This window comes from Copadichromis virginalis, linkage group LG22 (genome assembly GCF_057382275.1).
Source record: "Copadichromis virginalis isolate Kocher_CV1m ecotype Utaka linkage group LG22, C_Virginalis_male_GT1.1, whole genome shotgun sequence".
Taxonomy (NCBI): domain Eukaryota; kingdom Metazoa; phylum Chordata; class Actinopteri; order Cichliformes; family Cichlidae; genus Copadichromis; species Copadichromis virginalis.
The window spans coordinates 10,105,577-10,232,644 of NC_140638.1; the positions used below are offsets into that span (position 1 = coordinate 10,105,577).

General features: G+C 40.6%; 9 protein-coding genes and 1 long non-coding RNA gene across 16 annotated transcripts; 5 read left to right on the forward strand and 5 right to left on the reverse strand.

Moving 5' to 3' along the window:
* Positions 1-2,258: 2,258 nt before the first annotated feature.
* rragcb (Ras-related GTP binding Cb) lies at positions 2,259-7,850 on the reverse strand. Its single transcript, XM_085446317.1, has 7 exons — positions 7,313-7,850; positions 4,866-5,069; positions 4,577-4,776; positions 3,452-3,566; positions 3,221-3,363; positions 2,998-3,143; positions 2,259-2,849 (listed from the first exon to the last, which is right to left on the reverse strand). Exons 1-7 carry the CDS (start codon positions 7,490-7,492, stop codon positions 2,692-2,694), a joined length of 1,146 nt encoding a protein of 381 aa, XP_085302443.1. The 5' UTR covers positions 7,493-7,850; the 3' UTR covers positions 2,259-2,691.
* ppt1 (palmitoyl-protein thioesterase 1 (ceroid-lipofuscinosis, neuronal 1, infantile)) lies at positions 7,849-16,617 on the forward strand. Its single transcript, XM_085446318.1, has 10 exons — positions 7,849-7,924; positions 8,593-8,715; positions 9,887-9,996; positions 12,104-12,231; positions 12,415-12,485; positions 13,295-13,397; positions 13,488-13,578; positions 14,582-14,680; positions 15,114-15,185; positions 16,136-16,617. Exons 2-10 carry the CDS (start codon positions 8,601-8,603, stop codon positions 16,256-16,258), a joined length of 912 nt encoding a protein of 303 aa, XP_085302444.1. The 5' UTR covers positions 7,849-7,924; positions 8,593-8,600; the 3' UTR covers positions 16,259-16,617.
* cap1 (CAP, adenylate cyclase-associated protein 1 (yeast)) lies at positions 16,613-32,500 on the reverse strand. The gene is made up of 13 exons (XM_085446315.1): positions 32,366-32,500; positions 26,622-26,726; positions 25,556-25,656; positions 24,937-25,014; positions 24,369-24,512; positions 21,755-21,840; positions 21,124-21,229; positions 20,342-20,525; positions 19,687-19,868; positions 19,427-19,550; positions 19,163-19,245; positions 18,680-18,823; positions 16,613-17,819 (listed from the first exon to the last, which is right to left on the reverse strand). Exons 2-13 carry the CDS (start codon positions 26,722-26,724, stop codon positions 17,736-17,738), a joined length of 1,419 nt encoding a protein of 472 aa, XP_085302441.1. The 5' UTR covers positions 26,725-26,726; positions 32,366-32,500; the 3' UTR covers positions 16,613-17,735.
* LOC146682740 (uncharacterized) lies at positions 22,605-24,341 on the reverse strand. The gene is made up of 2 exons (XR_014917560.1): positions 23,497-24,341; positions 22,605-23,387 (listed from the first exon to the last, which is right to left on the reverse strand). It is a non-coding gene; the product is annotated as an uncharacterized LOC146682740 (long non-coding RNA).
* A 1,878-nt stretch (positions 32,501-34,378) lies between the features above and the next one.
* kiaa0319l (KIAA0319-like ortholog) lies at positions 34,379-73,145 on the reverse strand. 3 transcript variants are annotated; one of them, XM_085446854.1, is made up of 25 exons: positions 72,727-73,145; positions 70,506-70,642; positions 65,842-66,017; positions 64,844-64,950; positions 59,416-59,684; positions 59,139-59,225; positions 58,390-58,636; positions 51,383-51,472; positions 50,865-50,962; positions 50,644-50,731; positions 48,648-48,740; positions 48,433-48,565; positions 47,150-47,255; positions 46,908-47,030; positions 46,688-46,811; positions 44,472-44,604; positions 44,100-44,248; positions 42,205-42,356; positions 41,938-42,076; positions 40,395-40,554; positions 40,119-40,261; positions 38,629-38,751; positions 38,287-38,377; positions 38,088-38,179; positions 34,379-37,372 (listed from the first exon to the last, which is right to left on the reverse strand). In XM_085446854.1, the coding sequence occupies exons 4-25, from the start codon at positions 64,935-64,937 to the stop codon at positions 37,176-37,178; spliced, it is 2,931 nt and encodes a 976-aa protein (XP_085302980.1). In that variant the 5' UTR covers positions 64,938-64,950; positions 65,842-66,017; positions 70,506-70,642; positions 72,727-73,145; the 3' UTR covers positions 34,379-37,175. The 3 variants fall into 3 exon arrangements, with proteins under 3 accessions (XP_085302980.1, XP_085302979.1, XP_085302978.1); XM_085446853.1 differs by having other exon boundaries at positions 70,482-70,642; XM_085446852.1 differs by having other exon boundaries at positions 70,048-70,642.
* On the forward strand, positions 54,670-57,006 carry LOC146682742 (uncharacterized). The gene is made up of 2 exons (XM_085446859.1): positions 54,670-55,994; positions 56,128-57,006. The coding sequence occupies exons 1-2, from the start codon at positions 55,914-55,916 to the stop codon at positions 56,794-56,796; spliced, it is 750 nt and encodes a 249-aa protein (XP_085302985.1). The 5' UTR covers positions 54,670-55,913; the 3' UTR covers positions 56,797-57,006.
* Positions 73,146-73,201: 56 nt separating the features above from the next.
* On the forward strand, positions 73,202-79,087 carry ncdn (neurochondrin). 4 transcript variants are annotated; one of them, XM_085446858.1, is made up of 8 exons: positions 73,202-73,268; positions 73,767-73,984; positions 75,164-76,229; positions 76,624-76,793; positions 76,962-77,200; positions 77,295-77,510; positions 77,648-77,784; positions 78,561-79,087. In XM_085446858.1, the coding sequence occupies exons 2-8, from the start codon at positions 73,781-73,783 to the stop codon at positions 78,980-78,982; spliced, it is 2,454 nt and encodes an 817-aa protein (XP_085302984.1). In that variant the 5' UTR covers positions 73,202-73,268; positions 73,767-73,780; the 3' UTR covers positions 78,983-79,087. The 4 variants fall into 4 exon arrangements, with proteins under 4 accessions (XP_085302984.1, XP_085302983.1, XP_085302981.1 ...); XM_085446857.1 differs by lacking the exon at positions 73,202-73,268 and adding an exon at positions 73,494-73,556; XM_085446855.1 differs by lacking the exon at positions 73,202-73,268 and adding an exon at positions 73,563-73,655.
* A 1,276-nt stretch (positions 79,088-80,363) lies between these two features.
* Positions 80,364-93,661, forward strand: tfap2e (transcription factor AP-2 epsilon). Of its 2 annotated transcripts, none has more exons than XM_085446130.1 (7): positions 80,364-80,478; positions 83,362-83,805; positions 85,551-85,605; positions 88,857-89,088; positions 91,455-91,573; positions 92,097-92,235; positions 92,546-93,661. In XM_085446130.1, the coding sequence occupies exons 1-7, from the start codon at positions 80,440-80,442 to the stop codon at positions 92,805-92,807; spliced, it is 1,290 nt and encodes a 429-aa protein (XP_085302256.1). In that variant the 5' UTR covers positions 80,364-80,439; the 3' UTR covers positions 92,808-93,661. The 2 variants fall into 2 exon arrangements, with proteins under 2 accessions (XP_085302256.1, XP_085302258.1); XM_085446132.1 differs by lacking the exon at positions 80,364-80,478 and adding an exon at positions 81,011-81,270.
* Positions 93,662-99,307: 5,646 nt separating this feature from the next.
* psmb2 (proteasome 20S subunit beta 2) lies at positions 99,308-116,579 on the reverse strand. The gene is made up of 6 exons (XM_085446143.1): positions 116,377-116,579; positions 114,801-114,923; positions 114,594-114,664; positions 101,960-102,122; positions 101,609-101,658; positions 99,308-99,538 (listed from the first exon to the last, which is right to left on the reverse strand). Exons 1-6 carry the CDS (start codon positions 116,465-116,467, stop codon positions 99,437-99,439), a joined length of 600 nt encoding a protein of 199 aa, XP_085302269.1. The 5' UTR covers positions 116,468-116,579; the 3' UTR covers positions 99,308-99,436.
* Positions 116,580-116,601: 22 nt separating this feature from the next.
* On the forward strand, positions 116,602-118,327 carry cdca5 (cell division cycle associated 5). The gene has a single exon (XM_085446142.1). The coding sequence runs from the start codon at positions 116,740-116,742 to the stop codon at positions 117,520-117,522; it is 783 nt and encodes a 260-aa protein (XP_085302268.1). The 5' UTR covers positions 116,602-116,739; the 3' UTR covers positions 117,523-118,327.
* The last annotated feature ends 8,741 nt before the right edge of the window (positions 118,328-127,068 follow it).

Below are 127,068 nucleotides of genomic sequence, written 5' to 3' on the forward strand. Positions count from 1 at the left end.
GAGCTGAGATCAGCTTTAAAGCCTGCACGCACACACACACACACACACACACACACACACACACACACACACACACACACACACACACACACACACTTTCTCTCTGCGCTATCTTTCACCTTACAGTATTCGGTTTCTTCTGAGTTTTCTCGGTTTGATGCATTTTTTTTAATTTGTGGTTAGAAGCAAACTGCAGGGTCCTGGAATAAAAGACAGAGGAAAATCCTGGACAGCATGATATCATTTTCCCTCTCATTGACCTTCACTTTCCACAGTGGTGAGCAGGAGGTCTGGGGACGATTAGAGGGTTCAGCTGTGGCTCCATCCTGCCGTTACCCATTACATCAGGATGTACACAGCATGGTATGATGAAAGCTTTTACTTATTTACTGGACCTGTTGATAGATTTCTGTGCCTCAGACATTTTGGCTTTTTATCATTCATTTAATTTGAACTGACCGAGCTAAATTAGGATGAAACTCTTAGATGCAAATATGATGCCATCTGCTGTTCAGGCTTCATAGTTACAGCATTTCAGGAGAAGTGACATTAAATTTAAAATAAATTAAGTTAAAAGCCTGGAAAATATACCTGTAAACCTGTCTTCACCTAATATTTCTTAACTTCAAGTCTCTGGAAGCGTAATACTGCCATTTAAATTAAAAACACATGAGAAATAAATTAAATTCGTGTGTTTTTTTTCCCCACCACCTGCTTTGGTATACCAGAGAGGCAACAAGACAAGCCCCCAAGTAGATTTTGCAGGTGGTGTCCACAGACCATTGCTCTCTCCTTGCCGCTCCTGCTTGATTTTTTTTCCTATTTCTGCTGCTACTGGTATCACAACATGGTACCTGTAGTCCAGCTCCTTCATCCACATGTGCCATCATAAGAATAGGACGTCATGTTATAGTGTGACGATGAATTGTTTGTGGTAAAAAAGAGCAATACAGATGTGATGTTTGCTTTGAGAGAGTTGATGGAAAAGTATAACGAAAGTCAGAAAGAGCTGCCCGAGTCTTTGTCGATCTAGGGAAGGCACGTGACAGCGTGCCAAGAGAGGAAATTAGGAGTGGCAGAGAAGTATGTGAGGGTTGTGCAGGATATGCAAAAGGACCGACAGACAGACAGGTTCATGCAGATCGGGTCAGAGTCCCTTCTTGTCTGCAGTGGAGGCCGACAGGCTGACAGATGAGGTCAGGCAGGAGACTCTGCGCATTATGATGTTTAGAGATAACATTTCGATCGGTCGTGAGAGTAGAAAGTAGGTGAAAGAGAGCCTGGAGAGGTGGAGGTATGCTCTGTAGAGAAGTCAGTAGACAGGTGGAAAAGTGAAGCTATGAAGAGCAGAGATAGTGAAGGTAGGGGAGTTTAAACACCTGGAGTCAACCATCCAAAGCAAGAGAGGTGAAGAAGAAAGTGCAGGCTGGGTGGAGACAGCAAGAGTTAAGTGGAAGGCTCACTCAGTGAGGCATGTTAGCACACAGGAGGTGGAAAACTGCAGCTTAGGCTGAGGAGTGTGGAGAGTGCTCAGAGTAGCATGTCAGAAAGGCATGGCTGAGATGATTTGGACATGCATGATGAGGAGGTATAGGAGATACACAGTGAAGGAGGTCATGCAATAGGATGTAGGGATAGAGTGAGATGATCTGTGGTGGCGACATTAAAGGAAGCAGCTGCTAGTAGAGGATTAAACACAAGTGCAGCCCAGTAGCTTATGAGTCTGTTTACATTATAATAATAAACCTTAAGTTTCCCCATTATAATTAAATGTCTTGTGTGAAGTGGCATCTCTTACACAAAGATAACAGTGACTGAGCAAAGTATGAAAACATATTTTATTAAAGATTTATGTACAGTAATGAAAACACATCTGCATGGCTTCTGAAACATCATTCAGGTCCCACTCAGCGCTCACACAGAAAACCTCAACATCTGCTACAAACAGTTTGGCCTACACACTCATCAAGCTACAAAAGTCCAAAGGTTTGGCAGGCTGTCCGAGTGAAACCATCGTAAGTTAGTCCCAGACTCCATTAAGACCAAAACACCATCACCCTCTCTGTTAATCACCCAAGGCTGCGATGGTGTAACTGGCACAGTTTTGATTGGAGGAGATCCATTACATGTCATTATCAAGGAAACACACAGAAGAATGAACATGGTGCTCCACAGGCACAGGAGTATCCCCCCCCCCTAAACTTAAGGATTACTTAAAGAATTCAAGATTTCACAGCAAAGCGAGGAGGAACAATGCTTTAGAGCATTTCTACTTAAACTGGGCCACAAGTGTTTCTACGTTCCAGAGTACTGGCCGAGAAGGTAAACACAGTTGACTGAAAATTTGAACATTTCTGCAGGATGGCAGAGAAAAAAAATACGATTCGTACGAGACAGTATTTCCCGCACTGGGCAGAGCGCATTCTCAATCATGGCCAATGCGTTCTCTCACAGTTTTCCAGAAAATTATTCAGATTCAAAGTAAATCCTCTACATCCTTTGCCCTCGTTCGGCCTCTCCACCAAATTTCGTGACATTCAGCCGAGTAGTTTTTTCACAATCTTGCTGGTACAACAGAAAAACTCTCGCGTTTGATGGAGGAACCACGTATAGATAAGACTCTGTGAAACGTAAGAGTCATCGTTCATCAGCCTCACTGGACTTCATGTAAACCGCAGAGTTACGGCCCCTCTAAACATCACTTCCATTCAGAGAAGCATATTTAAGGCTTGGTTGGCTGTTGCTGGACGAGCTCGCTGGTCTCCAGGCGGCACCGTCGTTCGAACTGCCGACTTCAAACACTTCGTGAATGGCTTTTCGGAAACAGTGAAAATTGTACTCTATCAAACCTGCAAAGAAAATTAGTGAGCATGTTTACAATTGTGTATAGTGTTTGTGTGTTTATTATGTGAATTTCTTCAGGTTTTTACACATTTACGTAGGAAGATTTTCCTGATAAAGCCAACACTAGCAATTACAAAAAATAAAAGTACACACCTTTCCTCTCAAAGCTCTCCTCTCTGAGGATGCAGACGAGCGCGAGGAACTTCGTGACCTCTTTCAAATAAAGCACTGTGGTGTTATTGAGCTTGATGATCGCCAAAGACTCTTCATCATAGGCAGAGCCGCTGCCGTCCTCCAGCCTGGCAGGCAAAGACAAAAGCACCTCTAAACGCTGCTCTTCGCCAAAGCTCAAAACAAATCTGATAGCTTTTCTCACCCGTAAATGCTGGAGATGTCGAGGACCACGTCGATCATGTCGCAGCAGAGTTCGTAGGACTGCATGTCCACGGGGGCGCTGTCTGTGGCTATGTAAATCTTGCTACTGACATCGAATAGGAAGGCCTTTTCAATCCCGGAGTGCTGCAAAGCAGGAGGGATGTTTATTATACGAAAAAGAAAATACAATGAGGCTTCTTATTGTGGTTCAAATAACATAAATGAAACATACAGATATGAAAATGTTCAAAAGGTTCTCCAGTGTTGGCAACTGAGGAATAAGCTTCTGGACGACTTTACTGAAGGCCTCGAATATGGAGTGGTCGTAGATGCTGGTCAGGTAGAAGCTGAGGACACAAAATAAAGACGACGAGACAGTTACCAAAACTGAGATAGAAGCTTTAATTTTAGCTTCTGAGCACGTCTGCTTTCCAAGGGTGTCTTAAAACCTTTGAGGCCTAATTATCACCACAGATGACTGTAACTCTAACTCTAAGCATCAGAATATATAACATCTGTTCTTTTTAAAATGTTCTCCCAGGACTGGGCAATCAGGTTACAAAAGAACTATTTAGAAAGAAAGGACTAGGGTCAGGTTTGAGATGAGGGTCAGGTTTGGTAGACCTCACAGTTAAAAGATTGGCTGTGCTGTACTTTCAACAACAGAGAATCCCAAAATTGAAAACTGAATACCTACCCCTAAAATAGTTGAATATTTGCACGATGGCTCTGACTAATAACTTGAGAAATCTCAAATACTGTATCTGTACTTGTCCAATCTTAAATGTTCACTCTATTGAAAATACAACAGAAAGTGATTCATTTAGTTGAAAATTTTATTTAAACAACAACAACAACAACAACAACAACAACAAACAGAAACATGATCACCAGCTTTTGGCCATAAACAGCTAATGCTACCCAGTCATATGTAAAGTGTTACAGCCAATGTGTGACCGACCTGTCACTGGGACACAAACTTTAATAAAATACAAAAGCAGTAAATTTAGGTCAGAGTAGTGAATAATATTACAAACTAACCACCTCCTGTTACCACTTTTAATTCATTTTTTTTATATAAATAAACACATTTATATAAACATGTAACTGTTCATACATGTGAGCACTTTAAAACTGAATTTCTGTTATTACTTCAGCCCACCTGCAGTACCTTTTACAATCCACCAGGGGGACCCACACTTTAGGAATGACTGTGTTAGGGGACTAACTGGACAGTCTATCACTGAATGGGATCAGTCTTAGCTGTCTGACTTACTAGTATGAATGCTAAACTACACCTTAACCATGACAAGAAGCTCTGTAGTATTTCACCTGTGTAGACACGTCAGACTCTCACCTGAGGTGAACCTTCTCCAGGCTGGCATCTGTCAGGTCATCATTGGCCCTCTGGTGAATATCTCTCTGCGTTTCGATTTTGTGGTCGTCTGACAGACCGTCTACTTTGTGGATGAACACCTCAAAGTTGATGTCTGGATTCACTTTGTAGGCTCTGGATACAGTTAGATGTAACCGGCTGAGAGCCTCCATGTAGTCATCCTGGTAACAGAAGACAGGATGTGCTGATTTAGTTAACACATGATTTAATTCACCACCCAAAGCACCAAGTCACACTTAAGTCACCGTACCTGAGCGTCGATGACAAAGATCAAAGCACCAGCTCCCTTGAAGATCATCTCACTGTCAAATGTGGGGTCGAAGAAATCCACCTGGCCGGGGAAGTCCCAGATCTGGAAGTTGACAAAGGAACTGCCGGAGATGTCATCTTTGTAGATTTTGTTGGTGCTTTCGAGGAATAAAGTCTCGTTGGGTGACATCTTGTGGAAAACAACCTGAGTAGTGATGCACAAAGATTACAGTTACTCTCAGAAATTTAAACATCACCAATTTGCTACATTCAGATGAACAGATTCAACTTTTTGGGAAACGACAAGTAATGCACTCAACCACCATGAACTGTACGCACACTCACCACACAGCTGAAGAAAAAGCATGCTGAAGCGCGTTTGAAGTTTGCTGAACAACGTTTAGACAAGCCTATGAAATACTGGGAGAATATAGTCCGCTCAGATGAGAGGCAAACTGAACTCTCTGGATGCCATAATACACACCATGTTTGTCAAACGCCACTGCATATCACCCCAAATACACCATATCAACAGTAAAGTTTGGTGGTGGAAACACCATGGTGTTCTGGCATGCTTCATATAATCAAAGTTGGAAAAATGTACTGAGACATTCTTGATAAAAAAGAAACAAGGGTGGACGTTTCAGCAAGGCGATGATCCCAAACACACAGCAAGGAAACTCTCAGGTGGTTTCAGAGAAAGAAAATAAAGCTGCTAGAATGGCCCAGCCTAACACCTGACCTGAATCCAAGTGAAAATCTATGGAAAGAACTAAAGGTCAGAGGTCATAGAAGGGGCCCACGGGATTTGAAGACTGTTTGCTCAGGCGTGATTCTGGCTCATTCATGTGACTGGTTTCTCCACACAGGAGGCGCCTAAACTGTCACAGATAAAGGCTTTTGTACGAAACACTAAATCATTTTCAGTAAGCGTGTTCAATAATCTTTTCTGGGGTCATTTCTCATTATTACACATAATTGATGAACATCTATGGTTTCATGTCTTTACATGTCTGAATTGGATGGGTTGTTACTGACATAATGGCATTTAGAAATATCTATATATTTAGAAAATTGATGATGTGTTCAATACTTGTTTTATTCGCTGTAAATATATATATATGTCATATTGAAACAAACTCCCACATTTCGACTGGCTTTAGTTCTCAGAAGTCACAAACTTTTCTAACATGTCGTCCGCTAAATCCTGGGTGAAAAACTCCAAGTCACCACAAAGTCACATGCTATGCTGATTTTTGAGGCCTGTGATGAAATCTTTCACAAATAAACGGAAATGCAGCAACAAAAAAGACTGAAACTTTTAATGACTGTGAAACTGGAGGAAGATGGAGTTCAGAGAAAGGTTAAAGTGGGAAGAATGACGTGGAACAGCATTCCAACATCCTGAATTATCAGTTATCAACATCCTTATTATGAGTGGTCAGCACTGACCCCTCACAGCAATAAAGTTGTTGGTTGGAACCCCAGCTCGGGCCTTTCTGTGTCGAGTTTGCCTGTTTGGACTTATAACAGATATATGTATCTATGGTTAAAATGTGACTTGTAGTCTAAAGCACTTTGAGTGGTCACTAATACTGGAAAAGCGCTATAATAATACAAATCCATTACATAATGGATTCTGTTAGACTGATCCAGAGCAGGCTGTGTTGTTCTTGATCAAAGGCAACAAGGCTCAGCTGATTATGCTCTTTAGTTTCATGAGTTAAAGGCTCCCTTTTTTGTTGCAGCTTTACACTGCCTAGAGATCAGAAAGAAGCTGAAATACTTAAAACATTAAACTTCTGCATATGTCTTGTTGAATTGAGTTGACTAAATCCATAACAAATGAAGCTGACAATCAAAATTTTCATGTGACTTATTAAGAGTCATTTCTCACCACTACCCTGGATCTAAAGGTTTATCCACCTCTCAAAGCTAACTTTGGGGTCGCCACCGTGGATCATCGGCCTCCATCTCAGCCTATCCCTAACCTTCTCGTCTGTCACACCAACGCGTCCTCCTCCACTACATCCATGAAGCTTTCCTCCTGCCTGGCAGCTCCACCTTCAACACCCTTTTCCAGCCCTCCTCTGCACATGCCTGCCACTCTAAATCATACAGCATTGCAGGTCTCATTCTCCATCTTTTAAATCACAGGTGTCGAACTCCGGGCCTCGAGGGCCGGTATCCTGCAGGTTTTAGATGTGTCCTTGATCCAGCACAGCTGATTTAAATGGCTAAATTACCTCCTCAACATGTCTTGAAGCTCTCCAGAAGCCTGGTAATGAACTAATCATTTCATTCAGGTGTGTTGACCCACGGTGATATCTCCTTTAGGTGTACATGTAACCAAACTGTTTCCTTTGTTCGCTTTTTGTTTACTATGAACTCACCATCCAGATCCTGTGGTGATCTGGATGGTGTTCGGGGACAGATAAATGACCATACCTTCTGTATAGAGGACTTGCCGCTGCGCCGCAGCCCCATCAGCAGGATCCTGGGTTTATCAGCTGATGTCGGGCTCTCCTCAAGGTCTGACACTTCCACTCCATAACCAAAACTTTTGGGGAACGACCCCACGACGCCGTAGCTCCCCGGTAATGTCGTATCCTCGTACTGAATATTCATCCTGTCCTTTATTATCTCACTTGCTCGTTCTTCTTCAATTCCGCCTCAAGCCTCCAGAAAACTCGCTGAATAATCCGAGCAGGAATGCTGTTGTCCAGGAATTTCACAACGAGCTAGCATGGCAAGCTAAGCGTTAGCAGGTAGCTGGAGTGCGGTATTTAGGTCTCAAAATAAGAGGCCAGATGTTAAAGTATCCATGTGAAGCTTGCTACACAAGTGGACATAATCTTCAGCAATCCTAATACAGGCGTAAAGTTGGTTAAATCAAACTAAATGGATAAGAAATGACAAAAAAAGGCTAACTTTAACGTAACTTGGAGATTCCGCCCCCTTTAGCTTTTAACCCCTCCCCTTTCACGTGATTGGTTACACGCTCCAAACATTATCATGTGACAAGCAGTCCAACAGACAAACAGTAAGGATACGGAAGCGGTGAGTAGTGTTTTGGGGGAATTTTGGACATCTTTTATTTAATTTAATCTAACTATATTTACATACATATTTTAAAGAATACGTTGCGTAGATTTAAACCTTTGGTACAGCACCAATGCGCTACTGCATATTCCAAAATGTACGTAATAAGTATGCGTTTGATGTAAATCATGTGCTCTTTCGTTTGTAGTTAGCTTGTTCGAAGTGACATGAGGATAATTCATAGACGCACTTATAGTGAGCTGAGTTTCTAATACAGATATAAATATACCCGGGATGACCAGCTCTAATAAACTGGAAGCTCTGGGGATACTAGGAAGCACAGGGATGATTTCCTGTCGAACATTTTATTGTACTTTCCCATTTATTTGATATTCATTCACATGCAAGGACCACTGACTGTATACAAACATACAGCAGATATCTTTTGACAAACATGGACCAGTGCAATTAGCAACCATGACATACAGGGGTTTAGAAAAAAGGTTAAATGACAAAGGGGATTTGTAATAAATAAAAGCATACAGCATTTAACTGAATAACAGCAAATATTGCTTATATAGAGATAGCATTAATAAATTCATATTGCCGAGAGATTCCAGGGGTCTGTTATTTCTTGGATGTTGATAAAATAGGAAAAACTAGTTCATTTTGTTTCCATGTGTCAGGACTCAGAATGGCAGCTGTCCTTTTGTGTTTTCTCCTGGCTGCGCCAGTGCTGCTTGTTACCTCCAGCCCAATTCATGACTCCGACAATGGGACTGTACCACTAGTGCTCTGGCATGGGATGGGTAAGTGACTCTGTTCTCTGTTACTGTAGGGATATATTGGAAAAAATCTTAAAAATGGCACCTTTATAGTCTTCACAGAAAAAAAAATTAAGCATAAGCCACCTTTCTGAAACCACACTACAAACCAGTATTCATAATAACCATAAAAACACAGTACACCAGCTTATGAGCTGATGCAGAGTGTTTTAAGTTCCAGAGACATATATAAGGGGTTGCTGACTGTTAAAGGTCTGATATGTAGAGGCCCATGCAATTGTGTCATTTGTTTTCTAATTCAGTTTTTCAATTCAAGTACTGCAAGTTGTTTAATCAAAACTATGAATGAAAATTAATTTTATTGTGGACAAAATCACAACCAGATTGATTTATGAAACCATGAAACATCCGGTGTTCCTCTTTTATTTTGGCTTAAGAAGCTTTAAGATTGAAAAAACTCACCCAACTGTACATAGTTTCTCTATTATGTTTAAACTGAGATGCACATTTAATCTTCAGCTCATTTTTCCACAATATGTAAATAGAACTGAATAATTTGCATGTTTTTATGTAAACCTGCCATGAAAAGGATCTTTAAAATCTCATGTGTGGTAATTAATCCTGTTTTTTGGTTTGTTTGTTTGTTTGTTTTAAAAGATGCATCCACAGATGTGTAGTTATTGGGATTGTGTTGTTTTACACAAAATAATCTAGAATAGTACAAAAAAAGTTAACTGTGATGCCTTTGCCCCCACTGTTCAGTACACATTTGAATAACTTACCTTGGTAACATGTGATTCATCGATTCACGTCACTTCCTGCTGACGAAAGTGAAAGCCACATGTTTACAGCAACACTGCAGTGAGATAAAAACCTGAGCTGTAATGTGAGAGATGAGGATTGTGCTTAAAACTGATAGGCTGCTCATTAAATCCTATACTAGATGGAGAAATCCCACCTGAGGAAGTGAAAAGAAAAACACTTTCTCTTCTTCCTCAGGCAAAAAAAGACACTACCTCTAACTCAGAGTGCAGAAGATTTTAGAGCTTAAACCAAAGAAGACTGTGCTCTGCACTGAGCCTCTACCTGATTTATATGTATTTAAAATAAGCCATAAAAATACTGTGGATATGCCTGATTCCCTTCAATAAAGTTGGACGATGAGGCTTGTGTTTATTTGTATTTTCTTCATCAGGTGACTCGTGTTGCAACCCTTTGAGCATGGGCTATATAAAGAAAATGATTGAGCAGGAGATCCCAGGAGTTTACGTGTTCTCAGTGATGATTGGGAAAAACATAGTGGAGGTAACCTCACGCTGTAAAGACATTTATGAAAGTGAAAATATTTTCTGTGAATAAAATGGTCTTTGCATTAGTCACATGGTAATGTTAGAACAGTTCAAGGAATTTTCAGGTATGAATTTGTATTTTTGGGCTCTACGTTTGCGCTGTTCAAAATAATCCTTATTTTTACCTCGATGCATCTCTTTGAAATAAGATAGTTTAGCTCCTCCCTATATAAGGACAACTTTCTTCTGATTGGCTGCCCCTCATAAACAGAAGGTTTCTGGACAGAGATGACGTATTACAGAGTCACGAAGAGAAACAATGAAATATCTGATTTCATTGTTGGAAGCTTTAATTTAATATGAGCATGCAACCCAAAAACACCCCATGAAGTTTTCTCCTGTGAATCATCAGGAAACAGACGAAATACCGATCGTTGCTTTTTTAATTCCACATCATAAACATTAAATTTTGCAGCTTTGTGCCTGAAAAAATGATATTTCTCATTATATTAATGCTCAGAGCTCATTAAAGAATATTTCTTTTTGATTTAAAAAAAACAACAAACAATAACTTAGCTTTAGATTGTGGCAGTGGTAGAGAGATTTTAACAGAGCTTGAATGTGTTTTCTGTTTTTCTGCTCTGTACTTAAGAAGTTATGAAGACTCACACTTTTTTGAAAAGTGCAATTTTTAAAAAGCAAAATTTTCCCCTCATCTCTGTAATTAGTGGAATATTAATAGTATGAAAGTAAAAATTTAAATGGCATTAAAGGTAGAGTGTGTGAAATCTCACCACTAGATTTAATAGATTGCAGACTGTAGAATTCAGCTTTCTTAACCTTCCCTATTAAAGTGCATGATTCACAGTGACTGCAGGCTGTTAGTCTTTACTTTACCTTAGAAATATACTGGATGTCCATATGTATTTACGATTTACTATTGGATGATTCTGTAAAAATTAGTAAAAGGAGTCCGAAACGAGTCAGTGAAGCCCACTTCTGTCCACTGACAGCGATACCGAGATGAGTTGTTGAGGATATGCTGAACTTTTCTGTCAGTAAGTGCTGCTGTTTTTGCTGCTATTAGCTGCTGTTAGCCTTTGTTAAGTGCTGTTACCTGGCATTTGCTGCCATTAGCTGGCATTAGTTAAACTCTTTGAAATGTATCTGTTTTTATTGTGTCAGACACTCGTATGATGTGACAATGTCAAGTTTTTTTTTATCAGAGGGAAAATGCGATAACTTTAAAAAAACAATTAAATTTTTTAAGGACACTCTAGCTTAACGTTAGCTGGCGTAACGTTAGCTTAAAACCAGCTCTTGTTGTTTAGCTGGCTCATTTGTCCAGCAATGGGAGGGTTACATGTTTAATCTGGTGACGATAAGTAACTGTGAAATATTGGCGGATGTTCATCTCGCCCTCTGTATTATATGTCAGTCTCTACAAGGTGAGGCAACACGGCAGCTTCCACAAACAAGCGCCCACTCCTGTGTATTTTTGATATTCATTCTAAATGAATGATAATGGATTATTATTATTATTATTATTATTATTATTATTATTATTATTATTATTATTATTATTATTATATATATATATTTTTTTTTAAATTAAAAAACTTCAAAAGATTACATACTTCCTGTACCTTTTTAAGACGCTGAAGCTGTTGTACAGACTGGACGCATAGATAAAACTTCCTGTAATGCTATTTCGCAGCTAAAAAAAATCGCTGTCATCCTATTAAGACGTAGCATTGCTTCACTACCTTCAGAAGATGACTCACGGCCACTCGTCTTCTCACAGAAACACACAGTAAAAGTGAATATGACATGTTTAATAAAGAACGCCTTTTTTTTTTTCTTTCTTTAACAGTCCCACAGCAGCTTTCCACATGTGTGATGGATCCTATTCTGTGGTATTTGCAGTAGTAGTGACATAAGTTACATCAGAAAAATGGCTCCTTTGCAGCTTCACTGTGTGACTCCTCTGTGTTAATATTTATACCAAACCTGCACGGGTACGGCTTTGATCCGTGGTGACGCCGTAACGTTATCTCTCTGCTCATTTTCTTCTTTTAATCTGTCACTTGTGATTTGAACTTTTCATGTTTTTCCTCCTGCAGGACACAGAAAATGGGTTTTTCTCAGATGTGAATGAGCAGGTGTCCATGGTGTGCAATCAGCTGGCTCTGGACCCCAAGTTGAAGGGAGGATACAATGCGATGGGCTTCTCCCAGGGGGCGCAATTTCTGTATGTAACTCCTGTTCTGGACTCTGGTTTTCTTACTTGTTATGCAAGAGAAATTGGAAGCTTTGTGTGTTTGAAAAAAAACCAACTCTCGGGCCTCGGCATGTTTCCCGCTCGTAGTTTTTGTCTCCTGACTGAAATGAGGAAGCTCGCTCTGACTCTTTGACCCGGTTCCTCTGTTCGCAGGAGGGCTGTGGCTCAGCGCTGTGCCTCTCCACCAATGAAAAACCTGATCTCTGTTGGCGGTCAGCACCAAGGTGATACTATAATGATAACTTTAGCTCACTTCCCTGTGAGCAGAGCTGACCAGATATATTCTGATGTAAAAGTAGTGTTTAGGGTTGTTTTTGTTTTTTTTTGTTTGTTTTTTTTTACCCTTCAGCCAAAAAAGGCTGAGGTTTTGCCATCACCCTGCCAAGCGGGCTGGCGCCGTGAACATGATAACTAGAGAACAGGTTGACGTAGGATTTTCAAATTGATACCACAGGTGTATCAGCTTTAAATCTCAGTGACCCTAATATAAATGTCAAGGTCGGACATCAACTAACGAAGGAACTTACCTACTATGTTCAAACTTATTCGATAAGTGCATCTACCAGGAGGCTGAAGGGCCTCGCTTTCAGAGCTGAACTCAGTAGTTGCAAAGAAAGTTAAACTGAAAACAAAACTAAAAGCTCTTTTATGATGTAGTTAACTTGTAAAATAAAACTCAGTCTATTGTCATTAAATCAGCTGCACATAAAAGTTTAACCTGACTCTGTAGGTCCTTCTCTTTGACGTCAGACTTGTTATTCTGTTCTGCTCTATTTACACATCACAGGTGATCTTTGAAAACAGAACTCCTCTCCTCAAATTAAACACATTCAAGCCTCTATGTAAAGATGTAAACAGCTCAGTCTCCCACTGGAGACTTATTAAGAGCCTCAAGTGCTCTGTGAGCCAGACCAGGGAGCTATGGGAGTGAATGGTCCAGGTTATTTCCTGACAGTTTTCTATGCTGCCTACTAATTCCTGACAGCTTCCAAACAAGCTGGCACCTAACCCCGTGTGTTTTTCGAATCCTCAGGTGTGTACGGGCTGCCCAGGTGTCCTGGGGAGAGCTCTAAAATCTGTGACATGATTCGTGAAGCTCTGAATAAGGAAGCTTACTTGGGCTGGTTTCAAAAGCAGTAAGTTTTCCGTCTTGCATCAGCCTGTTGTTCCTGTTAAGTCATGTCAAGCATCTTGTGACGAATCGTTTCTGTGTTTGTGGTTATCAGCCTGGTGCAGGCCCAGTACTGGCATGACCCTTTGAACGATGATCTCTACAAGAAGTACAGCCGCTTCCTGGCCGACATCAATCAAGAGCGGGTCGGTAGAGCCAGAACAGCCCTGTAGTCAGTACAACGAGGTCGCAGAAGTGTAAACAGTGACTGCGTTAGGAAAACAAAAGGGAGATTGTGGGGTTTTTTTCAGCATTTCGGTGTTTATCGGCAGCTGGAGGACTGAATCTACTCTGTCTCTGCCATCTGCTGACGGAGACAAAGAGATGCAGCTATGAATAACTATAGAAGTGGACTTTGGTGCCTAAGGAGTTTAGTTAATCGTTAATAAATGATTTATTGTCGTCTCAAAGATGAGTTATAACCATGCAATGTTCTCGGTGTACAACACACCTTTATACACGTTTAGATTTCTTTATTCTCCATTAAAACTATAAACAAGTGGAAAAAACAGAAGGCAACACAGAAGGAAGACGGCTGCTGCTACTGTATAAGATACTTAAGTCCAGTGAAAGGTATTAATTAAAAGACAATGAGATTACACCCTATTAGTGCTTAACAGTCTGCTCCAGGGTCAACATTTCCAGAAAGAAGAAAGTCTGTGTCGTGCCATCAAACTGAAGTTTGCCCACTGACGTAAACTGCTGTTTAGATCGAGAGCTTAACCTTTCATTAATAGACAGGATCGGATTAGACTGTGTGGCTACAAACTGACCTGCAGGGTTATCTCTGCCGATCCATAAATCAATCAACTTCTGAATAATCGCTTAATAAAAACCAGTCAAAGAGCTATTTCACAATTTGGTTCTCTTCATACTGAGCTACGACGCAGAAGAGAATGATTTGTTCACATTAATTATGTCCTTTAAACTCTTTAAGGGTTCTTTATTAGAGCAGGGTGCTAATTCATTTTAAAGAAGAAGCCTGGGATTGTTTGAGGTAGAGAAAGCCACACAAGACACATGGAGACATTTAATTGTATTTATGTAATTCCTGAATCTGATTTATTTATTTTTATTTTTAAACTCTTCGTGCACATCTGCAAAGTTCTTTTTCTGTTTGTTGAAAAATGTTTTTGTTTTCTACTAAAGGCGGTGAACGAGACTTACAAGAAGAATCTTCAGCAGCTAGAGAAGTTCGTCATGGTCAAGTTCCTGCAGGACTCTGTGGTGGATCCTGTCGATACTGAGGTACCAAACATAATGCACGTAGTTATTTTAAAAATGAACAGAACTAAAAACACAATGTGAAGAAAAAACTTCAGCGACTTCTTATTGAAAGTGTCTGTGTAATGTGTTGAAGAGATGTAAGTTTAAGTTGAATGAACTGGAGCCAGCCTGTACATTCATGTAATACCAGTTTACACCACAAGATGGTGCAGTGAGTCAGTGCAACCTTTATTTTACCATTAAGTACAATACCAGTGGTCTGGTGAAACACCTTGTAAGGAAAGAGCAGTAGCACTTAACTGAAATCATCCCAGCATACACACTGGTAAAATTCTGTCCCCTGATGGCCAAAGTTTTAGCAAAATTCTGCACAAGTCAGTTTCAAAAAATACTTTTATTAAAAAAAGGTGCTGATTAAAGACCAGTCACAGTCTTGTCCCGATTCTTCTCGCAGTGGTTCGGCTTCCTGAAAACTGGCCAAGCCAAAGAGACCGAGACTCTACAGGAGAGCGTTCTCTACAAGGAGGTAATCACTGCAGGTTCTCTGATGAGGGAAGAGAGCTGACGGTGTGAGCAGTACACACTTTATTATCCAGTGTTTCCTGTGAATGTGAAGGCTAAGCAGTCACAAGAAGGTGGTAATCAGATTTATTTGTCAAAACGTGGTCTCAGTCTGTATTTGAGTATATTTGTTTGCTGGTGTGCAGCATCTGCCAATTAGACACACGGAAGATATGTGTGCATTTACAACAATATAGACTTTTTTTCTTTTTCTTTTTTTTAAAGGAGCAACTTTATTTTTTTTTTTTTTTTTTTTCCCCTCGTTGGTTGCAATTTTACACTTTTATTGTCCTGTAGGCATTAATGTGAGAATCCAGAACAGGACATATTTATACTGCAAGTCTGCGCACAGACTAACCCTGTTTTTATTCATTGTTTGGTATCAGACTGTTTGTCAAGTCAATTTATTTATGACTCGTAGAAACTCAACAGATAGTGACTAAAATGCTGCAAAATTACAATTAACTCAAGAACAACAACTAAAGCTAAATGTTTTTTATGAACGTACTTATAGCTAGATTATGGACCTTGGGTTGACTTATCGAGTTGAGGCGAGCACTGAGCCTAACTGGGTTTGGTGAACTTGGTTTGTAGTACACGGAAGGCCTGGAGCAGGTTAGCTGCAGCACAAGTTACCATGGCAATGGAAAAGAACCACCTTTGTAACACTTAGGATTACCTTGATAAGTATAGATCTCTGCTTTTATTTCGCCTTTCCAAAAATTCAGAAGCTATTCTTTTTTCTTTTTTCTTTTTTTTTTTTTGCCTTAACCACCTTACGATGGTTCTGCATGTAGTAGGACATATCTTAGTTCGGTTTTCCATCAGCAAATGTTTATTAATCAAACTTTGTTGCACATGCCGGTTGTAAAACAGACCCCGTGTGTGTGTGTGTGTGTGTGTGTGTGTGTGTAGGATCGTTTGGGTCTGGCGGCGATGGACAAAGCAGGGAAGCTGGTTTTTCTGGCCACCGAAGGCGACCACCTCCAGTTCAAAGAAGAGTGGTTCAAAGCCAACCTGCTGCCTTATTTACACTAAAGCAGCTCCATACTGATAGTCTCAGATTGCTGTAGCTGCAGTTGAAATCAAGAGCAATATAACGCCAGTTTAACAGGACGCTCAAGCTTAGCAGAAAGCATCATTTACTCTTTTTGCACTGATCATTTCCAGCGTGTTGGCTTTTAATCTGTGTCTTGTGATGCCATCATAATTTTAGCAGTCACAGGTGCAGTTTACTGATGAGGTCAAACACTATTCATCATTGTTGGCAGGTTTTACGGGGGGGGGGGGGGGGGGGGGTTAAGCCACTTTCGTTTTGCCTCATTTGGATCTTTTAACTGTGAAATAATGCTTCTGTACAAATAAAACATCAAAATAAAGACACCCATATACTTGGATTTATTGCAACATTTTTAATGATGTCTCCAGTACTAATGAGCAGATTTGAGTTTGGACCCCCCCAAAAAAGAGAAATTAAAGTGGTAAACAAAAACAAGAGACAAAAGAAAATTCAGCGAAGAGCTCCACAGCTACGCGAGCTGCAGACATGAGAAGGAGCAGGATGCTGATGGTCAGGCTGATATTCAACGACTATTCATAGCTGTACAGGTGATTACAGCAGGTGTTTCCAATCACTTACTCCAGTCTGTTTTCCTTTACTTTTTAAAATTCACTTCCACCGACTTCCAACATCTTTGCTCTTTATCACACTTTTCTTAAATGCCTCCTAACATGGAATGTTTTTTTTCCTTTCATTCAGGAATGTCCTGTGTAGATTTAAGTGAAAATGTACTTTAAACCGTTCAAACATCATCTAGATGGATTTATGCTTTAAAAATGATTTAAGAGAGAATGTTTTTGCACAGCTTGCTTTTACTCTGGTTTTGTGCTCAGAGAACTTGTTTTACACCATTATCCACTATGAGTCTCATGGTTGCAGTCATCAGTGGAGATGATATGGATGCCTTTATCCTCTTTAAAGAGGGCTCTTTTTGACGAGTGCTTCACCAGTGAATTGCATATAATGGAAGAGAAACCTTGAGGCCACAACTTAAACACGCCAGCCCCCCAGCTGACCAGGAAGAAGGGAAAGAAATGAGCCTGATTGGCTGCAGAGGAATCAACATTGCCTATTCTAAAATTTGCTCAGCATCATCCAGATAAATTAAAAAAAAAAAAAAAAAGCATACAGAGCTTCCCAGCTGTTGGCAAAACTCTTTTCAAGTGCTTGCAGGGAAACCCTAATTTGAATGACAAGCTGCTCCCTGCTGATTGGCTGGAGGATCTGCTCCAGATAAGGCAAGCAGCCCTCTAATTGGCTTACAGAAGGAACAGTTTAAACTGTGATTGGCTGATAAGGAAGAAGGGGAAAGGTCTGAATCTCAGTGTACAGTGTGAGAGTTAGCTGGTGGGGTTGTCGATCAGTCAGACAGGACTCTGCAAAAAAAAAAAAATTAAAATAGACGAGTGGGGATGGCGTTGAGGAGGGGCGGCCGTTTTAATATGCTGCCCCAGTTTATCCGGCGATCTCTGTTGCTGTGGTGACGAGCTTACTGCCGTCCCAGACTGTCTTGAACTGCTCGGGTACAGGGATCTCCGTCTGAAAGGGAGAGACACACAGGGGTTTTTTGTCAGATCAACAAGCTTTTTCAGACCAGCTTTGAATTCTTGTCGTTTATAGTCAGCAGCTGATCAGCTCGGCTCAGGATGAAGACTCGATAAACGGGCTGTTCTGGTCAAAGGTTCCTAGCAGCACTAAAACGAGGATGGGAGAGCTTTGCCCCCTTGCTCTTAACCTCATGTTCTCATTATTTAACAAAAATCCTAAAAGCAACTACACCACAAACCTGCTCAAAGATGCACAGTTCAAGGAACACTTCATGGTCTAATTAAACATGCCGCGCATGCGAAGCTGAAAGCAGCTCAAAAGATCAAATGCACACTACTCGCTGGACCAATGTGACCGTTTGCATGTTAACGACTTTGACTTCAAACTTCTGCAAGGCTGGACTTTTATCCAAGACCTTTTATAGAGAAATTCATAATTGATGTGACGCTTGCCTCACAGACACTAACAAGTACCTAACGAGGCTGAACGTGTTTGTCTACCCAGGAGAGCTCAAAGCTCTCATAAAGACTTACTGCTCCTTCTATTTGTATTATTCGATTGACTTCTTTCACTTTATTTTCATAGTATATTTGATTTTTAACTTGAGGTATGTGCCTACTTGTCCAGGTCTTCCCTGAGAAACAGATGTTAATCTCAATTGACTTTCTGGTTGAAATAAGGATTAAATAAAAGCAGCAGCACTGAAAACTTAGTGATGACAGCATTTACAAAGCCAAAAATACCCCATAAGGTTTACAGAAGCAGTAAGGTTTCTTATCACAGTCAGGTGAGGTCCTGTTTGTGTCACGTTAAACTTCCTCTGCTAAACAAATGAAATCAGAGATACTCACAAACTCTCCATCTTTGTTGGGTACCAGCACGTTCATCTCTGAGCTCTTGGCGCTGATGATCTCACACTTCAGAGAGTCCTTGCTCAGATAAATGTGGCAGCCATCTGTCTTGTTGATGGAGATAGTTGGGACCTTCCCCATAACCTGGAAACAAAAGGAAAAAATAAACAGTAGACCCTTTGGCTAAAAGCCAGTAACTTTATCAGGTAGATGATACACAATGCCGATCTACAATCAGCTTCTACAAATCTCCTCAAGCCCAACACTGCACCCAGCTGACAGTGAAGCTGCCAAAAACTGAGCAGCTTGTAGTTTCCAATATTTAACTACATGAATAATAAACAGAGCTCATGAAAAATGTATAAATCCTCAGCAGAGAAACTACAAAGAGCCGAAGAATGACGGGGCAGCAAAAATCATTCAGTGATCTCATGAAATGCAACAAACAGTGAAAAGAAACAAAATAAAATAAAATAATCACACCTGGATCTTGACATCCTTGCAGTTAATCATCTCCACGATGCCCACAACATCATCAAACACCAGGCCCATTTTCTTACAGTTGTCTGTCAGAGAAAAATAAATAAGTATATTTAAGAGACTCTAAGCACCGAGCTCATTCTTCTGCCTTTTATTCACTTATGGCGGCTGTGTCGGCAAATATAAATAAATGTTTGGGCATTATATCAGGGGCAATACGAGAGCCCTCGACGTGTGTGTTTCTGAGGAGTGAGTTTCCTTTCTTACCTAAAGTGATGGAGTTGATTTTGCCCTTGACCTGCAGGGTGCTCTTGTTACACTTGAAAGCATAAACCACTTGCTTCAGCTCAGTGTCGCTGATCACCAGGTTCTGAGCATCCTCCTGGTTCTCCTGCAGAAAGCAAGTTAAGAAAACAGAGAAAAAGAATTAAGAAAGAAAAAAAAAAAAAAAAAAAAGAAGGTCTGTTTGTCTGAGCCAGAAGCAAGTTTAAAAATCTATTCTGGTCATTTTGGCCCCTTCAGCGTACCACTTTCCACTTCTTTCCTTCCAGCTCCAGCACAGGGGGGAGCGTACGGGTTGGTGTGGCGGATGCAGCAGGTCTGGCGGCGCTTGAAGCGAAGGGTTTTGGTCCAGAGCGCACTGGAGCGCCCTGACTCCTCAGGTTGGGGTTCTTGTGGGTCTTCTGGTTATCGGACACATGTTTTAGTCCTGCAGGGGTCAGGGAGAGATGAAACATGCACTGTTAGTCTGAGAGAGAGGGAGCGTTACTTAATCCAAAGCACATCTAATTTATGTGATAACAAAAATAAATAAATAAAAGGAATGGAACCCATATATTAGTAAGTGTAAATGAGCATAAAAGATTATAACTGAAATAAAAAGGTCCGTCTTAATACACTGTCTGCCCTTCATACCACGTTCTCCCATCAACTTATTTGTCCAGAGAGGTTCATCAATACTGATTACTACTCCTCACATAGAGTAATGATTAACAAAAGGAAAGAAGGACCAGAGACTCCTTTATATGATTTACATCAACAAAGCCTTTTTGTATTGATTCATGTAGCTCTGCTACATGACTACTGCTGCACTCAAATCCTCAAAATTGAGGCCAGAAAAAAAAAAAAAAAAAAAAGTATCAGCTCCTCTCATCACTGTTGGTTGGAGCTGTAGCTACCCACCCCGGGTGATGTCAGACCCCTTGTTGATGGAGGCGAACAGGGCGTTCCGATTATCAGCACCGGCGTCCCCAGCGCCGCCAGTGGGTCCGCTCAGGTCAGCGGGAGGAGGGGGTCCAGGGGGAGGTGGGGGAGGACCGCCAGCAGGAGCGCTGCGTGGAGCAGCACCGGCTGAAGCTACTGCACCCTGAGGAAGAAGAGAAGAAAACGGTTAACAGGGTGAATGAGGTCATGAAGGACACACTTTTAGCCTTTAAAGCAGACAAAGGAGAGCACACTCACGAGACAAACTCTGGAGTAATTCTCCCCTCTATAATTTAAAACAGGACTGTTTGCATATCAGGGGCAGTTACACCACTTCTCCCTGTGTTTGCCTCAACTTTGTGTGTAAACAAAAATAAAGTTTATTCTGAAGGGCTAAATTTAGTTTAGCAAAAACAGAGCTCAAGTTCAGTTTCAGGATTGTTTTGTACCCTAAAAGCTCCTGCTTTTCCTTCATTGTGCACCACAAGAAAGGAAGTCCCAGAAATACATATGCAACAGGGCAAGCTGCAGAAATCATGCAACCTTATAACTCTAAGTACAGACAGTACAATTTTCTCTAATGCCAAAGACCAGTTTGCTCTGGCACAAAGTATTAGTAAAACTGGCCCTAAGGTAAATGTGTTAATTCATGAGTCAGGTTGCATTTGATCATTTGAGAGCTGCTTTTTATGTTTCAAGTTGCAGTAATTTCCTTTTTTTATTTTTTTTCTCTCCTCCTCCTCCTTCCTTTGGAAACTCACAGTCTTGCTCCAGGTCAGTCCGGTGGTGTGTTGCTCTTTGATGTAATGCTGCAACGCAGTCCAGATGGAGATGTAGGCTTTCACCCAGTCCACATGCACCTTGTCCCTGTGAAGACGACATATGATTTTATGGCATCGTTTTTTAGCTCTAGCAGTTTTTCTTCCTTTACTTAGAACTCAACACAACTTTATTTTTTATTTCAGATTTTCTCATTGTGCAATTTGCCTGCCTGCTGTATGACATGTGAACACGAGCTGAGAGCACAAACAGTCTGCCTCACTTTCAGGCTTTTATTACAAGTTTAAACCCAGGAAGTCTGCCACTGACATGCTTCAGTGTATCATGTGGCAGTGCTGACTCAGTAAAACCATGGGGCACCATAACTTGAAAAAGGAAAAGAAAGGATGGAAGACAGATGGGTCGAGCAAACTGTTTGGCTGCATTTAAAAGTTCTTTTGACCCTTTTGTTTATTAGATTCAACATAAAAAATAAAAACATATGATACAGTTTAAAATGATAAGAACAAACTGGAAGAAATCCCAGCAGCTTTGTATACAAATTAAATTTGGACGGCCCATCTGCTGCGGACAATGAGGGAAACAGGCTTTAATAGTGGAGGTTTTACTGACTTGTCCTTGTAGTCCTTCAGCACACGGTTGGTGTAGAACGTGGCGGCGTCCTGCATCTCCTTAACGTACGGGCCTGGTTTGGGAGCCTGACACGAAGTAAAAAGGTTTAGATTCATTTCGTAAAACATACCCTGTGTGTAGTTTTTGCCTAACTGAGCCAGTTTGTTTTGTCATATTGCTTTTATTATATTGAGCAGTCCAGTCCACTTTGTTTAAGCATTTTGATCTAGGTTGTACTTAGTGTTCTTGGCTGCGGTAACACAGGAACTTCCCCAAATTTTGGGATAAATAGAGCCAGTCTTATCTCGTATATCATGGGTGGGAAACCACTTAGTCCAAATGTCCACAGAGAACGTTAAAACAAAAAACAAACAAACAAAAACCCCAAACACTGGATAACTAAGTTTGAACTTAGTAAGATTTTAATTGTAACCTGTAGCTAACAATTTAAAAGCACAAGCACCATGTCAGCATTTAGATTGCTGGTAGATCCCTACCTGACATGTACCACTAAAGAGGTCACTTGATGAAATAAACAGTATTAAAATCAACTTAAACAGCAGTGGAGAATCACTGCAGTCATTTGCTTTGACATGCCTCCTGCCCCTTAATGTTTTGTTTTCCTTTAGGACTCTGTGGGCCAGGTTTTTCCTGTCTGTCTTTTAGAGTCGGATTAAATGGATGCAGAGGAGTCAGGTATGTTTAAAGAAAGGGGAAGTATAAAACTAAAGCTCAACATTTTGAGAACTTAAAATCTTTGCTTCCCCACAAGTGAAGCCTTTAATAGTTGGGTTGCGGTCACGTGGTTCTGATGACGTGCGGAGGCAGCGCGATTTTTGAGTGGAGGGCGGAAGTAAACATGGAGGACACTGTGGAGAGTCAGGAGAGCAGCTATTGTGCAACTTTAGACCCCGTTTCTCGGGAGAGATATAAACAGATAGTTAAAAAATATATCGGACGTGATCCGTATTCTTTGAAAATGTCCGAATACACCACAGAAGTAAAGGATTTGCCTACTATCGAGGCTGTGGATATCACCAACTACTTGGTCCTCCAGACTTCTTACTACACTAGGCAGCAAATGAAAGCTTTCAAGAGTCTGGAGGCGTACAATTTTTTTGTCAGCGGGTGGGTCCACAACCTTGGAACAAAACGTCTCCGTGATGGATACAGTTTGGTGTTTGCAAGGGTGAGTGTTTGTTCTTATATTGCTTTATCTTAAACACGCTAACAGTTAGCGGTAGCGGCTTTAACGTCAACAAACATGCCACATCCTTAGGACTTCGTTAGAGTGACAGTTGTTTGTTTCAAGGTAAACCATTCTCAGCGGTCTAACGAGACACCTCTGAAGACTTGGGTAATTGCAAAGGAGGATGGAGAAGTGATTGCAGCTCATTGCAATTGTATGGCAGGGTTAGTAGCCTGTTCTCCACTGTCACTAGGCTCAAATCCGGGCTCTCAGCTGTCTGTTGCATATCCAAAATCGCCTCTGCACATCGATGCTGTTCTGCCTTAAGCTTCATTCTTTTCTCTCGTTTGAGAACTGATTCCGATCTGGGTTTTCGTTCGTAGCCGAGATTGACCGTCGGAGCCCAGTCCTCCGACTCTTCGTCATCCAAAGCACTTGGGCAGCCTATAGTCCCAATCAAGTCAATATTAGACTACTAACTTAAAAGCACTAAGTAAACGAGAATTTAACGACTACCTAATGCTAATAAGTTCGTTTGCAAACATAACATTACCTCTGACGAAGTGGTCGCTGCAGACACGGGCATTGGCAGACTCTGCTCCTCCCGACTGTAAACGTAAATTTAAAATCCATTTTTTCCTACGTTTTTCGGTTAGAATTTTCCATTTTTCTCCTCTTCGTTGGGCTATTTTTGGTACCCTAAAATACCGTTTATCAGTTTCTCTGGTCGACCTACTGGAGCATCCGTAAACACAACAGGACATAGGCATTTTGCGTACTGTCTGTCTGTGATTTTGCGCTTATCTTTTTCACTTCCGACCGCCAGTCAAATTTCGCGCTTTACGTCGACGTCACGTCTACGTCAAATGAAACCTAGCTATTAAAGACTAATCCATCCTACTGCTATAAAGCTACACCCACAATCTTTGCAAAAAGAGGCTTTGTCCAAAGGTAAAAAAAAATCAGTCTCAACATGACTAAAAAAATAAATAACTAAGATAAAGACGTATTAATCAGTTAATCAGCTTCCTTGTCTAGCTCTCATTAGCAATAAAGAAAAAAGAATGACTGTTCTTCTGAAATATGTACTGCTGTCACAAATGTTTTGCAAAGCAAATGAGAAGTTTAAGGATACAGAGGTAGGCGGACAGAGAATGAAGACATTCATCATGTGTATCTGAAAATCTGATCCATTATTCATAAGTCTCAAAAAACACAACAGCAAACAATGAATGAATCATTTACTGTAACAGCAAAGCTCTGTTGTTGGTGCTTTAACGTCAGCCAAGAAACCGTCACTCATCAGAGACTGTTGACAGAATCAAAGAGAGGCCTGTTTCCGCCCATTATACACTCATTTATCCACATACACAGAGTGGTGCCAAAACGGCTCTTTTCCTACCCTCTCTCAGCCCCTGGACTCACCATGGCAACCCATCCAAGGGCAGGCACACTCTCGCTGACAGCGGAGAGGTGGTTGAACAACGGCGAGCTGCGGTTCTGCTCCCGAAACGCCTGCACCTGCTGGATCACGCTGGACACGGGCTGCAGGAGAGTCGTCAAAACTGCCTGAAGAGTCGAAAAAGGACAAATGTTTAGCACTCGATATCAGCAGATACCTGAAACTTAAGAATTTGTATAGAATTGAGTCACAACTCGAGGAAAAAAGAAAAAGGAAGAAGAAGAAAGAAAAAAAAACCCTCTTCAAATTCTCCAACTTCTGAAGCAAATTAACAAGGCCAATAATCCCACTAAGCTTTCTCCATCACAACTAAGCCGAGCTTGAATATTTAATCTTTACAGCAGATTTTTAAATCGAAATAAAATGAGGCAGAAATATCACAACACAGAACCTGTACAGAGAGGGAAAAAGAAAGAAGGGTTCGTCCATTTAAACTGCAGACGAACACAATAAATAATGCACAAAGTTGAAATTGATCAATCAATGCGGTGCTTGCTCAACTTAAAGTTTTACGGAGTGTGTTTAACTCACATCAGAGGGCTTCTGGGAAGTGGAGGCTGTGATGAGAAGCTGTCTCTCAGTGGTGAACCCCTGCTTCATCATTTCTGCCTAAAAGAGGGAAAGAAATGTTACATTAATTTATCATTGTGCCATTTTTTAATCATCTTTCACGAACACTTAACAGAAACTGCTTTCAAGGGGCTTCATATTTAGAAATATTCAAGTCTTGCCAGCAGGGGGAAAAAAAAAAAAAAAAAAAAATCATGGACTTGGAAAATGAGGAATATCACTGTAAATGTAAAACAATGCTGTATAAAAGAAGCGATTAAATCAGCAGCGTCAACTGTAATTACGAGATTCCCTGCAGAGTTTTGCATGAAGCACAAACAAAAGGCTGCGTTAGTCCTTCCACAGGCTGCACCTGCTCTTCTGATCTGCAGGTGGAGGCAAAAAACCAAGATACACTGCAATGTGCTCATCAGGAAAGAAGAAACGTTTACTTGTAGACAGTAAATATTTCTACAATGGCTGCTGCAGTTAAAGTAACCTTTCAGGAATCATCTTTCCTAGGAAAGAATTAAACTCAGCTCCAGTAGGACTGGTGACCAATGCCTCATGTAAATGTGTAATGTCTGAACTTGTGACCTACATGTTTCTGGACGTCGCCCCCTATCTTCTGGCTGAGGGAGAGGTACTCCGCCAGAGGACCCTTGATGATCTCATCGAAGCCCTCGACGTGCGCAGATACAGCTGCAAAGATAAAGAAGACCACGGGGATTAAAAAGAAATACATGTAAAGATTAAAGCCCCGGCTTGGACAGTTTCGGTTGTTGTGTCCTTGGGCAAGACACTTCACCCGTTGCCTACTGGTGGTGGTCAGAGGGCCCGGTGCCGCCAGTGTCCGGCAGCCTCGCCTCTGTCAGTGCGCCCCAGGGCAGCTGTGGCTACAATGTAGCTTGCCATCCCCAGTGTGAATGGGTGGATGAATGTAGTATAAAGCTTTGGGGTCCTTAGGGACTAAGTAAAGCGCTATAGTGCATTTACCATTTACATTACATTAATGTGGAACTGATATCTTTACTAACAACTACTTGGGTCTAATCTGCATGAAATTCCCCAAGTAACGCTCAGCACAGCAACACATTGCAGTGAACCATGGCTAACACACCAAGAGCAGCTAAATCTACCGCTGCAGAAGCCTAGCTGCAAACGCCAACAGTAACTGACTGAAAGCCATAATTATCAACATCAGAACATTTTAGTGATAAATGACCCCACTCAGTCAAATAATCTAGTGGCTTTTGTGAGCTCAGAAGCTGACTTCAGCACAGTTTTTTAAATGGACTAACAATGAGGTGGAGTTGTTGCTGTGAGTAACACAAAAGTACAAAGTTGCAAAAGTGAGTGAGAATTAAAGAATTTGAAGAAAAGCTATCTGGAGCATTTACAAACTGATATTAATCTTTAATAGGGCTGTCAAAATTGAGCGCAAACAAAACAACAGCTATATAATGCCCTCCGCTATCTTAGTTTAATTGGTCACATGACTGCATCACATGACTAAAATCTGTCATCGTTTTCAAAAAAGGCTCCGGTTTCGCTGTCCACACTGCCAGAAGCTGACTTCAGCGCAGTGATACATTTTCATGTATTAATGCAAACTTCACTCACTGATCTCTACACATATTATTCAGTGTATTCTTTAACAGTAATACCTCCTCCATCTGAACCTCCAGCGCTGCCTCCAGGGCCTGACATGGCCTCCAGGCGGCCCACCGCCACCTCCAACCGCTGCACCAGACTCGCCAACTCTGCCATACCTGTCAGAAAGAGAGGACATTTTTGTGTTTGATAAAAAGGTTAGCTGTGTCACGCTGGCTACCACTATTGGGAGAGAAGTCCCAGGGACTAAAACACAGGAAGAAAGAAATCATGATAGAAAATGATCATTGATCCGTCCTATTTATATACAGTCAACAGTAACATAGACAGGAGGATGCATTTCTTTAGAAGTGCTTGCTTGCATCAATCTGAACCTACATTAGTGAAGTAGATTAGATGGAACTTTATTAATCCCTCGGGTGGGTTCCTCTGGGAAATTCTGTAGTGCAGAACTACATTAAACTGAATCACTAACTGCCATTCAGTTTATCCTTCATCAGTTTCGATTCGAAAAAACAACTTTATTCAGTATTGCGATCCCAGAACCTGTTTTTGTTGTGTTAAAACTACAATGCAATTTTTTTTAAAAATTAAAAACAGCAACAGTGCTCTGAATGCTGCCCATATTTGTCTTTTGTACCAGAAACAAGTTTACATGTGTGCATTTACTTCAACAAGTCCCATATTTCAGGTTTAGATCATGTTGCAATAGAATATCAGCAATAGAATAGAAGGGCTCTTCTATTGCTGCTCTTAAACTCCTTCATAGCAAGATTGTCCAGAAACTGTGTGGGGAAAACAGTCCAAAAAAACTGATGTTTCTGATTATCAATATTAATAATTATAATATAGGATAAAATCAGTGGCGGATCATTTGAAGCTTTTCTTTTTCTCCTAAAACTAAACAAAGCATTTATTGCTTAATCCAACAGGTCTCCAACAGGTGCTTTTGCAGAAACTTTAAAAGCTTTAACAACATTTTGCGTGCATAACAACCTCCTACAGGTCACAACTAACATTTCAACCACATACGGCAAACAGTTGGATCCTTCCCCCATCTGACATAGTGCTGACATTTATTTATTCATTTAATAAATAAATCCCTCAAGTTAATTAGACCTCATCCTCAATATAATGTACCCTCCACACCACTATTAATCAATGACCACAACAACAGATTTAAATTGTAATCATGAATTTTCTGTCTTGCTACAAACCAGACAGTACTAGCTTCACAGGAGTACTAGATAAAGAGATTAGCCTCTACTCTTAACCCCTAGGTTACTTTAACCACAGGTTAAAGTTTCCATGAGTACACGACTGTCTGCTTGCGTTCATGTGGTGTAAATTCCATCAGTCCTGAGCCCAAGGCTCTGTGGGGACATCCACGGAGTCACTGCTCCAAAATGCACCAGCTGCTAAAGCAACACCTATACACTGTTAAACTTTTAACATTTTATTCCTCTCCTTTTTTTATGGTTGTGACTTTAAAATCACAACCATTTGTGATTTTAAAATCTGGATGTCAAACCCAGGACCATTTGTGCGTAAGGTGAATGTGTTAACTACACTATGAAGCCAATGATGTCACCAAGAGCCAATATTAGGAAAAACTGAGTATTTAGAGTACTCTAAAGCCTGAATTTTTTTGGCTCACATAGATCACCTGCACATATACTGAAGCTTCAGTCAGGTCTGAAGACCAGTTAGTCACTACCTGGCAACCACCAGATAGCTTCCGATTGTCCAGCATTTTTATGACAAGGGTTACATTGTCGCCTCTTTCTTTGGCAACGAGAAAGGACTCTGAAAGGTTAGGCGCTTTCATTAGTGATGACATGTAGCTCAACAACTTCAGGTAAACTCTTAAGTTTTGTCTGTTTTAATTTGTCTTACTTCCTCCGAAACGGAGCGCTATTTAAATATTTAATTAAAAAAAACAAAACACTGCCTGATGCTTAGGCATCACACAATCAAATGTGATTTTGGCACATTTTTTCTGGACAACCCTACACCCACATTTCCACCTTTGGAGTATAACAGTAATGACTACTTTACTAACAATGATGTCATGAGATGATAAAATCCTCCCATTAAGAAACAGCACAGAGTGAATTTCAGCTGGGAATCAAACCGTCTGCACAGACATAATGAAGGTTTTGTGCCGAATCGGCCACAAGGACAGAACCCTCGACTGTTTGAATAAATTGAGCCAAAAGATGTAAATATGCTCATTTGCAAGCTTTAAGGAAGTCACAGAAAAATCCACCTATTAGTGTTGAGGTTGAGTAACAAAAGAGGAAGAGCAGGCCAGAACTTGCTGCGTAAAGCTATGTAGATCGTTGCGAGTTACTACAGAGAGATCCCAGCTATGAGTTTTAAACATCCAGGTACATCGCACAAGAAAACAACTTAAGGTCAGCAGCACCTTTGAAGCAAAAAAACATGCACACTCCTGATTTAACTATTCAAAAGACATGATTACCGTAACTGACTCCAATCCAAGTCTAACACATAAAGGAGTACTCACAGATCCAGACGCACACCTGAAGAGAAAGGCTAACATTACATGAGGCAGCTGAAAGCTGACACTGCCCTTACCTGGGCCACTGAGAGCCCCTCCAGTCTCGGGTCCTTATACCTGGCTGTCGCTGAATGGATCCACACAGACCACTCTCACTAATGAGCAAGATAATGCTGCAGCCAACATCTCACTTTCACTCCTCAGTGAAATCTTTACATATCAAATGACCGAGATGTTAAATTTTTGGCTGTGACCAGCTTATAAAATCCTTCATGTTGAGAAGCGGCACTCTGAAGATGCTCTGAAGTCATATCAATGGGTGTTCAATACTGTTTCAATTAGCCACAGTCACTCATCGGTTTATCAGCAGCAAAATAATCAGTAACTATTTTGAGATTTGAGTTATGGTCACTCAAGCAGCCATTTAGTTTAACTTTGTATACTTCTTTTTTCCCTTCCAAACAGCTGATTGTTCATCTGCTGAGGTTTTAGACAGATCTGATGACAACAGCATTTTCTTACCCCACATCTTAAACTTAAAAAAAAAAAAAAAATGCAAAAGCTTGTTTAAGTTTAAAACCATCATAAGGAACATGGTGAACAAGATGCATGGATCTTTTTCCTTAAGAACCAACTTATTGTGTATGTGGGTGTGTATCATGTGTGGATCTGATATTTTATGTTGCATTTGTTGCAGTTTTAATAATGCTTTGAGTCTGCATGACTCCTACCTCAGTCAGACTTCCTGGTTAAATAAAGGTAAAATACTGCATCACTAAAAATCAGCCTTTCGACTTGATTTCTGATCATTAAATAGGAGAGGCAGTTATGCATTATATCAACCCTGAGGCTGTTAGGTGAATCCATTCAATAGAGTTATCAGCAGGTGAGGTGGCAAGACATTACATGAAGTTATTTTTAAAAGACTGCACTATTTCTTCCTTTTACAGCAGACTGAATAAGAAGCACACAATACCTAAACTTCCCCTTTTCCTCTGTCTTTCACAGAGAGTTACGCATTAATTTGTGCAGCAGACTCTGAGATGAATTAGATCACAGTAGGAAACAAAAGCCCTCTCTACCCTTGACCCACATTCTGTTTAGCACCACGGCAGTGAGCATTTATACCTGCATATACCAGAGTCCAGCACTTCCTGGTCTCATGAGACATGACTCACCTGCAGCACAGGGAGGGAGCGGCCCCTAAATGGTGTAACAGCTGGAAAAAAACAACAACAACACAAACCCAGCCCTGTAGATGGCTAACTGTTGTTTACACCAACACTAACAAACTTTATCCATATCTAGCAAATTGCAAATCCCAGAGCAAAGCACATTTGAGTTTACTTTATGCCCAGTTACTTCACTTCAAATGCTTATTTTTATGTGCACCAAAGCAAAGTGGCGGCGTAGGCTCGGGCCAAGTGCTGACCACCAAGGAAACGCTACAGACGAAGACAAAACCAGAGATGTGACGGCAGCCAGGGAGTCATTCCTTCAGTTCTGTTTTCCTTAGATTAAAGCTAAATCTGTAGCATGTACAATTATAGAAGCTTGTAGTTCATACCAGGAGTATGAAGGCACACTTTCAAACAGTGCAAACAAATGACTGATGCTGCAATAAAACTGGGAGTTTTGTAAAGTTTTTGCATGCTCTTATCTCAATCATTTGGTGTAAAGTGATCATAAAGCTCAATCAGCATGGTCTTCCTCACGTAGTTTACATATTGCATTTCTTTTTTTTTTGTCTCAACTTATGCAAATATTAAAACTCAAACACATTAGTACTATCAACAACCAACAGGTGCATTTACTCCCCTTTTTACTCCCTTTTGGGATGGTTTTTCAGAACAAACCACTGCACAAACAAGAGCAGGTGTGGCCAAAAGCCTGCCTTAAGCAACTTTAGCTTTTTGTACATTTCCACGCAGTGCACTATGGGAAATTAGCTTAAAATGAATCTACCTGTCTCCTTGCAAATAGTGACCCCAGTCTATGCAAAATCTTAACGTCTGACTACAAATTCCAAGTAGTCTTTAGATGAGGAGTGGCAGTCTCTCATTAGTCCTCTAGTGTATTGTACTAATGAATAATACCTTTGTAACTAAAAATCTGAAATCTGCCTATAACCCTATCAAACTGATCTCATCGACCTCATTTGTTGTCTATATGGAAGAAATGTTGTGCACAGAGCTCCCATCAGCACGCAGGGGCAGTGAAGTAGGTTAGTTAGGCCTGTGTGAGGGTTTGTGTGTCTGCCTGGGGGCAAGACGTCCAGACATAAAGGAGCGAGCGTCCACTCCTGCATTTGCAACCTTAGCTTTTCTTCCAAATCTATTTGCATAGGGAAACACTGTTTGTAACCGTGGCAGACATGGAAAGCAGGGCGCCCTTCCAGACCTACTTCGGTGGGCTCAAAGCTCAAACAAATCGCGCTCAAGCCGCTGCTGATAATGCGATCACCGGCTAAAGCTAGCCGTTACAACTTTAGCCCCACCACTCAAACCTCAGTTAAACAGTTTTATTGTGTACTCGTGGCTCTTGAGGTTAAGAAACACCTTTCTCAAGTAACGTTATAGTGTCCTGAAGAGTTACAGATTAGGAAATAGCGTTAAGCCGTCCTGAAGAGCCGTTACACCGCTTAGAAATTATTTAAAGGGGGTACAAAATGTGCCACAACACCAACGCCGACAACCAGAGCTAGCTAACGTAACCCCAGATAAACCTTTTTTTTTTTTTTAATTACACCACCTTATTCAAAGTCGACACATATTTAAAAAAGCTGGGGTGGTGTTTTTATACGTCCCCTCCCTGCCGTTGAGCGTCTGCTGTCAGTTTGACTATTTCCTGGATTTTTTTCCTCTCTCTCTCTCTCCTCTGAGACACACACACACACCCCTCCCTGTGTCAGCTAATGCTGCACTACTCTGCAGAGGAGGAAAGGGAAGAAAAAAAGACTAAAAAGAGAAGTTTCCACTTTTAATAAGAGAGCACAGCAAGACGAAGTAAAGGCTGACTACAGGGCTGCAGACATGTTAACGATTTAAGTCAGACCAGCGTCAGCTTTTGCGGCTAACCTCGGCTAGCCGGCTGCGTTAGCATCACACCGAACTCAAGATGTAATTTCTGAATGATTCTCGGTTAAGGAGGAAGCGGCTGTGCGCTCTCTCTCTCTCGTCTCAGATTTGATTTTCCGCTTCTGCAGAAAGCCGTAAATCGAGTCACAAACCCCGCAGTGCAAATACCAAAAAGGACAGCACACCGGCTGCTTACCTGCTAAACTGGTCGAGCAGTGATTCGGTCCTTTATGTTGTCGCTGCTGTGGGAGTGTGCAGTAAGCAGACTGGGCTTCGTCTCTTTCTTCCTGTATGTCGCTGAATTTACCCAGCGCTCACCGCGCCACGTTTCCGCCCTTGTTCGCGCAACTAATTCCTTTCCCATATAAGGAGTGCGAGAGGCAGAGGGCAGCAATATACGAAGAGAGGCAGAGGGGAAAACATAGAAGAACTAAGTACTTTTCTTCCCCTCGTAACAACATATCTGCAGGCAGTGAGATATGACATCATAAAAATAACAGAAGAGGCAGCGCCTCTAAAGGAGATGTTCCTCCGAACATTTGCAGGAAAAACACGCAGAGTTGTGTATTTCATGTGGTGCGTTTTTTCTTGTCTGGGCATGTTTGCCCCACTTTACAGACTGGAAAAAAGCTGTCACACATACAGAAAACATGGACACAACTGTGTAAATGTGCACAAAAGCAATGAAGTGACTTCACTGATTCAAATAAGGGCGACAACTAAGGGTTCTTATTGTTATAACCAAACAATCTAGCGTTTGTTTTATACAGAACGGGATATAATAACCCCCCTTAGTTATTCCCACAAATATTCAAACAAACAAATATATTTATATATGGTCTGTGTGGAGTCACTAAAGATGCTTTTAGCACTTCACCTGCTTCCAGTGTGAATGGAGAATCTGAAAAGGCCCAGCTCCAGCAACACTTGTCGTGCCAAGTATTAATTATTACTTGGTCAAGTGATAAAGCTGTTCTTTACACTACAAGTGTTGCTGGAGCTGGAGCCTCTGAGTCTTTCCCAGGTTTCCTGAGAGGCCCCCATCCTGGAGTGTGGCTGTGGATCATCAGCACCACACACTCATTCACTCACTGAAGAAAGCTGGTGGTCAGAGTCACTATCATACTTCTGCGAATTAACTCAAATTTAAGTGAAAAAACAAACAAACAAACATTATGATAACATAAATCTATCTCTATAGTCCCATGTTTAAGACACTGTATTCATGTGAAATTGGAGGTGCTGGAAACATTCCTGAGAGATCTTGGTCCATATCGACATGATAGCATCACACAGATTTGTCAGCTGCACATTCATGATTTGTCCCATTTCATGTTTAAGACACTGTATTTGCGAATAGTTGAGAAAAGAAGCAAAACTTTGACTGCAGAGACGTTGAAAACATGCAAATATTTATCCTGTCTTCTTATTTACCTTATTTTTTTTGGCCGAAATAAAGATTTCAAAAAAGAAGTCCCATTTTCACAGAGATCACCTAAAAGCACATTTGTATTTATCTTACATGTCACTTGTCTAGTCTTAAAAATAAATATCCATCCAGTGATAGGAAGTGTTATAAACAGGCATCGATCCACAGCGAGGAGGAATAACAGGACAGAGAAGGGAGATCTCGATTATAATCTTTTAAGGACTCCATTATCTCCCAAAATGTGCAAAGGACAAACCATCGAGGGCAGCAGGCTTATAAAAGTAAATGAAAAGACCAACCAGAGGATCAGTCCGATACACGGGTGTTTGGATCCCCTGTAATCAGAAAAGTAAATGTTATACCAACCCTATAATATGTAATGAACGCGCAACAAAGAAATTAGATTTTTTTTCCCAACCAGGTGATGAAGCAGAATTTTTGTGTAATATAAAAAAATGACTCATCTCCATTTCAGAGTAAAACAAACTCCTCAAAAGTTTTATCCAGGCAAAACTTTTTCCCACAAAGTTTTCTCAGATCACACAAAGGAGTTTCCTTTGAATTGTGCAGGCTGTGGAGAAAAACAACTAATACAAAGACACAGAGAAAGCACAGAGAAAAAAAAAAAGAATAAAAGTTTTTTTTTTTTTTACCTTAATCAGAGGTAATTTTGTTCAGATTACACAAAGCAAGAACAAGCCAACACTGTTTTTTTGTTTTTTAACTTTAATTTACACATTATCCAGTTGCATCAGCAGGATCACAGAACAAAAGAAGGGGTCATCCTTCACTAAAACTTTATTAATAATAAAATATTAAAAACAAAAACAATTACACCCCTTTCATTTAACAGTTTCTCCTCATTTATCTCTGCCTTCACAGTGGACTCAAGGTCAGTTCACTTGCATCTAAACAAATCCCAAACGTAACAGCAGACAACGCAACATTTTTGTGTCCTCCTTTTAACTGTAAAAGGAGCTTTGGAGACAAAAAAAAAAAAAAAAAAAAAAAGATGAGTCCATCAGAACAATTTGGCTGTTATTCCAAAAAAAAAAAAAAAAAACCCCAAAAAACCAAAACCAAAACAAGACAAGACAACAGATTTTTTTCAGTGGTTTGACGTTGCTGGCACCTGGGTGTGCTTGATTTTAATTTGCCTCCCACAGGAGGTCAAAAAAAGATGGCCCGATAAATTCAGCAGGTGCGAATAAAACACATTTAGTGCAGCAGATCCAACATCGGCATGAGATGACTTTTTGCAGTAATTTGAGAAAAAAAACAACCCAAAAACAAACCCCAGCTTATTTCGCACAGAGTACAAGCTGAACTGAATCAATGATGTACCCTTTTAACATTCAACAACGAACATAGAAAAGTGTGCCTCCAGATGAGGACTTACATGTGTCTGTTTCACATTCTGCATGCAAAGCAATCACACTGTGAGATGATACGTCGGGGAGAGTCGTTCTGCTAAAGTTTGTCTGTCGGTACGGTCCAGCCAAGAAACACCTCAGATTACTGCTGATGAACAAACAAAGCCTTCCTGCTGGGCCCCGTTCGTGGTTTATTTCTGGTAATCTGCTCAAAGCGTACGCAAACATCCTTCAGATTAACCTCCTGCTTATGTCCTGTCCGTGGGAAGAAATAATTTGTTTTCGGGATTTAGTACAGTTTTATCTCCGATCGGATGCGCAGCTCACTCGTATACTTAAAGTAAGTTTGCATTAGAAAATAGAAAACATATTTTACCTTTTCAAAGGTTTTCCTCACATCCGAGTCAGCTTGAAATCTGCATCTCCCGGCCAACTTTAACACTCCATCAACTTTAAGATATCTTAATTTTACAACCATTAGAGTACAAACTCTTAATGTTTCTGTATACCTAATAATGACACTGTTCAAAAAACACAGAGTTGACTATAATTAAAAAATTAAAACTCTGGAAGAAATAAACTGATTTAACTGTTTTAACCTTGCTAAAAAAAACCCCACTGTGTTTCTATGTTTTTGCACAGCACAGGGCCTGTGGATTTTTACTCCAACTCCATAACATCAAAATCACTTTAAAAGAAGATCTTTTAATGGTCAGACTGAAGAGGATGAATACCATTAAATCCAGAAAAATGATATTGTGACTTGGCTTTTTGATGGATTTAAACATTCAGTTTGTTAAAAAATGAGCATGCTTGTCCAAGTGTGCTGCGAGTCTGCAAAATTTAGAGCTGCTTGCATCATGGAGATGAGTGTAAAGCATGAGAATTACATTACTGATGGACATTCTTCCTACATATTCAGTACCGCAAAGTCCTGCGTTTATGGCTGAACCTCCCAACTTCCAACCGTCACATACGAACCTCTACCCTTTTTTTAAACCAACAAGAGACAAAGTGAGACAGCAGACATTAAAATCAAAGTGCATCCACGTCTAATCACAGCCAAAAGGTTGTTTGTAAAAACAGTAACAAAAACTCTGTGGTCTTCAGGGTTGAAGCAGTCATCACATTACCAAAGGTGATGAGGAAGCAGCGGTCTGTCCTTCAATCTCCTGTTCTTCATCTTTCTCCCAACTGCCTTCCTCACTGAGACCACTTTTGTTACAGTTGTGTACTCCAGTTATTTAATCCACAGAGAAGCCTTGAGAATAAAACCTTACAACACTGTGACTCTTCTGTGGGTTCATAAAAACATAAAAAAAAGCAAAAAACAAAAAAGAAGCATACAAACTGCTCTGAGGAAACATCTTTTGGCACAGCAGCCACAGAAATCCACACATACAGCTGACATACAAACATGCAGCCGATCGTATCAGGTTGTACCAGAGCTGCAATCTGTCGCTCTTCATGCACATAAATTATTTAAAATATTTTCTGAGGTGGTTTCTCCGAGCCGTTGGCAGCTCAGATCAGTTTTGGTTGTTGGTTGGTTGTCTTTTTTTTTCTTTTCCTCTCCGTCATGCTTCAGATGAACAGAAACAATCAGAGCAAAGTTAACCATTAATTTAAAAATGGCAGTGTTTGGTAGCATCAGGTCGACCTGAAACGGCGTGAATACAACGTGTTTGTACATGCGTGTCTACAAGAGGCAAGGTGTTAGCGTGCCAGGTGGCTGGTTTTCGTGTCATTGAAGCAGTTTTGTTTTTCCTCATCTTAAAAAGTCACTCGAGCTACTTCCTCTCACACAGTCTCCCAACCTTTGTAAGCCAGCAGCAGGAGAGGGGCAGCACTACATTCTTTATGTCTCTGTGTTAAATAATAGGGGTCTAATTAATATTTTATATCATTCAAAACACAGTGCTCACCCCTGGTTCTCAGTGTAATGGCAGTTTCTTTTTCACGTCGTTCTGGCTCAGTGTGGGTGCAGGGAAGCTTCAGTATCGTGGTGTTTTTTCTGTGACAGTGGGACAACACGGTCCCAACATCTCCTTCTCTCTCCCTCTTCCTAACTCAGGTATCTCCCAGTCTGTCTTCACAGAGGAGAAGTGTGAGGTTTTTGTGTTGAAGACCAACGAAGGGGAAAGAGGAGGCGTGAAGGGGAAGAGCTGTGTGAGGGCAGCTGTGAGCTCCCCCCTCCTCTCTTGCTATAGCTGCTCTTCTCTCTGCTTCTTGGCCCTCACCGGCCCCTGGCCATTCCTCAGGGAGCCATTCTGAGGCCTCAGGAGCTGCCCGCGCTCCTGATCCGTCCACGGGATCCCGCCCTGCCCTTCGTCACTGTCCAGGTCAGAGTCCGAGTGCATGAGGGCAGAGGAAGTGGGAGCAGGAACAGGCTTCAGGCGTGCTGAACGAGAAAGAGGAGAACAGAAGCGAAAGAAACAGTGTGATGGAGCTGTCCTAAACATAGACTAGGCAGAAAATTTAACTCAGTCTTTGAAACATCAAGTTTTTTGTATTGTGGCTAAAATAGAAACATTGGCTAAACATTTACATCAGTGTTAATTATCAAAAGAAATCTTCACAAGAAAAAAAGTCGAGTCTTACCATTTGTTAACACCTTCAGTGTTTATTTGGGCAGTTATTTTTGAAGACCATTGGGTAAATTAACTGTAAATATGACTAACCTAACAACATTCACACTCATCATTTAAAAAAAAAAGAAGTTTTGCTAAAGTTGGAAAACAGTGTTTAGCTCATGCTGCAATGTGCCACAAAGGCCAAAAGCATCGACTCGGGTCAACTTGCAGGCCTTTGCTCTGCATATTCCCTCGCTTTCATGTCTATATACTTTCCTAATCTAATCTAATAAAGGAAAAAAAATGGCCCAAACAAATAATCTTAGAAAAATACACAAAAGAAAAACCATAGCTGTGCATGCAATCATATTACAAAGTAAGGAAGTACTGGTATCGTTGTTATCTCTATAAAATTTGATTCAAGATGTTCAAGTTCCAGTCAAAATACAGACGCAGCAGAATTTACTGTCTGCCTGTTTCTGTGAGTGTTAACAGGCTAAATGCAGGCGGTGGTGCGAGTTTACGTGAACTCGTCCATCTTACCAGCTCTTGGCAGTTGCAGCTCCAAACAGTCCTGATCGTCAGCTTCTAGCATTTTGTATCGACTTTTACTCCTGCGCACTTTGCTCTTACGCCTTACAGGAAAATAAACACACAGGGAATCAATGACCATTACCCCCATAAAGTTATTTAACAATAACCCTGACAGAATATTAAAAAAGAATTTAGGTAAAAAACTCACCTGTTGCAGCAACAAACTATCCCCCATACAAATGTTGCCGCAGCAACCACAATCATAAAGGATGCTATCGTCACATAGAGCACGCTCCACTCTGAAAACAGAAAAAATGATGTGGTAAAAAGTGTGTAATATTAAAACAGCTCTAAAGTAATGCAGCTTCGACAACAAATTCACAAAAGACTCGCCGTGCGTCCCTGAATACAGCGACAGAGATTATTCTGATTCTTATAAACAGAATTAAAATAATAATCTGCTGGGTCAGATTTTCACAACAATAAAATTGATTATTTATTGACTTTTGTTTATCGACTCTATATTTTACTGTAATGCCTCCCTTCTTACCGCAGTTGCTCTCTGCGTCTCCGAACTGAGCTCTGATAAAATTCTCCATCCAGAAAGGGTGACAGACGCAGCGCCGCGTGAATGAGTCACACTCGCCGTGGCCGGAGCAGTTGAGCTGGCAGACTGAGGAGGGAGAGCGACAGCAATGTTCAATAAACCGTCAGAGCTTTAAAACTTGGTAAACAGCAGATTTAAAGTGCTAAAGAAATACTTATATGACTTAGAAATAGCTAAGAAATCTAAAACTTTGACCTTGCATCATTAACCGAGCCAAAGACTGCAGACTGCACGAGCATGACTGAATAATAGCAGTCTGATTTTTATGGTTTATGCATTAAACAGTGTGTCTGTGATAAGTTCAGTTTGTCTGTAGGTGGGATTACTCAAAAACATAACCCTGTGAGGACTGAGTCATTTTCTGTGATCAATACACCATGTTTTACACTCTGTGTACACTTTAATGTCAAGGAAAATTTTTACTGTTGTTATTTTTGCTACATTTAGTAAGTTTATTTTCATTCTAATTTATTTTATTTTATTTGTTTTACCTTATAGAGCCATTTTGTTATTTTGTATTCAATTATTTACTTTTTGATCAATCTTATTTGAATTTTTGGTTTCAATTCTGTTTAATGGAGCTCTTTAATCTTTCCGTTTGATCAAACTGAGCTTTTTTGTTATATTCTGTTTTATTGAGCTACATTAATTTTTTTACAGACTGTGTTTATTATTTTAGCTGCTGTAAAAGTAATTTCCATACTTTTGAGATAAATCAAATTGATCTGATATGAAGCCTTATTTTAACCTTTTGCTGACAAAATTTGTGATTTTAGGCTTTTGAAAAAAAAGACAAAAGATTGGAAATCAAAGACAAGAATAGATATTTTAAGAATAGACATTGTAACTGACTCCCATCAAAATACTTTTTCTAATAACGACCCCCCAAAACATAAGATTATGGGTCAGGGTTACATCTAGTCTTCAAAGATGAATCCGGTGAGATTTATTCTTCTGCATTAAACCTATGCTTTATCTACATCATAAAAACAGCATGCAACGACTGATTGGTTTAGTCAGTTGACAGCTAATGAAAGAAAATTCATCAACTTAAAGAGAGAAACCTCCCCACAGCTACAATTTGGCGACAAAGCTGTAGAGCTATTCAGGCATAGGAGGAGTTTTTAGCCGAAGTGAGGTCTGGCCCATCTTAGCAGTGATTCATTTTAGGAGTCAATGCAGATCAAAATATGGATCCAGGAATTTTTAGGAGGAATCTAATAATAGGACAAATTTTTACATTTTTGCAAAAACAAAACAAAACTGGGAGACACTGTCTTGATGATTTCAAGAGCTTATCAGAAATTAATCAATGCAACTGTGACCTTGAATGTCCAAAAACCAAGGCTTTTAGAGTCTGCTGTAACATAGAAGCATCAAACCTCTTTTCCCCCTTTCCTTGTTCCATTTCGTAACGTTTATGTGGTACTCACTGACTGTATCCACTCGTCGGGCCTTGAAGATGAGGAAGTCATTCTTCTGTTTACGCAGTTTGTTGCGCAGGCCGAGTGCAACGTTACGGCCCGACAGCGGAGGGCGCCCTGGGCCTCCGGACACCAGGAAGACCAAACGAGTACTGAGAATGGAGGAAGAGGGTGGAAAACAAACAAACAAACTGTCAAAGGATAATTCCAGCTCTGTTCACAGTTGGTTTCATGACTTTCATCATCAGGTTTGCACACTTGTCTAAAATCTGGAGACAAAGTCACCTGTGCTCATTAAACGCACTGATCTCTCGCACAATGATGTCGCTGTCGAGCACACCCAGTAAAACCCCAACCTGTCGCAGCAGCATGTCGCGCTGACGTTGGGACACCTGCGATACGGAGACCTCTAACACCAGTTCCACCAGGTCCCGCTCCCGCACGTCTGATGGATAGATGGGAAAAATAGGGAAGAGGGAAGACACATGAGGTGACAGTGAGACGGAAAAAGTGACATGAGGAAAACGGGCAGATTGCAGGATCCATCTGACTCCCTGAAATCTGGGAGAGAGTCCAGAGCGCCAAGTGACGGATTAGTTTCTGGCCGAGTGTGTGTCTGTGCACCGTATGCTGTGCTGACCTGCTCAACCTTCTGCTGCTGGTTGTTGAGGCTCCTGCTGTGTGGAAAGCATTTGCATGCACAGAGTCGTTTGAAGAAAAAATAAACCATGCAGCAGTTGTGTTTCAGTATATTTTTCTACAATGTCTTTTAACGATCACAAGAATTTATTTTCCCCTCGTTTGAATCTTTATCTGGCTACAAAATAAAAGCCTGAATAGAAACCACAGGTCTTTTATTGGGACACTGCACCACAAAAAAACTGATCACTGGAAAATAATCAGCAGTTTTATTAGGTTTTAAGTGCATCAGTATCAAGTTACGTTGCTACACTATACAAATAAATATATAGTTTTTCCCCAAACCGGGAAGTTTTAAAATATTTTAAATGTTTAAGCTTTTACACTTCAACATCCTTCACTCTAACACTATAAATGGTTAATACCTAGATATCCACTCCTGGTAAAACAGTTAAATCAGTATGAAATAAACCAGACAAATTGTATGTCGAGAGACAAATGCATAGGTTGCTTAGTTAGTGGAAAAAGATTAAAACGTTTTAGGAAGGGGTCAGAATGGCATATAAGAAGATTATTTCAAAAGAAATTTCACTTCATTCAAAGCATTTTCTACTTGGTTTGGATCCGGAAGGTCAAAGTTGTGATAAAACACTGATGAACCTCTTTTTTTTTTTTTTTTCTTTTTTTTTTTTCTACACAAGTAGCTTACAGGATTGTTTTTGGATTAAAAAAAAAGTAAACCAAATGATACAGACTGGATAAGAAAGAAGTGGTGTTTTTGGTTGATATGAATCCATTTTCATATCAATTTTGATATAATTTTTTCCTTTCATCATAGGAAAAAAAAATCACCATCACTGTGTGAATATTTTAACAGTTGGCTGTTTAACTTATTAAAGTCTAAAATGGACTGACTGCCCGTCCATCTATCCAGCAGCCTTCTGTTTATTCAGTTAGCACAGGCTTCTTGACTCAACTATATGTGGACCAATGACATGTAGTCACACCTGAGCCCATTTTGAGACGTTTTTGAATGTCGATGTGTTTTCTGAACTGTTTTTGAGAATGTGTGTTCTCTTTAGTTGAACATAAGGAGTAATTTTTATATGAAATAAAGAAACGTATTGTTAAAAATAATGAGTATATCTTGGGGATGTGTTCATATGCATGTTTTTGTAGGTCTGCTTACCTGGTTTGACCTCCACTGTGCCCCTCCCCTTGCTGCTTTGTCCTTTGCTGTCAGTTACAGTCAGGATGAAGCTGTATTTGCCCTCCACCAGGTTTCCAAGAAACAGCACTGCCTGGTGGTCGGAGCTGTTCAGCACATCCTATTAAACAGAACAAAACAAAACAAAAAACAATACATTTTTATTTATTTATAAATCTCATGGTCCCTGCAATAAACTAAACCAGAACTAACATCAGTTAAAGGCCTGATTATAAAGGTCCGTCTCACCCCAGCAGCAGGACTGGTGTCTTCTCTGGTCCACAGGTAGCTGAGTCCACCTTTGTCATCAGTGGACTGAGATCCATCCAAAGTGGCGGTCCTGACAGGCAAAGAGATGGGTGGACTCGACACAACACGAGCTACTGGCGGTTGGTCCTTTTCTGGAGAAAAAACATTAAAATTTCATAAACTTCTTTACAATGTGTCTCTGTTAGAGCCCCCTGCTGGTCACTGGTACATGCGCTACAGTATTTTAGAGAGAATCCCACACTTTCAAAGACACAGGATACATCTTTTTTGTAACCCCTACAGTTTGTCTGAAAGCACCACACAAACAAAAACAGCATCTCAGTAACACAATCATGCTTTTTCTCATTCAAACTGAGGCACATTCAGATCACTCAGATCTACAGGAGACCTTATATCTTCTCCCTCTAAATACTCAGAGAATCAAAAGCTTATATGCAACTACACCACTTCACTGCACGTTTCCAGCCAGACCATTTTCACATGTTTATGATTGTTGTGCAGCTGTCACTCCCTCTGGACTGTTTCCCATTAATATCACAGTCTTTTGTTTATACAATATAACAGGATGAGCTCACAGAGGGCTTGTTCTCATTGTTCTAGCGCATAGATCGGCACATTATTTGGTTTAAACTGCTGATGATTTGGTTTGATGTGGAATATTTCAGTTCTTCAGCTATAGGATTGGATTTTACTGCAACACATCCATGAGGTCAAACCTGCTTGTCTCAGGTCTGTTCATTGTAAACAAGATCAAGAATTACCAGAATTGTTTAACGGAAATCAGCCCAACCTTGGTTGTGCAAATATTGCACAACCAAGGTTGGAGGAAGGGTGGGGACCAGTTCCATTTTGTGCACAGGTGACAGGAAAAACTGCTGAATATTGTGAGTCATTATTAGAGTTAGCGCATAAGTCAAGAGGGAGTAACTGACAAAAGTAACTCATCATTTAGTTTCCTACTATTGTTCTCCAAGCAATGAATGAATGAGTGTGTCACATTTGTGCTGCTTTTAACCTTTCATCTGAATATACTCCCCCCTCTTTGTTGCTTCCTCCACTCATTACTCCACCCGATTATGGTTTCCAGTACTGATATTTATACTCTGGTCACCGATAATGGGAGTGCACAATAATCTCCAGCTTTCCTAATCAAATTCTCTTATGGGTTCAAAGATCTGAACAAAATCCAGATTACTGGGATTATTTTTAAAAAAATGTACAGAGAACAGGCCTCTGAATGGCACCTAAGGTAATAGTTGGACAACACTCCTACGTTTGAAGGACCAATAAGCATTCTAAGATAATGCTTATAAACAGATTGCTCCTAATTTTAGTAATATTGGACAATCATTCTTGTAATTCCATTTTAATCAGGCTGTTCTAAACAGAAAGCCTTCAGCAGATCCAAAAGGCTACACTGAGAGCTGGATAGGGACTAGAAAGAGAGAGATCATATTTATCCCATATTGGGTAACCGACTGGCCCTACAGAAGGTCTCTTCCTGTTAAAAGGGAGTTCTTCCTTTCTGCTGTTACCAAGTGCTTAAAATTTAAAATTCAATATAATGATAAAGCTAAGGCATTTGATGCAATAAGGCATGTATTAGCACAAATACTTTAAATACCGCACTAGAGTGAATTAGTTTATATTTATATCGATCTCTGTGTGTATGTGCATGCATTAAACCATACGTTTGTCTACATATCCGAGTGTGTTTATGTTATTCCAGATAATAACTGAGCTCTTGCTTCTGTAATTAACATGTAAATTTCAAAACATCCGTAATACTCAGCTGTCTGACTTTGACATAAAGCAGCTATTTTGCTTAAAGGGAAAGTCTTATTCCACACCCACACAAACACACAACTCCGTACCTTCCTTAACGATGACTGTGACAGTGTCGCTGCTCTCCAGCTTCCTCTCATCAGTTACTGTCAGGGTAAACTCATATGTGCCGACCTTGAGACCTGTCACCGTGGCAACGGCGCTGTCTGCATTTTCAATCTTCACACCATCGGGACCACTGGTAGAGGAACAGACGGACCAAAAAAAGATCGAAACATGAAGGGAGGGACAAGGGGAATTAAAGAGGATGTGGAAATGTTAGTGACAGCGACTGAAACCTGTGAATTCAAGTGTTTTATATTATAAACCTCTCAGTAACTATGATTGAGGTATCATGTAAACTATTATTCTAGACTTTAACAACAAAAAATACAAACTGCATTAATCCATATTCATCTGACCTGTTCTTTGTCCATTGATAGGTGGCTATCTTCTGGTCATCGTGGCTCTTATTGCCATACAGTGTGGTGTGATCCATGGGCAGCGTCAGCTCTTTCTCAGGTCCTGCATCTGCTACTGGTGGTTTATTATTTTCTGAATGAAATGTGAAAATGACACACACAACTCCATTATTTGGACCACACTAAATTACAGTATAGAAGGACAGATTCAATATTAGTGTTTGGATCAGCTTGACTGGGCAAGGCCTCAACGGGTCAAACCATTCTATTTAAATCTATGTTGTTCCACGTTTACAATGCATCTGTAGCAGTGCTTTGGTTATTTTGCAAATGTGTGAATTGTTTAGTTTGTTGACTTAACATTGGATCTGCTCTTGGTATCCGCAGATCCCCAAAGCGAATTTATTTAAACCAGTAGTGTTATATGAAAATTTTTAGTTTGTTTTGAATTTGAAAAGTAAGAGTTGGGGGAACATTTTGCAGCTCATTAGGTTAACTGGCAAAAAGGTACATGTACAAACTGTGAAACTTCAATAATCTTTCTCAACATAAATTTGCAAAGACTGCAAAATATCTAATGTATTACAAAATATGATCAAAAGTGTAGGCTCTATCTATATATCTATAATTCTGTGATCTTTGAGCCTTCAGTGCTGCATCAAAAACAGACATGATTATGTCATGAAATCACTGCATGGACTTAGGAAGACTTGGAGAAATCATCGTGTGCCAGGTCAAAGGTTGCAGATTAAAGGTCTGTAATGCCACGTGTGAGCATGAGCCAGAAATGCTGCTGTCATCTCTAGACCAAAACTCATTTAAAATGGACTGAGGCAAAGTGGAAAACTATTCTGTGGTCAAATAAATCCAAATTTGAAATTCTTTTTGGGAAACACAAACACTGCATCCTCTGGACGAAAGAGGAAAATTATCAACCCTCTTTTCAAAAGTCTGGTGGTACGGAGGTGTATCGGTACCAATCGAATTAGTACCTTGCACATCTGGGAAGGCACCATCAAGATATGCTGAAAGTCCCCAAATGTTCACCGACTCTTAATAGAAGAGAGGCAATACATTTAAACAAAGACACAATTTCGTTTTTAGATGTTTTACCTAAATCAAATTTCATTTTCTCAGTTAAAACATTTTATGTGTTTTCTATGTTCTATTGTGACAACAGTCTGGTTTTATGAGATTTGCAAATGATTCAATTCTGTTTTTATTTACATTTTGCACAGACTTCCGACTCTTTCCGAATTGAGGTTGTAGAAGATGGAAATCCAAATCAGAAAACTGAAGGCATTACAAAGTGCTTTGTATCTGCAATCTCTCTAATGACCAGAAGAGTCCGGTTCCATTGGTTACAAAAAGAAGTCCAGTTGTATATAATGAGACTATGAGAAAACTACTAAAGCACAGAGCTACAATTACTGTCCGAAAAACCTGGATTGGGGAGCAGGCCTCCTCAAACTAGGAAGCTCTGGGCGTTCAGGGGGGTCAATATTAAAATATTCAGTGATTTGGAGAGACTGACCAGTATTTCAAGCCGAGCTAGCTTGAGACGAAAGCAAACCCAATATTTGTATAACACAGCTAATAACATCACTGTAATGAAAACCCTTCTATGATATAAAGGACCAGTGTCTTTCTGACAGTAACTAAAGCACAGCAGTTATGTTCTGAAGTACCTGGAATTAGATTCTGACTAATAACATCGTCATATCTTTCAGGTGCGATGACTCACAAGATAGCCTCGGTCTAAACCTAGCAGACCTTGACCTTGTTGTGTGTTCGCATTCGAGGTCCAACATAAAACAGTACATTTCCAGTCTACAAAGTGCTTATCACCTTGAGTGCACTCTGCTCCCTCATATGATTACCCGTCACTGTTTGCTAAACAGGAGCAGTTTAAGTGCCGACATTCTCCTCACACGTCATGAAAGGTCACAAATTAATGGCGACTTACACACTGGCTCAATTTGCTCTTTGATGTGTAAATTTGGAAGAGACAAGGGGCGAGCAAGAAGCCACACAGGGTACACTGTGTTCAGATACGGCATCTCTTAAATGTCAAGTTAAAGAGATTTATTCGCTCCATATGGTGAACAATAGCTCAGAGTTGAACAAACACTGAAAAATCCTGAGCTAATGTGTGACATCTGTGATGGCTGGGAAGTGATATCTGCTGAGGTGGCATGAACTCTCCAGCTGTTTACCTGGCTGCACGATGACGGTGACCTGAGAAGTGTCCTGCTGTCCAGCTGAGTCCGTCACAGTCAGCTGGAAGGTGTAGTCTCCCTCTTGCATTGCTGACAACTGTAGGATGGGAGTCCGTACACCCTGAAAAGCACAGTATACGCCACTGTTAGCTACGATGATCTTATCCACAGAAAAATAACCCAAAACACGTGAATTCAGCTGTGTGGAGTATTGTACCTGCATCTCCACCACTTTGTCTTTGCTCTCTGGGCTGAGGGACCACTCATAGGACAGAGAACCGTGGTCGTCGGTGCTTTGGTTGCCATACAGAGTGATGGAGTTGCGTGGTAACTGGATGACCTGGAAGAGGCAAGAGAAAAGTTATTAGGATTGCCGCAGTTTGGCGTAAATAACTTACTTTATTTTCATGTGATAGCAGCACCTGCAGGTTGGGGCATCATACAACAGAGAGGACAAACCTGGTTTGGGCCGGCGTTGGCCACAGGTCGATAGTCCTTGGCTTTGTTAACGGAGAGAGTGGCCTGTGTCGAGTTTGTAGCTCCGTCCGAGTCAGTTACTGTCAAACTGATACAAAAGGAAGATGGAGATGCATTTATGGGACAACCATAGACATGTGTGCTGCAGAAATTAAAATCTTTTTGCCAAAATTTCATAGAAGATGCTTAGTTTTGCATTTCTTTTCTGATTCATCTCGACTTTTCTGCCAGGAAAACATTATTTACCATAAATAAATAACAACGTTGTTTGAAGACTTTCAGCCCTTATTCAAGCCTTATTTGAAATAGCACAAATGTAAACCTACAAATTTATGATGTCAACCCAGATAAGCCAAGCAGTGAAATGATGGACGTTAACTCAGAACCAGCGCATCACTATTTTGGGGTTGTTGTTTTTTTTGTTTTAGCTTTTAGGTCAATTACACAACAAGTATTTAGTATTTATTCTTTGCTTTTTGAACTATATTTTAAAAAAATATCACAATTTGTAATATGCTACTCAAATATAAACCCAAATAAATAGCAATTTAACAAAACTGATCTCTGAGGTTATACTTACTGGTCGCATCACATTTAACCTTCCCACTGTATAAATTTAGAAGACACAGAGGTTTCTAGCGGACTTCCATAACTTAAAAGCTGTGCTCCGGGTCTATATTTCTTAATGTGTTTTAAAGAAAGCTCACTGTTATTATTTGCTGCTGCCAGCATATCAAAAGAAGAACACTTTGTCAAGTAAATCATAAATCTCTCTCTGAAAATGATCCAGATGGAGGCACTTCAAAAATACGAGTAGGTCATGAAGACACGCACTTGCCCACATAATGAGGCCATATTAGAGAAACTAAAATGCACTTGTTAAGCTGAGTACCAAAGAATCAATCAGATATTTTCAAAAGGGACTGCTTTTTCTGTTATTTATTTAACAAGGAGAGAATTTTCTTTTTCTTTTTTATGTCCATGCTAAATAAAAGAACATCACAAAAAGGATTTCCTTTAGTTGCCCAGTGTATTTAGAGATGTGCTACAGTATCCAAATGTTTTCACATCAAACTACGGATTTTCCTGTTCACTTACACGGGTTGTGCATAATTACTTCCTCCAGCTTCCCAACACCTCTGTAACATCTGTAAAGTCAGTTTTACTCAGCTGCATTTGTCTGCAGGCCAACACTTCAACAAAACAGGTGTGCGTTTTCAGACTTCACAACTAATCTCATTGAGATAAGTGTGATTTCTGTTTACCTAAATGTGTAGTTCCCAGGCACAAGGCTGGTGAGGGTGAGTACAGGGGTGTCAGCAGAGACCTTCTCCTCCCTCAGAGGACCTTTGACCTCTTCCCAGTGCCACGCCACCACCTTGTCATCATCAGTGCTCTCTGTAAAGGGAAGACAAGGATTTGGTTTTCCTTTCTTTAACTGGTGCTAAATGACTGTGTGTGTACCATGTGGGAGACTCACGGCTGCCGTCTATCACCGTAGAGCTGGTTGGCAAGGAGATCTCCTGGAACTTTGGGGAAACTACGGCAACAGGAGGCTTGTTTACCCGTGGCTCTGTCAGGTGGAAAATAAGGAATTAACTCGCTTACTGAGCTGCACATTAGGCATTAGTGACTGAGGCAGTAAGAACAGGTTAGAGGATACCCTGGCAAATACAGAAATACAACCATGTGTGGGAGAAAAGCCGGGCTGTCTTCCAGCAATAAGGGTTTTTTTTCCTTATAAGTGGTTAATGAGTGCTTTTTAGCGGGCAATTGTATTAATTCAAGGGAGGGGGGGGGGGGGGGGGGGGACCAGTACATTCAAAACACTGCAGAAGATTAACCACCTTACATGACTGCTTAGCTTCATTAGATGCAACATGCAGATCATTACAACTGCAAATCTTTATAAAAGAAACAAACACAATGAAGATTTATGGATATGAATTAAAATAAACTAAACAGGTTACATTAAAATAGTCCTGGCATAATTCAAAAGCACATGTAATTTGCAAATCAAATATGGCTATGTAAAGCAGCATCAACATTATAATCTTACTACACACACGAACAGTCATTTACATCTCTCACGCCAGTGTTTTTCCACCAAGTCCTGATGTCCACTTTTGCAAAATTAAGCGAATGCAGATGTGCAAAAGCTCCATTGGACCCACTAGACCCAAACATGTGCTGTGGCACAAGTAATCAGTGCACACACCCTGGCCATCCACATCAAGACATGGTCCATCAGACTAAACCACCTCCTTCCATTGTTTAAAGTCCAGTTCTAATGCTCAAATGTCTCATATTTTTTGGGCTTTCTGCGATTGACAGGGGTCTGCATAGGAACCCTGACTGGTCTGAAGCTATGCAGGCCCATAAATCTGCTTTGCACAGGTTTTTCTGACACCTTTCTATCAGAACCATATAGATATTGACCACTGCAGACCGGGAAGACCCAGGAAGTGCTGCCATTTTGGAGATGCTCTGATCCTTGTCAAACTCTCTCAAATTATTACGCTTTCCATTTTTTCCTGCTTCTAACTGCTCAACTTTGTATACGGTCTATGGGTTTCACACCACGAACTTTCTACACGTCACCACATGGAGGTGCCCGTGAGCATGCGTCTGACACATTAAACAATTACATTAACAGTAACATTAACCTGCTGATGATGTGTGGGGGTAGTAGCACAGGTAAAAGTGAATTGTCCTGATTGGTGTAGTCACACTCGCCCACCCAAACCCCACACTGACTGCTCTGCAGCTACGCAGCACCACACACAAAGGATTAATTTACAGGAGTGAGAACGCGCCTGCTGTGAATTATCACTTGCTTAGAGCTGTTTTGAGATGTTTTGGTGCTACAGAAGAGAGTTAATTTTCCACACCCTTTAACAGTACTACATAATTTTGCAACTAATATATAAAAGCTTCAGCATTAAAACATCGCTCTCCTGTGTAGCTTTATTTGACACCGTTTCTCATTTGTGATTTACAGCAGCTGCACAGTGATGAGCCGGCGTGGCGGTGCCACGTTCTTCCAGTGTCTGCGACATGCTCGTTAGCTTAACTGGTAAATCTGACCTGCCCGTGGGTGTGAACACTACATTCACCCTGCCTTTTACTCTGTGACAGTTGGCTACAGTCCTCACGTGACCTTGATTTTATAAGGTGGTTTCAAAAGTAGAATAAACAGTCACTTCGTAGTCAAAGGAGCTTGCAAAGAAAAGCGTCTGGACTAAAGAAGTCCAGACGCTTTTCTTTGCAAGCTCCTTTGACTACGATGACCTGGATGACTGAGAACCTTCACAGACAAACAGTCACTTCATAAACTGGAGGAAGAGACCCCAAAAGTCTTACAAAATCATATTATTGAGGGAAAAAAAAAAAGTAAATCATAAATATTCCACTGAGAACAAGTGTAAAAAGAAGCTAAATCAGGAGCCATGACAGGAACTAAAGAGTTTTCATACCTGGTTTGACTGTAACATTAACGTAACCTTCTCCGTGGGCGCCCTCCCCGTCCACTGTCACCTCAAACTCGTACAGGCCCACGGTCAGCTGAGGAGACCCAAAGAGAAGGAATCGAGTCAACCAGAAAGAAGAAGTGATCCTTTTTGGTTACATGGTCAACAGAGTGCCACCTGCATGATTTTATTTATAGCAAACATGAATATGAAACTGTGATCTGCACCTTGCTGAGTTTCAGAGTCTTGCTGTGCTTCCCCTCCATCTCCCCGCTGTAATCTTTGGGATGAGTTTTTAGACGCCAGTCAAATGCATAGTTTGTCCCTGTAGAGAAAAATACATAAAAATAAATACCCAAGTGTAATAAAAATGTACGCATTCAAATAAAATCTACTAGATACAATGTTTTTACACTGCAGCATGTTAAGGAGGGCTCAAGGGATTAACAGACTCATGATGTGTGTTACTCTTCTGAACTCTATCTTTTTCAGCATAGATTTGAAATTCTCTGACAAGCGTTCAGCATGACGTACAAAATGATTAAGACTCATGTCAAGCGCAGTTTAGTCCATGCATTACTGAACAGCACAAATAACGCACAGTTTAATAATAATTAGTAACTGGTACACATAGAAAAATCCACTCCATGCATAATTAGCTCCTCCTACACACTCATTTTTCCTCAGGTGTCAGGAAACTGATGAAAAGACTGCATTATTTCATACAGCGTTCCATTGGTCTCACCATTTGGGACCACATAGGCGTAAAGTTTGACCTCGTTGAGGGGCAGCGTTACCTCCACACTCTTTCCTGCTGATACCACCAGCTCCCTCACTGTGATAAAAAACAGAACATTTAACATTAAAAAAAAACCCCAAAAAACAGTCACTTAATCGAAAACCTTATATTTAATTAGAAAATGAATACTGAAATGGATAGAATTAACCCTCAAGCAACCAACCAGTACTGGTGACAGAAATGCCCAAGTAGGGTCAGTTTTATCTTACACAGGAACGTTTTTTTCCATTGGCTCTTTCTGTGTTGTAACAAATATTCTAATAATGTTATAACGTCATTAATTATGGTTTCCAAACATTTTTTCATGCAAAAAGGAGTTAAAAAAATGAATTGTGTAAACAACACTGCCTTTGTTTACACAATCCTTATCTGTTCTTTCTTGCAAAACAAACTTTGTGTATGTGTTGGTTTGTTTCTTTGACTGTGAACCCCTCTAACCAGTGGTTAAGCAACCTGAACTGGCACTCGGGCACACCGTAGAACCCTGGAGGTTCTTATATGTAACAGATATTATGACATGATGTGCCTGTAACACTTGATAAAAAGGACAGGATCATTTTTATTTCCCGACAACAGAATCATATTTATATTCACAAAATCCACACAAAAAACTGCGCATGACAAGTTTTCATCACATTGCCTAGAAACCACCTGGCAATGGGGTAAAATTACCTTCTTTTTTTTTTTTTTTTCTTTTTTTTTTTTTTTAAATAATACATTTTTACATTAACCCCCCCTAAAAAAACAAATACATTAAAATATTCTCAATGTGATTAACTAAATAAATTTGCTAACAGCTCAAACAGGGCACAGAGTACTGTAACGTGGCCATATATTAGACATTTTAACACCAAAATATAGATCAAATATAGATGAACTTCCCTCCTTTGTTCCTTTCTGAGTGATTTGGACAGCACTCAGTCACTTCAAGGAAGAGATGAATATATATGAGTTTACACATGTACCATAGACGACATAAACGAGTGTTATCTACTGTTTGCAATGGTTAAAACTGCTATTATCAGTAATCAGATATCTACAATGAAGGCAATAAACAGATGTGACAGGCACAACTCACAGCGATACACAGACTGCGCAGCTTCTGACAGCTTTATTAATCATTTCAGTGTCTTTGTCTTCATTTCGATTTGCTCTTAATGCTGACAGCAGTAACTGCTGCAGAAGCAGCAGGCAGAGACAAAAACTGTGTACACAAACTGTACACAAAACACCAAGTGCACAAAGATTAACGAGCCGATTAACTCGCTGCTGAACAGACTGGAGCATTTAGCAGTTTAAGATACAAAGATTTCCCCGAGAGCAGATGGAGACCACATAAAGAACTAAAAGGAGGGTGAATATTGGAGTTAAGCATGACAAATAGAAACATTAGATTCAAAATCAGTTGTAATATTTGAACTTAATGTGCATGTCGGCAACTGTTTGCCATTTTAACTCAACAACTGTCAGTTTGTTACATCTGTTGACTCTAAAGACTAAAAACTGACTCTGAAACTTTCTTTCCCGAAGAAAATTAATTATTGTATGCTGCATTTAGTCTGATACAGTGGCATAAAACAGTGGTTAGTTTTAAGGCACAAATGAATGAACATCTATTGACCCTGAGTCACACACATCTGTGTGAAGACCCATTAGGTTTTAGGCCTGCAATTTTTGTGAACTGTGGACAGATTTTGTGAACTGTGGAAGATGCATCACCATTCCACAAGCTCATCGATCCTTTAACCAGATGAGCTAAAAGCTGTTAATCTAACGAGTAAAGGAAAAAAGGTCCAACTTTGTGAAATGCTGACAGTTCCTGCACACCCTGAGGATGACTCATTTCAATGAAATCAAGCCTGTAGTTTGTTCCTGTCGTAGTGATGTACGTAAAAATGGGTGATTTTGGTTTTCTGATAGAAGATGTTCAAATATATTGCTCCTGGACTCTTTTTTTAGAGTTCTGTTCTTGCAAATTTGCCCTTTCCCCCCCAAAAAACCTGCTTACAGTTTTTCTCAAATGTTAAAACACAAAAGCCAATCCTGTAACCCAAATGACCAGTAGTCTAAACACATTTACTAAATGTAGCCACCATATTCCAGTACCATAAACACATGTCACATGAAGACACAATTCACAAAACACAACCCTCTGTACTCATAAATCTAAACACATTTTTCCTTGCTAAAACACATGTTGCAAAACAACTCTGCTCATATTCTCAAATGAAAGCCCATGTGATGCAAAATGCTTGCCACAGTCACCAATCTTTGAACACAGGGAACACACCTGGCGTCAGTCACTACACACAAAATTGAAGACACCTGTTGCTAATGATGTGACCCCACCTATAAAAGCATAGTTTGGTGAAGATGCCAAACAATCACAATGGATGAAGGCATTCGAGCGTGCGGAAGGAGAAGAGCTGCAGGCCAAAGAGGAAGAGGGGTTGAGATCAGAGGAGGAAGAGGTGAAGGCCTAAGAAGAAGAGGAGTTCGGAGTAGAGGAGGAAGAGAAGGAGGCCAACAAGAGAGAGGAGAAGGTCCAGGTGGGAGAAGAAGACAACCTCGCACCATCATAACAGATGATATGCGAGCAACAGTAATTGATCATGTCATTGTCCATGGCATGACAATGGCTGAAGCGGGACGAAGAGTACATCCAAACCTGAGTAGGTTCACCGTGGCCACCATTATCAAGGCATTTAGACAACACAACAGGTATAGTACGCTATTGCTTTCTTTGTCACACTACAGTTTTACAGGCCTGTGAAAGTGGTCTGTTACTTTACATGTAGTTTTACATATAAATCAGTCAATTGACAACACATGTTTCTTTCTTTAGAGCTGAAAGAATGCCACATAGAGGTGGGAGGGTTGCCATATTCACAGCGGCACAAGAAATCCTCATTGCGGATATGGTCCGTGAGAACAACTGCATTAGACTCCGAGAGATCAGAGACAAAGTCATTGCAGATAGGGCTGGGCCATATTATACCGTTCACGGTAATACCGGTATAATGTTAGGCAACGATAGGAAAATGAAATATCGCGATAGAATATGAGTAAAACGCGCATGCGCAGTGCCTTTGTTTTCATACACACATGGCCGATTGTTGAGTGAAACAGATGAACCAGAATTGGTTTGTAAAAATGGTGCAACTTCCGTGATGTGGAACTGGTTTGGTGTTTGTCAGTCAGATACACAACAAAGCACATTTTTTTGCAGAACATGCAAGCAGCCGTTCTAAGATGCTCTTAAATCTGGGAGTAATCTGGGTCCTAAACTCCATATACTTCAGGTCAAACAACACTGCAGCATCACTTAGAGTTAAAAACGGTCTAAATTCTTTCATCTTTAATAAAACGATCAGCATTGCTGCTTTACCAGGTGTAACTATAAAGTTTAACTTCCAGGCATCCATGAAAACAAAATGTATTACATTTAACGGAGTTAGAAGTTAGCAGGAAGCTAGCGGAAGTTAGCTCGCTAGTTTCGCTAGTTACCTAAGCATGATATAGCATGTTCTGACTAAGAGATTTCTGAAAAAATTCAAACGTACAGCTCTGCTATCACTTCCAACATAAATGAAGACAGGAAACTAAACAGCAGTGACGTTTGTAGGGTTACTGAAGTTTGGCTAGCTGGTATATAATGATGTGCTACGTGATCGCTAGCGACACAGCTATGTTAGCATAACATAAACAGTGAAGCTGGAGGACGAACACTAACACTTTTCCACTTATAAAAGTTAACGTGAAGGTTCTTCATGGTTAGAGACAAATGCAATCGCATGGCAGGATGCTGTAAACGGACCAAACTTCAGTCAGGAGAACAACTGAGATAATCCATCCACAATACGAGGTTAGTCATTAATATACTGCAACAACATGGGAATAGAGCAGCTACCAGAGAATTCAACATTAATGAATCAATGGTACAGAAGTGGAGGAAGCAAGAAGAATGAGTTTAATAAAGTTTGATTTATCTGACTGCTTTGTTTCGCTTAATGTGCCTTATAATCCCGTGCACCTTATGGTCCGAAAAATGCGTACTGCACACTGCAGTTTAATGTTGCAAAGCACCTCTTTTTAACTTCAGTGGATATTATACATGGTTATGCTCAGGATATGTCAGCCCATTTCTACTGGAAATGCCTTTTGGTTAAACTTTCAGCAAGGAATTTGCATTTGCACTGTTACATTTTTATAAAGCTTTAATGTACATAAAAACCAGCTTCTTGTTTAAGTGAAAATAAATGGAAGGTTGTCTTTTTGCGCTAGTAATGTTGTGGAGTTGTATTTTGTCTCACATCAATTATATCGTCGGTTATATCGTTATCGCAAATTTTCAAATATATATCGTGATAAATATTTTTGGCCATATCGCCCTGCTCTAATTGCAGATAATGTAAACTTTGAGAACATTGATGCTGTCAGCGTGTCCACAATAGACAGAGTTCTCCGGTGCCAACAGATGAGGATGAAACAGGTCTACAGGGTTCCCTTTGAGCGCAACTCTGCGCGACACATAGAACAACGTTACGAGTATGTGCAAGTACGTATACATCCATGTCCACAGTACAGTTAGTGGACATACTGTGTTGCTTAGTGGCCTACATTACTTCTGGACAATACTGTGCTACCTGATTGACCGTTCTGAACACCTGTACGCTTTTCCATGTTCACAGAGGATAATGCAGTTGGACGCGATGGCCAGACCCCATGAGTACCTCTTCCTGGATGAGGCTGGCTTCAACCTCCAGAAACGAAGGCGAAGAGGCCGTAACATCATTGGCCAAAGAGCCATCACTGAGGTTCCTGGCCAACGGGGGGGTAATATTACTCTTTGTGCAGCTATGGGTACGGAGGGGCTTGTCCACCGGCATGCTGTCCTTGGGTCTTACAACACCCAACGTCTCCTCACCTTCCTAGAGGAGCTAAAAGACATCCTCCTGGACCGTCAACAACACCATCCTAGGCTAGCACATCACATGTATGTGATCATTTGGGACAACGTCCGCTTCCACAAAACACACCAAATCAGAGAGTGGTTCACCACCAACAGTGACCACTTTTTAAACGTCTGTCTGCCACCCTACTCCCCTTTCCTGAACCCTATAGAGGAGTTCTTCTCATCATGGAGATGGAAGGTGTATGACAGACAGCCATACACAAGAGAGAACCTCGTACGGGCAATGGAGCTGGCCTGTGCTGACATCCCAGTGGAGGCCTTCCAGGGATGGATTCGCCATTCCAGGGCGTTTTTCCCGCGGTGCCTAGCAAGGGACAATATAGCCTGTGATGTGGATGAGGTGATGTGGCCCAATGCAGCTCGGCGACATGATGCCGCACAGTGACTGTGTGTAATACTGTAAAAAGACCGTGTAGACAATAAAAAAGACTTCACACCCTGATCATGTTTCCGAGAGTACTGTTGTGTGCGATAGATTCTGTTTTTGCATTGAGTTGTGTTACAGTAGTGTACGTACATGCAGGATGTTTTTATAGATTTATAGTCTTCATGTGAAACTCACAAATCTAAATGCCTAATCCTCTGCAGGGTTCTATGACGATCTGTTACTGTACAGTTTATAAAAATATGCATTGGCAGTTATGAACCAAAGAACCTTCTCACAAATTGAGCATTGTGTTTTCAATTGTTTTGCTGTAGTGTGTAATGCTGTGTATAGTGTTTACAGTTTTGACAGCTTCGAGCTGCTCTCTTGGTGTGGGAGTTTGAGTTTTGCAGTGGGAAGGTGTGGTTGTGTTTATGTAGCTTTAGAGAAGGGTGTTGTGTTTGGACATTGGGGGACCTGGTGGTAACGTTTGTGACATGTGTTTTAGCATTTGAGAAAAACTGTAATTTCTTTGTGGCACACTCACTATATGGATACACAACATTTGCACAGAGAATCTTTTCTGAAGAATCAGGGTCAATTTTGAGTAAATGAATTAGTCATATTTTTTATGCCCTATTTAAAATACAAGGAAATAAGACACCAGGAGAAACCCTAATTAATGATCAGCAGTGAAATGTTTCCTTGTTATGCCCGCGGGGCACACAAAAATTTACCAAAAGCTGCCATTTGCCCCCAGGCCAAGCATTACGAACCCTAGTGCTAGATGTTCCCTGCCTGGTAAACACCTCTGCCCTTCAATCCACCGGCCCAGTTTACACAACAGGCTTTGTATTTAAAACACTATTTTTTTAAAACTCTGGTGGCATCATCAAGATGATTTCTTCAGATGTTTTAAAGCTCCTCCAGGGAAACTGGAGAGTTTATAATATCAATTTTCAAAAATGTTTTGCTAGTTTTCTCCAGGAATAATACACTGACTGTGTAAAAGTGTAACTACTATGAATTTCAAATAAACTGACTGTGGCTATAAAACCACAAGCCGCATTTAAAGTGTAGCAATTCTATTGTTAAAGTCAAAAGGCTTTTTCAGTGTGGACATGCAGAGATTGGTTTGTTGCTCTTTTTCCAGTTTCTCTACAGAGACGGTTCTGTAAGTGAGGACAGACTGATCATACAGGTTAGTCCTGTCTGTAGAAGCCCAGCCGCTTTCTCTCAAAACACATTCCTCCAGCTTACACTCATTCAGCTACACACCCACAGAGCACACTGATTTCATCTGGGAAAAATAACATGTGAGCAGTCTACCATAAAATGTGTGGGCAAAGTAAACAGTTGCATTCTGTTAAACTATTTCAAACAGGACGGTGAAGCGTCTTCTGTACATTATGAGTATGTGAGCCTGAAATATACAAGCTGAAAGCTTAAACCAAATTTAGAAGAGGAATTTTCGTCTGACTTCACACCAGTTCAGTACTGTTACATTATTAATTCATAGTTAATACATGAAGACATATTACTGAACAAGCCAAAAATAGGCGATGGCTGTCAGGGGACGTGACACCCACTGCTACCCACAGATTCCTCACTTACCGGCCTGTGTCGGGGTTGTGTTGATGGTCGAAGAAGCTGCTGTGGGCGTGCTGACATCGCTGTCATTGGAAGACGACGCAGCAGCATCAAGGGCGACGTTGATCGTTGAGTTCTGCGGCGATGGAGCAGGAGGCGTGCCTGAACTCCCATTCGTTATTTGGCTTATGTTCTTTTGGGAGAGTTGGATGAGAGCGATGGTGCTGGGTGCTGCTGATGTTGGCTGAGCTGCCTCTGTGTTGGAGCTTCCCTGTAGGCAGAAAGTAAAAACCTCAGGCTGTAAAGTCAGAAATCAGAGCAGATCTGTGTCTGGAATTGGGGAGATTTGAGGAATCACATCAGAAATGTATGGGTTCATATCTGCAGATATGTATGTATCATTCAAATTAACCAATAAGTGTGACTGCAGGGAAGAGGGTAGAAATGTGACAAGTCAAAAAGAGTAGGAGGAATGGCCTGCTTTATAAAACTGAGAGTGCATTAGCTAGTAATTTTAATGGAGGAAAAAAAAAAAACGACGTACTTTATTTTAACATTTTGTCTCATTGAAATTGTACCTGTGTACAAATAACTTATACAGTTTACGAGTAGGACATACTAAATGCTATCACAGAATAGGAAAAGCATCTCCAAATGTATTATGAAATTTGAAAATGTTCTACTGAAATCAGAAAATGCAGCTGTACAGAACTGCATTGAGTCATATGAAAACTTTTTAACATGAGTTTCACAACAGTTTTCTGTCACGTTACCGAGCGGATATGGGGTCTTTTGTGTATTCTGTGGCTTCCTGTAGGTGGTGCACGGCGAATCGCTCTCCGCCTCACACTGACAGGGACCTTAAAGTGAAGTTACAAAAACAGTGGCATTTAGACAAAAGTTCCCTAATCTGTCTTTAAAATAAATAAATAAATAAATAAAAAAAATTCTCATCTGATAGCAGTATCACAATCAATGACTGTATCATCCAAAAAAGGCAGACAGATGCTGTTTTCTTAGAACAGACAATCTCTTCTTTTACAACCATACCTTGGAGAGCAGCTGTAGGAGACCGAGGGACTCCTCGTGGGGCTGAGGCAGGATGGAGATGGGGCAGCCTCCTTCACGCGAGCAGCTAAGAAACACACAGCGACCGCCGAGACTCCAAACAGCATTGCACTTTGGCTCCAGGCAGCAGAACTCCCAACACCTCGCTCCGGCTCTCCCATCTGCTAGAGGGTACCAACCCAGGCTTATGATGCTGCTCCAATGGATGCCCAGAACTCCACCGGTGACCCGGCAGTGATTTGCTGACACACCTGGACCAGGACAGAAGGAAGTCAAGATCTATGATGGACTGTATCCATGTTCAAAATCAGACTGAGGAAAGAAGATAAATTCTTCTGAAATACCAACTGAAGGTTTCACTGCAGATACATTCTGGAAAGGACTTAGCAGAAAAGAAGATGACATTTGGTTTAAAAAGGAAAGGTAATAAGACAACCTCTCGTAACATAGAAAAACAACACCTCTCTCTTACATCTATATTGGACAGCAAATTGAAAGGACGTCCCTAATTTTCTTCACCACTTATCCTGTCCCGATTGAACCTGGATTGATATATCACAGTTTTAACCTGGAGAGACAGAAATCATTCAACATGTCCATACCTTTCTGCAAGCTTCAGGGAAAAAGACCTCTCTGAAGCAACTGTGCTAATCATTACACCACTATGCCAATCGAAAATACCACAGAGAAACCGAATATGTAAATCTGAACCCGATTTCTTGAAAGACAGAAATGAAGGCTGAAGAAAGCTTTGTTTAAGCCCAAACATTATTATACAACCAACAGGGACAGCAGAAATGATGAAATCACTTCACCTTTCAGTACAATATAGGTGAACAACAGCATCTCTTAAAGAACAAGAAAAGCCGACTTCTCACCTTTAAAAGTTGCTAAGAGATCAGGAAAAGTAGTTTGGGGCTAATAAAGGCCATGCCTAGCTGACTGAATTTAGCCTGGAAAAAACAACCTTCATGGACATCTAGTCCTTGATGGATTGTTTCATTAAAAAAATTTATTAAATAAATCAACGGCATCGAAGGTGACATCATAGGGCTACCTCTACTCTTTTCACCATTTCACATGTTTATGACTACAACAACATTGTTAAAAAAGGGAAAAGGGTAGTGGCTTCCAGCCACAGCTACTGAGACTTTCAGATTCAGCTTTGACTGAACATTTCTTAGAAAAGTCGACAGGCAGCAGTTTGAGGAGCCAACCAAGGCTACAGCGGAGAGAGGAAGTGCAGCTTTTCCCTGAGAAAACAGGACGCTGATTAAAAACCAAAGCACAGTGTTCAGTACAAACTAAAGTCTGCCCTCTGAGCCAGACATTATCAGACTAATATCAGCAACGCAGTGAGCTGATTAGCTGCCCTGTGTGTGTGTGTGTGTGTGTGTGTGTGTGTGTGTGTGTGTGTGTGTGTGTGTTACATTACATTACTGTCCTACACCTTTTATAGTCTCAAATGGGTTCAGGTCAATCCATCCATTATTGTTGACAAGCGATTTACTCTGCAGCCAGGTACAGTAAAAGGGCACAACCCTTAAAATACCACAGACTGTTAAAGTAAGAGAGGGAGCGAAGGGAATTTATATGTCACCAGCACAAAGAGGCCAAACGAGCAACGAAAATGGTACAGCCAAGTCACTGTGAACTAAGCGGCATTACAACATAATAAAAATGCTTTTTAAATCTTGTCTTGTAAGTTCTTCACTGCTGCAGCAGATCAAACACACACATACACGCCAGTGTAATTTATCTGAAACCCACAGCATTCCTCTGCAAAGGTTTGTTAATGAATACAGCACAAGAACTGGTTACTGTACTATGCTTAGTGGCCTCTGTTTATAAGCCTCCACCTGCAGAGTACAACACACGATGAAGAGACAACTAAATATTTTTCTGTTACTGATCTTATTCAGTAAACGCTCATGAGCAGGTCCGTGCCATGCCAAAATATATTTGTGATATACAAGAAATATTCCGAGGCACACCACTCACAGACATAACTCAAACATGCTCCTATTTACTGAGGCCAACTGCGCACACTTAATGTGAATGTCCATATCATTAAATTCACTTTTGTTAAACGCTGTGTTTAATGCTATCTTCTCTGATGCTTTTAAGGCTCATGTTCACACCAGCTAGCATTTTGAAAGTTACGGTCTATAAGATTTGGTTTCTGAGCAGTGCACTAAGCTGCAAGTTCAACACAGTCAGGCTTTCTTTGCAGTGGATGGCTTAAGCTAATCAACTTTCTTTGTTAAGCCAGTATTTCCGCTTCAGGCTGTGTGTGCTTACGTAAAAGATGCTGCCATGTACTTCTAACGTGACAGCCAGGTGCACATTAGAGGTCTGAAAATTTAAACTAGATCATTTTTTAAGTATTACAGATTATGCTGTGTGCTCAGGACTTGCACAGTCCCACAGCCCAATGACGAAGACATGGAAATCACTTTAGTTTGCAGCCAGATTAAAGTGAAATCATTTTTAGTGATTGAATATTCCTGGTAATCAGCTTTCAAATAGACTGACCAATTTTCAAATGGTTGATTAGGGCCAAGAATAAAAGCATGTGGATATGCAATCTCCATTACTAACTGCAATTTCCAGTGGAAAAATGCAACACATACAGTTTGTGATGACCAGGCTTCCATCGGTGGTGTTAGTAATTGTAAAATTATGATATTATTTTATGCCATGTTATACCCCTAATTAAAGATTGTGAATTATTATGTAGTTTTAGTTTGCATTATTCTCCTGAATTAGAAGAAGCTGATAACTATTGCATTAGTTAAACTGATTTGCATTACATTAAATTGCTGACTTGTTGTGAATGAATGATATTGTTTTATGATGCATTATATTGCTGAGTTATAAGAAATACTGTTCGCAGAAGGTTATTGTCTAATTTGTCTGAGTAGAAGAGAACAGAGTGTGCTGGAGTTTTCTGCCCCATTTCAGCAGGAGCAGATAAACAGGGAGCCAAGGTCGTAGCTTAGGCGCTGTGTGAGAGAGAGCATGTGAATGTTTAGGCTTTTTATGATAAGGTGGAGGCACCAGAGGCTATAAAAGTTTGAGCAATGCTCCACCATTTTGAGATTTTGAGGCTGTCTGCATCAGTGTCCATCTCCCACGTGTGTGATCATTAAATCATCGTTTGACTCAACCCGGCCGGACCAGTGTTGTTATTGTGGTTTTTTCTCTTGTCTCCATCCCCAATATTTTGAACCTTAACATATGCTACACCTTAATGGATTCTTTCAGCAGAGAATCTACAGTACTGTGCAAAAGTATGAAAATGAAGTATATGAGGCAAAAACAGTTTGTACAATTCTTTTGAGCTTGAAAGTCAATATTTAGAATGCCCACATTTATTCTTCAACACAGCATGAACTCTGTTAGGCAGGTTTTCTCGTAATGTCTTTAACTTGTCTTATTTTGGCTGCCTGTTGTTCAATTGCATTGGGTAGGCCGGTCTATGCATTTGACAACATTAGCAGTGTGTTTACGATCCTTGTCATGCTGAAAAATGAAGCAGTTGTCAATCAGATGCATTCCAGATGGTACTGTATGTCAGAACAAAATCTAGATCCCCAGCACCACTGGCAGAAATGCAGCCACAAATCATGACACACCCTTGTGTTCCACAGATGGCTGTTGTACCTCTCTCTTGACCCATGTTGTAAATCCTGATGGCAATTTGAACCAAAGAAGTCAAATTTGGATTTATCACTCCATGAGACTTGTTGCCACTGATTTACAGTTTAGTTTTTGTGTCATTTGGCATGCCTTGGCCCTTTTTTCCACAGTTTCCATTACTGAAGAATGTTTTTTTGACAGCCACTCTTACAGTACTTAAGAAACAGTAGTATTTCTTAAGTACATGACTTTCAAATACTGGTAATCTGTTGTAGATAGATCTTTAGGTCTGCCGATTCTTCTTTTGTTCTCTGCTTCTCCAGTTTCCTCAAACTTTGTAGAACACACTGCACATCATGTCGACATGTGCCAAGTTATCACCTAATAGTTTTTGGGAATCACCTTGTTGAGGTAAAAACACAATTTTAATGCCTGTCAGTTTGTAGAATTATTATAGGTTTGTAGAATTTCATAGGTTCAACTGAAGAAATGGGCAAAAAATTAAGTGTTGTTGCATCAGGCTGCATATTATTTATTAATGCAATTTCCACTTCTCTCTTACACAATGTCAGTCTTACTTTTTCTATTTTAACTAACTTCATTTATACTATATATTTTTTGTTTTTAATCACTGTTGTATTTGTATTATCTCATATTATAAGGTCCTTACCAGGTGCTAGTGGCACTATTTTATCTTTATTATTCACAGTTTACAGTAGACTGTACTATTTTTACTCTTTATCATGCTGCTGTAACAAAACATTTCCCTTTGTGGGATCAAAGTATCCATTTAATTATCTAGTAACAAAGTGATATATTGTTGAGACAATTTAAATTTGGTTCTTTGCCAAGAATGCCCACTATGTGCAAATAACACTGTTTGATCATTTGAGTTAGATGCCATTTTTTTTACTCCACCACTTACAATAAAAAGTGTAATATATAGAGGTAATTAAAGAATGCAAAATACCTAAAGGTAACAGGACCTTTCATGAAAAAAATAAAGCACATTCATAAAATGATCAGAAGTATAATAGTACCCTTTTCTAAAATCCGGTGTTGTGCAAAAACAGGAAAAACAATGTTTCTAGATGTTTATAAGATAACATTCAGCTGAGTGTGCACTGACTGAGTGAAAGCTTGGCATATCTATTAATATATTACGGTAGCATCAAAAGCAAAACCAAACAAAAACACAGTTCATCAGATCATATTAGACCCTGCTACAGCAACCGGCAACTACTGCTACCATAGCAACACGAGAGGCAAGGGTGACTTTGTGGTGCATCAGTGTAACTCAAGTCTGGAAAAAACGGATTTTACCTCATATGACAACACACAAAGGCTCTGTGGTTTGTCTGAGAAAGGAAGGACCCCCCTTTGGCCTCTGTTTAGTCATCCTACCCCTTGTCCTCTTTTCTTCTGTCTCCCACCACTCAACACACACACACACTATGTCTACTCACAGAGCCTTTATTGTCCTCTTTCACACTGTAACCCACTGAGCAGAGTGGCATCAGAAAGAACTCACACAGCAGGGATGCCAACAGTCGTCCATCTCTCAGCCTAAGATTACAGGGACAGTAAACACCAACCAAGCTAAAAGTACCCTAGCATCATAATAACACTAAGAAGGATGTAGACCCACCCTGAGTAATCAAAGGCGTGTAAAGATGAGTGCTGGAAGCAAAACACGCACACATGTTTTTCTTTATCAGTTTCACGCCATGTGTATTTTGAGTCCAGGGTGATGTTTGGTTTACTTTACCTGTGGGAAGAGCCAGGAGCCAGAGGTAGGTCAGCGGTAGGAGGAGGAGGTGAGGTAAGCACCAGGTGAGCAGCTTGTGGTGTGCATAGGACATTTTGTACAAGGACCTGGGAAGCAGACAGAGGAAGAATTAAATGCAGCTCAGTCATTGCATACGCTAACATGGTTGACTCCCACAAAACACTGAATTTTGGTCAAATGTCTATGGTTTACGTTGAAAGAGTAAACTGGATTTGTCAGACAGTGTGGGATAAATAAAACCACTCTTTTATTTTAAAAAGGTAGATTATAGCCTTTTCAGTGTATCCATTGGATATACCCCAACTTTTTTACTTCCCAAATCCAATGCTGATGCTGTTGCTATTTTAAATGACTTTATCACCTTATCACATTGATTTTGTTCTTGTTCTTTGTGATATTGCAAAGGTGAAATACTTGTTTGTGGTATAATCCTGCACATTTGTCTAAAGTTCTGTGGCCTAAATACTGAACTGCAAACAGTTGTTACTATGCATCTGTTTTATTTGACAAGAGAATTAATCATTGTATAATTATCAATTAAGTGCAACTCACTGTTTGGCTTCTTCTAAGCAGAGGTCATTTGGATGACCTCTGCATCAGCTATTTAATGGATTCAGACTGCCCTCTGCGCCACTAACTGCACATGCAGCTGAATGCTTACTCCAACATCTGTTTCAGCTCTGCTGACAATACACCTACAAAGATTTTGATTCACTGGACTCCACATTTTTGGTGTTTTCTATTTAATTTGCTACTGTAGCACAGTAATTTCCCAAGTTTCTTGTTTCTTATCTTTAGACAAGAGCTGATGTCTGACTCACTATGTTTACCCAAATCAATACAGAACCAGAATCACAGATATAGTCAACTATTATCTGAGAAAAACAAAAAACAAAACAGCAAACAAACAAAAAAAGTATAGCTACAAAAAAAACAAAAAAAAAAAAACAAAAGAAACCAAAAACTGTCAGATTTACCTTTCCCCTAATCCAGCAGTGGAAGAAAGGTGAAGGAAGAAAGGAGTGAGGAGTTAGGTTGGCAGGAAGGTGCTGTGAGGTGACAGGTGAAGACGGGCCAACACCAGCACTCTGACGAAGAGATCCAACATGGCCGCCTCAGGGGCCTTCACAGGCTCAGCTGCTCCAACACTAAGCTAGAGAGAGAAATGAATTCAGCTGTTGATCATTCACATCACATGGATGTGGACATACACGATTATATATTCTGAAATTTCATCTGTATTCTAAATTATTCAGGTCTTGTGCCTTCTCTTCTTTGATTGCTTATGTCCAACGCTGCCTCGGCTTTTTAGAGGAGAAGAATTTTAAGTCTGTAATTTCTAAATCTGATAAGAAAAGCTAATGAAAATGAGACTCTTTACCGGGAGATACTGTGCTGAGAAACTAAAGAAAAGGCACCTTCACTGAAACTGTAGGGACCTTTCATTGTTTTTGGCCTTTTCTGCAAAAGAGAACAAACAAGCCACAAATTCTATTACCATAAATACACAGCAGATTTCACTTACTAGGAATTTTCTGTCTGCCTCTATAATCTGTCATCGGTTTGAGGGTGTAACTAACACAGCAATTCTGTCAATATCCTGTTGACAGCAACACCTAAGGAGGTGTAAAATGATTCACACAGTTTTGGGCTATGTCCTGGTAACTATGCAGAACTGAAACAGGAAAATTAATCATAAGCAAATTTCTGAAGTTATACAACAGTTCTTTACTCCTTCTGTATGCCTAAAGGCAAACTTGATAACATTATGAGTTATGCAAATCTTTAGCCTATGTGAACATGAAAGTAGACACTGGTTAATATCTGGCAATAACTAGAGAATTTCTACATGCCAAAAGGGGGGAAAAGTTTAGTACATGACTAGAGTCTTCACTGACCCTCTCACTGTTCATTTGTTTTTCAGCTCAGGCCAAGAAAAGGTTGCTCAATTCCAGGGAGGCTACAGAGGCCTGAATCATGCTGAACTATACAGATTCTTATTTATACTTTTTGAAGAAAAAACTCAAAGAATCCAGTTTGTTAACCAAAGAGGATTGTAAGTGATAAAAGGTTTTGTTATTGGGAACAACAGACATTTTTTGTTTTCTGTCCTTTCTTCATTTAGGACCCGTCTAAACGAACAACTTGCAGAAATCACATTGACCTTTTCTGAGAGACAATTTCATCAGTACAATATATTAAAAGGTATTAACACCAGATATATAAAAACAATGTATCGTATGGTAATCTATGATTGGGACACAGAAACACGTAAGGGCTAAAACAATTCTTTAAAGAGAGACAAATTGCTGTTGCATCATCTCGTACTGTGACGTCATGTAGCACTCCCAAAGCCTGGCTAAATTCAGCCAGTCTAGTGGAAGTTGTAATATTTAAAAATCCTTCAGGTTCTGACTAAACTGGTACTAAGCACATTATTTATTTATTTCCAATAATGATGTAAGATTCTGGATTCTTCTTCCACACAAAATGAGATCCCTGAGTGCCACCTACTCCATTCAGACAATTTCTCAGATGAAGATAGTGATAAAAGGGGGATTAAACTCTATAAAGAACATTAAAGATTAAGCAACAAAGTTGCATTGACGGCAATAGCTTAATGCTGCAGAAAATCACTAATATTAGAGTAGTAAACTCAACATTTTAATTCAAGTTAATTATTTGATCACTGAGTGCTCTCTCTGCTTTGCTTTAAACTGGTTAGAGATAAACATTAAGTGTTCCTGTCCCACAGCATAAGGAAGGAGATGTGGAAATTGCTTTGTTTTGTTGGTGGAGCAAAGAAATTCATTGAACATTAATTCAAATTAATGTTACTGACTGGATAGGTATTCTTGGTGTGTGCGCTGTTGTTCTAGTAACTGCGGTTACAGAAGTGTAACAGAGACTTAACGGCAGATTAGAATCGAGAATGAAAACATTTAATACATGCACCTTCCTGTGACAATATGAGTTTGATTCAGTGGTGTCAGTAAGGTACATCTTAAAATGGTGCACATATAAAACACATTCGCCCCAGCAGAGAATCTGTACTGCTTTTACAACATGCTGCAAATAAAAGCATAAATGTGGCACTTCAACCGGATTCTAAAGTGAAAGTCAAAGCATAACCTGCTTCTGGCTAGGTCATGTGTTCAGCGTAAGTTACCATGGTGATTTAACCAGGTAAAAGGAGAGAGACAACTCTGACTTTAAACTTGACGGAGCTTGCTAACCCAATAATCTTGCTTCATAGTACGCCCTTCTGTTGTAAAAAGAACAAAACCATGACCCAAAATTCAAGCTACAAATACCCTTAGTCACAGGCCTTCGGGACCCCGAGTAACTTCCTCATCTTTAATATCCCGTTGTGCAGGAAGTGTGAGGAGGAAGCCTTTAGTTTCATGTTTACCTCCAGAATAATGACTAAATGAGTCACCAAAAAAGAGGCAAGACTCAGATTACTGTGCTGCTTGAAGGGAAGGTGTAATCCTCATGTTGTTCAGCTTCTGTGGTTTTCGTCTGATGCAAAGATAAAAATCTGAGAAAGCGCAATATTTAACCGCTGTGTTGGTACACATGGTTCCCTTTAGGTTATTGCAGCAGAAATCATAAAAGTAGGGTTAAGCATGAGTGGTAGCACACTGAAACACTAAACAGTTATCTTCAGATATGTTGGGAACATAGTGTCAATAGACTAGTGTCAATAGTCTTGACACTATTGCTAGTGTCAAGAAGGTGTGACAACTTTAAAACTAATTTCCTTAACATTTCTACAAGGAAACCACAGCATTATCACCACTGTGATATCCTGAGTAGGTACAAAATGTTCAGTTACGAAAGCCTAATCTTGTACTCTGATGTTCTTGTCTGCAAAATATATAAAAATGAATGCACCTCCACCACTGCAAAGACCTCTGTGTGCATATCAGATGATTACAGATGAGCAGAGCTTCAAGGGAAACGTGGACGTGAAGTTCCTAAAAGACGTTCTGCTATGGAAAAATGGTTTTCATTTAAGAAATCAATGGGAAACGCTCCCTTACAGTTTGGTGCAGATTTGTATGTTTTCTCATGATCCAAAAAAAGCTTGTAGGTAACCGGTGAAGCTAAGATTTCCTTATAATACCCTCATTTTATGATAGGTTTATATACACTGATGGAACATCCTGAATATTGAATGAGGGGGGTGTATATAGGAAGGTTTTACAGTGTGTATGTGTTTGTGTGTGGGAGTGGGAGTGGGCTGGAGGTACGTATGTATATACATTTTTAAGTTGTATCTGGTGTCCCACAGGAAGAAGGTTAGAAGTTTAAACCTCCTGGCCGGTCCTGAGCATTCTTTAGTTTAATTCAACGTTCTAGGAGACAGGCTGTACCACGTCTCTTGCCTTGTGACGGCTCGGCTAGGTTCATCCTCACTGTTAAGTTGGATAAGTCTGTCCATGTATACAAACATCCACCTACTTCCTTCTGCTGGATAAGCAGCAGGAAACGGCTGGCAAAAGTCTAAGCAGAGATACCCAGATAACAGTTTGCATGCCAGCCGAGATATAATCACTCCAGTGTGTCCTGGGTGTGCCCTAAGGTCCCTTCCAAGTTGGACTCGAGCCCACCTCAACTGCTGGATTAGTTAATATTGTGTTTGCCATCCTCTGGGGACTGTATATGGAAATTAGGTATGAAGCATGCTTTGTTTTGTGAGGTCAGTGTTTTTGTGCATGGTCCCTGTCAAATAAATACCAAAGCTCCTGAAACACAATGTTTAAGGCACGGCCAGGCCTCTTCTCAACATGGCCTCACCAGGAAACTACTGTGGGGCAATATAGTAATAAATCAAGCTTTCATATCTATCTGTTATGATCACACTCTAAAGAGGTTAGCTAGATGCTGTATCCATATGGCTGGAAGCACATCCCTAATCTTCCACATTAGTAATTACCCTGTGCCATCGGTGCCAGCCTCTGCAAAAATTGAATAAACAGAAAATATAGTTTGAGAAAAAGAAGTCATGTTTGTGTAAGGCACTGTTACAAATGTCCTGATGCTTTTACTAAACTGATAATGATCTTATTTAAACAAAGGCAAGCATTAAAAGCTTAAGCAGCACTGTTTTCTTGAGACAAACCTACAACTATGTTACTTACTGTATTTTTTAAAAGGAAAACGTGGTAGTATCAAACCTGGATTGCTGGTCCGATTCCTTATTCAAATCTGCATTCCTGCACGTGACACTGGAGCACCGAGCAGTCTCTTTCTCTGCTGTAGTCACTGGCTCAGTCTGTCCAAATATCCAAACTGCTCCGTATCCCGCTTTTGCTTATTTTTCTCTCCCTAGTGAACTCCCAAAAGGGGAAAAAGCTCCAGGTGAAAATGATCCAGTGCAGAAAACGTGCAGGAATCAGTTAGGATCCGGCAGCCTGGATTTTTTTTTTAACCATGCAGCAGCTGCCCCGAGGCACGTGGTGACTTTCACTGTGCTGCAGCAGTAACGCTCAGGTGCACACGGTTACCTGGGCTGATGACAGCTTGGCCATTACTGACTTTTTAATGGCCAGTTCACCCATGAGGGGTTTGTTGCAGAACAATGATCTCTGTCACCGAAACCCTCGCCCACCTTCTCTCTCTTTCCTCCTCTTACATCTGGCAAATTCTCTCCCTTTGACTTGTTTCTTCCTCCTCCTCCTCCTCTCTCAGCAGGAGCAGTCAGCTCTGCATCGGCTTCTCCGCAGACAGGCTGATGTAGCTTTTCTCTGTCCCACGCACAGCTTCCTCCGGCTGCCACAGGGAAGGAAAATCAAGTTTTTATGTCTCTTTCAGGCAGCATACCCAGGAAAACATTTAATAAAATGAATAATCATGACAAACTGCTTATTTTGTTGTGACAACTCTACAAATATCCTTAGAGCAATAACTACACTAATCCTAAAATAAGATTACAAATCAAAGACCCAACAGAAAGTACGAGTACATCACATTAGTCTTTAACTCACTTTAAACTTTACTCTTTGCCAAGATCTTGGCTTTAGGGTTTTCTCACTTATTGCATATACAGCGCCTTCCATAATGTTTGGGACAAAGACAGTTTGTAGTTCTGCCCCAATCACAGCGGATTGCAAATCAATCAATATGTGACTGAAGTGCTGACGTTCAGCTTTAATTCAAGGAGCTTTATAACAATTTTACATGCACTTTTTAAGAATTACAGCGATTGCTATACACAGTCCCCCAAATTCTGAGATTCAAAATTAATGAACATAAATTTAAACACTCTTTTTAATACCTTTATGAAAAGAAAAACTTCACCTGAGGTCTAAACCCGTGGGCAACACCAAATGTTGAGTTTCCTTGCTTGAGTTACTCCATCAGATCTCTATTATAGCCACCTTCACTTGCTGCTTGTTTGTGTTTGACAATGGAAAAAGCGCACTCTGTTGGGTTTAGATCAAGTTAGGGTGCTACTTCTATCAGCAGTCACATCTTCAGGTAACACTAGTGACTTTGTTCCACAGCCATACACACCAATGCCACAACACTGCCTCTATCATGTTAGACAGATAATGTATGCTTTGGATCATATTCCATAATTTTCTCTTCACATCATTCTAGTTCAAGTTAATCTTGGGTAACAAACGTGTGCCATTTGCAAGCACTCATATGATTTCCGTGAAATTATCATGTATTTTAAACGAAGCAACTGAAACTGGATTCACTTCTAAAGTACATCTGGGTCTGGGTCTCAAGTTACATAGCAGAAATGTTGACCCCCGTTTGAGCTCTTGGTTGCTCCTTAGATTTAAATCTAATGGTTTTGCCATCAAGTCCCCTTGGCTTTGGAGTGACCAGCCTGAGGAGAGAATGCTTGCTAATCTCCTTAAAAAGTCCTTTTCATACTTTTAAATTGGCCTTTTATGTCTTGTCATCAGTGATATCTTTTTACTGTCCGTTTATCTGCTTTCAGTTATTTTGTTTATGGTCTATTTTGCCTGTTCTAGGTTTTTTATTGACATGTGTACACATTTTAATCATATGATAACAACAACAACAACAACAACTAAAAGTCATTCTTAGTAATTTCATAACACCAAGTATTTGCCTCACTGAATAAAAGACGTTCAGTAACTGCCAGCTTCATATCAGAGATGAAACGTAGAGGGACTAAATAAAGAACATTACTTCAGCCTCTGCTGGCCTATTTTATTTTGTCAACTAAATGACTGATAAAACAAACAAAATAACCCTGATTTGCTGACTAAGCTCCACTCTTGTCTCTTCTTATTCCCGTGCAGCGCGTAATGGACTGCTTAAAGCGCAAATTGGTGAATGTTTGACTATATGAATGAAAGTCTGTCAAGTCAAATGAGACGCGTGAGTAAACGCACTGAAAAAAACAAAAACAAAGAAACAAAAAAAACCCTCACACTACTAAGACAAAATGGTGGGCTCGTGCATTATGTATCTTGCGAAACTGACAAATCACTCAGATTTACTCAAGACGGGACAAGACGTGTTCAGCTGTCAGATAATTCAATACAGGCCGGTATCTGCCCACAGCACAGTCTGCTGCACTGTCATAATATTATAAACAACTGTGTGGGGGGTTGATGTATAAACCCAAGTGCCACTTGCGCGCATTTAGCAGATGTTATGTTTTTACAAGGCATGTCGACGTCCAAGCACTGACACGGGAAGGTTGAAGTAGTGCACCGTAAGGTATTTCACCTGTTTAATCCCGGGATCACTCGCATCCAAGGCACCTTGAGGCTAACAGCTGCTGACATCTCTCATCGGACCCTACACAATGCGTTTTAACGGCAACTGCCCCCAGTAACACAAGAGAGAGAATGCGTGCACGGACTTACACAAACAAAAAATGGTAGAGTTTCTCTTCAGCTGCTCGTTCCGATGTGTAGCCTTGTCTCTTGTTGTCCCCTGCTCTCCAAATTAGGTCAGTACTCCTCTCGCTGATACAGCTGATATGCCGTGAGTGAGTGCTTGACTGTCAATGCAATACGTTTTACGCAAGGTTCCGGTGATGAGATTTTCAAAACAAAGTAGGCAGTGAAAACAGCAGTTATGCGATGGTTAGCTAGAGCAGTTACGTGGTACATCTGTAAGTAAAACCGAAAGTCCTAACTAAATAGCTATATAGTTTTAATAACCTGGATATGAGCTCATTTTATTTCTTGCGATACAGGTTATTCTTAATTTTTCTTTTTTAACCAGTTGGCATTTCTTTATCATTTTCTATTTTTTAATCTATTTATTTATTTACACGTGGATTTTTGGTACATAATGAAAACACAATACAAATTAAATTAATTTGTTGTCTTAAGCTGAAAACGTTCAACGTTCATCCAGCTAGTTCCGGTTTACGCCCCCTAACGAGGAGCCGTTTAAAAAGGTAAATGCTCAACTCAACGAGTGCTAATAAACTTTTTCTCTTTTATATTAAAAAAATAATAACATTTTTAAAAAATAAAATTAAAACGATAAATCTGGATAACCTCGTTTATCTGACGTTATGACACGGGCTAAAATGGCGGTGTCGCCTTCCAACAATCCGCCTGATGATTGGTTGCCTGATTTTCTTCGAGCCTTTTTATTGGCTCGTGACATCTTTAGCTTGACAGTGTGTTTCCGGGGGGAGTGAGCACGAGCAGTTGCGGCGTGCAAGAGGGTTGTCAATAAAGTAAGTTCCATTGTTAACGTTCACCTGTTCAAATGTTAAATTGATATACATATACATTTTTGTCAGCCGTTAGCGGGACAGCTGACAGCCAGTAAATTGGTAAGTTGGCCCAGCGATGTGGCGCTGTTTCTTGCAATCAGTGCTCGAAAGACTGATTGGAAATTCATTGAAAAAGTTTTTCTCCTCTTTACATCTCTCTCGGTCGCATAGTTACCGGGCTCATAATGGCTGACAGTGCTGCCTTTACACCCACCGTGAACAGCCAGTCTCCTGCTAAAGAGGAGCAGGGAGGAGGTGAAGGTGGAGGAGGCTCAGAAGGGGATGTAAAAGACGGATTGACTGATGCCCAAAGAGGCGTCTTGGAGAAGTGTGTGCATGCGCTGAAGCACGCTAAAAACGACAGTCAAACGTTGGCTGCTCTTCTTCTGGTAAGTATTCGTTTAATTTAAGAATCGAGATAAAAACAAAAATATTGTTAAAGGAGTTCATATAAAACTGTTTTAAAATTGATTTTCAACTATTTGGGGGTTAAGCTTCCCCAAAATAAAACTAAGAAATTATGGGAGCTTTTTGCATGTTCCCTTTTTTTTTTTCTTTTTTTTTTTTTCTTTTTTTTTATAAATACAGTTGCGTTTACCAAACTAATGGTTATTTGCAAACATTGTGGGGTTTTTTTTTTTTGTTTTTTTTCCCTTAAAACTACCTCTGCAGCAGAGGAATGGGCAGAAGTATTGGATCACACCTCTTAATCTTTGAATTTTGGGGTTTTCAGTCAGGTGTGTAAAATCAAGGAACCAGCCAATTTAAAAGCTGAAACAGTGTTTTCTCAAGGGTCTTTTCTTGGATTGAATTTAAAGCTTCTGTTTGGTACTGTCATAAAGAATTATAATACCTTTCATTCTTATACAGATGGTACACAGTTGTACTTATCTTTTCCCTCTAATCTAGCCCCTGTTCACACACTGAGCTGCACTGATGAGATTAACTGCTGGATGTCTAGATATTATTTTATAGAACTGAACAGAAACAAGACATTTATATTTGTTGTTACTCCAAGGAAATCAGGAATCTTGCTCTGGGGAAGTGGTGAGTAATCTAATGGACGGGTCTAGGTTTGCAAATGCCACAGCAGTTACTTGCCTGACTGCATTGTGCTAACTGTAAAGTTTGGACGGCTGTTGCTTTGGAGTATTTGGTTCCAGTGAATGAGATCTTCATGGTTAAGCTCACCAAGAAGGTTTGGACAACTACGCTTCTAGCTTTGTGGGACTAGTTAGCATCGAGGTTCCTCTGTTCCAGCATGTCTGCCCCAGTGCAGAAAGCAAGGTCTCATAAAGGCATGGTTGGATTAGTTTGGTGGGCAAGAACTTGACTGGTTGGAACAAAGCCTTCACCATCAAACACCTTTAGGTTGCACTGGAACAGCTGGCATGCCAGATGGATGAATGGACAACAAGGAATTGCAAACAGATCAAAGTATCATTAAAAATTGCGCGCTATAACACTGTTTTATTTGTTTTTTTTTTTAAGTAGACAGATTTTACTGATGTTATATTTTAAATTGTGCCTCAACAAAGACTAATTCTACTCTATCTTCACATCCTCAGATAAGTCGCTTGTGCCCAGCCAGTGAACTGGACAAACCCACGTTGAGGCGCATCTTTGAGGCGGTGGGCCTCAATCTTCCAGCTCGGCTTCTGGTCACAGCAGTCAGAGGGGACGAGAACTCTGGCTTACCCCCAGATGAGCTCCTTTCGCTGGGCACGGCTTTGCTGGCTGCCCTGAGCACAGAGCCAGACATGGCCTCCAGTCCCCAGCTCCTCACCACCATCCCCCTCCTGCTGGGCATCTTAGCAAATGGTCCTGTATTTAACCAGCAGAAACGGGAAGACCGGGAGCAGCACCAAGTAGGGCAGAGTCCAGACGGTGAAGTCCAGTCAGCAATCATTTCAAACCCAGACTGTAATCCTGCCAGTGTGGCACAATCTGCAGAAGAGACTGAGAGCAGCAGGAAAAAAGGCGATGATGGCAGTGAAGCAAACAGAGTGTCAACGTCTCAGGAGAACCCTCCCTCGTCTAGCCTTGATGCGGCCTTGGCTGCTGACTGCTACCTGGTTTTGACAGTTGTGTGTGCCTTACCCAGAGGCCCGGAGCAGCTCCTGAGCAGGGGCGCCATCTCGGCTTTGTGCCAAGCGGTGGAACTGAACCAGACTCTGAGCCACGAGAAAGGGCTCACCTTGCTGGGCTCGCTCCTCTCTGGTAAAAACAAGGACAAAGCATGGAGCAAACACACTCCAGAGCTCCTCTCGCTGCTGGTCAGACTCTCCAAAGATTTCTGCGAGTCCACAGACGAAACCAGGTTAGGCATGTGTGGTCAGTTGGCGCAGTTTCTGCCCCCAGCAGGCGTGGCAGTGGAGAGTGAGGAGCTGAAGGCAGTCGTGGGCAGTTTATGGGAGATACTGAGACCTATGGTGCAGGCTAAATTGACACCGAGACATATCGGATCAATCCTGGTCCTCAGTGCTTGCCTGCTGGATTTATATGGCTGGGAGATGGCGGGACCTCCAAAGTTCTGTTGCTTACTGGTGAACCGGGCCTGCGTGGAGGTCAGAATGGGTTTGGAAGAACTGCCTGGTAATGATTTGACCCCTGAGGTGCAACACACAATAACAGGTAGTGTACTTACTCATAATAGTATGTTGATTGGAACTTTAAGTTTATTATTTTCCAGGATGACACTTCATAAAAAAGGAAAAAGGTTGATTAAATCTTGCTGTAAAGCTTTCTTACTTCAGTTTAATCTTAGAGCTGAAGTTGACTTGGAATCTCATTTCTGCTGTATGATTTGCATGTAACTGTTCACTCAGCTGATTTAAAGTAGTCATCTTGGTGTCCTCATTTGCATGTTTTGGTTGTCATGTAACAGTGTTTCTTGTTGGGAGCAAGTACAATTGAAGTTTAATTAAATAAACAGGCATCATCTGACTCCTTAAGTCATTTTCTAGGTATTGAGATCTAATCAAAGTTAACCACCTCAGTCATTTAATCTGAACTGTGCTCCTCGTAGGCTGTTACCGAATCATGGAGGCGGCCATAGAGCAGGCCTGCAGTCCGGGAGTCCCGCAGGCTGCTGCACCTTCTCAGAGCTCAATTGCTACCCTCAGTCTGCAGCAGAGCAGGCAGGTCCTCGGGGTCCTGGAGGAGGCCTTCTCTGGCTTGATGTACTTCTTGCAGCAGGTAAAGAGATGATGAGAAAACTAACATAACAAGCTATCTGTTGGTGATACTAGAAATATGATCATTTATTGTGCACAAAATTATTTCTGTTGTGCTGACGTGTAGAGCCTAGGAGTAAAGAGAAAATTTAAATGCGAATAAATGACTCGTTTATTCATGATATTAAAGGTGGAGCCGAGCCGCTATGGCGACCCTTTCGTTTTCGCCACATTCCGCTCTCTGTGCTCGTGGTTGGCTGAGGAGACTTCCTGTCTTAAGGAGGAAGTGACTAAACTCCTGCCATTTCTGATAAACTACACCCGAAGCCACCTGCAGGGTGGGATCTTAGAGCATAGCCTCGCTGACTGGATGGTCAAGATGTCTATTGGTGAGGACAGGGGCGCGTGGACGGGCAGAGAGGCTCTCAGGTAAAGATGAAGTCTGAGAGGAGATTGGTAACATTTAGAGAAAATCTGCTGGTTTTATGTTGCACTGCCTCTTTTCCTTTTCCCTCCTCCCTAGGTATCTCCTCCCAGCTCTGTGCCACCTGTCAGCAGAGGAAGTTCCCAGGAAGGTGTTGCTCGATGTCGACACCCCGGCCCTGCTGGTGGACTTCCTGTCTCAGAGCTGGACTTTCCTCAGGGGAAAAACCAGTGTCGCATCCACAAGGGATCCCAGCATGGAGACAGCCTGCTCTGCTTTGCTCAACTTCACTGTTACAGAGCCAGAGAGAGTCAGGTAGCTGGTTTATCATCATAATCATCAATGTGACAAGCAAACCGTCTGTTTCTGAGTGTCTGCCAAATGTTTATGAGCAGTACTTATCACACAATCTGTGTTTAAAAATGCAAACCTGTAAACTTATTGTCTTCTAGAAAGGACTCGTGTTTCAGAAGCCTTGAGGTCCTTCTGAGTGAAGCACTCCCCCTCTTGGTGAATAAGCCCCGCCTCCTGGTCCTAACAGCAAATTGCTGCACTCTGGGACTCATGATTGGCAGATTAAAGGAAGGAGGTGAAAGTGGCTTTTGGTTCTTTATACTCTTAGGTTTGGGGGGGGGGGGTTGTTGTAATTTATTTTTGCATAACCTTCAAGTCATTTAATCTAGAAACGCTCTGTATAGAGATTCTCCATTGACATATCTGCACACTGCTTAAAGCTATTAGCTACTGGAACAACAGCTAGTTTTTCAGGGCTTTCCAGTGTAACCACGGGAATCTATGCCATGACCTCGGTTTTCCTCCACTTAGTGTTGGCTCAAACTGCTCATAGTTTACAAGTGTAAATGTATTTAAAAGGCTAAAGATGGTAAATTTTCCCTTCCCTACAGTTTGTATTTATTTATACACAGAACCAGTTTATAGAGATTACCCTGCACTGACTGGCAAAGCTGTGTCACCATAATGCTAGCAAGCTAGCCAACAAATGTTCCCATCTCAATCCTTTGCGATAAGGTGATCACAAACTTAAGTAACCTTGAGTTGTTGACATTGTGCAGTTTTCTTTGTTTTGAACCACCACCCACAGAACAAACTCTTGCACACACAGGCAGATGTGGCCCAAAGCTCCTTCTGCTTCTGCTCAGCAGTTCTGCTGGAAATTTACAAGAAGGAAAACTTGCAAGAATCTAGCTGCAGTCTTTCTCGTAGTGGTCCTGCAAGATTCCTAAGCCTTGCACAATGTTGGTCTAGGATGTGAAACATGACGAATGTGACCCATTTAGATATGAACAAATAAATTAATGGTTTAGTTATTTGTTAAATAGTTTTCAACAAAGCTCTTCTCTGCAGGCTCAGTGGAAGCGGGCCAGCGGCGTTTCCTTTCTTCAGCTCTCCGGTTCCTTCGCAGCGCCCTGGACTCGAGCTCTAGTCCAGGTCCAGCGAAGGTGAGCCTGAGCTGGGAGGACAGTTGGGACGACGCTGCAGAGCTCTGGAGGTTGAGTTTGCAGGCCCTGGGAGGCTGTGCCCGTGCCCAACCCTCAATCACCACCCTGATCAGAGAGGAGGGTTGGCTCAGACACATGCTCGCCATGCTTCATCAGTGTAGCGCTCTGCCTGACCAGCTGACCCAGGATGCGCTGCAGGAGGCTCTGTGTGCCCTGGCAGAGCGGTGCCCGGTGTGCAAACAAGAAATCGGAGACATGATGACGAGATCCAGCGAAGGAGCTTTGAGCAGTATGAAGAAGCTGAAGAAGTCGGTGGGAGTGAAGTAAAACCAGCTGCTCTGGAGAAATGGTGTACTCTCTAATCGAGTACTTTTAACTTTTAGTGAAACCGCACAATGAAACCAATAAACCAGGGAAACTGCTGAAACCAAACTCGTATTATAAATGTGTTTGCTCTGATGGGTTTTTTTTTTTAATTAATAAATTGGGGATGTCTGCTGAAATGTCTAGTTTTAATAGGAATGAGGAGGATCATGCATTTCTGTGCACATTTCTCTGAATGTGCCCCGTTTGACTGACCTACTTTATTGTTTTCATCATAAATCATTGAAAACATCTGAGAGCTCTGCAGGTAAATCCTTACAGAGACGGCTATACCTGTCACAAGGAGCTGAAAATGCACACAAGCTGTTTCTTAAATGCAACTGTTGAAAATGTAAATGCCTTTAATAAAGAACTATTTTTGTTAGAGAACGCTGTGTTTTGGGTTTGCTTTTTTTGTTTTTACAGCTTTGTCTGTTACTAGCTGCTGCTTTGAGGACAGTTTTGTGCTGTAATTGCATCATAAATTAAATATGATGCAGGTCTGCATTATGAGGTTGGATGTGAACATTTAAATTTCCTGTTCAAAGGTCATATTATTGCATTGGCCATTACATGAACTTAAAATAATGCTAAATTTAAATCATTTGATTAGAATCTTGTAATTTAAGTATTATGTCAAACGTTCAGTGTAATGCGAACTGGGCTGGTGTACATTTATACCAAGCACATTTTCCTTATATCACTGAACAGGCATTCAGTCGGTTTCCACTAGATGGCGCAATGACACTTAATGTGTGGTGAAGTTCTTGTTTACTGGCAAACTTCTTCCGTTATCCACATTTCCAGAGTTTTAGTTGTTTCAATTATTAGGCTGGTAATTAAATTATAGTGAAGCTATTAATAAAACAATATGTGGTGGAAAAAAAACCTCAGCACAGAGAACAAAGTGTTTAGTTATGACATCGTTTTACTGGACGCTGAAAGTCTTAAATTGGCGCATATCAGTCATCTAGCAACAAGAATTAAATGCTGTAGCGGATGTTAGACTTACTCAGAAATGCGGGGAAAATTTTATTTTTATTTGAGTTCTGGAATATTTCTAAGTATTAAAGTGAATTTTTGATTAGGTTGATAATTTGTCAGGCCATTATCACCAATCAGCTATGTTTAACCCCTCCACCGCTGATCCTATGGTCCTCACACCAACCGTGACAAAAGTTTTCAGTTGCCCCCCTCCTCGACTCGTGTCACCTACCGCCCTCTTTTGTGTTTTTTCTAACACCCCCCCCCCCCCCCCCCCCTCCTCACACCCGGCTCTATTCTCTGACTCATCCATACAAACTACTGCATCGTCTCTCAAAGTAACTCACTCCCCTCTGCACCTTCAGCCTGTCTCCTCTCTTCTCTCCATCCATCTCTAACCCCTCAGCTGCAGCTTGACGTACAGCCCGAGCGCCATCATGCTCTGGAAATCCCGAACTAAAACTGACAACGCGCAGGTAAAGTTTTATTTTCATTGGTGGGCTCTGTGAGTCCGTTATGTTTTATATAGAAGCGCGTAAAAAGGTGCACACGTCTTTTTAAAATGTATTTATTTTTTTATGTCAGAAGATAATTTAAGTCGGTTCAAACCGTGAAATACTCAAGGTGTATTAAAAAAGTTGAAACAACTGAAATAATTTAGATTTTTAAACCATCCCTCTAAAATTTCGTGCGTAAAAAGACAAACTTTTTAACGTAGACGTTAAAAGAATCACGGGAGATGATTTCCTTGTTGAAAATGTGAATTTTTGAGGGATATTTACTACTAATAAAACCCATCTGGGGTCTTACTTCGTGCGCAAAGCCTGCATGATGCTATTTTAAAAGGCAACAATAAAGCTAACGGTACAATCAGCGTGGGGCAAAACAAGCAAGCGAAGGAATATATCTCTTTAAGAGAAGTGGCTCCTCTCGACCCCTCCCCTTATTCTGCCGGGTGCGCGCAAAACCTATAAGTAGTGCGCTCATGGAGAGGCTGCAGGACTCTGTGTTGTGTTGTACGCGCGTGTTCGTATCTGGCAGCTGCTTTTCATCTGCGCGTAAAGAGCTCCGGCAGACAGAGAGATAAGGAAAAGTAAATATCAGCACCTCTGAATTGAATGGACCTTTAATAAAGGCCTGGATTACATCTGGGAACATTTTTTGTGACACCTTATGAGCCGTGGGAAGCCTTCGACTCCCGTTGAATTTTAAATTTTGGGGATCTGTCCAGACTGGTCCAGATGTTAATCCACACCTATTCAGCTATGGTAAGTTAGACAGAGTCGTTCTGGGTTGTTTTTTTTTTTGTTTGTTTTTTTAGTATTTTCAGGGCTGCTGGTGTCTGTTAGTCGTTACTGTAACACAAATTTACAAGGATTTTGTTTTTTGCATTAGAAATGTCAGTAAACCTTATAGAACGGGCGTAAAACAATTGCAGCTGGCGGTAAAACAAATTAACAAAATTGGAGTATATTAAGATACAGAAAAAGACTTAAACAGTGCGTTGAATTCTTTACAGCAGCTGTCAGCTTACAGAGTAATAGTAATTCATGTTTATTGTTTTCTAAATCATATAAGATTTGTGGTTCAACCGTTGCTGTTAATTCGGTTTCCTGTAGAAGTGGTTCCAAAGAATCACAGATACTTCAAAAAATTTGACTTTACTGACACTGCGCCGCGCATCTGTCCCAGAGATGCTCTTTGTCTGTCTGCACACGGTCACAGCAGCTGAGACAGTGACCATGAGGAGTCCACACGGTGGAAAGATGCTCATCTTTTTCTGTGTTTTGCAGTTTTTTTATATAGAGAGAATTTGGGGAATAAAATTTGAAATGCACAAGTACGCACAATCAGTATGAGTAATTGTAGTACTGAATATCGACCTTGATCACAAATATGAAAGCCCATAATAATATTAATTTAAAGTTATTAGGTTGCATTTCTTTGAGAGATGATTTGAGTGGGTTTTAATGGCCTGGCAGCAGTCAGTCTCTCTGACATGTTTTATAGTTATGTACCAAAGCGGATCCCGGCTTACATTCTGTGCAGCCGGCCTCCGGGTTCTCCCAAGGATCTTAATAAAAACGCATGGGGAACCATCCCTGAGCCACTGTGGTCCCAGTCTCAGGAACAGTCTGCCTCAGGGAATGGTGGACTGCACCTCAGTGGAGATTTAAAAAAAAAGAAAAAGAAAGAAGAAGAAGAAACCCGAAGACATAATTATTTTCACTTTTACTTAAGGTGTCTTCTCATTTGTGGCCCATCAGTTACCTTATAATCTTACCTTTCTTCTCTTTCTTTATTTTTTCTTTATTATTTATGACTCTCGTTTGTTGACATTTTCGATATTTACAGTGTATTTTTTAATTAAAAAAAAACATTTTGCTGTTTGTTGTTATAAAACTTTTGCAAATATCTGTTTGTCTGTTAATTGTTTTGCCCATTCTTTCCTTGTTGCCCGAAATGCACTTTTTCATTCATCTGTGGGTGAAAGGCGGTGCACGAATAAAGCTGCGCCGGGCTGACCGATATCTGCTTTTAAGGCGGCATTTTTGGCAGGGAGATAATGGACATTGTTTCCACCACAACAGCATCGATCAGGTTGACCCAGCTTTGAGAAAAAAAATCAAATTTCACCGGGATGCGTGTGTGTGTGAGCCCAAATGTAGGCTAGGGGACTACATGTTTGCGCGCACACACACACACACACACACACACACACACACACACACACACACACACACACACACACACACACACACACACACAATACTGGCATCTCTTTTAATAAGAGAGGTCAAACTTGTGAAGTCACATTGAATTATCGTTTGGTTTCGCGCGCCTTGCCAGCCTGAATGAACCCCTCTTTTGCTTTAATTTTCACTCGTGGGGTCAGTTTGTGTTTGTTGACGCAGTCCCTGATTATTTACAGATGGAGCCTCCTCCCGGAGCGACGTGCTGCTGTTGTTATTGTTGCTGTGCGTTACCTGTCCTTTGTGCAGTTCCTTGGTGGCAGTGACCTTTCTGACACTTTTCAACAGCGATGCCAAGGGCGTCTTCTGCCACGGCGCATCACTTCAAGCGCAGCTGCTATTTCCATCCCTCCCTAATGAAATGGAAATATTTATTTATGGATTCACGACTTTTATTTTGGACACATTAAAACTTTTTTTCATATTTTAATTTTGCGTTTTTGTGACTTATTTGTTTCTTTTATTTTTCCTTTTTAAAATCTCGATTCCTTTATGGAAATAACGCTTTGGTTTAAAATATTTTTTCTCTGAGCTCAATGTTTTTAACCCTGAAACTCTGAGCACGTTGAGCTCCTGATATGAAACAAACTTTCTGATTCTCTGCAGGACCGCGCAGACGGACTAAGCGGCTCTTCGCCGAGCGGGCGCCTTTCCCAGCTGTCCTCCCTGAACCAGGCCGCCTACTCCTCGGCTCCCCCGCTCTGCCACACTCCGGCCTCAGACTTCCAGCCTCCCTACTTTCCACCCCCCTATCCACAGTCTTCACTGCCATACTCTCAGAGCCAGGACTCTGCTTATTCCCACCTGTCAGACCCCTACCCCTCCATCAACTCCATCCATCAGCACCAGCAAGCAGCGTGGCACTCGCAGAGGTCGCGCTCCGAGGAAGGGGGGCTACTATCACAGTCTCACCGGGCTTTGAGCCTGGACCCCCGTCGGGAGTATCCAGCTGTCCCGCGGCTGCTGCACGGTCTCGGGGAAGGGGCTGCAGCTCTCGGAGACGGTCCTCTCGGGATGCACCTGGGACATCACGGCCTGGATGATCTTCAGGTGACTTTTTTGTTTTTCCGCTTGTGTTGCGTTGGCACTGCTGCTCGAGAAGTCCGTGCGTAAAAGTCAATCGGCACACGATAAAGACGCACGCATTTTTTCTTAAAACGCTCGTATTTGTTGTGCTTCAATAATTATCCTTTACGACAATGAAATATTTTAAAATTAGCTTATGTAAATAAATACTACTAAATTCTACTAAATACTAGAAAACGCGCAGTGCGGCGAAAAGGCCTCAGGGCAATTTATCTTTAATTCCAAATAAGAGTTTATAAAGATGCAGGCCACACTAAAACATCTACATAAAAAGCGAAACGTGTAATTTACAACTCTGGTAATTAATTTAAAATTATTTTTTATGTTATTTCTTTGTTTTTTTATTTTTTAAAACACCTTCAGAGCTGCAGTTTTATATTTTTCCCTAAAAATTGATACTTTAATTTTAGCGTCTGACACAGAAACAGCAAAGGAAACAGCAGCACGCTGATTTCTCAAGACAAGAGAAAAATATTCTTTAAATTTCTAAATCTCTACATCTTACAGTTGTCTGTTTTCCTGCTTTATCCGTTTGTGCTGGACATGATCAATAACGACATGTCTTAGATGGTTTTTATATCAGTTAATGTTTCAGTTTTATTACTTGAAATCTTTTTGTATATACGTTTTTTTTCTAAGCTTTTTTTAATGGATTATCCACAATAAAAACGATACCCTAAAATATGAATATAAAAAACTGCATTCGTTAAATGAATGATAGCAATTTGGCCTCACTCCATTTTATTATCCACTCCAGCATTATCCTCCGTCTCGCGCAGACACAAAGTGATTCTGCAGCCTTTTTGCCTTCTGCAGGTTTTTAGGGGGAGAAGAATAGTCTCTATGGTTTATTGAGCAGTCAGCTTCCCTGCAGCAGGTGCAGCTGCAGACGCTGTTTGTTGCCTCCTCGCAGAAGAAAAAAAAACACACACACAGACACACACACACACACCGAGACCAATTGATCTGCACGGTCATTAATAGAAAAGAAACGTCTGAGAGGAGCGCCGGGCGAGGAGTCAACCCGGGCATGTTGCTGTTAAACGCTCCCACTTGACAGGGACTTTTATTTGATTAATGGATTATATCCTCCGCGTTTGAACCCTCTCATAGTGTCAGCACAAAGGAGGCAACATGAGACTCGGGCCCTGCAACATGATTTTACTTTCAATCAGAGAAAACTCCAAATGTTTCTAATTTAGTCTTTGAATCGCTGAGCCACACTTCACTTATCAGTAAATCGCATTTTCTTAAGATTTAAAAAGATATATTTATTTATTTTTACCTAACACATATTATGCAGATGTATTAATGATTTTTATGTTGCTTTATGTTGCTTTTTCTGTCCAAAAAATAGCCTTTGTTCCAAACGTTTTATTGCTTTAGGCTTAAAAGAATTGAAATGAAGTGACATGTCTTCTTTTTGATTAAACAGAAATGTAAACTGCTTTGTGCGTCACAACTTCAACTCATTTACTTTCTCTGTTGCACAAAACAACTTGCACTAAATCAAATTTGCTTTTATTATTTACTTCGATATTGATGGTGCTCATATGTGCTGTGAGGGGAAAGTAAATGTTGGACCTTCCATCTTGCTTTGGCCTGAGAGAGACAAGCTGTATATCTCTGTGTGTGTCTCTGTGTGTGAGTGTGTGGTGGCTCTGAGGCCGGTGGATAAATGATAGTGACTGTCTGTCTGTCTGACACAGGGAATGGAGGAAGGATCAGCCTTGGGCATCCTCGACCACTCTGTCATTAAAAAAGGTAAGAGGTAGAAGAGCTGCGTGTGCGTCTGTGTGTGCACGTGTGCGTGTGTGTGTGTGTCAGAGAGCAAGAGAGAAAAGATCAATTGTGTATGTGTGCATTTGTGTCTAAGTGTGCACCTATATAATTGTGCCATACACGCTGAAGGGGATTTTGTGTTTAGGGGCACTCCAACACCAGCCTCTCTCACTCTCTTGTACTCTCTCTCTCTCTTACACACACACGCACACATGAACACACACTCTCTCACACACTATAAATAATTCTGTTTTGCTATTTCATTTGAAGTCAAGAAGTCCTCTAATACTCAGCTGCAGACTTCACCCCAAAGGCACACATTCTTAATGAACTGTTCATGGTCATATGAGAGTGTGTACGTGTGTGTCTGTGAGTGTGTGTGTGTTAGGCTTAGAGTGAGGAGCAGAGAGAAGTGGGGCAAGGAAGAAAAGGGAGGGGAACATGATAAAAGAGGAGTTGTGGAGAAATTTGCAGAGTACGATCACACTAATATTACCGACTCCGAGTGGCAGAAGACACAGGGGCGCGATTAGAAAATTCATGTTGGATTTGTAGCTGGTGTCGAGCGCGATGCTTTGAAAACAGATAGACGCCCTGCTCAGGTGCATTTTTAAAAAAAGGGAGGTTTTGCACAAAAACAGGCTAAAGATGGCACCCACTGTGTTATGAAATGACTGACAGAATAAGAGAAATAACACTAAGCAACATTGGTTCTTTGTTGTATTTCTTTAGAACGAGAAAAACTTCAAATTTAAACATGCATGCACAATAAAAAAACAAAACAAAAACATTCTGTGCTTCTTTTACTGCACAAAACCTTAAAAATCCTAACTGGTCTGGCCGTCCACACCTTAAAGTTTCCCCCGAAACTGCTGCTTGATTTGGTGTAATTCTCCAAATCAAGCCCTGGGAGCGGCTTTACACATTTCTGGTTTCATTCAGACTGCCTGAAGCTCTCTGCTGCAGTCATCTGATGAAGTGACAGTGATTCCACTTGTTTGCCAAACGCTTAGAATTGATCAATTACCGCAGCGAGACTCTCCACGGCGAGCACTCGCAGCAGATAGCAGAGCAAACCTAGAGCCCTCATGAATAAGAAAATCCATGGGGGAGAAAAAAATGAGATAGAGTATAAGGGGGGAAGAAGACAAGCAAGGAGGGAGAAGGGGGGGGGGGTACGACAAGTGGGAGGCACACGAAAGAGTCAAGCAAGAGAGTGAAAGATGATAAGAGAAAGAGAGGGAGGGGCAGGGAGATGACAAAGGAGGGGAGCTTTGGAGAAAAACTCTGCTGCTCTGCGGCCTCGTCGCCTGGCTAATCGGCTCGTTGTGAATGAGGCGATTTTAGAGATTGTGTGCAGTTTGGGGGAATCTGCGCTGCACAGCAGGGAGTTGCAAAGAGGCCACCCGCCGTTGAGCACCCTCTCAGTGCAACGAGGGAGCTGGCACGCCAGCGTTAGTACAGTTTTACAGACAATGTTTCTTTCAAAAGACTGAAAGGAGAAGATAGATTGCAGAGCCATGAGGCATGGAACGACCACAGGAAGTGAGGCTGAGGGAATTATTATTACATGAGTTAAATAAGTCCTCAACTTCAACCTTCAACTAAAAGATCTGATTCTTTCACATGAAAGAGACATACGTGCAGATTGATTCAAGGTTTCTTTAACCAGAGATTCTTTTGGATTTCTAAGATCTTTGATTGCTTCATTTTATTCCTTAACCTTCAAAATTTTGAGTCCTGATCATTGAGGACAGCTAAGCCTAACACTGTGTGTTATCGCAGTATGCCTTCTTCTTCTCCTCCTTCGGATGTTCCCTTCAGGGATTGCCTGCTTGACTGATTTGCATCCATCTCATCCTCTGTCACACCAACCCTCTGCATGTCCTTGGTATCTGAATATGAGATTTTTGAATAATTATTAATAATTATAAGACTCAAAATGATGAGCATCAAAATCTATTTATGCTCCCCTCCACAAAAATATTGGCTTAGGATTTAAAGTTTCTCGTCATCATCATCGTCATCGGTGATACTCAGACTAGAGATTTAACTGTGTGTATCTCACCTTAAAGGACTGGATCTCCTAAATTAAAATAAATAAAATAAAACAACATATTTCCATGTTCTTTGGTCACTTAAAGCGCTCATCACAAACCACATAATCCCCATTTTGAGACTATCCAGGGACCTTTATAGCCTCTCAGCCCTCATTTCGCTCTCTCTGTCTTCATTTCCTGTCCTCTCTCTACCGTTAACTCTATATAAACATGTCTATCTCTCTCACATCGCTTCACTAAATCCCAACAGTTTGAGTTTATTGTTGATTTTGCACGCACAACATTGCAGTGAAGGAGGATGGAAATATGTCTGTGCTGCTTATATTCAAATTTAAAAGCAAAATAATTCACCAAAGACAGTCTCTTCATAACTCTGGATGACATATAGTTAGCAGTTTTTATTACTGTGCACATAAATCGTTTCTAAAGGAGCATGCTGATGTTTTAAAAGTCATTTGGCCACAGTGTGTGAATACGGAGAAAACTGAATCTGTGGCAGGAGGCGAAAATTATAGACATATAAATCTGAAAACACTAAAGATTAAAGCACAATGAGAACACATTAAACAGACGAGGAGCAGATCTAAGGACTCTTTGTATCCTTCCAAGGAAATGCAGTCTTAAAGCAAATCGTCTGACTTCCTTCACTCTTCTCAATTCAGAGGATTTCTGCTCAAATAGAAAGTAATTTCATCATCGCCCAACATAAACATTGGAGAAAACAAAATCTGCCCCTGCCCCTGCTGCTCAGGTAGCAACAGGTACACTGAGTGTTACACCCGAGTAGCCTTCGATTGCTGACTCTGGCCAGTCACCTGAAGGTTTCTCTGTGTAACTTCTTAGCTCGATTTAAAATAGTTAAGTGCAAATTGAGCTCTTCGAGGTGCGAAGCGAAGCTATTTAAGAATGCGCAGTTAAAATGCAACCACCTGCAGCTTAAGGAACAGAATCAACAAGCAGCGCTCCAGAATTAGAGCTGTCGACGCAGGGGAGAACATTGCACTGAATAGATTAATCAGGAGGGGAGGAGCACGCTGTCACACAGTCATTCACACAACACAATCGTCGCCACACATGACATATGTTAAGATTGATGATCTGTATCCTTTTATCCCTCCTCATCCAGTCTTTGTTGCTTTAATAATCACCTTTCATCCCCCTTTTGCCCCACAGTTCCCATCCCGTCCAAGCTGAACGGCTCGTCCCTGTCCGCCTTGTCCATCGGTAAGGAGGGTCTCGGAGTGGGGTGCGTCTCCAACCCGGCAGAGGTCTTCTGTTCAGTCCCGGGTCGCCTGTCGCTGCTCAGCTCCACCTCCAAGTACAAGGTGACAGTTGGGGAGGTGCAGAGACGCCTCTCCCCACCTGAGTGCCTCAACGCTTCTCTGCTGGGAGGAGTCCTCCGCAGGTGAGAAGCAGACGGGGAACGAGAGGGTGCGACTTAGATGTAAAGATGTTTTTATTTAGTTGGGCTTTAAAGATTAAAGCACAAGAAACATACAAACCTTTTCTTTTTTTAATGAATGGAAAAATGCTAACTTTACCTCATTAGGACCCAAAAATGCGGTAAAACGGAGCAGTCCCCAGCAGGAGCATCTGTTACTGGTTGAACTGGTTGAATTTGATCTTCTGTAACAGGGATGTCACACTAATTTTACATCATGGGCTACATGAAACCTAGTTTGATCTTAAGTAAGGCGTCAGGCCAGTGAAACTCTTCTTTCTGTCAGTGTAAAGAAGTTCAACTACACATTTAATCCCAGAGATAAGAAGAAGCTCCGACAGCCCGACTCTTTGGACTTAATTTGTAAGAAATTAATATGTAAAATTACAGAAAAGATTTTGGTAGCTTTCATGTCCAAGACTGTTAGGTAATTATAAAACAGAAAGTTTTTGTTAATTCACAGAAAATGTAAAAAAATAAAAATAAAAAATCTGTATATAATAATAAATTTCTGCATTTGACGGTGAAAAAACAAGAACTATTCTGTCATTTAAATGTTTATAATTAATAAATTTCTTTGGTATAGTATGAGTGTCCATGGAGGAGATCTTCATCTGTAGGAAAAAGCTCTAAAACATGATACAAAATACAGTTTAAAGTCCAAAATATTTGCTCTTCTCTAAATTTTCATGGGCCGCCCTTTGTGCCGGATTGAAGTCTTTGCTGGACCCATTCTCGCCCCTGGGCCTTATGTTTGGTACCCCTGCTATATAATACGCTTTACCTTCTAGGTGCTGCTTTATGACACAACAAAAAGCAGGAAAATGCACATGTGACTTGTTTATCTTCTTCAGAGAGGTATAAAAAACCAAACAATAACCAGGATTTATGGGAAATGTAGTCTAGAAACACAACAGCACAAGAAAACTACACAGGAACTACATTTTCCGTATTTTTGACCTTTGAGCGTGGGATCAAGTTACCACTCCAGTCAGGCTCTTTTATCATCAAATAGAGGAGAAATAATAAACGAGGACCAACAATGACCATGATATTTAAAAATGAAATATTTATATAATGGCAATAATAAACAGAGTCTAATAATGTTTAATATTATGATATTATGAATTATGAATCACACAGCTGTCATTTCAGTTCTCTCTTCTGCACATCATTAATATCTCTATTGTGAATTCTTTTTGGCCACATTAATCATGTCGCGTTAGTTATTGTAACGGTCTCACTCTTTACAATACACGCCATACATTAGGACGTTTCTGCTTTCAGCTTTTCAGAATAAGATTGATTTTAGTCTAACTACAGGACCAGCGCCGAGGACCCAAAATGGGTCATGAGACTAAATCACAAGAGAAGCAATGCGGTTTAATGAACTACGGCCTCGGGGCGAGAGAACAACTTCGTGATTTGAGTTGCAGGCTGAAATACTTTGAGAGGACATAATTAAAAGATCTAAAGGGCCGTAAAAACCCAGTGCCTCCCCTGCAGAGAGATACAGATACCCCAGTGATAACAATACATCGCTGCCTATCACTTTGAGGTACCGCTGCTTAATCCACTTTATGCTTTTGCAGATTAAGAAATGAACCCTATTCCAATTATTTGGTACCTGGTTACTTTGGAAATTGGTGCAGTGTTGCAGATTTTGAAGATATTTGTTTTATTCTGTATGTTTGTTATGATTTGGTTCATTTTTATGAATAAATGAATTTATGAGAAATGAATATTTTAACGTGTAAAACATTACAGTTTGTAAAGTGGCTTAAACTCGCATATGATGCATAAATCAGTCCCTATTTCATATTAATATGAAATGTAGAAATATTTAAGGGATTTTTTGATAACACTGCCTTATTATGCTTCTTCTAAAGTAGTATTTTTAATGCAGAATATCTTTTTACACTGTAGAATTACTTATTTCATATATTACTGCCCATCATCTACCTTAAATTTAAAGGTTATTGCAAAGAAAATCGTATGTGTCTCCAAACATAAAGTCTATATGAATTATGTGTTGAGGTCTGAAGAGCTTTAGTAAATCAACAATGAGCAGGATTCATTGGCTTTAAATTTTACTTGAATATAAAGAGGCAAAGCAGAAAAACATTGAGAAGAATACTGGATAGCATCAGAGCTGACAGGGAACATAGGGAGAGTTTAGCTTCGTGCACACACACACGTACAGAGGGACACAAAGAAGCACACCACAACAAAAGTCATAAAGACAAACACACTCGCACGCACGCACACACACAAATACACAAGAAGCATCTCCTAAAACTGCTCCCTCTGTTTCCCTGTCCCCCCCTCAGGGCGAAGTCAAAGAATGGTGGCCGCTGTCTGAGAGAGCGTCTGGAGAAGATTGGCCTCAACCTGCCCGCCGGGCGACGCAAGGCAGCCAACGTCACTCTGCTAACATCTCTAGTGGAGGGTAGGAAAAACACACATGCAAACACACACACACATATATACACAGAGGCACGTACACATATACAGTGACCTGCATACATCCTGACAGATAGAGACACATATTCACACAGCAAAATCCCTGCGTGAGCACACATGAATAAACAGCCACAGCATGGATGGCTGCATGCGTGCGCACAAGTGCACGCACATACACACACACACACACACACACACACACACACACACACACACACACACACACACACACACACACAGACATGGAGGGTGTCCTTTAAAAAACTGCAGCTGTAGCCAGAGAGCAGTGAACTGTTTGAGTGGTGAAAGTGAGCGAAGTGGTTAGTGAGTTTATCTTGACCTGACCCGAACAGTCAGTTGTGTATATTTAAAAGTCTTTATCTGAATAATTACTTGATTTAAACTAAACTGAAGCCCTGAACGTGAAAAAAAACAACAACCCATAAATCCATGTGCAAATTTCAGCTCGAGCTTCTTTTTAATCCAAACTCCCTCTTCTCCTCGTTCAGGTGAGGCCGTCCATCTGGCGCGCGATTTCGGTTACGTGTGTGAAACAGAGTTCCCAGCCAGAGCCACGGCCGAGTATCTGTGCAGGCAGAGCGAGCCGGACCAGCTCCCAACGCGACGCAGCATGCTGCTCGCCACCAAGTGAGTGGCTGGTCTCTTCTTCTGCTCATTTCACTCTTGAATTAATCCTGCATGAAATAGCTTTTAAAGCATGAGGCTGGTGATATTCAGCGTTTCTTCTTGCTTTCAACTAACAAAAACCAGCGCCATTCTGTTTCTCAGAAGTGGTCAGACATGAAGATTTAAAAAGTTAGTTTGTGTGTTGTTTGTGGACTGCAAGAAGAATGATGAGATCATTATAGTTGCCATTTAAAGAGAACTCCTGTTAGGTATGAAGGTCTAACAGATCACGGTCGAATGCTTCTAAAAGGCTGATCTTGTTTCTTCTCAGGGAAATCTGTAAAGAGTTTGTGGACCTCATGTCCCAGGACCGCTCCCCGCTAGGTGCCAGTCGACCCACCCCCTGCCTGGAGCCGGGCGTCCAGGGAAGCCTCACCCACTTCAGCCTGCTCACCCATGGCTTCGGTACACCCGCCATCTGCGCGGCGCTCTCCGCCTTCCAGAGCTACCTGATGGAGGCGATCAAATTGCTGGACAAAGGAGAGGGTGGAGGGAAGAGCCACCACGACAAGGAGATGAAGCACCGCAAATAGAGGGAGGGGAACACATGTATGGATGAATGCATGGATGGATGGATGAGAGGCAGAAGGGAAGAGAAAAGAGGGAGAAAAGACTTGACTGACACCCTCTGCATCTTTACCTTTGCCCTCAGGATACAAACTGAGACTTTTACCTCCTCGAAACCTCTATAGCCCCTCCCCTCTCACTGAGGAGGCGGGGCTTATGATGATATCTGTACTGTAATGTGTGTCCACAGCCACCTCGCTCAAAATGACGCATGGACCTCTCTTCTCAGTAGCTGGTTGGTGTCACGATGGCGTCTTTTCAGGATGAGTTTTCACTTATGGCAGTATGCTTTTGGTTATTTCCCCCTGCCTTTTATTTACTTTGGTAAACATGCCACTATTATGTGTGTGTTAGAAGCCCCCGCTGTCATCACACACACACACACACACACACACACACACACACACACACACACACACACACACACACACAAAGAAAGTTTTAACTGAACTCATCTGGGAAGCGCCATAAGCCATATCCGAGACAAAAACCTGCTCTTTGCCCCTCTCTGGAACTTTGGAAGCCTTTTTGATCCATCCGATTGGACAAACCCAGCTTCCATTTGCAGTCCTTCATGGTGGGTGGTCATGGGAAATCGAGTTCGCTGGATTCTCTAGCAGCAAGGGTGAAGGAAGGCACGAGAGGCAGCTAAAGAAGATTTGTTTTCTTTTATTTTGAAGTACTGCGTGTTGGTAACTTAAGAAAATAACACAAATCATTTTGTACTTTCTGTGTATGTTTATTATTAATGTTATTACTGTTGTTATTATTATTGTATTACAGCATAAATGTAATATATTATTAAAGAATTAAGAACTGAGTGGTGGAGTTTCTCGTTTTTGATACAGTATAAAAAAAACAACAACAGCACCTTGAGGTGCAGCTGAATGGTACTGGCCACTGCTTTTATTTGCCTTGATTGTAAATCTCTGTGCCTTTTATTTTTATTGATCCCCATGGGCAAAGTTCCAACAGAAATGTCATAGCAAGGACTGCATCCAACACCTAAAGCTGCAGTAGGCAAAAATTTGCACGAGGCACAATAAATCCTAAATTTGAGGAAGAAACAAAGAAAAAAAACCAGCCTGTGCTCCTCTACCTCCCACCAGATGAGCACAGGGACAATGTATGTGCTTTATAAGAGGTAACGCATAAGAGCATACTGACTCCTGGCTTCACGCATGACTTAGACCCTGCTCTCAGAGGTGAAAGTCTTCAGAGTGTCAAACCAAATTGGCTAAAATCTTCAGTTACAGGCTGGTTTTTCTAAAGCTTGAAAGCAGAGCCCAGAGGAGATGCAGGAGTCTACTTCACTCTCAGAAAAAATGTCACAAAGCAATCACCCCGAGCCCAAAGTGACGCCGTTAGGACCAAAAGCCCAAACCCAAAAGAAAAGTTACATTTACATTATTAAACAGAAAATCAGTAGATGTTAGGATCAGTCTGTCACTGACAAATTTCAACAGCAGCCAGATACTGCTAAAAAAAAAAAAAAAAAGAAAATGAAAGGAAAACATTTTAATCAGAGTATCAAGTCAGTAAATATTCTGGGATATTGATGTGGTCAGCTAAGTAGACAAGGGGGTTGTTAATCAGTTTCAGCTGCTTCGGTGTTAATGAAATTAAAAACAGGTGCACTTGAGGGGCAACAATTAGACAACCCCCAAAACAGTGGCTAGGGGTCAGCGTACCTATAGCACGAGGCGATACTTGGACCCTACAGAGTGTGTGTTAGGTAATCTGGCTCCTCTGGGATGGCACATAAATAGAGGTCATTTCCACAAGTTTAGCTGTGTCTCACCACAGTCTCAAAAGAAGGACAGTTACCCAAGAGAGCTGGAGAGGGGAGGGAAATGTTATTAACCCATTAGCAGCACCGGAATCTGCTCCTTTGTCCAAAGAGGAAAATGATGAGCACTGCACCTGTTTTCCTCCCCTCACCTCAACCGGTCTCAAAAGATAGCTGCCCCTCTCTGTGCCTGGTTCTGCCAGGTTTTTCTTCCTGTTAAAAGGGCGTTTTTCCTTCCCACTCTTGCCAAGTGCTTGCTCAAAGGGGGTTGTTTAATTGTTGGGATTTTCTTTGTATTATTTTCGAGTTTATAATTTACAAGTGGCTTCCGGCAGCTGTTGTTGTGATTTGGCACAAAATAAACAAAATTGAATTGAATTGATTTGAATTGCCAGACCTAAAAAATGGCCTCCAGCAGCACTGTTGTGACTGTCTCTGACCATTATTATTATTATTATTATTATTATTAATAAAAGCCAGAGAGAGCTTTTGGTTAGTGAAGCCATGTTTTAAATCCTTGATCTGAATCCTCGAAGCTTTTGTTCTAAAACCACATTCTGGATCATTTTCCTTTCTGATTCTAAAAATGACAGTAATTTCCAAAATAAATGTCTTTTTTTTCCCAATTGTACATGTACATAATCTCCTAAATGAGAATATAAACTAATCGAAAAATTGTTTACTGAGATCACAGAGAGAGGAAGCCAAAGACCGTTCCAACAAAAAGACTTCCAAGCCTTTCAAGAGGATTCAGCCTCTGGTGGAGGTTCAATAAAATTCAGATTTAAGGCACTTATACCTTGGAATAACTTTCGGACCTGGAAGCTATGTCCATCTTTTATACTTTCTATGGCTCCCCAAAGGCCCCAAAAACCGTCAGTGACCCTCTTTTGCATGCAGGCCTCCATCAGAGGCCCCTGTGGAGACAGCAGTGTCACAGCTGCAGCCCTGAGCGCTGTACCTGGGAGTAGTACGACCTCCAGCGCCCAACTAGGCACACCTCAGCTTCCCCTCAACCCATCTGTCTGTTCCACGCGTCTCCCACAGACCACCGCTCATGCTCAGTCCTTCACTTTATTTAACCAGAATGAGACGCTAAGCACAATTACTGCTTTCCAGGGAACGCACACATACATGTCGCCTGCTCATACATTCTCAAACATCTCTACCTGCCGTATCTCCCCTTCTCTCCTCCCATCTCATTACCCTCTTGTGTGAGCGCCCTCACCCCTCCCACCCCATCCCTTCATCTCCATCTCTGTAACCTAACTCCCCCCCCCCACCACGCCTTTTCTCTCCCTCTATCTGACACTCAGCAGGGCCGCTCTCCATCTCTCTCTGTGCCTCCAGGCAAACATATGCTGCTCTTCCCGTCAGATTCCGGTGTGTTTGAGAGAGGAGGGATTGTTTAATGTTTATTAATCACCTGTCTGTGGCGGAGAGAGGAGATGGGATGATGGAGCCACACACACGCTGCCTCTCCCTCTCTCATACACATGGGTTTACAGTCGCTCTAACACACACCAGCTCAGCTGTGAGGTTGGCCTGGTTTTCTTATTTCCAGCTGCATGCAAGTGTGCTCGTTTACTGTAATGCTTCTGATACGCAGACAAAACCGATGAACTTCTTGTTTCAGCTTCTTGTTAGTGAATCACAAAGATTCCTTTCTTTTATTTCCACTTAAAGGTTCAGTACTGGACAAATTTTTAGCAATAAAAGGATTTAAATTAGATATAAAAAGGTAAAAATAAACATATCCAGGGTTTAAAGTGTGGACCGTGGTCCAGTGGTGGCCCTCTAAACCATTTAATGCTTACTGAACGCAAGCCTGAATACACTTGATTCATTCTCAGTTTATATTAAACTTTTACAGTTAGAAATCCATTTTTAATCTGTTTTTCTTTATATAAATTTGAGCTGTTTCACTTGATAAAGCCTTCTACTGTATTTTGTTGTCTCTAATTAGTTAAATGCATTTCATGATTTAGTTTTTCCTCATTGAGGTATTTATGTTGCCAAACTTTGCTGTTATTGAGCTATTCTTTAAGCTTTTATATTTAAGGCTGTGTTTGGGGGTTTGGCTACTGTAACAGAAATTCTTAAACTTTTGGTGTAAATGAAGGATATTTTATACTTTTGCAGCGGCACAGAATGATCCAAGGATGTATTTCTCTTTAGTATTTTTGCCAAAAAAATAGAAAAAAGTATTTAAAAACTCAGCTGATGTCCAGAAAAGTAACCACTTCCTCAATACCAGTGAAAAACTAAAAACCAGGACAGTGGAGATAATTAGCAACATAAACCACCGTCCTCTGAGCAGATAAACTGCTTTTTTTTAGCCTTTCTAAACACCATCTTTGAATATTTAGGGAGAGAAAAAACTGAGACTGAGCAGACCAACATCGATCTGAAACTGTTTTAGCTATTGTAGCAAAAGTTTACGAGGTTCATCTACTTCTTTTTTTTTTCTTTGTGCCCCTCTTTAAAAAAAACAAACCCAAACTTTATCTACTGTTCGGACCTTGATGTAGACTGAATTGGTTAAATTTAAGTCCTCTTATGGAAATTTATAGCTAAAAAACTTCATAACTATTTTATACAAATGCACGAAATTGACTTTGGATGAGAATACTTCTCTTTAAAATTTGAAATGACAATCTCAGGGTGTATATATCAAACTGAACCAATCAGCCGTATGCAATCTTCTCAAATTTCAAGTGAAAATGTAGTTTATAATTTATTTGTATGTGAGGTTGTGAAGTCAGTTGTTCTTTGTTGTTAACCCTTCTTCTGATTACAATATGAACACTTTATTTTGAAAGCCCATTGACTGGTTTGACTGGTCTCTCTGTTAACACCAGAGTAGCTGCCCTGGTATAACCTTGTTATATCATCTTGAATGGAATCAGATTCAGGGGAAGTTGTGTTTTTGTGCTAGCTTTGAAATACCTGCTCACGTGATCAATCAGGACACCTGTAAAATGTAACCTGACTGATAATTAATGTTTAATCTCTTCCTGACAGGTAAATCAAAATGTGGCAGCTCATATTTAACAAACCACACACAGGGCTCACTAGCAAACAATTTCAGCTTGTTCAAAGGTAAATATCATTTAACAGATGCGCGCGGCGATACATTTACCGACATACATAATTAAATCAGTGAATAATGTTTGAGTGAAATCTCAGCAGAGGATTGGAAATCAGCTTGTGCTGCAGCTCGGATTGTGTAGACACACCTGAGATTAACACACCATAACTGGCTGAGCACATTTAACATCTGCCAAGTTAAGCTGTTAAAATAAAAATATATACTGGAGATATGAACACAAGTGTGCAGATAAAGGAAAAGTTTGTGTTTGGCAGAAAGAGAAGATTATTTAAAAAGACTACTTTTAATGTATTTGTATCCAGAAGAAAGAATTACCACAAAATAAGCATTTTTTAAAGGTTAATACCATTACTTAAAAAAAGAAAAGAAAAACTCAATGAAATTTAGGACAGCGACAGACAAACAGTGCATGATTGTGAAGGTTTATTAAAGAAGTGAATGTTTTGGATTTTATTGAGTGTCAGAATAGTTTGCTGTAACCCTGCAGGTTGTTTCTTTCTTTCTTTTGTTTTCTGGTATGTGGACTGTAACGTGTGGAAATGAAGGAGCAGTTTGTTGTTTGTATGTCTGTGCTGGGCTCTTGTTCATTTCATTCTCTTAAACATGTGACGTCAAATTGATCATTGGTGGTCAACTGAACCCTATAATAATAGAATATGTCCTGTGTGTGTGTTTAATTCTTCTTAAAAGCTTGCAATTAGGGAAATAATAATAATAAAAACATAATTGTAACCATCCATTTTTGCTGTTGACCTTTTTCCCCTGCCCTGAAAGTCTTTTTGGGGGGTGAAAAACATGTGGGACAAACCGAGTGTTTGTGTGGGACACGTTAACAGTGGTGGGAGGAAGGCACATCTATTTGATCTAAATGCAACTTTTGCAACTCTTTTGCTAAGTGAATGCATTAAAACTAAAAGGAAGCTTAGCTGCTTTCTAGCCTGGCAACAGTAATAGATGCAGCACCCAGACTGCCAAATGCATTTATTTATTTTACACTTTTTCTGTTCATAATATGTCTAACAACAAAATAGATAACCCATCTATTTCTCAGAAAATACTGTTGCTTCATTTTCATCACGTCCAACAAAATCTGCAAAGCTTGTGACTTCTTGGCGCTTTAAAGGGCAGGGTGCTAGGTGATAATAATAAAAAGCTTTCCCTTCACATGTTCTGGGTAAAAGCCAGACTCTTGCATAATCAGTGAAAATGTACGACATTGTCTCGAGATGTGAAAAAGTCGAACGAGGAATAAAAAATGCCGTGTAGCACCACATAAAGCAGGACATGTGGTCACCCTGCACACAGCTTGTGTGATCGTACTACTTCTCGCTTGTGCTACACGTGTTTGTCTTTACCATAAATCTCACAATCAAAAGAAAGCTGCTTTTCTCTTTACATGTGCACGCGTGTTTTAATACACGTGTACGAGGAGCGTAAGCAAGTGTACATTACCCACATGCCCTCTCACTGAGTACAAGTGCAAAGTACACAGCCAGAAGGCTGTTCTCATTCAATGTGCAGATGAGCACACGAGAGAACGAGAAAGCACCACAGGGACAAAGAGCTTGTATCTCAACTGTGTGTCACTTTTTATTGGAACAGAAAAAGCAGGGAGGTCACTGGTACAAAAAAAAAAAAAAGAGAGAGAGAACGAGAGAGAAGCGATTGTGATGGTGGGTAGTTTTGCAGTGCGGTCACTTGGCGCCGAGGGTGAGCTTCTCCAGGTCATGGATGCCCTCCTTGTCAATCAAACGGACGGTAAAGGAGGGGAGATTCAGGATGAAGCGTTTGTTGAGCTGTGAGAGGGAGAGAGAGCAGACACAGGAGGAAATTTAACAACAAAATAAGATGAAAGGATTTGGGGTGAAGTTACAGAAAATCAAACTTTATTAAAAAAAAAAAAAAAAAAAAAATAGATGCAGAGAAGCAGGGTAAGAAAAGAGGTGAAAAGTGACATAATTTACACTCCAGCTATTTTTTTTACCTCTGTTATATTTAATAATCTATACATGCCACTGTTCAAAAAACTCAAATATCCTGCTGTTTGTATGATGTGAACCTATTAATGTGTCAAGACTGATCAAAGCTCCCAAGTTGCCATTACACGTGACGCGAACGTTTCAAAGGATTTCAGTAAAAGGTGTTAAGTGCATTTCCTCTTTTATTCTGATCTGTAGCCACGAAAATATGCAAAGCTTTAAATATGAATGTTTCTGCAAAGAGAGTTTTAAAATGGGGACGCTGCGTCACAGCTTCGAGCGTGGGCACCAAAACATGGGTTACCAGATCTAATCTAAACCTACGCAGATGTAATAATATGGTCAGAAGCCTCTTCTGTTGTTGAGTTATAGTGTAAATACAACACACAATATTTTCATCTCTTCTTCATTTATGGACGAGAACAAGTGCGGTCACATAAGACAGTTAGGAGGATTGTAATAAAATGATTCCCAACCAGTTTATTACTATGTTTAATTTATTCATGCATAAAATATAACCGTCGATCAGATGTCCAGAAATTATAAGTAAATGCACAGACTTCCCGAAGGAAAAAGACTTGACTCATAAATGTGCGACTCATAAGTCATCCCCAAAATATGACAGGCTAAACTGACAGTAAGCTTGTGGAATATTTGAATAGTTTCTCTTAAGTCAGTAGAGCAGGTCATCTACTGATCGGAAGGTTGGTGGTTCGATCCCTGGCTCCCCCCAGTCTGCAGGCCAAATATCCTTGGGCAAGATATTAACCTTAAGTTGCTCTCTGATACGTCCATCAGAATATGAATGTGTGTGAATGTTAGTGAGAACTTAAAATTGTACAACAAAGTGCTTGTTTAAATGGGTGAATGTGGCATGTTGTATTAAGCGCTTTGAGTACTCCAGGAGAGTAGAATAGCGCTATCAGTCCATTTATATCCTAAGATATCACCACCACAAGATTGGGATGGGCGGATAACCTGGAATCTTAATTCCAGGTGCAACACTTAGAGGCCACAGAGGCAAAATAATCAATAATAAGTAGAACAGAAACAGCTTTCTCATGTAAAAACTGGATTATGATCATAAGAGTGATCAAAAGTAAGAATACATTATTATCAGGTGTTTCTGATTTACCTTTGTGAAACAATACTGACATCTTAAAAAAAAAATCAGTCTGTGATCATGTAAGAAATCTCAACCAATCAAATCAGGAGGTGGACAGAGCTTTGGCCTTTCCAGGTTACCGAGCTCGCTGAAATTGTGGACACTGGAACAATCGAAGTAACTAAAAATGTTTTAAGTGTTTTAAAAATGGCCAACAGTGTGAGCTTTGGGACATTAGCACAGGGGGTAGTAGAAGTTGTCTAATGCTACTTTAAATGTTTTTCACACAGAAATTAGATCGGGACACTTTCCACAGCTGTCCTTTCTCAGGTGTAATCCACATCAGAGGTATTACAGTCAACTCAAAAACATCTGTCCTTGTATTCAGTCTTTTTCAACACAACCATCAGTACGAGGCTGAGACAGCTACATGACTGTGAGTCAAGAGGTTGTACTGTAGTACTCCCACATCACTTAAATAATCACCAAAAACAGAGTGAAATAAGTAAAAATGTGAAATGAAACAAAAAACTAACAAGTATATCTACTCTGGAAACAAGAAAAATCTAAGAAATAAGAAGAAGAAATAAGAAATAACTTCACAAAAGTATTATAACTCTGACAGGAAATGGATGCTGTAAATACTGCGGAGATACATGTATGGCTATTAAATACCCAAGAGTATGTGTGGAACTGTCAGACGTTAGTCTTGACATAATAAATATTTGAATAAATATCGGCTTTCATTTATGCGAATGAAAAAAGAAACTGCTTCAACTCACTTCTTCAACACACTTCTTCAGCAGATCTACCGCTTCATCCCGACTCAGATCTAGAACAAAAAAAAGAAAATACAGTTTGTGGTGCATTATACAGGGGTCACAGGTTACTTTAACAAACGCTGGAATTAACATAAAAAGTTTGAGCTGTAAGACTGAGGAAAAAAAAAAAGTCATTTATCACCACCAGGAAAAAGTCGTTTATCACCACGCCTCGAGCCAATCTCCTGACCCGAGTGTGAACAAACTCTATAACCTCCGCGGTGATTTCATCATCCTCTCCATTTCTCTGTCTCACAGGAACAATGAGAAGAAGAGAAAACAACAAGATACGAGGCGTCCGTATGCACTGACCTGGTCTGTAGTATCGGTCAAGAATGGAAAGAGTGAGGTAGGCTCCGTAGCCGTGGGCAGCGAAGGGGGCCTTGGCCAGGGAAGACAGGTAGTCCATGTAGTAGAGACCCGGGCCGTCTGTGTCATCATAGCCCGCCAGCAACAGGTTCACGTGGTACGGAGTCTGGAGACGCAGGAGGAGGAGGAGGCAGCCGAGGATTAATATTCAAGTTTATAACCATGAACAAAACAAACTAAATGTGTTCAGTTTTAAACGCAACACCTCTAGAAACAGGTTCCTACGTGCGATTTAGTTCAGAGCTGCAGGATCAGAAATGTCATAAATCAGTGCTCATGAACACCTGTAGGAAGACTTCACATTCACATTCACCCACGTGCAGCTCAAAGTTGTCAGAAACCAATGCAGAGACTATAAGCTCAGTTACCTCTGTCAAGGACACTTTATGATTCGTTTAGACTGCCTGATTATTAAAAGATTTATGGGTAAGTCTGGAAGACAGATATGAGATATGATATCATATGAGTTTTAATATTTCTATCATATTTGTTCCTCCTTTTTTAAACTTTATTGCTTAAAGTGCTTAAAACCAAAGCATCAAAAGGGCGACTGAGTGGTTACTGCATTTAATCCTTGCTTTTATTGCTCATCCATCGAAATCCTCTGACAAGCCAACTGGATGCATTTATTCAGATACTGGAAAGCTGCTCCAGAAACACTGAAGACACGATACAAGTGTCTTAAGAAGCTTTCGGATATTTTTTGAGGAGTGAATTTTGGATCCACCAGCTGCAGGCCTCTACTCTCATCGGGCATCACATGTGGTACGATTTTAAACACGGTGCTATGTTTACTGTCTCCATTTAAAAAGTTTACTTCTCTGCTCCAATTAGAGGTGCTAACACTTCCATAGATGATTTTACTCCAGGAGCCAGCTCACAAGATTAAGACGGCACTTGAAAAGTGCAACTTCTCTTTCTCAACTTATCCCAAATAAATTGCTCCTAATTATCGACTTTGATTTTTCCACTTAGCAGAGACGTGGCGTGCTGCACACAGCGGCAACATTAAGAAAACATAAGCAGCAGTGTGACACAGAGACACGCTAGCGGAGGAGCCAGAGAGCGGCTGTGCAACGGAGGGAGCGGAAAAGGTGATAGTGGGTCACAGGACAGAGGAGGTGAGTGTTTTGTGTGTTTAGGGGGGGAAAGGAATCAGGGTGTCATCGGCAGTGTGACATCTGCTGGGAGCCAGCGCCCCCCATCCCTACCCCCTCCCTCTGTCTTCATCCCTTCTTTCCCTTGCCCCCCCACTCCTCCTCCTCTCTCTGCTGCCTTCACCCTGTGCCCTGGAGTAGCGCCAGGGCTCATTAAAAACTTCTAAAGTCGTTTCTCTTGCCCCTACCCCCTCTCTCTTTTCAAATTACATCTTTAACGCTCCCAGCCTCGTCTCCCTTCTCTTCCTCCAAAACACCAACTTTCTATCTTCGCTGTTGCAAGCTCTTGTTTCTCATTTTCAATAGAAAAAAAAAAAATCCCTTTAAACCAGGACTAATTTTTTTGGGAGGGGGTTAAAACAACTTGTGGCCTAAATTCTTGACTGAAGTAGAAGCAGAAGGGTAATGTGTCGCACGAGGAGGAAAATGGGGAGTCTTAACGACAATAAGACTCGCATTACGCCAGGCACCTGCCCTCGTGCTTTAATTCATGTCTGAGACAACCTGCTTGTTTCTGTGACTTGTGGGTTGGCGCTGCGTGTGCCATGAGGGCAACGATGATCGCTGCGCTCCCTGTGGGAGCAGGCTTTAATGTGGGTGTATTTTAACGATGGTTTCGAATGCGCACACACACACACACACACAGAGAAATGGTGTTTGCAGGAGTGCACAATGAGCGTGAATCTCAGGATGAATATCTTAATGTGTGTGTGTTTATGTGTGTGTGTTTTAACTCCTATGTGAGCTTGCAAACGCCCCAGTGGCGTCACCCCCGCCCACCAGACAGCTGTCTCACTGGTTACATGTAACAATGATACAGTCTTGGCATCAAAATAACCTTCCCTTTCCCATGTCACCTCGGAGGGAACAGGCACCTTGTTAACCCTACCACCTGAACTCACACCTCAGTTAATACGCAAACAATACACATCATATGTTTTAATCCTCCCTGCCGTGACTCCTGCTCACAGCCAAGCAAGGCGACTGTTGGGCCATGAGACAAAAGGCTTCACCCGTAACCCATGCCATCGCCTTAAGCAGACACAAACCTGCTTTAGATGGAGGAACAGCTAGCCAAGAATTACTCCAACACTGCCCCTCCTTTCATAGCTCCAATGTGTAACTTTACAAATTTGGCTTTTGCGAGTGACACAGTAACATGGAAACTGCACATTTTCATTTGCAGGACCAATTTAAGTGTGTGACCTACAGGCTAAAGCATGCACAAAAATTTCAAGAGGCAATAATTAAAAACAAACAAACAAACAAACCCTGTAAGTATCATCAGAGAGTATAAAAGACACATGTAGCTTTTAGTTCTGAAAGTGAAAAGTAAACAAATGTGAATGTGCTTTAAACTTACGTTCTATCTACTGGCCAGTAGGGGGCGACTCCTCTGACTGCAAACACTTATTTATGTAAAAATCTGTGGTAAAACGGCTGTCCTGTGACCTCAGAGTTTAAGGGCTCAGTTGATAGTTTCAGGTCATACTGACTAACACGTGAAGTTGATCTAATGGTCACATCTGTCCCTCGCTCTTTGAACACACTCAGCTCGAGGCTTCAACACAGACTTTACAAACTTATGGTGGATTTTACTGTAACTGTAATAATATTCAGGTCTGTAGTCAAGGGATACGTTTTCGGGTTCCTGCTTGTAATCCAAGTTCTACTGACCAATCATGTTTGAGCGGTCTTTACCTGCTTTGAGGTAACGAGTCCACGTGTTTGCTGAACTTCAGTCTCAAAACCATGAGTATTTGTCATAGCAGATCATTAACTGGTCTTTAATTTGTGACGATTGAATCTAGTTAATTAGAATAAATTTTAACATATCGTTAGCTTCATAGCATAATTGCCTAAGTCATTTGACTAAGTCAATGACTTAGGCACTTATGCTATGAAGCTAACGATATGGAGGTAGTTCCCTCAAACGACTGTCATTTTTCACCTTTTCTACTTCTAATTCAGCCTTAGTCAACAAATGGGCTTAATCCATATCTGGAAATGCCACAGGCTATCTGCTAATTATAATTTTTAGTCTCTCGCTCAGTGTTTTTGGTTTTAAGAATTTATGTGTGTTCCTTAACAACAACGGCAAACAAACCATTAAAACAAAGTGCTTATATCTCTTATCTGCTATTTAAAGGCGGCTGTTCAGGAAGTCGTAAAATATTGGGTGTTTTCCCCAAGTCAGGCCAAGTCAGCAGACTCGACAGCATGTTCCCCAATGTGTCCACCACCTTACTAAAAAAAATAAAATAATCAACAGCTCTAGTGTTTCTCAGTGAGCTTTAAAATGGTTTTTGCTCACATAGAACCAAGTGGGTACCAGCTGGCTATAACCTGAAGACAAATCCGGAGAACAGCCTGGGCAGTGTTACGTTTCTCCAACCAATCAGTCACCACTCAAGACAATGTTTGCATTTCTACCAAAAGTGCTGCAGAGCACTTCAGAAGGTGTACTTCACTCTAAACAACGCAAGGTCTAATAATCAGCCCGCAACAACCACACGAACACGACCAGTATCAATTTGATACCAAGTACATAGAGGGCCAGTATTACCGATAGTGAGGAGAGAACAGTGTGTCACGATTTATGAGATGAATCATCGTCAATTTTGAAATTCTGGACACTTCAATCACCACTAAACCAATGTGATTTTTACTTTCCACAACTTATTAACCAACAAAGCACACCTTTCATGTAAATGTTCTTTAGCCTATAAATAAAATAGACGTGACAGTCAGCACAAAAAGGTTCAGACATCTTTCATAGTGCATGTTTCGTTTTGATACTATGAATATTGGGTAGATCTGCTCACCTGTAGTAAAATAACTTCTGAAACACTCCTGGTGTGATTAGAAGATGATCGACCAAATTTTTGTTGGTCACACGGCCTAATAGAAACACCCTTTGTGAGTTCCCAGGGTTAGGCATCATATATCTGACCCTAAACTTCCTAATCCTGTGGCAGTGGTTATTTACAAATGTAGAAACACTTAACTTTTTTTGACTGGTTGATATTGCTCTAGACACACAAACCAGGAAACTTCTGGTAGCTTGCCTACAGATATCTGCATTTTTATAAATACTCCAAAGCCCTAATCTGGCTCTTCCTACCAATTTCCAGTCTTTGTGCGATTTAAACGTAGCAAACTATTTTTTGTAGGCAGGAGAGAGGCATCAGTCTTCTCGTCTAAACCACGAAGAAACTTCTCTGTAGTTGTGAACACAAATTAAGGTCAGGCTTCTAAAAAATCATCACAAAGTCATCCCTAAACACTCCTCTGCCACGTTCCAGCACTTCCCTTCCTGCCATCTCTCCCCCCTCCCTCCCTTCCCCTTATTTTTGCACCCTGCCCCGGGGCATGTTCTCTTTATTGGCATTTCTCCTCAATCTGCTGTATTAATTGTTCATCTGTGCAGGAGCAGGGGAGCCGCGTGCAATATGGTGCCAGTAATTATTTGTACCCACTGTGTGCCCATGCTTAAAAATATTTTACAAACCCATACGGGGTGAGCTGTAGATCACCACTGCACTGCAGCGATCTAACTGTTGCAGCAGTCTTATAGAAAATGGTAAAAAAAATTAACAGACTGAATGTCACCTACTTGTTCAAATGGGACATTTAAGGTTCCTCATCAGCCTCAAAACAGCTTAATGCTGTATTTACAAACCTTTTGATGTTCCCTCCATTAAATTAACATCATGTCTTGGCCTGTTGTAGCTACCAGTATCAAAAATCCCAATCTGCAGTGTCTTTATCCATGATTGAGGAATTTCCTTCTATTTTGTCCTGGGACTAAAAACATGTTCCTCCTTAACTTAGTTTGCTTTTGTCAAATAAGCCTGCCTTTTGTTTCTATAAAGCAATAGATCAACCATATTTCCTTCTAACTTTATCATTTTTAGTCACTTTTACTGCAAACAAAAATGGGAAAATTCTTATTTACAAAAGATCTGAACAGCCGGGATCACACATAGCTGTAAATATTAAAAGCAATCTAGAAACTATTTAAGCTAAATCTCACCAAGCCTGACTCTCCTTTACATTCATTAATTGTGATGTGCCAAAACACAGAAACCGAAATCAGTGAGTGACATCACAGTGTCCATGTCCATCCAGAACAATCCTGGTGATTAATTTGTGATTGATACACAACATCAAAACAGGATGACAAAAGTGAGTATAAACTGCTGATAAAAGGCACAAGTGGACTGTAAACCACTCCTCATATCAAGGCAGAGCCATTGGATCCTCTCACTGTGTCAGAGGGTCAGGTTTTTTCCTTTAATTTGAGACCTGTCTGTGCATCACAGCACATGAAGAGGAACAGCAAAACAAACAGAGGCAAAGCATTCAGCCCTGGATCTTTGCTCTACGGTGAGTTTCACACATATCATTGCTAATATGCATGCAGCAGACCGAGGCCTCAGGTGATTATGCTGCTTTCCCCCCCTCCTTTGTCTCCTCTCTATAGCTTGAGTGAACGCAGTACTCTAGAGGTTACCAGGGTTGTTTTTTTTCTATGCAACGGGTTGGTAAGCACATAGTCGTATATGAGCAGGGTTTCAATGTCTCTGCGCCGACATGCTCTGCTGACTTTAGCTAACTATACCTCCCGGAGGTCTGCGGCCACTGGGGAATGACATCTTTCAGACTCAAGGACTCATCTCTAATTTATCCTGCAGGAATAAAGCCATGTGAATTAACAATATACCACTGATTAATTTATCAGCCACTGGTTTTTAACCTAGGGCTCTGGACATGGAAGTGGGATCACAAATTTTTTAGGAGGGTAAAAAGATAATTTAAAGATGGCATAACGAGAAAAAAAATAGCTATACATGATTTAATCATATTAATTAAAATATATTTCAACATATGCAGCATATTCCCTTGGACTCCTGGCATTTTTCACCTTAATCTACATCTAATTTAGATTTAGTCAACAAATGGGTTCTCAAACCACATATGAGAAATTGGCCTGTAGGATCAAAATAATGTCTATCTTCATATGGTTTTGTGGACGTTAATGACCAAACAGAGACACACAACTGGTCATCTGTCGGCACTGAGTTAACACATTAGTCAAATCAAATCAAAGCAAAAATACCAGATTAACAATCCTGACTAATAATTATAGTGGGCAGAAATATCAGCCAAATTTACTGAAGGAAAAAATCTGTTTATTTTGTTTTATTTTTTCAGGTAAATGATCCCAAATTCCCTGATTTCATATAGTCAAATGATATTCAAATTTCCTTTTCTTTCTTAATAACCCGAATCATTTGTTTATACCTATACCTCTGTGAAACTTGACCTTTCCTCTGTATATCACTGTTGATTTTTTGTTCATCTTAAAAAATAAAAAAGGCAGATTAAACAGAAAAATTGTTTACAAATAATCAATGACCTGAAGTCTTGACATAAACGCTGCATTAATTGCATTGCTCAGATTTATTTTAGGTAGCGATTACTGACCCAAAAATAAACTTCAGGGCCAACACAGAATGGCAATATGTATCATAACATCCACCCAGTAGACTGTTCAAGACTTCAGCCAAGGATCTCTTTCTCGGTTTCACTCTCAAAAAGACAAGACACATTAGTTATTCTACATATACAAGATGTTCTGCGGGGGGTGGGGGGGTGGGTAGCGGCATGAAAAAAAAAACTTGTTTATACAACATAATTTGCAAATGTCCGTGTACTCTGGAGGTTGATGAATGTGAGGAGAGCATAGCTGGAGGAAGGTGTGGGATGCAGAAGAGAAAGTGCTATTGCTTCAGTTTCTGAGCACTCCTGAGAACGCAGCATTACTAAATCCTGCACTCATAAAGCCAAATTCATATCCGTGAGGCACAAAAATAACGATACACTTGCAGCTTATGGCAAGACATGAATATAAATGTTATCCCACAACATGCACAACCTTGACTGAATAAAACCATCTCGATCCTATAGGTCCCTCTGTGTGCATGTATATTGTATTTTGTGAGTATGTTGACTCCTACTCCTTCTCGCACTCCAGTCAGTGTGCTGTTGTCTACTGGGTTTAGCCGTTTCCCTCGAGACCTCCACTTCTTCTACTCCTCCTGCTGCTGCTCCTCTGCCCCTATCCCCCGTTCGATGTGTCCCACATTCCCTTCTCTGCCACACTAATTGTTTTTTGTAATTATTTTCACCCTCCTGCTATTGTGACAGGCAGCAGCTACACTACTCTTAACAAATTACTGCATGAGATGCATCGAGGACCATACAGATGTCTTCAGTAGAGAGTTTAAAAAAAGAAAAAAGAAAAAGAACGAAGCTGTGCATGTGTACTGCAGGTTAAAACAAATTAAATCATTAGTTTTTAGACTAGTTTGAACTTCAAAGCAACTGTTCAAACCAAAGATCCAAATGTTATGCAGTTCTAGTTCCAGCTACTCAAGTATAATGCTTTGGTTTCATAGGAAAATTCACATTATAAGCTAAATGCATAAAACAAAGATTCAGACATTGCAATCTCTGCAGAAAAATAAACTGTAATTTGACTCAATTCAATTTTATTTATATAGCGCCAAATCACAAAAACTGTTGCCCCAAAGTGCTTTATATTACAAGGTCGGGAGCCTACAAAACACATTTTGGCAACAGTGGGAGGGAAAAACTCCATTTTAACAGGAAGAAACCTTCAGCATCTCCTCTTACTGTGCTAAAAGAACTTGACACATAGATTAAAACATTCTCAGGAAAGATATTGCAATTCACATGTTATTGTAATATGTGAAGTACAGAAAGAAAGTGAAAAGTTTTGCTGTTATCATTTGGCTGTATTGCAAAAACAAAGGAGAATTAAACTCCAATGAGTAGTCCACGACTCTCATCACATCACAGACAGTCATCTCTAGGACAAATAAAATCTGGCAACACTGAAAATAAATATGAGCAGTTTGGCTGAAGACCCAACTGTAAATGGAGCGGTACTTGTATAGCGCTTTTCTACTCCATATGAGCACTCAAAACACCTCATTCAGCCATTCGTACCCACACTTTCTCTGCCTAAGCACTTTTATAACATTCACAGATCAATGGATGGGAAAACTCGGTTCAGTTTCTTGTCCAACATGCAGATTAAAGACTACAGGTATCGAACCACCAACCTTATACATGACCTTCTCTACCTCCTCCTACCTACAGCAGGCTATAGTTCGATTAAGTTCTGACCAGTACTGTAGGAGTGATTCTTGTGAACTATGGAAGGACAGGCGAATGGCATGAGCTCAACTGTACTTTGGTTGAATGGGCTACAAACGAACAACCATGAATGAAATCTCAATCTATTAAATGCTATGAGATAATAGCATGTTTTTAGAAAAACAATCAAAACTCGATAAAGAAAAATGATTTTGTTTTTGTAAAATCAAAAAAGTCGCAGTAACTCATGAGAGCAACGTGTGACCTTATCTGATGAGCACCTATTAATTTGCCTGTCATTTCTGACTTTCTGAGAACAAAAATGTAAAGTATGCTCAAGAATATGTTACTTTATTTATAAAACTTTTTAGCTCTGACTAAAACTTCTTTAGGGGGATGTCAGAAATTCCCCTTTGGAGAGACAGGGGAAAAAAAAAATATCAGGTTTTATAAATCCAAACATTTCTGTGAAGAGTTAGAGAGGTTTCCACGCATCAAGTATCGAAACAGACATATTTTGATTTCACGATTTCCCGATCAGGACACTATTTTAACTTTAGGCCAAAGTCTGTAACATTGATGAGTTAAACCCTTTGGCATATTTCGTTCTTGTCAAAAAGTTTTCCTACATCAGTATTAAGGCTTTAAGGACAGGGAAGGCTGTGTGCACGATAAACTGTAAAGCTCTTAAGGCCAATCAGAGAGATGTTTGTCAACTTCTTAAAATGAGAAATAAACGCCCCCCCAACACAAAAGTAAGAGTGTGGGATGCTGCCCTCACAGTTAGTTAAACTAATCATTCTTGACTTAATAATGAACAAGCAGGATTATTATGGTTATTGTTAATATTTAGTTTTGGCTATGTGCGGAATAAAATTTCAGGTAACAGAACTAAAAATAAAACTAGAAAACCAGAACTAACTGACATCATATTGTATATGCAAGAAAATACATAAAAATAAAAATACAAAACTGTAATTTAAAAAAAAAAAAAAAGGGTAGTAAAGGTATTTTGTTTTAGTCAATTTGGTATTACAACCTGCATGAGGAAGATCTGGTGCATATGGGGAAATGATGATTCGGGTGTGGTAACGTGTAGACCGTTCGTCTACCTTTAGAGTGTCTGTTGTCAAGATGGGGGGGGCCATGCCAAAACACAACCAATCTGTGGGCTAGTCATGCTTGTGCTGTTGTTGGTCCATTGCCTAGCCACAGAGAAGATATGATATACGAAACCCCCTCACTATGATCAAGCACTTTGTGACAGTGAGAAGGAAAAAACCCTTTTAACAGGAAGAAACCTCCAACAGAATCAGGCTCAGGGGTTGTCAACCATGTTCCACAACTGGTTTAAGTTGTGAAGTGAAAAGAAGTGAAACCAGGTGTTAGACTGCTGAACAGCTTTAAGCTTAGGTCAGCTGGAGACCTGATGGCTCAGCGGTCATTGCTCTTATATTTCTTTAAAGTCCGCATAGTTGGTGCATTGTAATGTAAATTTTCTGCAGATGAGTCTGTGCAGTCAAGAAAAAAAAAAGCAGACAAATGGATGTTGGAGGGACATTTGCAAAAACTGACTGATGAAATTTATGTCACTGGAACCCAAATGGACCTTAGTGCACTTGCGTTAAGTATTGCCCTGTAATCCCCGCTTTACTCATAAGGCTATCAGGAGACTGAACTTGGGATTGGTTCATTATATATGGCCCGAAGTGCCACATATGTCATTGGAATTTAAAATTGAACTTGATAATTGAAGAATGTGAAAAGATAAACTGACTACAGAAGAAAGTGATAAATAGTTTCTCAGGACTCTTAAAAACACATGCAATCTTTCTACAGACTGCATTTAACCCTGACTGAGCTCAAGTGTTCATTCTTCCAATAGCTTGCACTGTGCATGAACAGTCACTACTCGGCTAGTCTTTTTTAAAATATTTTAGCTACTAGTAAATTAGTCACCAGGAACATTTTTAACACAAAGACAAATAAAATGGTTAATTAACATTAAAGTGTTAAGGTACTGACCCCCCCAGCTCTATATATTGCAATATAACATCTGCATGAAGTAACACAGATAAAGTAGCAGTAATTTGCGTGTTTCTCATTCTCAGGCTTGGCTGTCTTGTTGTGTAAAAGATGTAATAAAGAACTAAAGGTCAAAACCAGAATTTTTTGATAAGACATTCAGCAGATCTGCGTAGTGAGGGTGAGAGACAGGCCTGCAGGCTCAGGTGTTACAGGAAATCTCAGAGGGAGAACCCTCAGTCACCTTTCACAACAAGCTGACAAATGTACCTGGCTCTGTCAAAATGCATCTGCTGGTTTAACATGAGTGTCTCAAGCTGACAATGATACAAACACATGTGCCAACTCAAGTGGGAGTTCATTCCCACCTGAGCTCCTTGGTAATACCACCTCTTCAGCACCACCACAGCACTGCCGTGTCATCAACACACTTAGGGCTTCTGTTACTATGTTTTCATTTTGAGCAAAGAAAATGAATTTCAAGTAGAAACTAAAATACATTTTTAAATTGGATGAGTAAACCTACCTTATATGGTTAGTCTTACTTGAATTAGTTGGTGATTTTATCATTTGTTCCCTTAAGCCAAATGAGATTGCAAATACTGGCAGAAGAGTGTTATTAATTTAAAATAGAAATTAAAATATTTATAGGTATGTTCATTCATTACTCCAGGATGAATATGCTTAATTCAGACGGTGACCACTAGAACTTGGGATTAATTAGCAACTGTTTTGTTAACAGAGAAAATATACAAGGATACTAGTGTTGAGATGATTTGAAAATGGGCTAAAGGGTAGAAGTATACTTGAAGCAAAAAGTAAAATATGGAGGAAGACAGAGAGTCCAAGGCAGAACAAATGGATCTTTGCAAGATGACATATGTGTGGGGAAACTAAGCGAGCGCAGGTTGTTTTCTGTTAGACATGATAGTCATTTGGGCTCAATCACATCTGAAACTAGTGACGAAAAAATGTTTAGCAAAAGACCAAATATGATATATGTTGCATTATTTTGCTGATTTCTTTATTTTGTTTTATCTGCACTCATTTTTGAAACGTTAAACCCTTACACCAATTATGATTTCACTCATTAAGACAAAACTTAACGGACTTGTGGAGACTCACCTGCGAAGGATCAGTTACAATGATCAAACTCTGAATAAGCAGAGTGGAGAAATTTTTTCATCTACAAAAGATATCACTTCTTTATGTCTGCATAGTGTGTATGAGGCACCTGAAGTCAAACAATTATGCTGGTTATGATTGTAGTCTCTGCTCTCTAGTCTCAACAGACCACATTTTCCCCGGGGCAAGAGAAAGCAGCTCTCACAAAACACAGGTTACGACCACTGCTTTACATCAAGCTCGTGGCTGTGACAGTTAAAAAAAAAATAGCACTTAGGTGAGGCCGCATTCAACAGGGACAAATAATTTTTTACAATATCAAACATATTATAATAATAATAATAATAATAATAATAATAATAATAATAATAATAAAAAACGTGTGGATTTCTGATACACAAGGTAAAGTAAAAATTTTTTTTTCCACTTTGTTAATTGTTTTTTTAAAATCTTTTTTCTATCCAAACTTATGAACTTGTTTGTGAATTTCACTTTTCTAAGGATCTCTTTTTTCACAAGTCTAAATTGGCACATTAATGGACCCAAAATAGAGAGTGGGGTCCTGATGGTGTGGCATATACTGCTGGAAACTCAACACAAACTCAACAAAGTTTTTTACTTGGCGAAATAACGAATACACCTATAATTTCAAGCTAATTCTTATATTAAAAGACAATGCTTGAAGCCATTCTTCTTCAATTAAAAAAAAGAAAAAAAGCACACAGTAAAATGGACTGTAGTATCTGGGGATGTACAGATCATCTCCATTCCACTCAAGGTCAATGTTGATGTGTAAAATCTGTCAAAAGTTTGTTCTTACTTATCTGGTTTCTGTTATGTGCTACCTCCAAACTTCTTCAGTGCGAAAGAAATAAAGAAAACTTCATTATAACAAAAAAAAAAAAAAAAAAAAAAACTTAAATACTTTACAGTTTTCCAACTCTTTACCACACCGTCTTCGATTAGCCGGTGCAAAAATTAATGAGACACAAAGATTAAAATAAAATTGATCACTTTGACTTTATATCTGTGTAGCCTTACTATATTATTCTTTTTTTTAATAAATATATCAGGACATTTACCCTGCTCCGAAGATAGTCTGCCAGGTTCTTTCGCGTGAAGTTTGCTGCTGCTGATGGACTGAGCTCATAACCTAAGAAAAAGAAGGCACAAAGCTTTGAATATAAATGTTTTTAGCAAGCAAACTGGTTTCCCAAAAACATTTTAGAGTTAAACTTAAAACCTATAAGCACCAGCAGCATCACAACAATCATGTCTGAGGTTCTTACCGTTCCTCATTTTGTAGAGCTGCACATTCTTCTGGATGTACTCTGCAAACTGCACTGTGTCTCCAGCTTCTCCCACACACAGCAGCAAAATCTTCTCACTGAGCTTGAACATCTTGTCATAGTCTGAAAAAATATAAGGAAGAACACAAATTCATTAGTCTGTTCCTAAATTGTCTTATAGTTTGTAGTCAAACCTTTATACACACACACTAATCATGACCATGGTAACTTTGGGCTATTGATGATTTCTTTGAACTGTTCTTTTTCCAGCATAAAAAGGATTTGACTGACACCACTATTTGGATTGGCAAATACTCAGAACAATGAAAAAGCCCAAGAAACTATAGATTTACACAAGTTAGGAAGATCTCTTGGAGCCATCTCAGAACAACTACAGATTCCAAGATCATCAGTTGAAACAAATGAATGCAAGTACAAGTTGTATGGATGTGTCACCACTTTGCAAACACCTGGGGAAAGACCCAAATAGTCACTTTCAGATGAGAGGAAACTAATTAGGCTGTTCAGGAACCACCAAGGCTCAAGCCAACCTTGAAATTAAAACTGCTGGTGGCACAATGCACAGCGAAGGGTGTTTGCATCACCATGGACTGAGAGGGTGCCCACCAGAAAAGAAGCCCGTGCTCCAAAATTGCTGACCACATGGATCACTCAACGATCAAAGTATTACGGCCAGACAAGACAATAATTTAAGTATATGGCCACAATGACAAGATGTTGTTTGGAGGAGTAAAGGTGAGGCTTTCAGATGTAAAAACACTGCATGACCTGTTAAGCCTGGTGGTAGCATCATGCTCTGGGGCAGTTTGCTGGCAGTGGTGCTGGTACTTTAAACAAAGTGCACAGAATAATAATGAAGGACTACCTCCAAATTCTTCAACCTCAACCCAATTTAACAGCTTGCAGGTTGAAGCATCAAGAATTGTGGTCAAAACTCAGTCAGAATTATGCCAGAAGTCTGTTGATGCCTTCCAAAAATATAAGATCAAGGTACAACTTGCTAAGTGAACCAAATACGAAGTAAATTCAAACTTGTTCTCCCAACTCTCATTTTTATATTCATTAAAGACACATGCTGTACAATCATTTCACTCTGCAAAAAGAACAGATCAAACAAATCATTAATAGGCTAAAATTATCCATGGTGAGTGTAAGTAAACTTCCATTTCCACAGTGATACAGTGACTTTCACTTTCGTTGTCAGTAACCTTCTTATGGCAACTCATGCTAAGGTTGCCAACTTTAGTTACGAATGAAATGTAGAGTTGATCTATTAGCTAGGAAAAGGTTATGATAATGCTGAGAAAAAACATCAAACTGCGATAGAAGATATTATTTGCTACCTTACTGTTAGCTTGGCTAGCTTTAGTCACATTCAGTGTGTAGTTACATGTAAATATTTAGCAAAATGAATAAAAATTGGTTCAAGTAGTACTTATTAGAAGCAGAAAGCCGATTTAATGCATTTAGAGACTCTAAAATGTAGCTATGTTAGCAAATCTGTCTAAAATAACCGGCTATGCGGCTAACGCTATAAGCTAACGCGTTGTCATACCGTGTTTCATCTGAATGATGCTGCTTGCTGCAACATTATCAGCGGCGACGAGGACAAAATCCGGTCCCTGTATCCCGATTAAATATTCCATTCTGTTGACCTGATACAAGTTGGAGTATTTATATAAAACAGATTAAATTATGAGCAGTCTCTTAGCCTCGCCTGTATGGATTACACAGCAAAAGTTTGTGATAGCCGGCGCACAGTGTTTACGTCACAGCAAAGGAAGCTCATATTTTTCACGCGACGCGGGCGGGCAATTTGAACGTTCGCTGTTGTTGTGTGCCCTGTGTTGGTTGAGTTACAGTCTGATCTGCTGTAAGAAGGGGAAAGTATCTGGAGTTTCTTCAAGAGACTGTTGGGATGAACGAAGGGACTCCTCGGAGCATAATGACGGACTCTAATAGCATTGACAGCTCGCAGCGGAGACGCTCCCCGCGGCTGAGCTCTCCGCAAGCTCAAAGTGACAACAAAATGGCGCTGCCGTCTCTCGCTGTTAAACGCTCAATCACCGTAAGAAAAATAGCGCCCAGAAAAACAGTCGCGTTATCGGAACAGAACAAGGAGAACACGCCGAGGCCGTCCAGCTCTGAGGGCATCCAGCAGAAAAAGCCGAAGGTCTCCACGCCCGGTCCCGTCCCGGGCCGAGAGAGCAGCTCTTCCTCGGCTAAGAAGAAAAAGGCCACTATGCCTTCACCGATCCTCCCCTCATCACCGCCGCCCGCTTCTCACACCCCGCAGATGGATCCAGAGGACGCGGTGTGGTCGCAGAAGGTACGCCGATCTTACAGCAGGCTCAGCGAGAATTCATTCAACAGCCCCGAGTCTCGTGAGACTTTATTCGGCTTTGAGAAGCTGAAAACCCCAGAGGTCCGGAGAGCCGGGGTGTCCAAGTTTGGCCTGGAGGTTTCTGCAGGATCCTTTACAGGACTGAACTCATTCACGTCTTTGCTTGAGGCTGATGACTGCGGTGGTTCAGCTTTCCCCGAGCCGGACCCAGACATCCCCGGAGTGGCTGTGGTGAAGGAGAGGAGGAGGAGGAAGAAGAAGGTCCAGCAGATAGACGCCACGGAACTGGACGCTCTGGCTGCAAAGATGAATGCAGAGTTTGACCAGGCTGAGGAGTTTGAACTGGTCATGGAGTAAATATTCAAGGGAAAAAAGAAAGACTTGGCAGCATGCTTGTGTTTGTCACAGACATGCATACAAACACTGACTCTGGGAGGACTCTGCTGAAAATGTGCTTTTCTTACTCAAAACATTAAAGTTTTATCTGTTTCTATTTGTTCTTATTGTAAAGTTTGATCATTTTGGAGTTTGCTCTTAATGTGATTGCTAGTCATTTTGTGGATGCTTACAGACAGGATAGTTTTTGATGTTATAATGGCCCCATAGTTACATAAACAAGACCAAAATTAAAATGTTTAGATACATTCACCTGTAGCATAATCAGTCAGGATGCACAAATATATCAGGATTGTTGACTGGTGCTGGTATTTTTCAAATAAGATGCCTTTCACTGATTTTTATCTGGTGTGTGACCATCGCTTTTACTCTGGTGGGATCTTAAAGGCTTTTAAAACAGTTGTGTTCTTATTTTAATCTTATTATGAATATTTCATTATCTCCCCTGGCATAAGGGTTGAATAAATAAGAATAAAACAAAGACAAAAAGAATCGGGGGGAGTTGTAGCCTTCAAAGGGCCAGTTTTCTACCCTGTAGAGTACATTTTGTTTCTTTTAATGTTTTTCATAGAGGCTGCAAACAAAAGATTTTGGTATTATTTTCTATATCTAAAACCAGGGTATTTTCTCTTTTATAGAGTGTTTGAATCCACATTTATTGACACAAAGGTTCAATAGCAGTTGCCAATACTCTTGTCCTGAACTGTTTTCTTACGTGTCTTTTCTTGGAAATTTTCATGTAAATAAATGCTAATGCCAGATCTGACGTCTGAGTCAAAGTATAGTGTTTTATCCTTTATTTTCCCCAAATTACACACAATATCTTAATTTATAAAACAAAAGAAGAAATAAAAAATAACAAAGATGACCATCACAGACTAGCAACATTATAAATGGTATTTTCATCTTATTCCAGCTGTAAAATGAATATTTCACAGAAATCTGTTTATTTAATCTGTCACTAGTATTTTGTGTTTTGAAGTTATTGCCTGATGATGGCACTCAGGATTAGCCAGCACAGACTAACAAGGTGCCAACCAAGCATGCTGACAGCAAAGAGGTGGTCTCCAGTGGTTATGATGAGGTGATCTGAATGACTGAGTGGGCAAACTGTCTCTATTTAATGAGAGTGGTGGACATTTTTCCTCCAGAGTCTTTTAAAGGAGTGGATAGAGAGGATAATTTGCACTAACAAGGAGCTATGTTGTGAGTAACCAGTGCTTCTTGAAAACATGTCAGGATTTGTTGATTTATTTATCACTTAAAAATGAAGAAGGGTGACGTGAGGAGCTGTAGTAACTTCAGAGGGATCAAGGTGGTGAGCCACACCATGAAGATATGGGAAAGAGTTGTTGAAGCTATGATTGGTGAGCAGCAGCCTCATGCTGAGAAAGAGCAATATATGTGAGATGCTTGCTTTAGAGAAGTATAAAAAAGGTTAGAAGGAGCTGTCTGTGTAGGTTTCTCTGTCATCTAGGTCATGGAGCTCAGAAAGAAAAGCAACTGGATTTCCTTAAGATTTGTGAAGACGTTTCATCCAAGAAGCTTCTTCACTTCTAAAACCAAATATTGGAGAGTCCCAGGTCTTTAAGCCCTAGTGGGAGTTGTATCTTAAGAAGGTCACTGACCGACTATTGATCGTGTGCCTCATCACATGAGCCAATGTGTGAAAAATACTTTCTAGTTAACATTCACACTCCAATGAGCACATCAGAAAGCCACTGGAGTTACGTATCTTCCCCAAGCATAATTTGGTATGCAGACTGGAGCAGCCAGGGATCCATGTGACAACATTCCAATATGTGGATGACCCTGCTCTACTTCCTGAGTTATAGTCACCCCACAAACTTACAGGACATAGTATTTCCAGGCAGTCTCCCATCTAAGTACTAACCAGGACCTGCCATGAGACCAGGCATGTTCAAGGTGGTATGGCTGTGAGTTAAGGGTTGGTGTGACAGATGCTAGGGATAGGACAAGATGGCATTAGACTATCTGCTGTAGTGACCCCTAAAGGGAGCAGCTAAAATAAGAAGATCTGACTTACAAAATGACACATTTGTTGCTGACAGACACACTCGTTTGAATAGAGGACACAAAAGATCACCAAGTTGATTCATCTGGTATTAAACCGATCTAAGTCCATATATTTACATTTAACAGCTGACCAATGGGAGATTTTGAATAGATGAGTATCCTCATCCACATTTTCAAAAGTGAAGTACACCCTTAACCGGGCGCCAGCCTATCACAGAGAGACAGACAAGACAAGTTAGAATCACCAGTCTTAGGATTACAGAGAGAATATGCAATCTTCACACAGCCAAGTAAGTCAAAAAAGTCAAACCAGGATATATCTGCTGTGAGGCAACTCTGTTAACCACTGTTCTACCCACTACCCCAACACATCAGCCTACTGCTGCATACAGATCCAACATGTGAGACTTTCAGGTTAAAACATTAATGATATTGTCCAAAATGTGAAATATAAATTTCCGAGATATCTGTTGCTATGTTGCAGTGATAGCTACTGATTTTAGATGCTAAAAAATTGGCACATACCCATGCTCTCATTTAGTACCACTCTGTACCCCAAAATAGCAAGAAAACCCATCAACAGTTCTTTTAGTTAAATATCGGAGGAGAAAAAAGTAGTATTGTCAAGGCAGTCAGGAAAGGAACCCACAAAGAGAAGCTGAAGTTTTTAATATGAGGGTTGCCAAGTTAGGGTTTGTTTTTAGGTTATATGTAAGTTAGTGCATTGGTTAGCGTTGTTGCCTCACAGCAAGTTCAGGTTCTGGCTGGCTCGGGCCTTTCTGTGTTGAGTTTGCATGTTCTTCCTGTGCATGGGTGGGGTCTCACCAGGTACTCTGGCTTCCTTCCACAGTGCAAATACATTCGTTTCAGGTTAATTGGTGAATCTAGAATAATGAAGGATATCAATAGATATTGCTTCCAGTTTATTTAGTAAAGCAGATATGAATGCATAGGTAAATGCGGCTCCTCCCTTGGACATCAGACGACAGTGAAGACTGGAGACCTGGTTGTTTGCAGGAGACAGAGATTGTGTGGCTTCTACAGAAGATCAAGCAGGTGAGTTGGTGGATGACTTATATTGTGTAGTTGTGTTAGACACATACAGCAGGCCAAATATGTAATTTAAGGACTGTCGGAAAACACAAAAGTATTCTGTATAATGTTATAATCCAAACAGTATCTTATTTTTTAAAATTCCAAATGGAGTCTGATGGGAAACTTACCATTCAAAGAGTCTTAGTATTCATGTGGATGTTATTTGTTATTTTAACATGTCTCTCTGTCTCCCCCATGTCCCCTTCTACATGATGGCAATTGAAATGTTTTGGTGTTTAGGTATTAGAATTAACCTAGCACCGAAACCTGGATTACTGATAGATGCTGAACACTAACAGTTGGGATTGAAAGTTCTTTATTTCATTAGATTTCAATGTGAACCACAATTTAGCCACAATTTTGGAGTCATTTTTTGCCCTTGTTGTGCTCACTGAGTTTAGAAAACCATTAATAAAAGACAAATTTGGCTTTTTCAGTTAAATTCACACCATGGTCTGTGCTTTTCTGGTTATTTTGTTGTTAATTTGAGTCTTCTATTTCTCAATTGTTCTTATGCTTTAGTTTTTGAATTGCTTGGTTAGTTTAGTTCTCTTTAGTTCTAGATATTTAATCCCTCGTGCTTTAATTTATTAGGCTCTTTTAGCATCTCAAGTATGTCAAGTATTCAACTGTGCCATGTAATTTCTCCATTTAGTTAGTTGCTGTTTTAGTTTGTTAGTAATCTGTCTCTGTAGCTTTGCTGTGTGCTTTTCTTCTTTTGTTATCATCTTAAATAGTTCCAACTGTGTGCCTGTTTCCCACTTGTGTGTGTGTGTGTACCCTATAAATTTATGCTATCTCTTGCTGCTTCTTGAGTCACCTGTATAGCCTTAATAAAGATTTGTTTGTATTTATATTTTATGTAAAACCTGCAAGTTATGACAGTTAAAGGTTTTGCAGGAAGGCGTGTTTGTGTTCTTCTTGGTGGTGGAATTTGCAAAATGTGAAACCATCACCATCACTTGCATCACATGAGTTGTTTTATTTATTTGATTTCAAATGAGATTCTTAATACCATTAAAATAATCACAGCTTTACCTTTTCAAGCTCTTTTCTTGCCCACTCAGGAAGTTATTTATTATAATACTGTGGGGTGCTTTAATGCCCACTGCTGTTAATGAAGACAGAATTGCCACATCTTTAGCAATATATAATATTTGCTATATTCTGTAAGACTTTCAGCTTTATTGCTCAGAATCGCGATGAATAAACCCCGAAGATCTTTATTTAAATTTAAAGATGTGATCCACACTCTTGCACAGATACCAACCTTGGAGAGAGAAAAAAAACACAACCCTGCCTCCGAATAAGCTCTGAAGTTCAGTGTTTACCTCCGCTTAGAGCACATACACTTGCTGATAGTATTTGAGAGTGTGTATGAGGAAGAGGTGCGGAGATATAACGAGTGTGTGTTTGGATGTGTTGCAGCGAGTGAGTAAATCCACAATTTGCTCACGCATTTTAGGGTGTGCAAAGCGCGCTCTGTTTTCTTCCTCAGGTGCCATTTCATGTTTGTACCCTTCATTTGGTGTTTCAGTGCAGACATTTTTTATTTATTTATTTTTTGCACAACACATGGCTTGTGCCTTTTTGTATATTTTTAACAAGATATTCATGTCTACTTGTCATTAGGAGTGAAAGTTACAAACAGAGTGAGGCGAGGTGTGGGGGGTGTTTTTCCGCCGTCACTGCCAGAAACACTTATTGATTTGCAATTCTGCTGCTGCTTCTTCTTCTTGCAGTTGAGTCTGCTCATGCTGACTTTCAGGAGGTTTTATACTAAAATTCATATTTTTCTTTTTGTTTTTTTTCTCCACCCAGCCCAAATCTCTTCCCCTGCTTTTCCCTCTCTCTTCTCCCCCCCACCTTACATTTCACTCACGGCAGTTGTCGCTGGTTCAGCTTGACTGCTTCGTTAGGGCTCATCATTTGCATTCAGATTAATTATCTAATTACCGACAAATGTCCGGCGGCCACCCCACACTCCGGCTCGTCAGCTCTCAGCCTGTAATTATTTTAATCATTTACTTTCATCTGGAGCTTTCCTGCCATACTCCTGTGTTTAGAGGCCATTCTTAATTACCCTGCCAAGACACTCTTTTCATGAGAGGGAGGGGAGGAGGGGTTGGTTTGAGGGAAAGAGAGCAATTGGGTGAGGGAAAGTGTGTGTGTGTGTGTGTGAGAGAGAGAGAGAGCGAGAGACCGATGGGGACATGATCCAGAGGCTTTGACAGCACAGAGGAAGCTCAATGCTCTGCTAGATGCTCTCTTTCTCTCTCTCTTTCTCTATCCCCCCCCACCTCCTCCCATACCCCCATCCAACTTCCTCATCTCTACTCTCACCCACCCACCCCTCACCCCCGCCTCTACGCCCCGCTTTCCCCCCCGTTATACTTCCTCCCTTTTTCCCTTTATCGCAAGCACACACAGGAATCGCCCGTGGGCTTCAGTGCTCTGACTGCTAATACACTGACACACACAGATATACACATAAACACAACACACACACACACAACACAGAAACAGGCAGACGAGAGAGTCATGCGCCCTGTTTGTGGCACTCATCAGGATGCACACATCTTTCCACTATCTGCCTGGAAAATCTATACTCCTCTTAGCTCGTCTGTGTGCCTGTCTGCCTCCCACCACCACCACCCATCCATCCATCCATCCATCCATCCATCCATCCATCCATCCATCCATCCATCCATCCATCCATCCATCCATCAGACCCGCATGGCTGTACGCTCCACATGTCTGTCTGTCTTTCTCTCACCATCTCTTCTTCCTCTTCCTCCATGTTTGGACAGGCTAAAATCAGGCCTGCTGCTCCCTGTCCTCCACTCAGGACGATGGGTCATCTCACCCCACCACCCCACCCCACCCCCCGCCTTCCCATCCTCCCCGTGACCGCTTCATAATGATGCTCTCACTCATCCCTTAAGCCACTCACCCCCTCTCCCTGACTGCTCTTGTTAAGAAAAGCAAGAGTGAGGGAGAAATGAGAGGGAGAGAGAGAAAGAGAGATACAAGCTCTGTAATTGGGCTCTTGAATTTTTAAGTCACTGGGGATGAAAGTTTAATGAAAAGATGATTATCTACCAGTTTATCACACCACTGTTTCATATTTCATTTTCATATTCTCATTCTGAGCCGCCATTGTCCGCTCTGGCAGCTGTGGTAAAGGAGCTGTGATCCAGTGCGTGCGGAGGAGAAGAGGAGGAACAGATGCGAAGAAGCGAAATGTTAAGGTCACGATGCACAGGGGGCACTTTAAGGAGATGCAGAGGAGATGTTTTGTCACTCACGGCTCAAAGTGTTCATTATTCCACCTTTTTTTGGGTGGGGTGGGGGGTGGGGGGGTGGGGGGGTATTAAAGCTGATTTGTCACATTGATCATCGTTTATGTCTCCTAAGAGAAATGCTTCTCTCATTCATTATTCCATGAATCACTGTCTGTTTGGCAGATGTTGGTGCAGAGTTGTGCTTGTTGGATAATCTGAGACCATAAGTGAAAGATAAATGTAATATAAGTATGATACAGAAGAGACACTTTAAGGAAAAACAAACGGCAAATGTTGACACTAAAATTAGGGATTTTTTTTAGTTTTATGGGTTGTCATCTTATTGATTATTATTTATTTCTGAGATATGCCCTCAGTTAAACTACTCTGCCTTTAAGAGAACTTTTTTCCTGATTGGCTGCTCCTCACAAACAGAAGGTTTGAACAGGTGGAGCCGCTGTGCCTGAGTGATATCTGCATTACTGCAGTGATATCTATATTAGGGATATCTCCTTTCACATCGTTCTGACACCAAACAGAGTCAGGAGCAGAAAGGATGTCTGAGCCTGAGCTTTTGGTTCAGGTAGATTACTTCAGCATACACTGACCTGATTATTTGATACTAATTTGAAAAATTCTCATGCGCCCTCATGCGCCCAGCATTTTTTTTTTCATATTGCCATTTTGCTAGACTCAAAATTAAACAACACAAGTTAAAAAAAAATACGAGTATAATCATCAGTAATTTTATTTTTTTATTTTTTTATTTTAAAAGCCATACACAGCAAGGTCAAATTATCCATCCATCCATTCTCCATCACTTATCCAATTCAGGGTCAAATTATCAAATTAAATACAATGAATTACGTAACATTTTCTTGAGCTCTTTGTGTACAGAAATATGGAGAAATCAAATTTCTTGGCTGAGACATTAGTCACTAGATGAAATCAGTGCAAACACTTTGAAGCATCACATGCTGACTAAATTTATGGCTTTTAGGCTTTTCTTTTATTTATATGCGACCTCCATACGCACCCTCAAGACAGTTCAATAAAAAAGCACAAGGACACTCTTTCCTTTATTTAATCGAGTGGGATAAATAGGGAGCTGTTTGTTATTCATTCTCATTATTCATAATGGTGAGGACATTAATCCCTTTTTGCTGGAAGATGGTGTGAAAAAGCATTGAGCTTTGTGCTGCTCTGACATGAAGCACTTTTGCCAAACCCCAGTGGAATAACAGGGACTGCAGAGTTTTGAAGGGGATTATGTTGAGGACCCACACGTAGCCTCAGGCCACAGTTTGGAAAGAGGACACAGTTTGGACTGAAGAGATTAGAGACTAAGGTAGGGTGCAAAGAGGGCCATTTCCAGGCAAAGATGCAGCCTGTGTGGGTCAACATGGCGGACGACTATCCTCTGTGATAAATGCATTTTCCTAATTTTGCATATAGGCTTTTCCTGCGAATGCATGAAAGTAAAGATAAGAGGTGATGCTTCCACGTGACAAATGAATGCTCTCTGAGTTCAGGGGACATGCAATTTGCATCTTTTATTTTATTTTGGTAAATTCTGGCAAAGTTGCAGAGATAAATTTATGAGCTGCATTATTAAAGAGCCTCAGTTCTGTCTACAGGCCACCATATGTTGAAGATTGCACTTCAAAAAAAAAGAAGCCTAAAATCCAATAACCTGTATGAAAGAAGCCTCTGGGGACTACAGTGTGTTAACCCTGCTTTACCAGTTACATCGCACTCGCTTAGCCTTCTAAAGCGCCCTCAAAAAATGTGGGATCAGTATCATTCTTCCTCCTTATCAGTTTAATCCACAATTTCACGCTGCAGGGGCGGAGACGACCCGCGCCGGTTGTCGCTTTTGTGGCCGTGGTGTCACCGTTTAGTCCGATCTCTGCGGCTCGGAGGTGGGAGGGAAACCTGGGAGACCAGCTCCATCTCTAGGCTGGGGTGGGTGGGTGGAGAGGAGAGAAAAAGAGCAAGTTAAATGGAAGTGACAATCTGCAAACATTCCTGCTGGCAGCTGCGCAGCACTCCCCATAGTTCACCACCCTCTGCTCGGTCACCGGGCCCCCACGACCCCCCTGTGCCTGGCACACGCACCTGCCTCTCCCAGCCGGGCTTTCACCGACAGCCAGATAATCTATGGGCGGATCCCGGCCGGGGCTCCTCTCAATGCGCTCTTGAGAAAACCCCTTATGCGTGAAAAAGCCCCCTTTCTCCATCTTTTGTTCAACACAGTTTTATGGGACAACATTGGGCATTATGAGGTTTGGGGGATTTTTCACGGGACTCTATAGAAGGGTATAATCCTTTCAGGCACGGGACGAATAAAAAAGTTTTAACCTGCTGTTTTCATATTTATTAGCTGGTTATAGCAGACGAGGCAGCTGAACCATCAACACACGCACACACCCCTCTTCACACACAAGCTTCAAGTCCTGGAATCAGAGCCTGACAAGATGTTTGAAGAGGTTGAGAGAGACCCTCTTAAAGGACCTGATGGCTTTAACTAAATCAGAAAAGAGAGTCAAGTGGGAGAGCGACACTCAGGTCAGGAAGGCCTTAAATGATCTGAAGTTTTTTGCGCCTTTCAACAGGTTGTTACAACACATCAGTAGATGTTTACTGTTTGCTAATATGTAGTGCAGAGGATTTAGATCATGCTTTATTTGTATATTTAAACTTAACTCGTCAATCCATCTAGCTATAGTACTGTGCAAAAGTCTTAAGCCACCCCTCATTTCTATGTGTTTTGCTTTTACAGAGGCAGGCATTCTTATAATGTTTTTAAGTGGTCTTGAGCAAAAGTTTTTAAGGTTTTCTTAGACATTGGCTGCTTTATCACTTATTTTCAGTCCAGTCCTTGGTCACCATTTTCGGAGGAATGTGTAGCTGTGATTCATTCAAGTGTAAAAAGGAACCCAGTGTTGTGTCTACACAGCCTTTAAAAACTACCTACAGCAGGTAAACAGTATCTGAAAGTCATGTCTTTAAGAAATAGGAAAAAAAAGGGTGGCTGTCAAGAGGAAGGGAAACAGGAAGGGAAAGAGGGAGAAAAGCTGGGGTATGCGAA

Excerpts from the sequence above, each read along its gene's own strand:
- rragcb (XM_085446317.1), bottom strand. The coding sequence starts at position 7,492 with ATGAATATTCAGTACGAGGATACGACATTACCGGGGAGCTACGGCGTC. Across the intron at positions 3,567-4,576 it reads CTGGAGAAGGTTCACCTCAG|CTTCTACCTGACCAGCATCT; the intron begins GTGAGAGTCTGA and ends TTGTGTCCTCAG. Across the intron at positions 3,144-3,220 it reads GACATCTCCAGCATTTACGG|GCTGGAGGACGGCAGCGGCT; the intron begins GTGAGAAAAGCT and ends TTTGCCTGCCAG.
- ppt1 (XM_085446318.1), top strand. The coding sequence starts at position 8,601 with ATGGCAGCTGTCCTTTTGTGTTTTCTCCTGGCTGCGCCAGTGCTGCTT. Across the intron at positions 9,997-12,103 it reads TTGGGAAAAACATAGTGGAG|GACACAGAAAATGGGTTTTT; the intron begins GTAACCTCACGC and ends TTCCTCCTGCAG. Across the intron at positions 12,232-12,414 it reads TCCCAGGGGGCGCAATTTCT|GAGGGCTGTGGCTCAGCGCT; the intron begins GTATGTAACTCC and ends CTCTGTTCGCAG.
- cap1 (XM_085446315.1), bottom strand. The coding sequence starts at position 26,724 with ATGGCAGAGTTGGCGAGTCTGGTGCAGCGGTTGGAGGTGGCGGTGGGC. Across the intron at positions 25,015-25,555 it reads GGGGCGACGTCCAGAAACAT|GCAGAAATGATGAAGCAGGG; the intron begins GTAGGTCACAAG and ends TCCCTCTTTTAG. Across the intron at positions 21,230-21,754 it reads CTGAAGGACTACAAGGACAA|GGACAAGGTGCATGTGGACT; the intron begins GTCAGTAAAACC and ends TCGTCTTCACAG.
- LOC146682742 (XM_085446859.1), top strand. The coding sequence starts at position 55,914 with ATGAGGATGAAACAGGTCTACAGGGTTCCCTTTGAGCGCAACTCTGCG. Across the intron at positions 55,995-56,127 it reads AACGTTACGAGTATGTGCAA|AGGATAATGCAGTTGGACGC; the intron begins GTACGTATACAT and ends CCATGTTCACAG.
- kiaa0319l (XM_085446854.1), bottom strand. The coding sequence starts at position 64,937 with ATGTCCTATGCACACCACAAGCTGCTCACCTGGTGCTTACCTCACCTC. Across the intron at positions 51,473-58,389 it reads CACAACCCCGACACAGGCCG|TGAGGGAGCTGGTGGTATCA; the intron begins GTAAGTGAGGAA and ends TTTTTATCACAG. Across the intron at positions 38,752-40,118 it reads CCGACGAGTGGATACAGTCA|TCTGCCAGCTCAACTGCTCC; the intron begins GTGAGTACCACA and ends CTCCCTCCTCAG.
- ncdn (XM_085446858.1), top strand. The coding sequence starts at position 73,781 with ATGGCTGACAGTGCTGCCTTTACACCCACCGTGAACAGCCAGTCTCCT. Across the intron at positions 73,985-75,163 it reads CGTTGGCTGCTCTTCTTCTG|ATAAGTCGCTTGTGCCCAGC; the intron begins GTAAGTATTCGT and ends TCACATCCTCAG. Across the intron at positions 76,230-76,623 it reads GGTGCAACACACAATAACAG|GCTGTTACCGAATCATGGAG; the intron begins GTAGTGTACTTA and ends TGCTCCTCGTAG.
- tfap2e (XM_085446130.1), top strand. The coding sequence starts at position 80,440 with ATGCTCTGGAAATCCCGAACTAAAACTGACAACGCGCAG. Across the intron at positions 83,806-85,550 it reads ACGGCCTGGATGATCTTCAG|GGAATGGAGGAAGGATCAGC; the intron begins GTGACTTTTTTG and ends TGTCTGACACAG. Across the intron at positions 91,574-92,096 it reads GCTAACATCTCTAGTGGAGG|GTGAGGCCGTCCATCTGGCG; the intron begins GTAGGAAAAACA and ends CTCCTCGTTCAG.
- psmb2 (XM_085446143.1), bottom strand. The coding sequence starts at position 116,467 with ATGGAATATTTAATCGGGATACAGGGACCGGATTTTGTCCTCGTCGCC. Across the intron at positions 114,924-116,376 it reads CATCATTCAGATGAAACACG|ACTATGACAAGATGTTCAAG; the intron begins GTATGACAACGC and ends ATATTTTTTCAG. Across the intron at positions 102,123-114,593 it reads CAGACTATCTTCGGAGCAGG|ACTCCGTACCACGTGAACCT; the intron begins GTAAATGTCCTG and ends CTGCGTCTCCAG.
- cdca5 (XM_085446142.1), top strand. The coding sequence starts at position 116,740 with ATGAACGAAGGGACTCCTCGGAGCATAATGACGGACTCTAATAGCATT.